Below are 143,209 nucleotides of genomic sequence, written 5' to 3' on the forward strand. Positions count from 1 at the left end.
GTTCCCCTATTTGAGTGCTGACCTGAAGACAGAGCAGCAGCTGATGTTTGGGTGCTGTTTGCGCTGCACAGTGCAGGGAGAGGAGCACTCAGGGCCCTTCTGCAGAGCAGCTGCAAATCCCAATTCAAGGCCAATAGGATTTCACCAGTTTAGACCCCAGCCAGGGTGCCTGTGCTGATAACCAGGCTGTGTGATAAAGGCACACCTGCCACTTCAAGCAAAAGCAGCACAAGCCTTAAATTTGGATATTTATTTCTTAGGATCAATAAATGACAAAATAAAATACCATACAGTACAAAGGCTATATCGGGAATTAACCATTTCATTACACTTTGATCAGTAAATACAGTATCAATAATAGCATGTTACATTGAAAGAGCGTTTCCCATTGCCACACAGAAGGATTCCACACCCTCTTCCTTCCCTTTGTCACAGAAAATAGTACAAAGTAGACACGGACACACTTTTAACATTCATTTTTTTCCCCATTGAGCAACAGGCCACAGAAAATAAAGCACATCAACATTTTGTATCTCAGAATAAAATAAAAAATAAAGGTGCGCTTTAAAAAATATTTGCCATAAATACAATATGTGCAGGATTATCGGGTGGCACAGCTGGGGAAGGACTCTGGATCACAAAGCCAGGACACAGCATCATGAGATTTGGATTAGCAATTTCTGTTCTCGTACTAAGCAAACCCAGACTGAGGACAGGAAGAGTGGTTGAGCTGTGATGTGAAGAACCAGACAGAGCTCTAGCAGATACAGCTTTGGTTAAAGAGTCACCAAACAACACAGCCAGGAGGACACCGGACTGACACTCACAGCGCCGTACACAGAGGTGCTCCCGTGCCCTGGGGAGGTTTGCTGTCTCTGCCCAAGAGCAGCAGTGATGCAGCTGCACAGATGATGGGTTCAAACCTGCAGCACGAGCTGTCTGCAGCACCAGCACACTTGGGGATTGTTTCACTGAACGCTGGATGCTAGAAATGCAGAGTCCTGCTATTGTTGTGTTTACGGCACGTGCCCTGCTAACCCTCCTTGCTGATTTTCCACTGAGTTTGCTCCTGAAAAGCTCGCTGAAGTGAGGTCTCATGCACCTTACAAAAAAAGACAAGCTCAGCACAGCATTCCAACACTGATGGACCGGGCCTGTGGTGAGAAAGTCCTGTCTGTGGGAAATTTCTGAATAGCAAAATGACTTGATAAACCTGATTTCACACTGCCAAACGGATTGCTCTGGCAAGAGCACTGTGAAGACAAACAAAACCTCAAAATAACGTTTGAAGAGGTCACTTGATAGACTCTCTTCAGAGGGGAATTTCTCAGAATCCATCTGGCAGCACTTCACATCTGTGGGTTCCACAGATTTTATTCTTTTTTTAGTCAAAACAAACAGTTCCAAACACAGGGAATTTGCATAGATGAGCAGAGGCCCCAACACTCACCCCTGCTTTGCTGAGGAGTTCAGCCAAGACAGGACACAACGGATGGGAATTTGTGTTCTGTCTAATGGCAAAAACCATTCACATCAGATTAAATTTAAAAACCTTTCCAGGTTTGCAGTTCAATCATTGTTAAAAGGCATGTAAAGAACCATTTATCTGGTAAATATGGGGCTGTTTGTACCTTTTTCTTCTCTGCTGTATCATCTTTCCTTTACAAGGCCGAGCTGGACGGGGCTTGGAGCAATCTGCTCTAGGGAAAGGTGTCCCTGCCCATGGCAGGGGTTTGGAACTGGATGGGCTTTAAGGTCCCTTCCAACCCAAACTCTCCAGTGATTCTCTGGAAACTATTGGGATTTGCAGTGAGTTATCCTCACTTCTTTGCATCTCTAAGTTGAATATAGCAAAATTAGGTGAGGGGGGAAGAGAGGATGAAACCAGCTGTAACTTAACTGCTCAGCTCGAGGTTGTCAGATTTGGCCAGTGGAAGAGGTAGCTTTGAGCTGCAATCTCAGATTAAGGCCATGGACCCAGGTCTGCTTTCCTGTTAAACTGCAAGAACAGAGCTGTAGAAGTCAGCAAACCACTTGGATAAATCCCCCAAGTTCCCCCAGCTCTTCAGCACTCCAGTGACCCAGCAAACACTGTGGAAGGAGCTTATGAAAAGTTCACATTTACTCCAGCTTTCTCCCACTGTCATGTCAAACCAAAAATAAACCTGCCAGTTTCTCTGAGCTGTGATCAAATATTCTGTAAGCTGCCAGTGTATCTCAGTAGTGAAGATCTAAACCAAGCATCTTATGTGAAACAACAAGTTTTGTACAGTGTTTCCTAAGATAATCAAGCACATTTCAGCAGGTTGGTGTTGGACAACTGTAGTAATAATGTTTAATATTTCAAAAGCAAATGAGATATGCAGGGTGTTAAATTGCAATGGAAGTCAAAGCAATGCAGTTGCAGCTTCTGTGGGAGGTTTCAGAAAGCACCTCCCAGCTGCTGACTGTATTTAGAGGTGAAATAAAAAAAATTGGGTCCTCCACAAACATTTGAAGTGTCTTGCCTGGAAGGCCAATGTTAAATTTGTGACATCAAGACTCCTCTTCCTTTCAAGGCAGACCTTTCCCCTCTCCTGTTCATGGTACCTGGATTTTCCCACAAGTCAGGATGAGCAGGTCTTCTAGAGATTCTTCTTCCAACCTGCCCGAGCCATTTCACACACACCATACACAGAAAATATTTGCTGGTTTCTCACAGATTTCCTTCTGAAGAGACCAGTCTCCTTTATGCCTGTTTGTTTCATTTCATTTATTTGTCTGCCACTACCTGTTTTCTTTGTCAAGGAGGAGTCAACAGTACATGAGCAACAAAAGTGCTTGGTCTAATATAATCTCTGCCCTCTGCTTGGTACAACCAGGGCAAGAGATCACAAGAAGGCATGACAGAACAGAGCTTGCAGTTTGGCTGAATCAGAAGAAACTAAAGCCCCACTGACTTTTATTTGGAGCCCTTTCTTTTGCCAGGGTTCTGTACTAGGCGTTAAAACCAGCTCCCATCCCTGGCAGGTGTGGTTGGAGGCTGTGGCTGGTGGGCTGCCGTGGTAGCAAGCTGGGTACAGCTGCCCCGTTATAAATGCCCCAAAAGTGGTCAGTCACCACCACCAACTCACAGCAGATGCCCCCAAATGGGTGTTTCCTCTATGTGCTGAGCCCAACAGGACCTACACCGCAAGTCCAGGGAGTTGTACTCGATGATTCTTGTGAGTCCCTTATAATTTGGCATGTTCTGTGATTCTATGATGTGACATCTGCAGCAGATGTCACCCAGTGGTTCAGTAACTGGTCTCCATCATTGTGTGACCCTCACTGGAGTTAATCCACACCTCCAGCACCGTGGCTTCAGTTAGGGACCACAGGTGCTCATTAGCTGAAGAGTGACATGGGATGGGCAAAGCCCAGAAAGCCGAACTGAGCCAACTCTTCTACTTTGTCACCTTATAGAGCCAAGTGCTGCTCTCCTGATGATGTGTAGTGTGAAAGGGGACACAAGGTCACCACCAGCAGAGGTTGCACAGGATGATTGGTCAGGTTCCAGGTTCGTACAGGTCACCATTTGGGGAAAAAAGCCCTTTAGCCTGTCCCAGAGCCCTGTGATTTTGGTACTAAAGACTCTGCAGCAATTTGCTGTATCACACAGTGCGCTGTTAGAGGTGGAACCATATGGGACAAAAGCTCATGCTCTCCTGACCAGCTGGGAAATTCCAAAGAGACTTTTCAGGTCTTGTTTCTGTTCCTCTGGCTTGTTAAAAGAAAGTGAGTTTAGAGCCAAGACTCCCCAGTTTAGACCTTCTTATGCTCTGCATTTGAACTACCTGAATGTTTGGGTACAGCTCAGTGTGCCAACACGTCTGGTAGCAAAAAGTAATAAAAGAAAAGGTAGAACAAGAGGACCTGCTGCCTACAACTGCTATAAACTGAGATGTTAGCCTCATGGAAATGGTGAGGAAAACAAGTAAAACTGGAATAAGAATAGGAAAAATCTGAAGGTCCCACAGAACTGGGGCAGATTTCTCTTATCTCAGCAGCCTGGAGCCCTCATGAGCTCAGAGTTTTGTCACCTCTTAATGCAGGCCAGCAAACTGTTCTCCCTGGTAAAAAATAGGATTTGGCTGTATGGCAAAAGGAAGATTTTCCATTTCTGTTCATTTTCAGCACTCCATCTGGGCACAGCCTCTGCATTCTTGACTTTGCCAGAGACTCTGCTGTTACCGGTGCAGAGGTACCAATGCCAGGCACTGTGGATGCCCTAAAGCCAAAGGTGACCCCACTCCCCAGGCCACAGCCACCCCAGCCTAGGTAAGGCATCGTCTGTTCTTATTGAATTTCAAGGAGCCAGAGCGGCTCTCTTGAGCACCTCGGTCGTATTACTCACAATGGAGATATATATTTCTAAATAACCACCTGGCTCCCTGAGTTTTCACTCCTCGTTCATTGAACATCCCACAGACGAGCATGTCCATTCTCCAAAAACATCCCTTTCTGCTCAAAGCTTCTTTCTCCTCATCAAACTCTCTGCTCGGTGCCACCAGGAGACGTGATCTCAAACCCTTGGATGTGAACATGGCATCTCTGCACTGAGAAAAGGATGAAATGCAGAACAGTTTTGCCTAAGTTGAACACATTTTGGCTTCCCAGTTAACACCACACCTGGATTTATGCCAGACTGAAGTTACAATACATGTAGACATTACTCACAAGAGGCAAGGCCAATGCTCGAAAATAACCTCAAAGTTACTGGCAGAACAAAGCCTATTTTCCCAACAAAAATGACTTTGCTAAACACATTTGTGTTATGTGAATTTGGAGACCATGCATGAAAGTCACAGAGGCCTCTCTCAAGTTTTGACTCCACGATGAATTGTGTTCCTCCTCCTCCTTCAGCTTCAGTACGTAGTTTCCCTTGTGACCTGGCTGGAAAATGTGTGGTTGCTGGAGATGCTGTTGGATTTCCTGGTGAAGGCCAGTCGTTTCTTCTTCTTCCTCCATGGCAGGCACAGGATTGTGAGTGTGGAGAGGAAGATCTGGCGGAAGTTTGCCGACACCAGGTTGTAGAGGATGGGGTTGATTGCTGAGCTGACGTAGAAGAGGACGTTTGTCAGCATGTAGAAGTAGTGGTAGAAGTTGTAAAGGAAACTGGAAGAACAGATGAAAGATAAAAATCTTGAGTGTGAAGAACTCAAAGTCACAAGGGTGAGAAAAACATGAGCTGCTTTCCAGCTAACGTTTTTAGGCTGCAGACACAAGCTTACCAGTGGAGCCTGAGCCACAAAAACCCATCTATATCTTCAACTGGAACTGGTCAAACACGGATCAGATGCCTCTATGAAGACATTACCCCCTCACCAGCAGTTAAGAGACTTGTTTAAGCCCTGGGGCCAGATGCAATAGTTACCGCGTGCATTCATTTCTTTTTTGGAAACAGGCATTCTGGAAACTGAGAAGCCAGACGGAAATTTGCTTCGGTGTCATACATATACATTAGCTCGACTTTTTTGGCTGCAGTTCTGATCTACAGAGGTTGCAGACAAGCCAAACTCCAGTAACAGATGCAGCTCTCTCCTCCCTCTGGCAGTGAGAGCAGCATCAGCTCATTCAATGGGTCCCTGGGTTGGGATTTGTCCATAATGTGGGATGGCATTTCCTGTTCTGGGGGCAAGCTGATGACAGCATGCTTCTGAAACACATCCTGACCACCACAATTTAAGGTTTTCAACTAGAACTGGTCAAAAATGTTTTATTATCTTTTATACTTTTGGAAATATATTTCCTTGGGCCAACTGAGAACAACAGCCCTGAACTTGTAAAGCATTTATAAACACCACAGGTCTCATTTTCCACAAGATGTTCCTCAGAATCATTTATCTTGGTGAAAATTGCAGACCTTTTTCCTAGTCTGAGTAGTGTCTAACAAAAAATAAATAGAGGAGTGCTGGACTACACTGCCCATCCCTCCACACCCCCTCAGCACTGCCAAGGACTGCACAGCCCATCCAGCTCTTACAAGCAGAGTTTCTCTATGTAGTTGTGAAGAACTTATATTGGAAAAATGTCTCTTCTTCAGGCACATGTGTTTGTAAGTGAACATGCCAAGCTGCTGCAAACTCTTGGTTAGCCACCAGACTGATAGTTCACTATCATTCTGTAAATTCAGTGTTTTCCTAAAATCACTCATGGTTTTAAAAAGAAGAAAGGAATGTTATGCGAACGCAGCCACGATACATAAATTCCCACTAACTGCAGACAGACTTCTCTACCCCTCTTGCTCAAAGCAAATGCAGTCACTACATAATTGAATACTGCCTTAAGTGCTTTTCATATAGGAAAGCAAAGGAGAAACAAGAGTTTGTCCCAGTGTGTGCCTAGAGCTCTGCTTTCATGACTGAAGATAGATTTTGGATTTTACTATGGCTGGATCCACAGTCCCATTCAGTAGACTAATTATCGTAACATCCTAATTTATTATATTTTGTGTTTGGAGCTAATGGAATTTTAGTTTGTTGTTGTTGTTCTGCTTTTTAGTATTGTAAATTTTTTCTTTGCCTCAAAGGAAACAGCCCTGATCTCAGGGAGAACAGGGATGTTACACCATGGGAGGAGACACGAGTGCATTGTTTGGCATCTCTGGCTTCCTGGGTGTGTGTCCCCAGAAAGCATTAGCTCTTAATGACATATTTAAAAATAATAATCAGTTTGGTGGTTGCTTTGCTGAGGAACCTGGCCTGATGCCTCAGAAAGGAGCAGGGAGCTCCTGGGGTGCCTTTGCACATCTGTGAGCAGCGCACGTGTGTTCGTACAATTATCCCGGAATTCTCTGACAATCTGGGCATTTCCTAATCAGCAGCAGCTGCTGGTATTTCATTTTGATCCACTCCTTGCACAGCCCAGTAAATAACCCTCCCCAGACTCAGTAAGTAGCACAGTTATTCCCCCACCTGTGTAACCTCCCCTGTCGCTGAGGAAATGTGGCCTTGTGGAGCCAAATTGTGTGCTGACGGGAGCTGGTGCATCTTGGGGCTGGGGATCAATATCTCTGGCAGAGAGACTGAAATCCACTCCGGGTATACCAACCCCCCTGTCCAAATGTCATTTCATCAAGGGCTGCCAGGGGTGAAGCCCCATGGCTGCTGCCAGTGGGACGAGTCAGTGGCTGCAGCCCAGAGGAGGAGGAGGAGGGGCTGCTGATGCATTTTGGTTCAAGCTAATGCTTCCTCCACCATGTCTGGGGGATTTAGGTAAAACAAAGGCTCTTAATTTGGCTGGCAAACACTGACATATCCAAAGAAAAGAACCAAAACAGCAATTAGGAGTTTGAGGATTTAATTCCTCAATTGGAAAACACCTTTGTTCCCAGATCCCCACCTCCATCTCCTCACCTGTGCCCTGGCATCCCCAGCCTCGACCTGAGCCCCCACCCTGTCCTGGCATGGGGTGACCATGTCCCCCACGCTGTGACTCACTCTGTCCAGTGGCTGGAGGGGACATAGCAGAACATGAGACGCCGTATGTGGTAAGGGAGCCAGCAGACCACGAAGGCGATCACCACAGCACCTGCAAGGCAGGAAAAAAGCCCTTAACTTTGTGAGCAACTCTCCATCAGGGTGAAAAAGGGACCTATCTGCGTGGGTTTTATTGCTGTAACCTGTTTTCCTGCAGCCCCACTTGTTCTTGTATTGCTGTAGTGCAAAGAATTAATAACCCTGAGGGACAACCAGCCTGCAAATGTCTGTAAAAACAAGCAAAACAGAAGTAATAGAAAACAGCGCTAAACTCTGGGGCAGGGACATAAGAACAACAGAAGGTACAGATGAAGGACTGGTGATGCCTAGTTCAGACACTGGCTTAAAGGAAACTCAGTTTGCATCTGTGTTTCATGCCCTTGTGGCACTGGGTGTCTTGTCCAAGGTACTCACAGAGACAGCTGGCGTGTGTTTTTCATCCAGGTAGACAGGGAGCCAGGGACACCATAATCCCATTAGTTTGTTATGTGGACCCACTGGCCACAGTCCCCACAGTGCTGAGCATCATTAAACTGCTCTTTCTGGTGGCAGGGCTCGTCCTTTTGTTCTGCATTTGTGCAATGCTTGAGATTACAGCGTGTTTGGGTCTGGACTTTGCCATAACAAAAATGATTAATTAAAGGGCAAGCAGAGAAAGGCACTACAGCTTTTTTCCTTTCCAGATTCTGAGGGATGTCAGACAATGGAAAATAAAATGCAGCAACTCTGAGGCATAAAAGTGCCGTTGATAGAGCACATTTGTCAGTCTGGATTAAACAGCAGATCTATCAGGCAATCAAGAGAAAGACTTCTTTCCTTTTGTAATATATATTTCAACTTCTGTATGGAACAGCAGGATTCTGGCAGAATCTTAGCAGGAAATAAAGAAATCTCAGTTAAAACATAACACAATAAAAGGCAAGAAGAAAATAAAGACTAAATAAAATAATTAAGTTAATTTTTGGTCCCAAATTTGCTCTACAGACAACAAGGGCCGCATCACTCTTGTCCTTTATGTGACCTGTAAGGGGCTGGGAAGCAGCAAAGCTCTGCTCCAGAGTGAGGTACCACAAGTGCAAGGTGGATTTGTCATGTGGAGCCAAAGGCTGGGCTTTTCTGCCTTGGGATTGAAAATATTTATGTGGATATGTCCCAAACCAAGACACTGTCATCCCACAGGGACCATGTCATAGCTCAAGGAGATGTGCAGATGTGTTTCCCTTGGAGAATGCAGTCTTGGTGGAACCTGTCTGGCTGTAGTTGCATCTCCCCGTCACTGATGCTCAACCAAGAGGCACGGGAGAGCAGAAATTAAATAATGCCTGGTTGTCCAGCTCCATACTCACACCCTACACCAACTCCATGAGCTCTCTCACTGAACACACAGCTAACAATGGAGAAGGTTCTATTCCTTTAGCATCAGCCTGCATGATGCATGACAGCATCTTCCAGGAACGCTGCAAAAGCCATTTATCCAATAAAGATTTAAGCAACTGAAGGGACATGTTTTGGAAAGAAGGCTAGAGGGTCTGTTTTTATTCTCTTGTCTGAGTGAATTCATTTTCTCAAACTGTTTTTGGTTGCTCTCTGGCCAAAACCAGCTTGAAATTACACAGATGTAATTCATCACCAGACAGCCTGCAGCCCTTCAGATGCCAGCAAGTGAATGAATTTGACCTGTGTCTGATTCTTCCCTGGGGAATTTTGATGGGACTTTGATGGGAGAACCCCTGCATGACGTGTGGCCCAGGAGGAGTGGGAGATCCACTGGGGAGCTCGCTGGGAGCATGGATGCCTGCCTTGCTCCTTCACATTTCTGAGCACACGCTTTTGGCTGCCTCCAGAAATTAATTTCGCTGTCAGATGGACTTTTGGTTTGCCCTGGATGGAGCAGTCCCCTCATGATTCTTCTGAAGATCCCTCTCCAGCCTCTCCTCCTCCATCCGTCAGCCTCGGGCCAGTGGGAACGAGCCAACATCACAGCCCATCTGCTTTCCCAGCGCCTGCACAGGATTAGCTGGGTTTTCAGGCTGCAAAAGCAGCTTCCCAAATGACTCCAAACACAGGTTCATTCAGGCACATCACAATTTCTGCAGAAACCTCCATGCACTGGCACTCCTCAGCTGCTCACCCCCGTGTGCAGCTCTTTAGGTACGGCAGGATCTGGATTCTTTCGACAGCCAATTATAAGAATCTCACACATCTGCTTGTTAAATTTACCAAAACGTTAAAGGAAAGTGGTTTTCTCCTGGTAAATGATGTCTGCTTCTGCTGCTCAGGCAATGCTGGGCCAAATAATATGGATCTATAGCAACAAAAACACATACTGAGGGAAGTATCTGCTTAACATCAGCAGTTATGTAATCTGTGATAATTCTGTAATATCACATGCAATCACTCTGCAATTAAAACCCTATTAAACATGTGAAGTGCACTGGAGACACTTACGGTCTAATTTGGAAGTCCCAGCTGGGTGACACACTGTGCAGTTCTGTGCTGCACACATTAGGAGATCCCGACCTGAATTTGTCACCCTTAATCCATATGTTTTCATTTTGTCATACAAGGGATCAAGCAGATTTAGGGTGGCAATCCTGCCCTCTTGGGTCCTCTCCCCTGGCAGGAATATGAAACACGAGACTGTGTTAACTTTCATCTAATACAGAATGAAAAGATCCTTTTCTCCCAGATGCCTGTTGCCTTTTCCTGCTGTTTTCTTCTTCCCTGAGCACCTGCCTGTCAAAATGGTTGAGCTGTAAAACAAATCCTGAGCCAACTGGCTGCCAAAATTGTTTTTTATTATTGTTATGAGCTCCTAGGATATGTTCTTCATCATCAAAAGCTTGACACATGGGTTCTTGTGGTGGAGTAAGAAGGAGCAGGTCAGCCTGCTGGAGCTGAGCACTGCAGGGGAAGGGTTTGACTCAATGTGTGATGGGGTGACTGTCCAGGATGGTGTTTGTGAGGTTGGAGATTTCCTGCCTTTATTTTTTGAACTAAAAATAAACCAGACACATCCCTCACTTCTAATTAATTCAATAAGGTTCTAATAGGAGCAGAGCTGCTCCACGAGCTTCTGATATTTCCCATATTCGAGCAAATGAGGTGCCAAACCTCAGGGCTGGGGAGGGGAGATGGGACCCCAGCAAGATGACCCCAGTGTGCCAGGGGTGGCAGGGAATGATCTTTCCACCAATGTATGCCCTCATTTCCCTCCTAAATCAAACTCCCAATTTAAATGTGTATTAAACTCTGAATTATTACATCCTGTGTCTTTCTATTTTGTCTTATAATGGCTCTATTCTCTGCCCGTTTGAACTGCATGCCAAGGAAGAAGGGGAGAGGAAGGAAGAGTGGCAGAGGACGAGCCCCGGTTTGTTTTTCTTTCGGGAAGTCCTGCAGAGGGAAGCATCAATTCTGAGTGACATCTTTTTCATTGCGCAGGAGATTTGAACTGTGCCAGCCTTGATTCTCAGACTAAACTGGACGTGGGAGCAATCGGGGAAGTTAAATTCTATTAGATCGCACTGGGTATTTTATTTTGCCTTGTGTGTCTCCGGGGCTGGGAAACTGCCCTCCTCCAGGACAACCTCTGGGTCAGCATGTGCACAGGGCACGGCATCATGAGTAAGAACCCCACGGTTTTTCTGCTTTGCCTGAGCACAGGAGCGATGCTCAGGAGGGGTTTTCGGCCCCCATCCCTTTGCGGGGCCGTGTGCGGCTGGGAGTGACTCAGAGCCCCGGGACAGCGATGGGCGAGGAGTCACCGCCGCCGCTGACTCACGCGGCACCGGGGAGCCGCTGCGGCACACAGCGCTCGGCTGCCGTTCTCCTGCTCACTTCATCTCCTCCATCCCCTCTGCGAGTGCTGAGTCACAGCCCTGCAGCCCCGGGGTGCCCTCGGCGAGGGTATCCCTCTGTGCTGTCCTCCTTTCTCTCCAGGAGAGGCAGAAAAGGGATGCTGCTCCTTTTTATAACCACCTCTGCTGCTGCTAGGGCCTCCGGACAAGCTCAGATCTATCTTTCCTTGATAGTTTTGTCCGGACTATTTAAACCAATTTATTTCTTTTTCTCTGCGTTCGAAGGGGAGCTGAGCCACATACAGATGTGGAACAGCACGGTGGAATTCCTGAGCAAAGGCAGGAGCTGTTTGGGGAGGTATTGACCCACCTGAGCAACAGCTCTCAGCCTTTTGTGTGTTTCAGACTTATCCCCAGTGCTGCCCAAGGGGAGCACACACACCAGCTGGTACAACAGGTTATGGGGCTCGCGCAAAAGTAATGCTGGTTTTTGGAGAAACAATCCTTGTATATCCCAAATCCTGGGCTTATGTACTTATTCAGTTGATGCCATTACAAGAGAACCTCTCACAAAGTGCTGTTTGATATGAGAGGTGTGAAAGCCGGGCCAAGTGTGGGCACAGCTGGCACTGCCTCGTTAAACCTCGAGGTGCTGTTTATATTAACATGATGTTCTACCTGACAGGCTGTTGGCAATATTTATATCAGCAGGCCCCAAAGCAGGGACTGCAGGAGCTGCCAGGGTAGGTATGAGCCCAGTAAAATTAAAACTACTTATGCTGGTATTTGGGTCATAAGGCTATGGAATACAGGATTTCCATAAAAGTCAATAACAATCGGCAGGGATTGGGGGCCATCAGCAAGCACCAGGAGTACTCAGGAGAGCAAAGAGGAAACTGGGAGTAACTGAGCCTGGAAAGTCCTCAGCTCCTTTAGACACCACTGAAAACACACAGCATTTGCTGGATACAATCCCTTAATGCTCTTGAACATAGTATTGAAAAAACACTAAGTTCTTCTTTATTAGTGAAAGTGAGACAGCACAGTGAATGGAAAAACCTTTTGGCATTCAAAATCAACATATTTCTCTCAGGCTGTATTCTCCAATCCTGATTTTTAATGGCTTCAGATGACAGGTTTGAAAATCGATGTGGATTCCTGCCCCAGCTCATCCCCTGGCACCAGTTTCATCCATAAGGAGCAAGGCAGAAAATACAGATTGAAGCTGGCCCAAGGCTCTAGCAAGCAGCACATCACTGCTGTCCCAGTGCAAACTGGGGTCTCTTCCCAAGTTTCCTTCTAAGGTAATTATTCTTTTGGAAATTAGAGAAGAGGTTGTTTTATTCCATTTAAACTTCATTCATGCCATTTCCCCTGGGGATATCTGGATGTTTGGAGGAGAAGGAAGAAGAAAAGAAGAATATTTCCACTTTGAAAGGTAGATAAGGGATCCCATTTTATCCTCACCAGGCTCAAGGCTCTTTCTATTTGGTGAGATCAGGTGTAACGTGAACTAGCTTCCTCTGCAGCCCTTTCTTCTTCCCCCCACAGTTTTGAGCTTCACTAGTCCTTTGTTCCTCCCAGAATGGTTTCTGCTCATCAAAGGGACCCTGGAGCTGTATTCACTGCATGCTTCTACAGTGACTAAAGCCCTGGCCAGGCTTCATGTTTAAAATCACATTAGTTAACTTTCTAAACACTCACACTGTCATGGCTTAACACCTGGAAAATCTGCTTTCAGGGCATGGCAAATCTCGGAGTTTTCTGCAGAGATGCAGCCACGAGAGCCTGCATCCCAGCAGGAATGCTGTGCCAGCCCGAGCTGTGGTGCCAGAAAAGGGACACACCTTGGGAGAGGGGAAAAAGAGACTCTCTGCCCCAAGAGGTGCAGCCAGCCCTGCTTTCTGCTCTTCTGAGGGTGTTTATAGAGCGCTCTGATTCTGCTCATTTTATCTCACTTAGCAGATGGCAAAGTAAACCTACAACTACAAACATCTCTGGGAAATATATACAACTGTTAAATAGGTAATTCATCCTCCCAAATTTCAGTGTGACACTTCAGCTGTTAAAATCAGCTTCCACTCAAGCTTAATGCCATAGGGGTTTTGCTGAACTCCACTTGGAGTTGCTCAGACTTTTTATTAGAGATACAAACTGCCATGAATTTTGTTCCTTTCTTGAAAAGAAATGATTCATGAACAAATAAATCTGCTTGCCTTAGAATATAGGAATTATGAAATACAACTGTTTAAGGAGTTTTAGGTTGATGCTCTTCTGTGTATTGTGGCTGCAAAGTATGAGCTATTTACTATTAATGTCTGTAGGCTGGTTATACTAAATCTCATGGCAATATTCTCCTCCTGAAATGAATAACTCAGACTTGGAGCATTGGTGAGGAGAAATGAATGGACTGTTCAAAGAATTTGTTCAGAAGGGGAATTATTAATGCACAAGTTAATGAAATACATGGATACATCATTAATTCTTGGTCTTTGTCTTGTATCACTTGACAAAATGCAGAGGCCCCAAAATCATAATTTAAAAATTCACAGACATTCAGTAAAAATGTGGCTTGACTTCATCTGCTCGAAAGCATTTTACTGAGGCATCACCCAGCCAGCTGTGGAAGACTGAAGGATATTCTTTTAATTGGTTAAACTTCTAAGTGCTTTATAATTGCTTTCACTAAGCAGCTTCTGTAACAGAGCAAATGCTACCTGGAACTGATTACATTTTAATAGGCTTAGCCAAAGTCCATCCAGGGACAGCAAAGCCTCCCCTTGATGTCCATGAATTTGTTTCAATGTCGTTGTCAGAGCTCAGCTGTGCCATTCAATAACTCTTGCCTTCCTCCCATCCGCCTGGGAACTGATCTGACAGGCAGCTGGGAGGTGCCGAGGGCTGCTTGGAGGGGAAGGGGCTGCAGGCAGGTGGGTTGGTGGGGACATCAGTCCATGTTGCAAAACTGCCCCATTTCAAGGAGACATTTTGGCTGAACAGAGCTTTCATCCTGAGCCAAGCTCAAAAATACCTTGATTTTGGAGCAGCAGGGAGAATTGGGGTTATTCAGCTGGGAGAAGAGAAGTCTCCAGGAAGAAATTTCTGCAGCCTTCCAGTGCCTAAAGGAGCTCCAAGAAGGATGGGCAGGGACTTTGGAACAAGGGCATGGAGTTACAGGACAAGGGGGAGTGGCTTTAAACAGAAAGAAGGAAGATTAGAGTGGATATTAAGAGGAAATTGTTCCCTGTGAGGGTGGGGAGGCCCTGGCACAGGGTGCCCAGAGAAGCTGTGGCTGCCACATCCCTGGAAGAGTCCAAGGTCAGGTTGGACGAGGCTTGGAAACCTGGGACAGTGGAAGGTGTCCCTGCCCATGGCAGGGGGTGGAATGAGATGAGCTTTAAGGTCCCTTCCAACCCAAACCATTCTGTGATTCTATGATTGTTCTGTTTTGTGTGTGTGCATGCGAGTGTTTAAGGATTATTTAGAATTTTATTAAGTGATTGGCGTTTCAGAATGTGCACTCAGAGAATATTTACACTTCTGTGAAGCATCACACAGCTCTGGGAGACTCGGCAATTCCAGGGCTCCAACATAGTCAAGGAACAGCAACACAAACTAGAGGTGGTTTAATGGAAGGAATTGGAAGGATGAAGGAGAGTATGAAATCTCTTGGTGGAAGGTATTTTTAACAACAGAACTGGTTGCCCTGTTATCCTCAGAAAAAAGCTGGGAAGCTGCCAGTGGCTGTAGCTCTTTGAATTTGTATCCTCACACCTGGTGAACGCTGACAGCAGAGAGCGAACTACAATCAGGAATCTCATGCTTACTGACTTAATGAGGTGGCTCCCAGGCAACAGGCCTGGCACATTCCTTGATCCTGATCACTCTCATTATTTTGTACGTGACCAAAGTCAGACAGAGCCAAGAAAATACACAAATGCTACCAAAGAGGAGGAAAACGCTGTTGCGCCTGTTTTGAATGAGGCTGTTAGACTGTCCACTTTCAGCTCTAATTTCAGTGTAAACAAATACTTAATCTCAGTACATTTGGAGCAAGGAAGTTTTTTGCTGCTCTGATCTTATCCAACAGCTCTGCACCCCATGAACCACAAAAAAATATTTTCTAAGCACTTCTTCTACAAGTTCTGAAACACTTCACCCTTAAACCTAAATCAGCCTTCTCTGTACTTCAGGCCAAAGTTCACTTTTAGAAAAGGAAAATACTTTCACCCCCACGAAGCTCTGATTCTGTGCCAACAGTTTTATAAGGGGGCACAAGGGTAATTTTTCTTTTCCCACCCTCTTCCATAAATGAGCCCAGAGTCTGCTCGTGATTTTGGCTGTTATGGGTGCCAGGATAAATCATATGCATCCTTGTGTATTTTTTGCCACTTTTCAGACAGCTCAGAGACCTGGGTTATTAAAATGTAAGTCATGAGGAACAGGTGACAAAAGTGAGTGTGAATCAAGTACCTCCAGTAATCAAGTGCATGTGAAAAACTGAAATGCAGCAGGATTTCACTCCCATTTTCTAGATAAAGAGAGCATTTCTGCATGGTGGAGTGAATCACAGACAGAAGTGAGGGAGGATTTTTTATTTGCTGGATCTTCCTCAGCACAGAAATGCAACAAGCAGCTGTCCTCTCATTGCCTTCCCAGCAGGGAGGGGAGCTCAGTCCTGCTGCTGGGGTGGCCCTGAGGAGATGCCTGGAATATCTGGGCATCGCTGCCCAGGGGGCCCCATGGTGCCACATCTGACCCACTTTTGAACCATCCCAGGCTCCAGAATGAAACCCTCACTTTTGCCAAATATTCTCAGCTTTTGCAGTACACAGCAAACCCAAAAATTTGCCTGGAGAAGAAAATGAGGAAGCAGAAGAAGATGAAAAAGAAAATTATGCTTATTGTTCAGAAAGAGAAGGGCTGTTTCTCAGTGCCTCAGAGGAGATGTGGACCTGTGGGTGTGGGGTGCACTTCCTCCAGTGCTGAGGGATGCCAGGTGTAAATTTAGGTTTCTCTCTTATTATTCATGAAGAGCTCTCTCTTGTTGAAGATCAAAGAGGATACAATACTAAAAGGAGAGAGAGAGGTGTGCAGTGGTGTAGCACGAGTGAGAAAAGGCAGCTTCTCACTTAATGGCAGCAGGCAGAAGTGTTAAAAACCAGAAAAGCATAGCAAGGAGCAGAGTCCTTGTAGGCTCCGTGGGGAAGCAAGGCTCCCTCCTTACCTACCTGTGGATAATAGTTCACTGGGGTGCAGAGACAGTAAACAAACACAGTCCAACAAGATAATTGTGGGGAGTTTAATGTCCTCAGGGTTTTTCTTTCCTTTTTGGCAGTATGCGTTTCCCAGTGCAGTGTTGGAAGCTGGGATGCATGCGGAGGTTCGCCTATGGCACGGGCAAGGAGTGCTGCATGGGATGCATGCCTTGTGAAAAACAGCTGGAAAAATGTCATGGAAGTTCCTGGTGCCTTCTCTAGGGATTTCTCTCACTGTTGGAAACATGGGCTGGGCCAAAGCACTTCAAATACCAAGATGCCCCATCCCTGAAAGTGTCCAAGGCCCGGTTGGACAGGGCTTGGAGCAACCTGGCTTAGTGGAAGATGTCCCTGCTCATGGCAGGGGTTTGGGATTAGGTGAACTTTAAGGTCTCCTCTAACCCAAACCCTTCTAAAAACACCAGAACATCAGAAAGCTTTCTGCTAACAAACTCTCCCCATCTCCTGTTTAAAACCACTCTGGGCACACTTTGTTAGCTGTTTTGGGTACTATTTTTGAACAGCTTTTGCTTTATCCCCTGTAAGTTTAAGCTACCAGATTCTTTGGTTTTTTCCTCAGCTTATTTAATCAAGATATCCAGTGTTTTGCAGTACAGCTCAATTCCTGAGTGCTGGAACTTTTATTTAAGCTCTGTCTGAACCAAAGCTCCTCAGAAAAAGGGAAGTAGTGAAACAATACGTGCAAGGCTTAAATTGCTGTCGACTACATCCTTAAAATGCTGGGTTGGATTTGCTTTTCCAGAGCGAGCAGGTCTGCTCTTTAGCTTTGCAAACCAACAAGCAAAGACAAAAGGAGGGGGTATTTTGGGTGAAAGTGTTTACCAATTTCAGCCTGTTTCTCTTCAAGTCACATTTACTCAGACACCTCCAGCTGTTCCCTGCCGAAGGAAGGGATACTCACGCAGGACCCTCACGCCGTGTTTCAGGGCTTGCACTCTGCTGGGCTCCATGGACATGCTGAGCATGGTCTGCTGCCCACCAATGGTGCACACCTGGTTCTCCTGGGCAGCCTGCTTGAACATCACCAGCAACTGGTTGGCAATGATGGTGTTGAGCACAGAAATGACGACCATGGGAAACACAAAGGAGATGAAGGTGTTGACCTACAGGGGAGAGATGGGGCACAGTCAGGGATAGGATCAGTGGAGCAGGAGGTTGGGTTCTATTTCTCAAAGCAACAGAGGAACAGCCTGCAGTGGAAATCTTTCCCTCCTCTTACTCAGCTGGTTTTGAAGGTTTATTGCTCAGAGGGAGAACTCAAGCACTGCTGACGCATGTTCATTCACGTGGGTCAACACCCAAAAAGGGCAAAATCATTGATATCTAATTACATTCGTTTCCCTTTTCAGTGCAGTTCATTGCCAGAAATGTCTCGACTGAAACATGCCATTGATCTTTTCATCTCACAACCAGCAGGATGCTGCTTAGCTTTCATCATGCATAGCGTGACTTCTAAATAACACTGTGTTATTGTCTTTTTCCTGCATTATGAGGACTCCTTGGGATCTTTTTAACTATCTTTCTTTGTCTTCTGTCTTTTCCTTGTAGATTTAATGGCAGTGTTTTGTTACCTCATAACTAAGTTAAATAAACCTTGTGCCGTAAAGGATTAAAATTGATCAGAATAAACAAGTGGAAGTCATAATGCTTTTAGTACAAATTATTTGATTACTACAGTTTTGATAAAATTAAATGGAGGATCAAATTAAGCAGTGATTGAATCAAGTAGAAGTCATAGTTCATGTCAAATGCAGCAAAGCTTTTGGGCTGTTTAGAAACCTCAGTGGAACTGAGCTTGGCAAAAGGCAGCCCAGGGAAACAGAGGCACGTGTAGGGTTTGCCTGCACGTCTGCAAGGCTGCCATGGTGGGATGGGGAGCTTCTCTGCTAAGCCCAGGAGCTCTTCCTCTCTGCTATGTGGCTCAGGAGGACACTCAGCACAGCACCCAGGTGAGTGTGGAACAAATCAAAAGCCCTTTAAGTTCTTAGAATTTCAAAATATTGACAAGGATTAAACCGTGCTGCAAATCTCTGTGAAAGCAATTGTATTAAAAGTGATAAAATGACAAAAAGATGAAACTACAAAACTCAAGAGGGAATTTACTCAGTGGGAGGGCTCCAAGGCAGGCTGACTTCTTCCTCAGACAGCCACTTATTTTTCACCTCAGTGATGTACAACACAGAACAACCCTGCACTCCAAGCCAATGCCAGGTCCCTCTGCAGATTGCAAAACCTCATCTAGAGACAGGTTCTCCATCTGCTGGGATGGACACATCTCCTCTCCGCCCACCCAGCCCCACTGGACCATCACCAAAACGGACCAGGTTTGCTGTACACCCTGTGTCTGGTGCAGATTTGTGGTCTCTCTACTCTGAAGGGGTTCAGAAATGCTGGAGGTGAATGGGAATCACCCAACCACACTCCCAAGATGCTACAGGGAATCTGTAAAAGAAATGAGCAGTACATAAGCACATGGGAGCAGGCACACTTCACTTTTTTTGTCCATAAATCTGAAGCAGGAAGTCCTCTTTTGGTGAAGACAGAAGCTGTTGTTGCCCAGGTTTTCTCTGGACGGACCAAGTCTCTGTACAGCTTTGTGCTCCGGAGCTCCATGTGTTAAGCAAAAGTACCAGCTGGGTTGTGTCTCTCTTCCACATGGCGAGAACATCATCTCCTGGTAATAATAACAGAACTCCTCTGCGGGCTGAGTGAATTCCTAGATATACCCCACCACTATAAGCTGCTAATGGCCTCTTTTGTAAAGTATAAAGCAGTTTTCTACTCTTCTAAAAGATCTCACAGACTCCTGCATATAAGGAAGAGTTATCTTTTGGACTTGCCTCCACAGGCTAAGACAGATCATTAAGCAGTAAAGACCAACTATTTAACCTTCACAGTGCAGCCGAGCTGAGCTGGCGCACACAGGGGTGAAATGATTGCTCCGATTTACCCGGTCAGACTAAGAAATGAACCCTGTAGCTCCTCACTCCAATTTCTGCGGCTTTAGCTGCAGAATGCCCTTCTTCCCCACTGCTGAGCAATGTCTGCACATCAGCAAAATGCAGCACTTAACTCTGGAAATGTTTCACTCTGTCACCTGAGATTCAGGATTTATTGGTTTTCATTCTAAAATTTTGCCCTAGCTATAAATTAGACTTGTTTCTTAATTTTTCAGGACTACAAGTCTTTTCCGAGCTTACTTAAAAGCCTTGATTCGTTCCATAATTGCATTGTGAAGTCTTTTAAAGAGCTTGGGAAATCGGCTAGAATAGCACTGACTTTCCCTTTTAGGAATTGTTATGGTAAAACTGGGAATATTGCATACTTTCTATCAAAGACTATATTTAAAGATTTTTTTCCCTGTCTTGATTTGTAGCAAAACTCTCATATAGTAAAAAAAAATTAAATCAATATTTTCCCCAGTAGCAGAATTCTTTAATTTGTTGAAAGAATTATTTGCAAACACAAAGTCCCAAGGAACATAAAGGACAGAAAAGCCAATCTACCTAAGCAAACCCTTTGTATTCCCTGTTTTCTGTCGAGCTGCTTGCTGGGAGCCCAGCACACTGTGCACATCAGTGCAGCAACATTTAATTTTCAGGTGACTTTGCTCACTGCTGGAGCTGGTGCTTCCAACAACTCTTCAAAGTCAATAGAAATTTTCCCACTTTCTCAAGAGGAGCTGGTCTGGGATCCCAGGACTACATATTAAAAAGTTCAGGAGCAGGAAGACTTGTAGAGGTGTTTAATGGGATTTTTTACTGTGTCTCCTAACATCAGTGGACTAAAGTGGCTACAGCTGTCAGTGAACACCCATGGGAGCCTTTGGAGCTTTACAGATCTTTATAGACTACTTTGGCCCCAGGAGGGAAGATTTAGAGAGTGTGTAGGCTCATTTTTGACCTGAAAGTCTCAGATTTATGTTGGCTCACCATGGAAAGCACAGTCTGTGTGATGCTGGATCTACACTAACCCTGTATTCAAGGTTGTTTGGATGCACAAGCACAGGGGTCTGCTCTCATCTCTGCTCTCACCAACATGGTTCAGTGTGATTCTCCTCTCTATCAAAACTGATGTGTTTGCACCAGAGTGAACCCACCAGAGCCCAGCACCACGATGGGCAGGATGAGCTCAGTGCAGGGGCCCAAAGCTGCTAAGCATGGAAAGGCTTAGCCCTGGCTGCTCTCTAGGCTAAAAAACCCACACAAACACAACACTACAAACCCCGTGACTGTGTGCTAAATCCCAATCAAACAAAATAAAAAAAAGAAAATCCAATACTGCAGCGTTTGCCAGTGGCAGGACAGAATGAAACACTAACCCAGTTCCATGCTGCCGTCACTCCCGGAATCAGCGCGATCCTAAATGCTGCTCAAGCACCAGGCTGGCAACATCTGTGGGATGGGATTAGTCCTCAGGACCAAATCATGCTTTGTCTAGTACAGAGCAACAGCCTTCCCTTCCAGCACTGCCTGAGCAGTGACAGCCAGAGACCCAAATCACTCTTCTCTGGCTGTGCTGAGCAGGACAGTGACAACACAGATGTCACCTGAGGGTGAGCTCCCAGCAGAAACCTCTGCTGAGACCCTGAACCCCCACAGGCACTTGATGGATGCCAAGACATGATGCAGCTATCAGCCTCACAGTTAGCTCAACAAAAATCAGACTTTGTCTGAGACAGAGAATTCAGCCTTTTGTGAGTTTGCTTCTTCCATCCAAACAAGAGTGTGGGAGAGACATGGGGGAAGGGACCAGAAAAACCAAGGGACACAAAAGCAGAACCCAGTTCTCGGGCTTGTGACTCTTCCTAAATCTTTTGGGTGGAAAACTGCTCCCCTGGCTCTGCTGAGCTTCCTGCTGATGTGATTCACTTCTGCCAAGTCGTCCCTCAAATTATTTGACTGTGTGGTTTCCCTGGGTTACCACCTAAAGCAGCTGTCAGCTCCCTCGCAGCCGTGATGGAGAAGATGAGAACAGAACTTTACACAGGGACTCCCCAGAGGGCTTCAACAAAGTCCTGTAAATCAGAGAGTTTGCAAAGATTTATTATTTTGTGATCCAAGGTGACTGTTGGAGGAACACAGATTCAAAGGCCACTTTGGAAAAAGATGGGCTTTGGATCCTTACTACAAGCCACGACTTTTTTTCTTAGATATATCTGAAGGCAAGGAGGGTAAAATTTATGAATATTACACTTGGTTATGGGTCACCTTTGCTCACAGCAAAACTCCATCACCTGAGCCACCTGCAGCTGGCTGTTCCCATGGTCCACCAGCACACGATTTTGGAGAGGCACAGGAAAAAATGAGAGAGGTCTTGGAGAACTTAAGTGGTTTAAAGTAAAAACGTTAGGCTACAGGCTCTTCTGGAGATACAGTAGCAAATTTGACACTGGAAGTATTTATGATAAAAACAGCCAAGAATCAGAACTACTCACAACATTTTAATTGAAAAGAGTTTTGATGAGAAAATAAAAAATGTTCCAATACTGAGAACATAAAAGATTTTTGAACACGGCTCTTGTGTTTTCCCTCATGCCTTTTTCTCACATAAGTAAATAAAGTCCCCCAAAGCCAATGGAGCATGGAATGCTGGTCACAGCAGCAGCACAGTGGGGTGCATCCCACAGAGCAGCAGCTGGGATGCTCTGCCAGCAGGAGCAAGGCCCCTGGAGTGGACATGGGGGGCATCTGAGATTAAGGGATAATTTTAACTCTGGGTTATGACAGGGGTTTTGTGGCAGAGACCAGAGATGTTCCCCTGCTGCCTGATAAATGAGGTGACAGCAGAGCCAGGTCTCCATCACCATAGCTTCTCCAGGGACACAGCCCCTTCCAGCACTGAGCTAGGATGCTCAGAGTGATTTTTCTCCTTTCTTTTTCGGGGCTGTGGGAAGGACAACTAAAATGGAGAGAAGTGTGGATGCTGATTTGCTGGTAAAACCTCATCTGTACCCACTAAGCTTCTGTTATAGCTCATTTCCCTGTGCCCACCTGGAGAATGCTGTTAGATGGCTGCAGCCTTTCTGTTTTCTGCTGGGGAGGGTTCTCAGTGCAGAGATTCCTGGGGACAAACCTGGGGAAATGGGTGAGAAACCCCAAAGGAGCTGCAAACTGTCTCGGGAGGAGATGGATCCTTGCTGGTTTCCTGGAAGTGACGAGGGAGAGGACTGAGAATACAGAGCATCGTTTGATTTGTTGTTTTGAGCAAATCTATTAAACCACAGAGCTACATTTTAACAACCTACCACATTCTGGTTCACCTCATTTCCAATGGAAATGGAAAGTAAATTATCCTCCCCCTGACTGTGGAGGCAGTATTGTTAGCATATGTCAATCAGAGAAGCACATTCTGCTACAACAACATTTGGCTGCCAAAAAATCTTATTTGACTAAATGTTCTTTACAAAATTACTGGTTATCTCACTCAGTAGCCAGAATTAGCATTTTTTTAACCAGCCAGTGGATAATTTCAGCCATTAATAAGCACAGTACTGCATTCCAGGATACGGCAATCTGTGCAAGACAAAGCAGGAAAGGGGAAGGTACATAGTGGTGGGATGCCAAAGGGAGCATTTGGCAAATGCACTCGTGTTTGATGTTCACAGGATGTGTCTGATGAAAAAAAAGTCCACAGGTTTTTCTCCCTCACAGTAAATAAATTAATATCTAATTAACCCCACCTTTCCATAGCTCTCCAGCTTTCCACGCCAAGTATCTCATGATTATCAGGTAATGCCTTTCCTTAGTGACAGCAGGGCAGGAGAGGTTTGTGTTTGTGAGTGATAGAAGAAAATAACCCCTGCTTTTGGAATCAGTAACTGGCACAGGGAAAAACGTGGAAGCTGGACAACTACAGCCTAGTAAGGCAATTTATCTCTTCTGGAATTTTTTGAGGGGACCTTTACTGCAGGATATTGGCTCTGGTCCTTACCTTGGATAAGTGCATGCTGCTATGAGAGCACAAATCCTGGGTAAATAGGAATATCTGGCCAAGTGCCAAAGACTGTGTGTGGATCTGGAGCTCCACCAGTGCATTTGAGCAGGAGCTCGACCTTTACACGCTGCCAGCTTTAACTCGGGCAGGTTTGCCTGTCACGCATCATTTCGGGCGGCTGCTCTCTCCAGCAGCCCTGACAGCGTGGCAGGGGGGGACACAGCTGTCACCCTCGGACAGAGGCTGGCTGATGATGGGGGTGGGTGGCACTCTGTACCCCGTGCAAACTCTTCTGGAGGGTGCATGAGGGTACCGTGGAATCCTGCATGGCTGCAGGGTCCCCTCAGCATCAGTGACACAAACCCCACTGAGCTCAGCTAGGTGAAATAACCCTCCCCTTTCCTCCTAAAGAGGGACAGGATGCAAATATCCATGTAGATCCAGGAGGCAATATCCCATTGTTAACTTAATGAATAATCAAACATAAGATATCAAAACCAGCTATTTTTCTCTTTGAAACACCCTGAGAAATGGCCACAAAAGCTCTGATTGTTATCTCCTGGTATACCCTGTACCTCTTCTACCCAGCCAGAGGTGAGTACACATTCCATACACGTTATCCAAGGTAACAGAGTGTGGCCACATGAATTGCTTTGATCTCATCCCAAAGAGCTCCCCCGTTCAGCCCCTGGAGCTGCAGGAGCTCAGAGAGACTGAGGAGCACCTTCCCTCTGCCTCAGGGAGACCTTTTCAAAAGTGCTGAATATCAAGCCCAGACATTTCAAAGAAAGGTTACGATGATGTGAAATGTTGCTTGCAGTCACAGGTATTGATGTCAAAATGTATGATCAGCTCTGAGTTACAGAGGCAAAGCCTGAAGCCAGGACACAGCTGCATGGGGACACGGGGATGGATGGCAGTCACAAGCAGCTGAGCCTCAGGAGCTGGGGCAGTGATGAGGGTGTGAGCCTGACCTAAACACAGACATGAGCAGGACATCCAGAGTTTTTCATCTGGGGGGATCAAAATTCAAAACAAAAGCCTGGAACACAGGCCCATCCTGTCCAATCCATTGTCAATTAAGTAACTCAGCAGGTTTTGGTGACCTCATCTGGCATCAGCCACAGGAGCTGGAATTGGTCAAAACTCTGTATTTCAGACCTCTGCAGTAGTCCCAGTTTTATCTTTGCTTTGGATGTGGTCTGGGAACAGGTGACTGTAGGTACTGTTGCTGAGGTGAAGAAAGAGAACAGATAAGTCTGAAGATAAATTATCAGATGGAGCTGATGGATGCTCCCAAGTCACTGGGCTGGTTCCTGTGCCCATGCTGCTGCTGCCCTGCAGCCATTAGTGTCAGTGGGGCTGGAGCTCAATTAATTGCACGGCAAGGACATGTGAGCATCTGTTCCTGACACATCCACTTACTTGCTTTACTCACTGAGGGAAAACCCCTCCAAAGACAGCACAGAGGATAATGTAAAAGACTTGCTCTTGAGCTTTGGCTGCTCGATGCTGTGGAGGAGTTTCAGGTTTTGTATTGGTAGATATTTATATCAGAAGAAAATTTGCGTTACTACAAGGTTTGGGGTGGCAGCGTGCACTGACTGCAGTCTGTGCTGTGCTTAAGATCTACAAGGTGTGAGTACCTACAACCTGATGCACAGCAGGAGGATGTGGCCATGCACAGGGCAATGCAGAGCTCCTCTCCCCTCTCTGTGCTGGCTGGATGCCTCCAGAGCTGTGTCCAGCTGGATAACATCAGCCACGAACTCTTCCAAAGGGCTTAATTTAGCTCTAGCATTGAGATCAGAAAGAGGATCTGCTTAAACTCTGTTTTCATTAGCATTTTGTGTCTGCTCCACAGTAGAGATGTTTTCCTGGCTTCTCTCTGCAGATCCGTGGCCATCACAGAGAATAACCAGGCAGTGTGGATTAAGGTTTTAAGAATAACCAACGTGTACCATTTTCAAGCCTGTGTGTGGTCCCACACTGATGAACTATAATGGGAATGCAGAGCAGCTAATGATGTCGAGAAGTTGAGTTAATCACATACTCTGCAGGAGTTAATCAGATACAGAACAGATGGAAATAAATTGCATACTGACAAAAAACATCCATCATATCTATGGCAAAAACATTCCCATTCATAAACTTCCCTCCTTGGAGAAAACATTTGTACGTAAAAAGCAACATCTGATGCAGAACAACTTAAATGGGTCTCTTGCTCGTGATGGGTTGGGAAAGATGTCAGAGCACTGAATAATGGTGGCATTCCTGAGTTTGACTGGATACCTGAAGGATCATTTAACCTCATTTCTATGCATGGTTACAATGCTGTGGCCTGAAGTACTTTCAGATTTATTGTAAGCAATAGCAAAAGATGTGATTCATCCATAAGGGTTTGATATAAATCTTATTATTCCTAATTGTACGCAAGGGTAATATCTAAATATTGAACTCCCTGGGGACCTCTGAGCTTTTCATTACCTCCCTAATGCCAGAGAACCTACTCCATTATAACTGCTCTTAAGAGAAAAATTCCTCCTTTCCTGGTCTTTGCCCACCAAACTCAAACTGGAATGGTTTGGCTGATTCCAGCTTCCAAAGAGAACAGAGAAATTGGGAGGTTCTAAGGTTTAATCACGATGCACTGGAAATGTCTTGTATATCATGGATGTCATGGATATTCAGCTTTTTCACTGAAGGCTAAATGTTTATTTAGAAAAATGGAAGAGTAAACCAGTAACCAAAAAAGCCCAACCCCAAACAAAAAAACCCAGACAAATAACTCAAGTTCTCTCTGGGATTGAGCTTGATGAAGATGATGAATTTGGAGCCTTGTACATCTCACTTCAGTTAATTTAGGGCCTCCTGCCACTGATTTAAGAGGGTTATGTGGAACTTAAAAAGGAAGGGTTTTGTCACAGGGCATCTGCTGCCTTCCTGTACCTGGTAAGGGAGGACAGAAGAAGTGACAGAGCAGCAGTGATGATCCTCCATCCCATCATCATTAACCCAAAAGCTTCAAACCCTTCCCCCCTTCCTCCTTCAGGAAATCACAGAATCGCAGAATGTTCTGAGCTAGAAGGGCCCCACAAGGATCATCGAGTCCAGCTCCTTCCTTCTTCATTTCCTGTGGTTGGTACAGTGAGCTACAAGGTAAATTAATTCAATTTACCCAATTTTGCTTGCAAACAAGAATAAAGTCAATTCATATGCTGTCAGTTTGCTGGCCTCAGCCTCGCTCCTCAGATCCATTGCACTATTTAGGGCAATATTTTTGGTTGAACAAAAACTCAGTGAATGATGTTCTTGCTTTTCCCTTTGAACACGCTGGTCTTTGTTACTATTTCCCCCTCACTCTCCCCAGCAGCTATGTTCTACTGGAGGGGAAATAATACTTGAACTTCAAATGGCAGATTGGAAATACGCTTTAAATAATTTACCAGTGCAGTTAGATTTCAGTTCTCACTATCTGCTGGTATTTTGGTTCCTGCTTGTTTTCGCCAAAGGGATATTGCCCATCGCCTTTCACAAGATATTTGGGTTTCTCCAGCTCTGCTGCTTGTCAGCCCTCTAAATAATTTAATAAATGTTCATACAGTGCCTAATGCTCCTGACGGCTGAGTAATCCTAATCCAGATTTTGCAGTTATTTTCTGTCTATCCTCTTTTGGTTCTTCTTTCCCACTGGGTTGCGCAAGTTGTGGGGGCTCACGTGACGGACATTCAGCCAAAGAAAATGTCTCCATGGTGCTCCCCATGGTGCAGACTGATGTTCTCTGTTGAGGGTGGCTGATGACGTCCTTGTCAAACCCCAGGAACTCATCCTCTTCCCTGTGCTGTTGGCCACCACTGCAAGAGCTCAGCACATCTGACACTCCTGTGAGGCTTTTGCAGCCTGGGATGCTGCAGGAGGGGCAGCCACCACAGCCTTCAGGAGAACACAGACTGCACATGTGTCTGAGGGCTCTATCACCACGTAAATAACTCACAGCAGCTGATTTTGTGAGCCAATATCCAGATCCTTGCTTCTCTAACATATGTCTGTTATTCCATTCTTCTTTGCTTCATGCCTGGGGGTGGCTGTTGCCATGAATGAGACTGTTATGCTTGGGTATTTACTCACAGACAACACCAAGAAAAAGAATCAAACCCTGGTGACAGTCAATTATCCCCCAACTTTTCTCATTCTGGCAATACTGAGTCATTTCATCCCTCATAATCAAAATGGATGGCTTTTGCCCACGTAGATATGAAGTCACTTGCAGTGACTGTTTCAGGATTCTAACTAAACAGTCTGCTTTAGCAGGGAAATAAAGCCAAAGACACAAGCATGGGAGCATAATAAGCAAAGATTTCTGACTGTGAAGAGCAGCAAAAGTTGAATCAAGTGGTGCTTTCTTTCTTCCCACACTCTCTTGGTAGGTGGATCACGACAGAGAAAAATGTGGATTTGTTTGGCTCACGTGGTGCCTGTCAGACTCCAGCTTTACACTTGGAATGTGCATGGGTGTGGAGCAGTTGGGTGCTGGGCTCCCCTCTGCCACCCGTGTCCAAGCCAAGTCTCTCCCTGGGGACAGGGGTTGGGTGGGCAAACTGAAGTGGCCCCTCTGTCCCGCCCTTTGTGGGGAAAAAATGAGGATGCAACCAGCAGCTGGCTGACAGGAGAGCAGAAACTCATTAAAGCACAGGGTAATTAATAAATCAGCTCCATTCCCCAGGATGATGGTGAAGATTTAAGATAAAGACTTTGTTATAAACCAGCCTTCAGCCTGATGCATGAGGCACACAGTGCAGGAGGATTCAAAGGAAAGTTAATTTAAACAAAAACCCAAGGAAATGGAAAGAACAAATCGCTCTCCTATTGAAAAACACATTAGACCCAATTCAGAAGAATTCAAAGGAAAGTTAAGCTAAACAAAACCCCGAACAAATGGAAAGAAAAGATCATTCTCCTACTGAAAAATACATTAGACCCAATTCTGGTTTTGCATTTCTGCCAGGTGAGGTGGAGGTAGAGGAGGGTAAGAGATGCTGTAGTGTCTGAGAGATGAGTAACATTAAGACAAAAAAAAAATGTATCTGTTGAATTACATTTCAGGATCAAATTTTCTGAAGCTTTTTGTAATATTTCACATATGCTGAAAAGTCTCATTAATATAGCTGGTAAAATAACAGCTTGTCTGCTTAAAGTAATTAGTAGTTGACAATTGGGCTGAATTTTAAATCCATGAGGAGCTTTGGTTAGCACTAATAAATGTTGATTAAGGTAGCAATTAAAATCTAACAATCTCTCTGGGGGTCTGAACTTTAAAGCTGAAGTTTGGAACATACTTCAATTTACAGCGAAAATGCTACAGTTCCTCCCCAAGCTGCTTTTATTAAGCTGTGGAAGTGTGGATTTTTTTCCTTTGTGTTTTTTTGTTTTTCTTTGTTTTCTTCTTCTTTCTCTATTTTTTTTCCCCCCCGTTTACATAAATTAATTGCAGCCTCGAGTAGTGCCCCACAGCTTAGGCAGCCACCAGCACGTCTCCCAGTCTAACACCCCTTCGACACAGAGACCTTGGGGCAGCGGTGACATTGAGCAGAGTGCAGCTTGAGCTTTCTCTCAGGAAATGCTGTAGGACCCTCTTGACGTCCTTATTTCCATGGCAGTCCCTCCCAGGAGGCAGCACCTGTCTGTCCCTCTCCTCATCAGGCTCTGAAGTGGGCTGGAGAGATCTCCAGCTCTCCTTCAAGGTGTCGTGCTTCGCACGCGCAGCCGACCTCTCGCAGAGAGGCGAGGTCAAGCAGTGCTGGCTGTGCTCATCTCTCCTGATTCCCTCTCCTGCCGCTCCTCATCGCTTCCATAATCAGGGTGATTGAATGAGCTACCAAGGAAAGGTATTGACTAAGCAGTGTCTTGAGGAAGACTAAAATTATCTCTCTTTGTTGCACTTGAGCGGTGTGACCAAGGCAAATCACGAAACACCTTTTGTTCATAGACTTCTTCTAGTGATTTATCATCAAGGCACTATTCATGGAGGTCTCAGGTTCTTTGTGATCTCACTTAACCTGATAAAATTTCGGTCACTTCCCTGCATTTTTCTATTTTGGAAGTCAGAAAGCACGTTTGTATTCCATGGAGCACCCCCTTTATACTGGCCAAATCCTTTTGGGTTTTTCCACTCTTGCTTATGTCTTGTGGGCAAGACATAAACTGAACACAAACCCAGATTTGTCTTTATCACACATTAGCTCTGTGTCACCCATTAATTACACATTGCATCCCTCAGTTTTTAAGATGAATGCCAGTGGGGATAAAAATAGGAATACAAGGTGAAATGGGAGCAACTTGGTCCTCTGGTGCTCCCAGGAGTGTGTTGGTACTTCTGCTCTGGTCATGCCACTTAAATCAACAGACTTGTCATTATATTGTTTTCCAGGTCTGTTCCTGCTGACTTTGGGAGCTGCTGAAATGAGCAGCTTTTCCTGCAGGGTACTTGCCATGGCTGTTATGGAAAAAATAAACCAGCAGAAAATTTGTGCACATTGTGATCAAATCCAGCGAGTGCTCCTGGGGCAAGGCAGGGAGGTCAGAAGGAAACTGTGTCCCTTTGACTTTCCAGGGCTCCTGCTGAAGATGGTGGCTGCTGCTTGGTCCTGCTCCTGGCCCCAGCACCCCCAGCATGCTCAGGAGGTGAAACAGCCTCCATCCTGAACAGCCTCTCCTTCTGGGAAGGACCTTTAATAATCAGCATCATTTTTAGGTGCTTTCTTCACCCAGCCTATGTGATCTGAGCATGGCTGTTGGCTTCTCCACAGCACTGTGTGCTCCTGAGTGCCTTTTCTGAGTCTGTGCATTGTTAAGGATATTTACAGAAAAAGAGAGTTGGAGAACTGAGGATGTGAAGAGCTGGAGGAGGAAAAGGAATAAATCTAGAGGGTAGAAAAAAAGCCCATTCACTATCAGTCAATGTGTCTATCACTTTTTTCCTCCCTTTTTTTTCTTCTGTGTTGTAAGGATGAAATACAAATGGCTCAGATAAATGTGGAAAGGAATGCAAATGAAAGCTTCATAGCCAGAGAGATTCAGAGCTATTTTTTTTTTTTCAAAGGAGGCATAAGAACTGGATGAAATTGTGCATTTCTACTTGAGTGAGCAATTTCCATGCCTGAAGCTTTGGGACAGGTCGTTCTCTCTGCAAGATGGACACAAGGGTTGAACCAGCTGGGAACTGGAGCCACAGAGGGGCACGAGTGTGTGCAATGGTTGGGATATCTTGGCACCATGGTTTTGGGGTTTTCAGGGAAAAAAGCTGCTCTGAGAGGGTCCCCAGTGGACACAAATCATCCTGGACATCTCCACCCACAGCCAATACCACCCTCCACATGGATCTACCTGTGCTGCAATGGGCACTCAGGGCTGCTGTGGAGACATCACCTGGGGTCTGCAAACATTATTGCATGGAAAGCCATGAACTCCTGAGGAGAAACCTGGGTGATTATTCATGCACAGGCTTTCAGACTACTTGAAAGGGCCTATTTAATATTTTTACAGTAATACTATGCACTCTACTGCTCTTACAGTAGAATTACAGGTGTCATTCTGAGGAGGTGTGTGTGGGGGGCAGGTTTTTGGAGAAAAGCCGTTTCGCCAGGGAGGCAAGAAAAACAGAGGGGCTGCAGAGAAACCTGGCATCTCCAAGGAGCTCAGAGGATCTCCTGGTTTCAGGTTGCTGTCCTGCCTCCTCACAGAGCCATGAGGGTAAATCAGCAGGGAAATACTCCAACAGTGGAGACAGTGTGGAAGGACTCATTGGATCAAGTGACAAGCAGAGAGAGAAATCCTAAATCCACAATAGGTAGAGAGGAAAGCAGGTATGAGCTGCCTGTCCCTGGTGACAATGTCTCTGTTGGCCAATTAAAAGCCACTGCAATGAACAGGTCAGCTCCTAATGAGCTGTGGGTGCAAAGCCTGACTGGGCAGCTGGAAGGCCACGTAACCCCAAACCCACACGGTCTTTCAGAAAATGAACCCAAGGCAAAACAGGTCGAGAAGGTCACGGCTCTCTCCTGCAAACCACAGCACAGGCAAGCCCTGAATGCTTTCCCATTTCTCAAAATTGATTTCTCTTTTCCAAATTAAAGTACAAAATGAACATGTGAGACCAAATGCTACCGGAGCAGACTGCAAATGAGGGTAATAGGCCAAGTGTCAGATTTGTTTCTGCTGAGGAGTCATTACTGAGTACAGACTTTATGTAACCTGCTTTGCTCTAAAGCATAATCCAGCCAGCAAATGACTGGCATGATGATGTTTTGCCTGTGGAATGGCTTCTTTCCTGTTATAAATTTCTCTGGACCTTACCCCAAAGGGTAGGGGTACCCACCTGGCTGCAGCCAACATTTGAGGTTGGCTAAAAATCTGATGGATAAGGGAAGCCTGAGGTGCTGGGATAAATAACTCCATGGATTCTGGATGGAGCAAAGGTATAAATTGCTATTCCTCAAATCAAGATTCTCACTGCAGGTTTAGAAGAATCTCTAACCATTTCCCCATGGCAGCTCAAACTCCTGGAGCACAATTCTCAGGCTCTTAACCTCTTAGGAGGGTTGTTTTTCAGGTTTACTTTTCTCAAAACCACAGAGCTTCATGGAGGAATGGCTGAGAATGCTGACCTGGAGCAGGTATCAGCTTCTGATGTCCTGACTTGTGTGCTGCAGGAATCAGGAGCTGACTCTCTGCAGGCCCCCAGCAACTTGGGTGCTGTTCAAGGATCTGAGCGTGGCTGTTGGTCACATCCCCCTCTGCTCACAGAGATGTTGCAGCTGCTGTTGCTGGCACTTACTTACATTGGCCTTTGCTATGCATTAACGAAAATAACTTCCTTTGTGAAGCACAAAAATTTCAGTGCAAAAATTGCTGCTTTTATCCCTAAGGCAGGCTGCCCAGACACAAGGCTGTCTCAGGTAGGAACCATTCCTGTCCAAACAGCTGTGGAGGCAGATTCCTCACAAAAGGGGAAGTGGTTTAGCAAGATGAAGTAATCACAGTGTCGTGAATGCAACCAGGATTTCCCTGTTAATTACCTCACTGTTAATTAGGGGACCATTTTTTTATTAAAATTAATTCTCATCTTTTAAAAATATATTACTTAAAAATGGGATGTACAGAAGTGTTTATCACCGATACCCTAAGATGCTAATTTCCAAATGTTATGGCTTGTAATCAAGTTTAATTTTCTGACTTACCCTCCAAAGGAGAGACTTTACACCAGTTTTGACATTTAAATTACCTTTGATTTGCAAGTCCAATACCTCCATAAATATTCATAGCCAAGAATTGAGTATTTAGTTGTTAATTTTTTTTTAATTTTTAATTCACTACTAAAAACCAGCTCCAGAGAAAGCTGAAGGAATGAAATGAAGCACATTTTATCTGAAGCACTGGGAGCATCTGGCTTTGCTACCTAACAGTGAACCGACACATCACGCTTCTGTTTGATGCTGCTGAACAAAATTTGACAGCGAAATCATCCTTTGATCCTTTCCCCTACATCTCCTTGCAAAAAGCTGCTCTAAGGCGGGAGCTGCTGCCCAGCACCGCCTTTGTTTTGGTGTGTGCCATGTCCAGCCCTGCATGGGGACAAGGCAAGGGCAGCCCAAGGCAGAGGCAGATGCTGGCACAGTCCGGTGCCACGTGCTGGGGCTGGCATGGCTGTGCCAGCCCTCTCCTCTCGGGCAGGCAGAACATTTTGGGTTCAGAGCCACATAAACACAACAATTCCCTTGGCCTGAGCGTGGCCTCTGTGAGGAAAAAGCCCAGCTTGGCACAGGAGATGCCTGCTGGAAGAATGCCCGGGGCTGGGGGAATGGAGCCTTTTTGGTGCTGCCTCCCTGTGACCCTTCCCTGCCCAGGGTGACAGCGAGCCAGCCCTGAGCATGCTGGCCACAGCTATCCCAGGTAAAGGCAGCAGGCTCCAGGCTATGGGAGGATCCTCATCCCCTCTGGCAGTGACCCCAAGGTGTCCTATTGCTGCTCTTCTCCAGCCCCCACACCCATTCAGGCTTTGACACAATTTCAGTGACCAAGGAGAAAGCCGTGCCGGGGACTGGCAGCTCTCAGGGGTGATGTGCCCAACTCCCTTCCCCTTCCCTGAGCAGAAACCCAGGTGAGAAGCAGAAGAGCTGAGATGCTCCAACCCCTGCCCTTGGTGGGGTGTGTCTCTCTGGTGGCCGATTTCTGTCTCACGATGCTTTAAAGATGCTCCATTTTTTCTCCAGGATATTGTGAGAACGTGGGTCAGTGTGGGATGGGAAGAGGGAAAGGATCATTGAGCAGAGCGCTGAGTCTCAGAGCCCAGCTCTGAGGGATAGAGCAGGCAAACACCTTCACACATCACTCACAATAAAGGGCAAATCGGCTTCATAATGAAACATTCTCCTCTTTTCAGTGACTGATGACTTCTTCAAATTTTTTTTTTTTTATATATCAGATACCCTTCAAATGTAATTAATTTCTCCAGTCTTTTTTCTTCCTTCAACAATAAGGCAGGGACAGAGAACCAGCACTATCATTATCCATTTCTCAAAATCATTTCTATTTGCAAAAGGCTAATAAAAAATCCAGATACACTGCGACCCTTTCTACCCTTAAACCAAGGAATGTATTTTAAGCATAAACATCTGCTTCTGAGCTGAGCTACTGCCAAGGCTTTAACTAACACAAGATGGAATATGACCTTGCTTTTATGGCATGTTAGATACCCCCAGCTCGCCCCCACCCCAGGGACAATAAATATGTACCTCATATGTGCCTCTGCTGCTGCCAGAAGTGTCCTTGGCTTCTTGTGTGGGCATCTTTGCACCACAGTTACACTGAGAGATTGATTTTCTGATACATAACTGAGGTGTCTGCTCCTACCCGAGATCAAAGAAGGACCTGCTTTCCCAGGAACTCACCCAGATCTTTACTTTGTCTGCTTGCTTTCCATTTTAGTTCATTATTTTAATTAAAGGTATTTTCTCTGCCTACAAAATAATGGTTCACAATGGATGGCAGACTCACTTCTAATATTATTTACTTCTTCCATTTGAAAAGAAATTGCTTGCAGTAAAGCCCCATTCAGTTGGGATCTGAGTGTGGCCTTAGAAACTCCAAGCTTTGAAAATGTGAGATGGACCATAAAAGATCAGGGATGCCAATTTCAGGTCTGCTTCTGCCCAAAAACCTGAAAAACATAATTTGGATGTTCCCTCCGGTCAGCGCCTAGGACTACACTTAATCCAGGACAACAAAGCCCTTCCAGATTCACTTTCCATTAAGGACCAGACATGAGAAGGATGAGCATCAAACCGGTGAAATGAAGCTATACAGCTCCGAATTATTCAGAAGGACTCCACAATGCTTAGAGAGGACTCGTAAGAAAACCTGGACTTTGTTCTCCCAAATAACTCATGGTGATGTAGAAGAGATGATCCCGTGTCACTCTGGTAGAAAAAAAGACATGAAAATGGCCTGTTACTTCTTGATTTTTGATTCAGTAAAATCTGAGAGTCTTTTAAGTGACAAGTTCTCATAAATAATTCCATCTAATGGAAGATACTTTGGTAATTGCAGTATTTTAATTTCAGCCCTTTAAGTGCAGAGAATTCTCATTAGCACTCAGCATTCAGGTACTGCAATGAATTTTCATGGAGAGAGAATAGCATACACAGCGCTGAAATGGTGGAAGTATGATTAATTTATTCATCATTTTATGGACATAGATATTAAGTGATTCATTAAGCAAAACCATCCGTTCCCTTTTGGGTACAAGAAAGTTTTCATTATTCCTGTTTTTCAGGTAAATAAATGGAGGCAGAAAATTACCAGGTCTGGCCTAAACCTCTTCTTCCCAAGCATTTCCACAGTGACTTTCTCTGTTTTCTAGCAAGGTTTATTTTCAAATGAAGCCTTCAAGTGACCCTGGAGAGTCTGACTTTCCATGCCTCAATCTAACTCCTGTGCAATATTGCCTTGACTAAAGGCAATAGAAACATCCACAGGGGAGCTGAAATGCCAGGCTGGCAGGCTGAGTGCATGAATATTATAAATGAATGAAGCAAAATTTGGATTTCAGGACAAAAGCTTGCCTTTACACCAATGCAGAGAGAATTGGGCCTTGTCATGGTTGTTTCAAGGAATTTGCAGCACCTTGGAGAAGTGACTCCTCTGTTGCCATGTGCTGCCAACTTGGAATAATGGAAATTAAAACATCCATGTTCTCAATTATTCCACTGGCACTGGAAGTGCTGAAGGAGGGAGGAGAGACATTAAATGAGAGTGTGCAAGAACAAAAGTGCTGGTTTTACACTGAACTCCGAGCTCTCTCGTGTAGCAATGAGTCACAAAGTCTCAGGCAAGCAGCACTCAGCAAAGGCGGTACTGAGGGCAAAGAAAGAAGAGTCATGGCACATTTCCCTTCTAATTGTCTCCTATCTTTTAATTGGTTTCAAAACTAGATGTTAGCAAGGAGGCAAATGCTGCTTCCTTCACGCCTACTGCAGTTAAATGGTGGGACAGGCAAAGCACTGCAGGTAAAGCCGGTGGGAATCACAGACTCACAGAATGGTTTGGGTTGGAAAGGGCCTTAAAGCTCATCTCATTCCATCCCCTGCCATGGGCAGGGACACCTTCCACTATCCCAGGTTGCTCCAAGCCCTGTCCAACCTGGCCTTGAACACTTCAGGGATGGGGCAGCCACAGCTTCTCTGGGCACCCTGTGCCAGGGCCTCACCATGTGAGCCATTCCCTCCATTTAGGCTGTATTGAGTTCCCAGCTCAGAGAGGCATCACTGGATTTTGTTTAAGATAGAAATTAAACGTTCCCAAAACTCAACTCCCTGCTGAGCTGCTGTTTACAATCAAGAGGTGAGTGATGGAGACAAAGACAGTGACCAAAGCCAAGTCCCAGCCAGCCCAGAGGAATTGCTGAGCATCACTCTATCACTGCTGCAGATGTTTTCCCCTGGGGACGGTTAACACACATTGCTGCTTCTTGCTCCATTACTTACAGCTCTCGTTCATTTTACGTTCTATTTTCTGGCACTGCTTAATTTGAAAAAAAATGCTACAATGACAGGTCTGTGGCAACTCTGACCACTTCTTCAGGTTCACAGCTCACACAAAGGAGCTGAGAAGTGCAGCTCCCTCCTCATTCAGCCCAAACCTGTGGGCATCCAGCTACATCCAGGCCTCTGCAGCTGCAGTTGTTACAAGCAGATAGAGCTGTTGGCTCTGCAAAAAGCCCTTCCAGTGTAATTATAAAGCCATTTTTGCATGAAAAAATGGTTGTTTGTATGAATACATGCATGGACCAGCTTTAATTCTAAAGGCAGAGTTCAAACCTAATTCAAGGGTGTCAAAACTTCACAGGTGAGGACCTCTGTGTTGTTGCAAAGGCATTCAGAAATTCTGCTTTGCTGCACAGCCTTTGGTAAAGCAGAGATCATATGGATGAAAAAGAGGCATTAGTCTGATCTTTAATGATACAGCCAGTCTCACAACCTGAAAACCAAAATAAAAAGCACAAACCAAACATAAAGAGAGAGGGGCACCAGCCACTTGAGTGCTATTTGGATTAACATATTTAGAACCAATTAGAGACCTTATTAAACACTCTTCCTGCAGGGCCTTTCTGGTAAATACCTGACACAGACAAGGAAAAACACTTGATCTTTAGCACTGAAGGAGCAAAAACAAAATAAATTTTTAAAAAAGACACACTAAAGACAGATACTTCAAGCAAAATGAATCAAGAGAGAATGCCAAGAAGATTGTGCCTAACTTCTAGGGGACAACTTAGGTATCAGTTTACTTATTTATTATGCATTAATTAAAATGCTTAAAAGAAGTGGAACCTGGCTCAGGGAGTGATGAAGCCAAATCAGATGTGCTTTGACTCATCACAGTGACACAGTGAAAGCTGTACAAAAATATTACCAGGGAAATCTGTTTGGAGAATTTCAGAGCTCTGTGCATTGAAGGAGTCGTGACATGCTGTTGTAAGGCAATGAAAAGTACAGGGACTGAGGAGATGTGAGAATACAAGTTATAAAAACAACTGAAGAATGGGTTTGTCCTGTAAGGGGTTTCTAATAGATGAAGCAGTTCTAATTGCCATGGAAAAGTGAAAGCAAATCTTGTGGTCCTTGAAGCCTCCTGTACCTGTGTTATGAGCCTTGAATATCTGCTCTAACTTAGGGCTGCTCCAACAGCTTTTGCAGTGTGTTTTTGGACCCCTCCTGCAGAATGAAGCCTCTAAATTGAGGGTAGAACCCTGTGCTTGTACTTCTGGAGGTTTCTGGTCCAAGCTCCAGCAGCTCCCACAGGTCATCCTGTGAAGGCTGAGGCAGAAGGATGAGGAGTTACAAACCTGGAGGTCCAGGACACAGCCATTGCTTAGGAATGCTGTAGTTACAGACAAATAATCTTCTTAAGAGAGTGGTGAATTTGATGCAAAATGGATTTTTGGATGGAAACCAAAAGCTATTTGTCATAATTCAACATACAGAACTGATAAAAAAGGAGGAAATGTTGAACTATTTCAGTGTTTTCAAATAAACACTTGTTTTCTCCCTAGAAACACTAACACATTTCGTTTCAAAATATTAAATAAGAAAATATGTTGAACTTCTGCTTTATTTCAGAACTGTCCTAAGCTAAAAAAGAAATAAGAAAAAGGTGAGTTATAAGCCCAAAATGAAGCAAAGTGATCCACCTCAGCTCAAACTAGAAATTTAATTTTCACACAAGGGCTGTAGGTTAACCCTGAATTAATTGTTTTGTTTAACTCCTCCCCGATAAATTTCTTAATTCATTCTTGGTTTGACCCAAGCACCTTTCTCCTTTGAAAATGAATTATTTCACTATGAAACCACAAATGCCATCATTCTCCATGTGCAGAAGGAACATCTCCAGTGGAAAGGGAGGAAGAAGGAGAAATAGTGACTGCACCCCATGAGCACTGGAAGCAACGTGCCCTGGGGGATCACCCACCTGCTCTGATCTCATCTGGAACCTGCTCACCCAACATTTCTCTGGGTTCCTGCCATGCCAGAGAAGGTCAAGATTTCTCCCAAAGCGTCAGTGCTTTTGTGAGGCTCAGCATCAGAGGTTGTGACAGCAAGACAACTTTGTTTTCAAGCATGAACCACCAGTGCCTTCAGAGTATTTGGCTCTCCCACCCCCATAAAAAAGTAAAAAAAAAGCATAGAAATGAAGAAAGTTCATCAGGACAGAAACAAAGGAGGAGGAAGCAGTCTGTCCTTTCATTTTGATGGATCTTTCTCTGCAGGAAGCATTGAATATATTCCAATGTTTTCCAGATATCATTTTGGTTTCAGGTTAGTCATTCTTGACACGGGCATTTCCCAGCTAACAGATTAAGCTTCTCCTACTGGGTGCAAAGTATTTGGATGTTGTCTTGTAAAAGAAGTAATTTTGTCCTCCTCCTTTTGGCCAGAGCAGTGATTACTGCTCGCTAGTTTAGACAGTGAAAGAGTGGGTTATTTTGGAAAGAATAAAACATATATATATATATCTGGGAACATTTCCATTTCCCTCAAAGCTTGCTTAACTTGTTTTAAGGTTTTATTAAGGGCACAGAATGGTTGACAATAAAATTATTTCTCTGAGCTGGGAGAGGTAAAGTAGATTGTTACACACAGGGAGAGGAGAGCTGACTGCTCTCATAAATAAGTCAATGTGTTACTCCTGCAAGACTGGAAGCGGAATGACAGCTCCTCCAGATGCTGATGCTCTACTTCTCCGTGAGCCTCAGTAAACCGAAGTTTGCTAAAAATACCCTCCAAAAGCACACGTGCTCCAGGGCTGCAGAAACCCTTGGAGCAGGGGAGGTTTCAAATGGCCACATTCCAGCTGAATCCCACCTCCATCCCCAGCTGGGCTGGGTATCACAGCTCTGCTCCCAACTCGTGTGCCCAAACCTCCGCCGAGCATCACTGCCCTGGCTGAGGGGCTTTGTGGCCAGGGAGTGGGGAAGGCTGGTGGAGCCTGAGCTGCTGAGCCTCCCCAGGGTGGTGGGGATGGTGCCTGCTGCATCCTGGCCGCTTCGGGAGCAAATCATGGCCACACCATGTTTTAATGGAGATTATTTCTAGTTGTGTTTCCAAAAGGGATATTTCTGTACATGCCCAGCCTTACTCTCCTCCCTTCCCTCTCTTGATACAATGAAGAGGCAGATGATAAAACACAGCAAAAATTAAAGGCAAGAGGAGATGGAAGCCCATTAAATTCCAAAGCAGAGCTTTGTTTTGGGATGAACATTCCTTCATTCCTCAAAATGCAACTTGTGAAGACAGTGACTGCTCAGGCAGTGGGCCAAGGGCCTGTCACCTTCTCCTCCTGACACCCAACAGAGGAAATAAATCAATGTCATCAAACCCCTTCTTTTGCAATTTGATGTCTGAGATGCATAAGGAAAAGGAAAGCAGGAGTATGACAGGGTGATTAGTGCTTATCTTTACTCACACAGAGAATAAGTTACCAATCAGCCGCTCTGTCCCTATCTCCTTATTTAAAATGCAAACTAACATGAATGAAACAATAACATTTTAATTAGATGGAAATAGAAAAGCTACAGGAGAATGCCATTGTTGAAGCAGCCTGAGGTTCCTGAGCTGCATGTAATTACTTTGATGGATTGCACTCTAAAGGGAGAGTTAAACAGCACAGTTTCCACAACACTTTTTGCACCATTCCATCTCTTCTCACTTGCAGTGATGGAAGCCAGGGACAACTAGAGTGGGAAATTATTTTCCTTGCAGTGCAGCAAGGACAGCCTTCTGGGAAACAGACCCAGCCCCCACTCCAACCCTGTCTGTTTTGCTTTAAAAAAAAGAAGAAAAAAAAGCCCCACAGATCCAAACCAAAGGATGCCCAGAAAGCATCAAAAATGGAGGAGAACATGTAAACCATGATGGAAAGTAAGGAAAAACTGGAAGTAAAATAACTCATGAAACTTTTCACAAGTATGAGGATCTACTCTTAAAAGAAAGGCTGCCACAGACCAGCTCTGATGCCAACTTGCACTCTGGTGTGGTCCAGGGATCAGCCTGGATCCTCCAGACTCAGTGCAGCTTCAGGCCCAAATTTTGGAGAGGCACAGCCCTGACCACACAGTGCACGAGGCTTTTGAGGTGGTGCCTGCTGCCAACACAAAATGTGTCACTGTGAATCATCCACACACCAGTTTCAGACTAAAAAACTGTTCCTTGAATCATGGTGAAAAGCACAAATGTTCTGCTCTGAAACAGAAAATTCACTGACTCCTTCTCGAGCCAAAAATAGGGAAAAGGGTTATGTAATCCATTTACTTTGAAAAATAAGCATTTCAAAGTTATCTAAACAGCACTAATAAACAGGGAAATCTCTGCTTATTTAATCAGTCCATTTTTTGCTGGGCTTGGTGCTGGTGCTCCAGACAAGTTTGTCTCGTTCACCTTAAAACAATTTCAACACAAAACTTCACCCAACAGTTCTGAGAGGCTGGCAGGGCTGCAGCTCCACTTCACATCTACGTTACCGCCCTAACCATGTGCTCCTAAAAACATCCCAGGTTTTGCTGCACACCACGTTGTGAGAGAAGGAGAAGCTGGGAGCATTTTGTGAGTAAGTCTTGGAACAAGCTGTTTTCTTGGGGGTGATCAGTGCTCATTTTATCACTGGTTTGCCCCATTTCCAGCCCAATCAGCCTGGATGGAGGCAGATTCCTGACAAGTTGCAGCTAGAATTATAAATGAAAAAGCCATGATTATTTTCAGCTGAAATCCTTGTCTCCCTGAATAAGTGCTCTACTTCCCTCAGCAGTCTTTGCAATTCACTCTTTGTGACCAGACACAAAAGCCCTGTTTTCTATGAGATCACTTATCTCCAGCAAAGCTTCAATGGAATATCGAATGAAGGCATCAAAACTCTGTCAAAACAACCACTGCCACAGCCTGGAAAGTAATTTTTCAAGGCTTCCTCCTCGATGTTTGCTGGTAATAATTTTCAACAAGTTCATTCCCAGAAAGGGTTGGGGCATTTTCTCCCCATCAGCCTCTTGGGCTGCTGGGCACAGCAGTGTCCAAGGCCAGGTTGGATGGGGTTTGGAGCAACTTGGTCTAGTGGCAGTTGTCCCTGTCCAGAGCAGGGGATTGGAATGAGATGGTGTCTAAGGTCCCTTCCAACTAAAACCATTCTGTGAGTCTATGATTCACCATTGCTGAAGAGGCCTTTGACTGCCAAACCCATTCCTGGGCGATTCCCAAGCATTGGGATCACCCAGCTCCGAGGAAGGAAACCAGCTTCCCCCCACCACAACACCACCCCGTCTTTGGGACTGGTGTCTGTTTATAAGTGAAGGCAGCCAGGCAGAAGGACTCTGTCCACCTGAGTGAGTTCCCTGCTGCTGAGATGCTGACCTGAAAGGCCCCAGCCACGGGCTGAGTCTTGGCAGGAGAGCAGCGCTGCTCCTGAGGGATGCTGGGTCTGGAGAGGAGGATATAGTTGGTCCATGCGATGGCTCCATGGACCACGAACAGGTTTTCCAGGTGTGCTTGTGCAAAATTTGTAGAAATAGAGGGAAATCTGCTAACTATTAATGTTTTTATAGGATCATCATTGCTTAGCCACTCAGTATGGAAATTTTTCCTAGCATCCAAGCTGACCCTCCCCTGGTGCAATTTGAGGCCATTTCCCCACGTCCCATCACCAATTACCTAGCAGCAGAGGCTGATCCTCAAAAGTGTAAGGACCTGAGGTGTGGACCAGCCTCCCAAAGAGGAAAGAAGCCCAATGCTGGAAAGGAATTAATGCCCAGAAGATTTTCGGCTGTGCTTCAATCTTGTCTCAACAGTACCCACAGGTCACAAGTCAAGATAATCTTTACAGCCCTCGATACACGTGGCCTTTTAAGCAAGCTCCTCTCTGCTGCCTTGAGACTGGCTCTGAGGAAAGGTGTTACTGCAAATCCACATGGAAAACCAGGCATTGCACCCTGACAGACACGGCCCCAGCAAAAGGCTGCAGCCCTGCAAAACTGGAAAAAAAAGGAAAGGCCTTGAAAATCACCTGAACCAACTCCTTCTCCTGAAAAATCACCCGGAATGTGGGGTTTTTTTCCTGAATTTGAAAGCACAGCTCTGATTTAGAGCACCAAGGGAAAGCATTGCCTGTCTCTTCTGAATTCAGTGAGGAGGAAGTCGGTCTGTTTGCAGGCGTGTGGCCGCTGTGCACAGCTCCAGCTGCAGTTGGAGAGCTCCAGTCAATAGCTGCTTTACAGAAAAAACAGTTTTGTTTTGCAGGCACAAAGACCTCTTCTATCCCTACCCAGCAGGAGGTTTATAAAACTGTCATTTCTTGCCCTGTTTCTGCCCTTGCCTCTTTGCTTCTATTTCTTACAGGCTGCCAGTGGGTTTTTTATTGCTTTGGGTGTTTTCTTTTAATTGAAACTGAGTAAATTGCATTTTCCCCTAAATAGTTGACGAGTTTAACCAAGTTTTCCATTATTTCAAGGGGGGAAAAGAACAGCAACCTTTGGAGCAGAAAACAGAAACATTATTGAACTTGGTTTATGGAAGTGCTCAGAGACATAACCTCACAATGAGGGGGGCAGCTCCTGAGGGCCCTTAAAAGCAACTTTTGCCTGGGCAATATTTAAGGGATGAAGTTTAGCACAGCACTATATGATATGAGAAAACATCTAGGGTCTGACCAGAGATTTTCCCTTTCCCAAACACACTCTTTTTAAAGTAATGAAGACACCAGCAAGCTTTATTTCTGGCTGTTCACTATATTTGTAACAGTCTTTCTTGCAATATCTCCACTGATAACAGGAGGAAGAGGGAAGATAAAAGCAATCATGAAAGGGGAAGACCTTCTGTCTCATCTCCCTCTGATAAAACCATTCCCTGCATATCAAATCTCTAGCCCTTTTCAGAGGAACTCAGGCTAGGCAGGGAGGGACTGGGGTTGGAGACTCATTTGCTGGGAAGAGATAGAGCTGGAAAGCAGTAATGCAGCTGGCATCTCATTCTCAAAAATAAATAGCTCCTGCCATGCTTCATCTTCCTTCTCTTTTCCTACAGGACCCCAAATATTAATATCACTGGTGAGCAGGAGGCCTGTTCTTTCTCATAAAGAAGCAGAGCAGCTCCCTCAGGCACAGCTCTATCCTAAAGCCCCATCCCTGTTTTTAACCTGAAACACTTCTCTTCCTTCCAAGCATCTCCTTGAGCTCTCAGCCTGCCCCTCATGCAGTGGGAACCAGCCTACAGAGGGGGAACTGAAAGAGCAGGCTGGCAAGGGATTGCACCAAGCTGAAACCTTGCTGGAACAGAGACCATGGGAAGCAGCAGTGGGACATGACGGGGTCTGGGAGGAGCAGAGAGGGTTTGTGGCTGGGAGCTGAGCCTGGCCACTGGGTGCTGGGAGCCACAGCCTCTCTGTGTTTGCTGTTATTATCCCCTCTCTGCCCTGGCCCCTTGGAAAACCCCTTTCTTTGGGTAATTGTGGTTTTGTCCTCACTGGAAGCACTGCCCTGGGACACACTGTCTGTGGCACCCCCGTATTTTGGCTTGTGATGAACTGAGGGAAAATGCTTCCATAATGGAGCTCAGCTGGAAATTCCCTAAGCTTTTTGCTGCTCCCAAGCAGAGTATTCAGCAGTGACACAAGGTCTAATAGGCTTCTGCTGCTTCCTTTGACTCAGAAAAATGGCTATTGCAGCTGCTAGTGCTCCGTCTTCAAACAAGCTCCCTTTCTTGCTAGATACTAAAGAATAAATGGTATTTCCTTGGCTCCAGGATGTTCTTGGAAAACAACCATCAGATCAGGCAGTGCTTCTGGCCATGCTGCCATTGCACTGACCTCTCTCTAGTTAAAGCTGGGCTGGTTATTCCCTTGTGATACTCCAACGTTGCCCTCAAGAAACAGAGCCCCTGACAGTTTCACCGTGGCTTGAGTCCCTCTTGGGGAAAGGAGGGGAGAGGTTTCCCTTCCCCTTTGCCACAAGAGACAAGCTCCTAGCAAGCAACAAGTGCAGCAGTGACAGAGCCAGAACCTGTACGATGACACAGGGAACAAGGGGCACCACTCTGGTGAGGCAACTAACAGATTTGGCCACATTTTACAGTGTGGTGTTGGTCACATTTCTCCTCCATGAAAGGTGAACAGAGGGAGGGACAGAGAATGACCCAAAACAGACACAAACCCACACAAACCTACTAGGAAATTCCATAATGAGGTGCCGGGCCCATGGCATTACACCTGACAAATTCACCACACAAAGATCCAAAGGAATAAAACAGCTCCACACAATTTCAGGGCATGAGAATATGTTCAGTATCATCTTAAGCTTGGTGAGATTAATTTTCCTGACAGCCTATTTAAAAGAAAAGTGGGTTATGTGATTAAAAGAAATAAACCCCTCTCCAAAGCCCTATTGTGTGACCAGCAAAAACAGCCTTTCTAGGTTCTCACCTACCTGGATGTCAGCATTTCCCAGAGGTTTTCATGCCTCCAGCCCTTTTCTTTGGCTGTGGAATCACAAGCAGGCTCTTGGGCACTGATTTTTGCAAAACAGCAGGCTTAGATATAGATTTCTGGATTCAAATATTGCCAGTGCTTGCCTACAAAGCACAGGGCACAAATCAACAGTGAACAAACCAGAGTAACAGAAAAGCCGGGCTGTTAATCTTCATAATGTGCCTCTCAGAGGGGATTTCACTTGAATGTTATTTGCATTAAATATGATACTGAGTGGTGGATATGCAGTAATAAATAAATTAAAGGCCATATTTAAGTCAAACACTGTCCCCCTGTTGACTGCAGACCCAAGTGTGAGAGCTGCTAACAGTGAACTGTGCAGCTCTGCTCATCTGCATGACTCGCTGAAGGGAAAAGCACTGGCAAGTTCCATCATTGGTGCCCTGAGAAACTCATTTTGGGGGAAAATTAACCTGTTTAGTGAGGTTTATGGTCTCAGCCCAAGCTCTATGACTGCTGGAAGTATTGTGGACACTTTTGCTTCCCTCTCCCCCTCTCCACACTCTGCTTATTGATTTTCTCCACCAAGGCTGAGCAGGCAGGAGGCTGTGCTGGAGCCTCCCCTTAGCCTGCTGAGGAGGGGAGCAAAGAAAATTCAATTAGACTTTCAAGGGAGAAAAAAAGGACTTATCCCAAAAGAGAAGCGAACTTCTTGGTTACTTTATTGCTGCTTTTCTTCAGCGTTTTTCTCTGCTGCAGCTCCTCTCGGCCTCGTGGAGCCTCAGGTATTACAGGGTTTGTTTCCTGGCATGGCTTGACCTCCAGCCTGGGTTCAGAGTGCCAGGCTGGCCATGAGCCCTGCTCCTCTGGACTGCTGCACTCTGAGATACTTTCTGACCAAATTCCTGCCTTTTTTTTTTTTTTTTTTCCTTTCCAGGGATTTTCCATCCTGGATTGGCCAGGAAACATGTGCAAGTTGTGAGGGAGACGAGCCTGAGGTAGAGTTTGCTCCTTGGGCTAGTAAATGCAGTTTATTAAGTGTTTGGGGCATACACAGCTCCCCATCATTGTACCTTGAGGTCAAATAATCTCTTTACTAGTCTAAACCTATCCTTCTCCTTCTGCCTACAGTGCTTTATCAAACTTGACACACTTGGATTTAAGGAACAAGCGTGACAGTGTCACAAGCCCGTGACTGACAGCAAGAAAAAATGAAACATGGGAAACTCAAAGGATTGAGTTTCTTTTTTATATTAAAATGTATAAACTACACCTGTGGGGATGAAATGTAAGATCTTTGCAGGAGGAATCAATGGTGGTGCGAGCAATGAGTTAAACTTTCCCAGCAGCTGTGTGAGCTGCATTTTTATAAGATGGTTTTGAAAAAATCATTGAATAGGAGGGGAAAGTGGGTTAATTTCTTATTGAACATACTCAAATAGTTACGGACTTATTAAACAAATTCTCCAAGGGAACAAGGTGGTATGACAGTCCTACCACATATTAAGACCACATTTTCTTGGTTCAGCAGTGCAGACATCCTTTGTTCTTGATAAAGTTAAAATTAATAGCATGTGGCATTGCAATGACTATATTAATTAGCTCCTTGGAGTCCTGATCAAAAATAGGGGTCTGCTGAGCCAAATGTCATCCTGCATCAAAGTGCTCATGGCAGATCTGCAGCAGGTCCCTGCTCCCAGGTGTGGGTGATGCTGGCAAGGTGAGGAACACCTTTTTTCAAGGTTAAAGGAGGAAGAAAATGAGATAGTTAAGGGATGGGATTGCTCCTACTCTGGCTGCTGACACCTCACAAAGCCCTGAGAGCAGAGCCAAGGCAGCAGGGATCACCATCAGGCTGAGCCTGGCAGGAGGGGACCGGCAGCAGGGCTGAGCTGCCCAAGAGGAGAGGGCAGCAGGGACATCCATAGATGAACCTGATACAGGACAGCGAGGGGCTGCTCCCCTGCAGGCGACAGCACAGCCACGAGCAATGCCACCCAACCCAGGGCACAGCCTCTGGCACCGCTGCCCCTCCAGTGCCTCCCTGATTTACTGATACTGAACATGCTTTCTGCTCTGTCCGTGACTGTCCAGTTCAGAGGTACTCCCAGATTTTTCATGAGCATTTTGCATAAAATAGATGCTTCTTCTCCCTTTTCAAATGCTAGGCTTTATGAAAGTTTACGATTTTTCCCTGTTATTTTTTTTCCATTTCTACTGGGAAAATCTCATCTCTTTGATGTCTGTCTTCAGCTGACAATTGCCCCTAGCCCATGAGAACTCAAAAGCTTCAAAGAAACCTCAGTGAACTTCTCCTCAAAATAAAAAGTTCAGCTAAAAAGACCTTATCCATTCTGTCATGCTTTTTTTCCTGGGAGAGGAAAGGCCCCCATGGAGCTGTGCCCAGTAGTGTACTCTGCACTGAGAATTACTGAAGTGAAAAAGCCACAGGAGATGAGGAGCAAATCTCACATGCTGAAACCACCTGCAGGTGAGCAGCTCCTCCAGCCCACCAGATGCATCCTCTCCAAAGGCCAAGGATGAGAGTCACACAGTACAGCCCTGTGCCACAGCATCCTATGTCCCAGCAGGAGCAGGGGTGAAGATGAGTTTCTGGTACCCCAGGGAGAGAGGAGGATGATGGATCTCCACAGACAAGGCACTTGAGTAATGGGATACAAATTTGTCTCACTAATATTTTCTTCTCATACACGGAAAACTTAAGTGAATGCAGCAATATACGGGGAATGAACCATCAGCTCAGAAATTTGCTCCCCAGTCAGGGTTAGTACTCCACCACCACCACCTTTTCTATACCCAAGCGCTTGTTTTCCGAATAACTCATTAGCTCAACTGATTCATCATCATTGTATGTTTGGGTTTTTTTAAAAACCCACACCTAAGAGATTTTGCAATTGGATAGAAGAAATGGTATCCATGGAAGGCAAGACCTGGGGGAGATGTTACTGGAGCACGATGAGTGAGCTGGGCATTGGAGGCATCTCCAGCTTCACAGGTGAGAGTGGCTTGTACCAGAGGGCAAAGAGCAACCAGAGAGACTGGGAAAGTAATAACCCAGATTTGTCTGCTTAATGTGAGGGAAAGGAGGGGTGTCAGCACTGGGACTGATGGGTTTGGCATTTAATGTTCTCTGCTTTAGGGCTCACCCTTCCCACCTCACCAGCCCAGGACCCCTCAGACACCTTTGCTCATCCACCGTCCTGTGACCCTCAGCGAGGGGCAATTTCACAGCAGGGAAAAGGCAGTGGGGACACCATGGGAGCCCAAATTCCCCCCTGTCCCCCACCTGGGTACCCCTGTGTCCCACAGGGGGATGCTGCCCATCCTGCCTGCCTCGAGCAGGACACAGAAGCGTTTCTAAACGTCAGGAAGCAAAAGTGCCATCTGTGAGTCTCGAGCAGATGCTGCACAGAGACGAGAGTGAAAGTCTTTAAGGGAAAGGAGGGGGAAAGCAGAGAGATGACAATTAAATAGCTGTTTTAAATGATCTGAAAGATTAAAGACAGATGAAGGTTTTTGGATTTTTTTTTTCCTCTGGGAAAAGCAACTACGAGATTACCTTCATTTCTTCTGCCTTCACAAACTGTTGGTAAGAGGAAAACCTAAGAGCTAAATCAGTCGGCCACATTTCCTCGTTTTTTATTATCTCTCCAGCTGACATCTCGGGAAGGGGGAGGGAAAAAGAAATCAAGTGAATTAAAACCAATTGGGGGGGAAAAAAGAGAAGAAATTATGTAAGAACTGGCAAAACACAGCAGGCTCAAGTGGTTATGTAAAGCAATGAACACAAGAGCTTATTTAAATTAGATCTAGCTGCGAGACAGAGCAGAGTGTAAACGGGCTGGGATTAGGCAGGCTGGGCTGTCGTGCATATGCTGAGTTAAAGCCCTGGGTTCCGTGAAGAGCCGATGAAAAAAAGGCAGCTTTAGGGATGCTCCCACCACAACAGATGGGCATCGCTGCTGGGGCGGGGGTCCCTCTCCATCGCTGTGGGGATGGATCCAGACACATTTACACACCAATATCTTCATTTCCTTGTCTACCTGAGGGTGTGGCAGCATTGTGACCTGATGGGACACAATCCTGCCACAAAGGTGCTATTTGTGGTGCCATCAGAGGGGTGAGTGACACTCAGGACTTCTCTGGGGTAGTGAGTGATTTAGAACAGCACCGTTATTAAAAGCTACAGTAGAAGTTCAGCTGTGACTTAAGGAAAAGAAATCAACTTCAATTCTTCTAGTCAATACTGTGTTTATTCTAGTATAAACACAGGATTCCTGAACCATTGACTAATCCTGGATAGGATTTGCCAGCAAACCTGGAGAGAATTCAGCCGCTTGGTTTTATGGCTTGCTATTTTCACGTAATATAGAGAAATGCTTCTCATGTTTATTTACTTGGCACCACAGATCTGATGGTGAGCAGGGCCCTGCCTTCCACAGCACCAGAGCACTGAGCACATTCCACCACCCTGCCAAGGGGCTCCTCACCAGAGGAAAGTGTAAGGGCATGTTTGCAACATCATACGTGGAATTTATAGCTCTGTGAACCTCTCAGACTGACAGGAATTAAATAGATGACCCTTGGAAGAGTGTGTAGAGAGCATGATAATGGATGTCAAGACTCCTGGTCCTCCCTTTCCATCCCCTTCACACCTGAGGCTCTTTGGCAGGTGCCTTCAAAGGCATCGCATGAAGAAATGTAGGCAGAAATAAAGCTGAGGAGCCCCTTGGGCAAGCAGTTGTTTCATGTGCAGAGTTATTTACTCTACAAATCATCCAAACTGTGAGCAGGCTTCATAAAACATGATAAACAAGGGCTCTGCAGGGATGGGTGAGCTGCAGCCATGCAGGATGGGCTGAGGCAGAGCAGATCCACAGCATCCTTCAGAAGTGTGAGGAGGTCCAGAGGAGTTCCCCAAGTGCTGCCCTAACAAATGAGCAACTTGGAGCTGCTGGAGCTGTGGCAGGTTATGGAGGAGCAGGGCCTGCTGCCATGTGTTTTAATAAATGGGATCACACCAGCTGTCCGTGCAAATAAAAACATTAGCATGTGTCAGACACTCTACCCAGGCACTTGCTGTAGCTTAGGGGACATTTTGCAGCAGAGCCATCCAAGCACAGGCTGTGCCATGCCAGTGCAAAAACATCTTCCCCCTGTGAATTTTGGGGTGCCAGGAGCTGCCCACACCCAGCTCCCCTTGCACGTGTGTCCAGGCTCAGATAAAATCCTGGGATTTTAGGTTGAGGAGCTGCTGACTCCATGTGTAGAGACTGACAGTGCACCAGGATTCCAGGTATTTCTTTCAGCTTCTCCTCTTTCCCCAGGTTCTGCTGTGAACCTCTCCACAAAACGGGTATGAAGGTAAAAAAGTAATAAGCAGGAAAATCAATTTGCACAGCATCTGGCCAGTAAAATTCAGAGCTTTTTTGAAAACCAGGGCTGAGAGTGTGCAGTGTTAATGGCACACGGGGCTGCACATGGTAGATCAGGACTTTCGGTGGGATCCTGTTTTGGGGAAGCTGGTCCCAGAGCCAACCCCACAGGCACAGACCCACAAGTGAACAGGGGAAACCTCTCATCCTGCCTCAGAACTCTTGTATCTATTGCTGCCACAACAAGGAGCTTTAAAACCTCCTCCAGCTGAAGCGCCATGAAAACATGAATTTACTTGTATGGCTTTAAGAGGTGTTTAATCTATGCGGGAAAAGGTCCTAAAATTGGCTACAGTGCTTTTCAGAGGATGTCTGCCAGCTAAGAGTTTACTAAATAATGTGGCTGTAATGGACTTACTCCTGTTACCAGATCCCAGTGGATGCCAAAATCCGAACCAGACGTCCCTGACTGACAGAAGCAACATGAAAACTTGGCAATGGAGAATACATAATAAACCAGATCCACAGGCTGATTTAAGCAGCTGCAAAGACAGTGATGAGCACAGCTGGGAAATAGTTCTAAGAATTCCATATCAGAGACCACACAGGGCTTATGATACCTCGATGACAAGAGGTGAGATGTGCCCGGCGTACGGCTCGTGAGGACACGCAGTGTCACCCTGCAGAACATTTCACTCACTGCTCTTCCTGATTATGTGCTGCCCTGAACAATTTGTAATTGCTAGAAGAATATCAGTAATTACCTCTTACAGTTGATGTGGAGCTTAAGTGGTGAGAGTTAAAATGTGCAAGAACCAAATATCCTGAGTGTTGTTTGAATAATTACTTTTTTATTATTATTACGAGGAAACCTGGTTGTTCACATTCAGTCTAATTTCACTCAGAAATGTCCATTCAAACTTGACTATTCAAAGCAAACACTGAGGAATTTTTTCAAAATCAGAGATATTAAATTACTACAATCAAATAGGCCCTTCCAACTCAGAATATTCTGTGATTCTGTGAAATATTTGTTCCCAGAAGTTTGTTCCAGAGGATCATTCTCCTGTAATGATCCCAGCAAAACCATGGCTCACACTGGGCTCTGAGGATATAAATGGTTACAGTTGCCCTGTTCTGGGACAGGCTTTCAATCAGTCAACAAATAAAACCACTTGGAGAACTAATGGCTTCCAAAAAAAAAAATGCCAGTTTGCTTTAGACAGTTTGCCAAACAGGAATAGGAGCAAAATATGTTGAGTGATTTATTACAAGTGTTTTGCCAGCTCGAGTAAGTTCATCATTGCTCTCCTTAATTTAAAGACAGAAAATGAACGCAATGAGTTGCAGAGATGCTCTGAAGCAGCTTGAACACACCACGAAAGACCAGGGCTCCAGATTGCCACCCAGCAAGACCTCTGCACGTCACACTCCACATCAGCACTGCCCTTTCTCTCCCGGATCTTCCATCATTTGTCTTTTTTTAAACCTCTGCACAGCTTACGACGTGAGAGCGCCGGCTCACACGCTGTGCGATGGTTTCCATTAACGCACTTCAAACCTGACTTGCAGCTGCTTTGCTTATTCACTCCAGAGCCTTCCCCGGTCCAGGGCCCTGCCTCACATCGTGTGATGCTTCCCTGTGCTCAGAGGAATGGAGTAAAACCATGAAACAACCTTCCTGTCCTGGCAAAGCCACTTTTGCAGCCAGATCCCCCGAGAAGGAACAGATTGACATGGTTTGGGGTTTGGTTCTTCCTTCTCCCCCAACAGCTGCCTCTTTCTTTTAACTTTTAAATTAATCTACTAGTTAATTAAATATAAATACATGAGGAAAAGCCCACAGGTGAACTTCACACACACTTAATACATTCATGTCTGCCTTCTCCTGACTTGGCTAATGGGATAAGGTATAGCCTGAATAATTGCAAGACTGTAAGGTACACTGAGAACTGTTTAAAGTGTAATCTCCAAAGATATGGATAGGAAATAATCCTCTGGTTTTAGCCCTACCATGGTAACAATGAGCATCGGTTTAATCCGAGGAGGAAGATGAGTGGAAATAATGCATTTCAGTCACATAGTTCTCAAATCAGATGGCTCACGTCTCCTCAGAGAGTAGAGAATTTGGGTTAAGTACACTGGGCGGCTGCTGACAAAACCTTCCAGGCATCTACAGGAGAAATGCAGCCCTCACCACCTCAGATGAAAGTTGGGGATCATAACAAAATGCAGAGGGAATCCAGGGCTTCTATCAGGGCTTGATTTTGGTTTACTGAAACAGTACAGAGGGGAAACTGGGAGAGTTATGTCTAAACATTTACAGGCTCTGGTCTTAAATCTAAATGCACAAACCCTCACCTGCTTTTAGTGGGAGGGAATGGTTCTGATTCATTTCCATTTAAGTTCCCTCCCTTTAAGTGTGGGAACATCCCAGGGACTCCAGTACACATGCAGCTTTAAATTCCAACTGCCCGCTGATTAACCCCACCTGAAATTCATGTTCCAAATAAAAAATTGAGCAGCTATCACATGCAAGCCTGGCAGCCAAGGGACTGTGGAGATTGGTGTCTTGATCTCTTCTGTCCCTCCTTCCGTGTCTCTTACATTTTTCAAGCCCGATGCTCCAGTAAACAAATGCCTCAACCCACCAGAGCACTGGAGCACGGCAAGTGTTGATGCTGAAATCCGTTCCACGCATGGGCGTGTTGGATTTAGCACTGAGTGGAGAGCAGCGAAGCTGTGCTGAAGTCAGGAGGGGCTGCTGATTAAACCAGCTATGGATTTCCCCAAAACAGCAAAAATAGCAGCCTCTGGCTTCCACGATGCAGCTCCTTTTCACATGCCTGTGCTACACCCTGTGTCCAAAACTTTCTGAAATTAGGAGCTGTCACTACACTGAAGAAAAGGGCTCTGGATCAACACAAGGAACTGGAAGAGGGGGAGAGATGGTTTTATTTCCCTTGAACTTGGTGGCCGCTTTCCAGCAGAAAGGAAGGAGATGCAGAAAATGCAGAGAAAGGGTGGAGATTTGGGGGTTTCTGGCGATGAACTGCCGCCTTTGGGCGGGACCCAAGAGTCCCCAGCGCGACACGGCAGAGCGGGGCCGGCTGTCCCGGGCTCTGAGGCACCAGGAGCTCCGGACCGGGACGAGGGAAGCTCCGGGCACGGGAAGGAGCTCCACGGAGGGTTGTACCGGCCCGAGGCCGGATTAACCACCGAGCAGGATTTACCCCGGTGCTCTCTGCTGAGCGTGGTGGGGCAGGAGAGGGTGCGGGGAGGGGCGAAGCAAGCGGAGCCGAGACCCCCACAAATCCCTCCTGAGCGCACCCCGGGCCGGTGCGTCCCGTCAGGGCTGCCCGGGACATCCCCTTCCCGAGCCGGTTCCTGCTCCAGCCTCCCACTCTTGCCCCGCCCGGCTCCGCAAAGTTTGGCCGGCCGGGGGAGGAGGCGGCTGCCCGGCCCCGGTCCCCGGTCCCCGGTCCCTCACCTGGATGACCGTCTTCAGCGTGGAGGTGTCCACGATGGCGGTGCAGATGAGGGAGTCGGGATCCTGGTCCTTGCCGTAGATCTGCCCCATGGTGAAGATCATGGGGATGGCGAGCAGGAGGGAGGCGATCCAGATGCAGCTGATGAACTTCTTGGTGCGGCTGCGGGACATGATGCTCTTGGCTTTGAAGGGGTGGCAGATGGCCATGTAGCGCTCCACGCTGAGGCTGGCGATGTTGAGTGCCGTGGCATAGGTGCAGGCGTCCCGGAGGAAGTAGTAGCCCTTGCAAACGGCTCCCCCGAAAGCCCAGGGGTGATGGACCCAGATGAAGTTGTAGAGCTCGATGGGCATGCAGAGGAGGAAGATGAGGAGGTCGGAGAAGGCGAGGCTGGCCAGGTGGTAGTGCACGGTGCTCTGCAGGTTCTGCAGCGACTTCTTCCGCACCAGCGTGTACGCCGTGATGGAGTTGCCCACGGTGCCCACCAAGAAAAGAGCCAAGTACACGACTGTCACCATCACTTTGGAGTAGATGTCGGTGTTGACGTCCAGGTCCTCCTCGTCGGGCACTTTGGGGAGCAGGTCGGAGCGGTTGGACGCGTTGGCATAGCCGCTGGGGTGCGGGTGCAGCTGCCCGGCGGGCACGGCCGGGGCCGTGGCGTTCGGGTGCATCCCCGGCGCCGGGCAGCACCGCCCGGGCCCGCCGCTGCCCCCGGCGGGGAACTTGGCTCGTTTTAATGCGGCGGGAGGAGCCGGCGGTCCCGGGGCTGCCGCGCGTGTGCGACTGCGAGACGCGCCCCCCGCTCGGTGCGAGCGCCCGCGGCCCCGGCTCCCTCCTCCTGCGGCTCCGCCGCGCACAGATGTGCCCCGGCAGCGCGGAGCCGCCCCGCACACGCACACACGGACCGGGACACGCACACACCGCACACACGCACCGCTACAGGCACACACACACACCCCGCACACACGCTCCGCACAGCCGCGCCCTCCTCGCCGGTCACCGCAGACCAACCCCGGCCCCACCGCCGAGAGGGGTTTTGCAGCCCCAGCGCGGTCCCCAAAGTGCGGACCCGTGCTGGGAGAGAGGGAGGGAGCAGGTCCCGGGCTGGGCTGCAGAGCCACTCCCCGCTGGGACTTCCCCCACACTTTCTCCATCCCTAAGTCAGACACGGGCACGGCTGGAAGTTGAGGGCTGATAAGGGGCTGCTCGTGGGTCCGAGCCCCCTCCTTCATCCCCCACAGGGAGAGGAGAGGTATGAGGGGTGCTCTGACACCTTTGTACATCTGTATGTACTGCTGATTCCCAAATATCCACTCAGCTCTTGCTGCTGCTGGGAGAAATGCATTTAAATGAAGGGGAAAACGCACTTAAAAATACCTACCTGTGCCCTGACCTGCCTGGGGCACCCTCAGTGCCGTGGCACAGCTGCTTTGCTTTGGCCCCTATCAGTGACTTTTCCTTTAATACCTTCATATTTGGGGATGTGGATTCCTCTCTGAGCTTTCCTGTTGTAGGGACAGTGAGGGTGTCATGGTGATTCTCAAGGTGACAAAGGGATCCTCCAGAGGGAAAGATTCCCCAAGGGTGAGTGGTTTGTGATGGGGTTACCCTTTCAGCCACCCTGTAAAACTGGTGAGATGTTTGTCCACTCAGCCGTCTCTGAGATAAAATCTTTAAAAATGCAGAGAGGAGATGGAAGAAAATCCCGCTCAGGACATCACTGATTTATCCAAAGACAGCCATAATTTTTCCTGTTCATTAGCAGATGCTGAGTACCTTGCTTCCAACAGCCAGTGAGCTCTGTGTTCACCCAGACTGCTTCCCTAGCTGATGAAAGATGTCTAATTCTTCGGTCAATCAAATCATCTGTTGCATACAAACAACAAACGTTCCCCAGCAGTCAATATTACCCCTGGTTTTGCTCCTTTTCCCTCCATCCAATAAGAACACCATGGAAGACTAACCAAAATCAGATTTATTTAGCCATGTTATTCATACCAATTTGGAGAGAAATATTTTCCAGCACTCATCCCACTCTAGTTTAAAGAATGACTAATAATCTCTTAACACCAATGTTCCTTCCATTTAAGCTCTTCTGCTATGAAATTTCTGTTAGTCAAGAGGAGTTCGTCAGAGTTGCTCTTCCCAGCTGGTCTCCCCCATTGTTCCTGGCCCTTGGACAACTTCTTGGGACAGATCAAGAGCATTTCTCCTGGAGAAGGAAAGTGGAACATGAGGGAAGGTGGTGGGGTGTACTGATGCAGCTGGGATGCAAACTGTCCCCAGCTGTCCCCACTGTCCCCAGCTCTCAACTCCCAAGATGGGGGGAGCTCAGAGGCCCGTGATTCCAGCACAGACCCACAATTATGGACTAAAGCAGCTCTCCCACAGATGCAGCAAGTTCCTTTGGGATCTGTAACGGAGAGTTATTGTCCCTTCTGGTGCTGTAGCTTCATTTTGGCCTTGTGAAAAGCAGTTGCTATTCCCACAAACAAGATACCCATCTGCTGGTCTAATTTTGCAGTGTGGTTGTGCACGTTTGTATCAATAGCTGTCTGCAGAAATGCTCTGCTTTGGGTTTTGTTGCCTCGTGTTTCTGCACACAGGTGATGTGCAGGCACGGCTGATAACGAGGAGGGAATTGCCCCAGCAGCTGTTCCTGAGTGCTCCGTGTGCTGCCTCCTCCACTTTCCCTCCATGCCAAGTACTGGCAGGAAATATCAAGAGACATAGTTTAAAAATAATTCTAATTGCAAACTGAAATAGCAGGTAGCTGGAAATAATGTGGCTGTTGAGCTACAATCAGCACTTCAACAGGATAGTGCAGTTTGTACCAGCCAGATCTCTCCTTTCCTAAAAGTGCATGGGGAGGGTACTACCCCAAAAGTTGGTAGGGACCACCCCAAAATTGGGCCGAGTGCTCCTATGAGGAAAGGCCTCAGCAGCACATTTCTGTGAGCTAATTAATTTAATAAATTCTAATAATTCCTTGGCAAATCGGCCTCAGCCACGTGAAGGATTCTCACTCTCATGGGCAGACAACTGTGCTCTGTTCTCTTTCTCACAGACAGGGTGTTGAGCAAAGAGCTTGTCTCCTGGGATGCAGCCTTGCATTCTCGAGGCAGGGATCAACCTCTTCCCCTTTCCAGAAAGTTTTTGCCCAGGCAGGTTCCCCCTTCTGTCCTCACCTCCCTTTTACAGAGCTGGGCACCTACAGCTGGCCCGTGCCTGAGCCCCTGCCAGCCCTGGTCTCCAAGCAGGCAGAGGCTGAGCCTGCCAAAGAAGACATCCAAGATATCCACCCCTTTCCCATCCCACAGTCACCCCTTTCCTGCCTCTCTGTGCAGCACCTCTTTTCTCTCCCCACTGCCAGCGCATGCCCCGGGGAATTTGTGAGTTCCCTTTCTACAAAATGAATGACAAAAGCATCTCTTCTCACCTTTACTTCTGCTCCCAGAAAGGTTTTAATCCACATTCCCTTTCCAGCCAAAGCAGAGGCCGGGATGAACCACTTCCTTCTGGTGCTCCAAAACCTCCACCATAAATCCCCACTGTTTGTTTCGGAACCAGCCGACCTTTTAGCTAATCTGGGCTCCTTTTAATATATTTTGTGTGTGTGTCTGTGGCTTAAAAAAAGAAAAGAATCATGGAAACCAAGAGATGCCTGATCTCAAATATTACAGCAAGGCATTTACTTAAAATCTTGCTGGAAAATGTCACCCAAAGACCTCATCTATTTAAACTGCCCAGACTTCAAGCCAAGGGTCCCACTGTGCCTCAGATGTGAAGCCTCACTCCCTTTTATGTAGACTCAAGTATTTTTCATCTTTTCTTTTTCCAGGTGATTCCAGTCACTAGGAATTTTTCATGTTAATCCTATTCCTGCCTGATTTCACCAGGTGGGATTTTTCTGAAGGGCAAGGGAAGCATCAGAGGGAAAGCTCTGCAAGAGGTTGGTGCTAAGAGACAGCATCAACCTTTTTTCCATTGAGCACCCAGCCCCAAAATGCTGTTAGAGCAGGTTCATGAGGCAGAGGATGCTGGACTGATTGAAGCCTTTAAAATCAGTTCCCAGTGGGCTCACTGTAGACAGGCTCTCCCCTAAAAGTCAGGAGTATCTAAGATGGGTTGGCAAGGTAAAATTCTGGAGTGTACAGGGATTTTTGGGGGGCATGCTGTGCCTGAAAAGCAAGGAAGTGAGGGAGAAAGGGGTGATAGAAAAAGGGACATCGATCAGCTTTGTTGGTGGCAATATTGACTGGATCATTACTTACAGGCACTTCTACATTCAACTAATTGCAAAATAAAGTGTTGGTTTGGCTGAGCAATAAACAATATTTACTGCCTTTGGCTGAACTGATTTTTCAGAAGAGTATTTTAAATCAAACCAGTTGATACACAGGAAATTTATTGACTCTGGTTTTCATAGCAGATTCACCCACTGAGGCTCTGCAGTGTGAGCACATTGATGTGTGGGTTGACAAAGTGGACAGACATGCCCAGAGCAGAGCAATGATCACACACCCCAGCATGTGTGCTCTTGGGCAGCTTTAAAAACCAAAAAGGCAGCCCAAAACCCAGAACTCACTGTGATGTGTATGGTGCTACTGGTAAGAGAATCACCCTGAAGAAGGATCAGTGTCTGGGAGGGAAGAACTGGGAAATAAAGTGTCCAGGCACCTTTTACAGGTCCTGTGTTCCGTGTGCTACACAGTCAAATTCAGTCCTTTACTCAGGCGAAACTCCTTCTAAGATAATGAATGTACTGGCTGACAGACCCTGTAATATTTGTGTCAAACATCAGAGACTAATACATTAACTGGACACACACAGCAGATATCAACTGTTTTATCTTAGAGATAAAGGAGTTTGGGGTCCCTTGGGCTGGTACTGCAACAAGCCCAAATCTGATTCCTCAGGGCAATAAATGCATTTTATCTTCATTTATGCAGTACAAGTGCTTACCACAGACAGTCGTGCTCACACACTGCAAGCACGGTTTCTCTTTGGAAATCCTGGGGTTTATTCCAGGAACAAATATTAAAAAAAAAAAGAGACAGAGGAGTCTAAATGGAAAGTTTGCACTTGCTGTGGCTGGGACCCCTATCGTGGCCCCAAGCAGTGCACATGCAGATGGCTGGTGCTCTGCTCCCCAGGGCTTTAATCTGCTTTCGCAGCCCTGGCAGCGGCTCTGCCAGCCCTGCTTCCAACAGCTCCGCACAGCGGTGCCGGCTCGGAGCACAGCCCTGGCTGCCAGGAATGCTCCAGCTCCAGCTCAGCTCCATCCCTTCTCCTCACACACCGCGCCAGCATCTTTCAGGGAATCTCAGGAGTCAAGTCACAGATCAACCTCATCTTCTCAGCCCTCCTCCAAATAATTTATGCTATTTTCCAAACTTTTGGTGTGCCTGGCAATTGTAAAAGTCAAAGGAAAAAGCAGCACAGTAAAAATCCCTGGCAGCCAAATGCTCTTTGCTGTCTTTTCCCAGTGACCTTCCCATGTTTGAAATACTCCCAGATCCTTTCAAAAGCCTTGGATTTCAGGAAACACACAAAGCACCGGGCATGCTTTGTGCTCTTTCCTGGTGTGAGAATTTTTATTAAATGCTGGAAATGCCGTGGGCTGGAAGGGATTTTTCCTTGGCTCCATGTCACCGAAAAACAGGGCATGTCCAGACACCCCTCCACCTCAGCCCCTCGCACCAGAAAGCCCCTTTCCTTCTCCAGGGAGACCAGCACTGTGGGATGCAGAAGGGTCAGCACCAGAAAGGCTCCCAGTGGAACTTTCCTGGGACACCCTACACTGGCTTTGAGTCACTCTGTGACATTTCAAACTCAAAAACTTGGCACTTCTTGTCTTCCAAAGCACGCTGTGACCTGTGCAAATGTTTATTACTGGTTCTCTGCAATCCGGCTCGTTCCTGCTATTCTTCCTTTTAAGAGCCCATATCCTCCTATTTTTTCAAGCACTGACACCCCGAGCCTGGGCTGCTCCTGAGCCTGGGCTGCTCCTGGACCCAATCTGGCACCCCTATCCCTGAGTGAGGAGAAGGTGCTGACACTTCTGCAACCTCTGAGGGTATGACAAGGTCCCTCCTGATCATCACCAGGAGGAAGAACAAGGGGATGCTGAGCTCCATCCCTGCTCTGCAGCTGCCTGGGCACAGCCTGACCTCAGCCTGGAGAATCCCAGATTCCATCCTGCGGTTTCCTCACTGATGTCACTGCAGGGCCTGCTGCTCTGATGGGGAATGTGAGACTCAGAGGAAGGGTTTATTCACACTCCTGTGGCCAGGAAACTGCCGGGATCACTTCGTGGGCTTGCCTGGGGTCCTTTGTTTCCAAGGGAGTTGCTGTCTTGCTGAGCCCAGCAGATCTGCACCAGCTCCCAGCCCTGTGCCCACCCTGGTGCCTCCCAGCCACAATCTCACACCTCTGGCTGTGCTGGCTTCCTTCCTCCCCTTGTCCAGATTTACCCAGACAGTAAGTTCAGTTCAAGCATCCTGGACCAGAGATGACAAAAACATTATTAAGCCTGTTAGAGTGAGCAGAGAGTCCCTGAAGAGGGATTTTTGTTTCTTCTGTTATGGTGGAGAGGTTGTTGCAGCCAACCCAAGGGAAAAGGCTCCCACGCTCAGGTAAAAGCCCCAAATCCAGCCCAAATCCAGGGGCTCTATAATGTAGAGCAGCCCTGGGACTGCTCTAAATTAAACTGTAAGAAAACAGCCAAAGGAAGCAGGAGATAAAGAAAAAATTACCAAAGAAAATGGCCAGGGAAGTTCGTTCCTTTCAGCCTGTGTTAGAGAGGGAGCTCATTCAGTGCCTTACAGTGATAACTGGGGCTACATTCAGGCCCTGACATCTTTTTTTTGTCTCATCAGAGCTGTTTGGGGAACTGCAGGTACTGAAGAAATGTCAGGAAAAAAAAAGGGCCCAGCTTGTGGGAAATAAATCTTTGGTTGATTTAGTGAAAAGATGTTTACTGAGAAGGGGAACTCTCTGGACAATAGCTATCTTTCTAAAGACTCTCATAAATCGCAGACAAACTGTTCTGATTCCAAGGGAAAATATTTCCAACTGTTTCACTGTTAAAAAATAAGTTGGACTTTTTCATCTTACAGAAAACAATATCTGCTCTTGTAGCATCTCTTTGGTTTTGATTCTAGAGACTTCCCTGTTCTGCTTCTTGTCCTGCCTAACCTGGAATATCATTCCAAAGCCTAATGCCAAAGCAAAGGCATGATCCTGTGGTATCTTTGCTAGAATTGGTAACTGGCTCCTCAGAAAACACTGCTGAATCAGAATCATAGAATGGATTGGGTTGGAAGGGATCTCAGATTTTGTTCCAACCCCCTGCCATGGGCTGGGACACCTTCCACTAGACCAGGTTGCTCAGAGCTCTACCCAACGTGGCCTTGGACACTTCCAGGGATCCAGGGGCAGCCTCAGCTTCTCTGGCCACCCTGTGCCAGGGCCTCCCCACCCTCACAGGGAAGACTTTTTTCCTAATATCCAATCTATACCTGCTCTCTTTCAGTTTGAAGCCATTCCCCCTTGTTCTGTCCCTCCATGCTCTTGTATAAAGCCTCTCTCCATTTTTCTTGTCGCTCCCTCAGGTACTGGAAGGCCACAATTAGGTCATTCCAGAGCTTTCTCTTTTCCCAGGCCCAGGCTGCAGTTTTTTCTTTTGTTTACAAAGCCCATGTGTACAGATGTTGAAACCAAAACAAGTTCACTTTTAGTGCAGTACATGATTTTACAGCAAAACAGAAAAAGTTGCACGCCCAGCCTTGAATCCAGGTCTGAATGCCTGAGGAAAAAAGTCTGGAGAATGATTTAGGTAGAAGGGTGCATTCATACAAGAAATTGCTAAACATCAGCAAAGCCACACTGGTGACAAGGATGTGAAATAGGTTAGAAAAATTAGATGGAGTCCTTCTTCCTCCATCATCAAAGAAAGTCATATTTCGCCAGGTGGCAAACCAAAGTAACGATGACAGAAACTGCCACAAAAGCAGCTGTGAGAGGAAGCAGCAGGCAGCTGCACAGAGTTCAATTAGCAAAATGATTTCTTTAAATGACTTGGTTCTCCAGAATTTGCTCTGATCCTTCAGCAAATTTTGCAGCCACGGGTCAGCTTGGCTCCGATATTGTGTGAGGTTCAGAGAGACACTTAAAGCCCCTGTTTTTCCTGGAGGTACGCTGGCAAGGTGAGCAGGTCGACCTCAGTGCAAGGAGAAATGTTCCTCTGCCAGGGAGGCACAAGGAGAAACAGAGCTATGAAATTCAAGAATTAAAAGCCAAAAGTCAAGCTGAAGTCAGGGTGGCAGGATCTGCCTGGATTTTGTTTGCGTAAGTAATAGTTTTAGAGGGCAGAAGTGCCCAGGCAACACTTTCTGTCACCTCTACAGCTTAATTTGCGAAGCAAGGCCAATGCTTGGAAATGGTTTTCCAGTGTTTGGGGCCTATAATAATATGGGGCATATAATAAAATGTGGGAATTTGACCATAAATGCCAGGAGTTATTGTTAAAGATTTTTAGAATTACTTTTAAAGATTTTTGGGAGTTCTTCACCTGTTGTCCCCAGACAAGCTTGGCTTGAGGGATGTCTCATTTGAGTGTCTCCCTGGAGAAAGAGAGGCACCTGAGACACCTCAGTGGATCATAACTGGGAGAATAACAAATTACAGCACTGATGAGCCTCTGAAACCACTGGAAAACGAGCTGAGCAAGTCCTAAATTCCTCTTTGTGAGGACTAACCTCTGGACACATTAGGAAGATGTGTAGTTCCCACCTGCTTGTATCTGTACCTTAATGGAGATCTTCACCTCCCAGAAGCCCCTCCAAGGAGCTCAGAAATATACCCCAGCCCCCTGTGAGACTCTCTGCTTTCCTCGATAAGTATGCAAACCCATTTTATTACGAGCCTAATATGCCAGATAGAAGGAGAAATTGATAGTTTGCCATATAAAGAGATCTGAGGTACACTTGAAAAAGGGCAAACCTGCAAGAAGTAAAATCCATCTTGTGTTGCAATATGAGGAGATCACTTTATCTGTTCGTCTTTTATTGGAATAAAAGGGCATGTGTAGGTATTGAATTAGCTGCGTGACATGTCACAGGCTGAGCTTGAAGTATGAAAAGAAAGATTTTGATCAAATGCATGCTTGCTTCAAGATGTAAAAGGGATGATGTGAAGCAGCAATTTTGCAAATTTAAGCGAAATTGGTTTAGAGCAGATTTTGACAGCAAATAGAGACAGCAAATGTGACAATCCTACCCTCACCGACCAACCAACCCACAACAAGCCCAGCTGCAGGGTCTTGTCACTGCTGGTCCCTGCCCTCCTGCAGCCCGTGATGGGAACTCACCCAGGGCATTTAGCACATCACTCTGTGAGCAAAGGCAGCTCACAGCCCTTTGGCTGGCTCTGGCCTCAAAGAATGGAAGAAGGGAGCTGAAGACAGGGAGCCCAAGTGGGTACTTTTGCTTGAGGGGTGACTCCTAGTCCTGTTTGGCTTTTGGACCTAATCACAGAGGACTGGGGAGAAAGAGATGCTCCTAATCCAGGAGAGGAGCAATAGTCTCATGTTCAGTTCCTGACAGGTTGAATTTCTTCTTCAAGTGCTAAAAGTCAAGGAGGTAAGTCAAATCCATTTCTCTATAGATTCTCCGTTTTTCTAATTGCAGACTTCCTCTCAAGTGCCATGCTCATGGAGGACTCAGAAGACATGAAGCTATTTTTACTCTTCATTTAACTCTTCTCAGCCATTAGCAACTGAGAAGTTGTGATTAGTGCTGCAAGCTCTCCTGTAAAACAGTTATCCAGTGAATCACTCTTCACTGACAGGGCTCTGCCCACCTTCCCACCAGCCTCACCAGGTGATAGCCTACGATTATAACTCCTCCAGGAGACAGTTATTTCATGGAGACATTCCTTTTCTTCCTCTCCTGCCTGGTAGGGAGCTGCTCTGCTCAGCTCCATGGCAAACAGCAGCTGCTGCTGGAGGTGACCCTTCCAGCCAGGGTACCCTGACGGATGGGGCTTCAACTGCTCACCCACCAGAGAGCCACAGGGAATGATCCTGCTGGCTCCAGGGAGCTGATAAAGCTGGAAATAAATAAATGTCCCCCCAAGTTCCTGGAGAGCCACTGTCCAGGACATGTAGGGGGATCTGAAGTCATAGTTCTGGTTTGTGAAGTTTTCCCCATGAGCACCAGTGCCCTTGCTTTAGCCACCTCCAGCTGTATCAGGAGGGCATTCTCCCAAAAATGAGGAATTCCCTCCAGTGTCTGGTGCACACAGCACTCCTGTCCCCCATTCCCTGCTAAAATCAATGCACAGCAATGCAAAATCAAAGCACAGCAGTCTGAGTGTCTCATCTGTGCTGTGTCTCACCAGGAGGAGGAAGCAGGAGCAGATCCAGACCTGCTGCAACACCTTGTCCCACGGTCCCAGGGGATGGGCTGGCCTGGGCTGAGCAGGAACATGGTTATCCAGAAACACTGCTATTGATCATGGCAGGCTGTGCTGGAGAGGAGCTGCAAATGACAACAACAATCATCATCATTCTCATTGCTTTATTTGATCACACAGAAAGAGCCCAAAACGAGACAATAATAACAGGAACCCCCCGAGAGCATCTTTGATTTTCTCTTCATGAAATCACAAGTTTTGCTGTTCTTTCTGAAAAACATTAGATGAGAATCATCACAAGGCAAATTAGGTTTCAACGTTGCCAGTTTGTGGAGAGAAGATGGAGACATGGCCTCAGTGAGCTCCTTTGCTGCCCAGAATCAGGAATCAGTGGCAGAGATCCACATCTGAGTCTGATCCTGCCCTCCTGACTGCCCAGACCCATGCCAGAACTCAGGAGTTTCTGATTTTTGCCACATCCCAGCTGACTGGGAGCTAAATGACAGGCTGGGTTCAGAAATTACCACCAATATGTTTTCCTATTTCCATTAAGATTGGTCTTGACAATCCTGGAGGCCTTTATCAACCTTAATGATTTTATGCCACCACCTAAATCAAAAGGAGTGGAGGAACAGCAGGGCCAAAATCCACTCCCTTCCTCTAGCTTGGTGCACTTGTATCTTACTGTCTCAAGGTAATTATTACAGCCTGTGTTTATGTAGATCCTTTTGCCAACCTATAAAATAGCAGCAAATCCTCACGCTTGGTTTTGGCATTGAGCAAACACCTCAAACAATCCTCCCTTGAAACTCCCTGGTTCCTGCAGCCCGTGGATTTGTCCTCCAAGGTGTCATGACAGTGAGGTTTGGTCCTATATGGCTTAAATGACACTAAGTGATTTTTACATTACTCCAACAGCAAACCCCATTCATGGGTGTAATTTCCAACCTGGCACAGATGAATTAAGTTAAATTTGTGTGATGATACCCAGAGAAATGCTTTTGCTTTGAAATAAATTAAGGTAGAGGGCTAGTGGTGCAGGTTGCAATAAACCTGCAAGAAAGCTGCTATTACTGCTCAGAGCTGGCACTCCTGGAGTCAGGCTGAGCACCTGCAGTGCAGGAAGGCAGATCATTCTGGATGGGATGCAGAATATGTGTAAATGTTTTACATAATGGGTTTTGGCCAGCATATGTGGATTTGAGTCCACAAGAGGAGCAGCAGCCTTTACTTTCCTTCCCCGATTCTGCCCACTGAGGATTTTCCTTCACAGATAGAAGACGTAAATCCCAAGGTTTACAATCAATTCTGAGCGTGGGGTGAGAGGATGTTCGATGTTAAATGTTTAAATTAAACACAGCAACTTCTGCTATTCAGACAGAAACCCACTCCCCTGGGAGGCTTTCTCGTAGGTGTGTTTAATGGGACCAGCTTTGCAGCAGCCAAAATCAATGCTGAGTCTGCTACAACACAACCCCAGGGCTGAAGCTGGAGAATGTTGCCTCACGGGTTTTGTTGTGGGCTCCCAGTTCAGCCTGTGGTGAGGGGTTGTGCATCCCAGAAACTCCAAGGCAGCTTCTTAGTTAAGGATTAAAATTTTCTGAAGTACTTTGCTATAATTGCACGCTTCTCCTTAAATTAAATGCTTGAATAATTCTAGAAATTGGCTTGAGCTAGAAAATGCTTCACTTCCAACTATAATTTGCTAGGAAACAGGTAAAAAAAGGAAGAGCTCAAGCAAGAATAACTAGCACAAGTATAAAGAGGTTTGGGAGAGGAATTAATTGTGAATATGTATCAGCAATAACTTACATTTATGTTACTGTCACAGAACTCTGAAAATAAAATCCACAAAAAATCTGGGATAAATATTAAACCAGCATTTATGATCACTTTCATTTCAACAGTGCAAATACTTAAACACATTAAAAAAGATTTAGATTTTCTAGATACTCAGGGGTTCTGTAGGCACTGTCAAATTTGATTCAAGTCGATGAAGAAGTCTGAATACTCTGTATAAATATGCAGCTTAGTAAGCCTTGTGCCCAGCCCAAAAAGCAAGATATTTTTAAGCAGCAGACTAGAAATGGGATCCATACAGCCTCCTCATGATTGCTCTGGAAATCTGGACAAAGAAGAGAAGCTGCATGGGAGTGTGCAGGGGGTTATAATGTGTGCTGAAGGAGAGGTGGGAGAACACAGCTCTCCCCAGCAGACAAAGCACATTTTCCTTGCAGGAGGCTGGAAAAGAGGAGCCAGGGACCTGCCAGGTCCAACGAAAGCCCTCACTCCAATCTGACACATTTCTGTGTTGGCTCATTTAACAATTCAAGTGTGACCTGGGGCTGGAGGCTCAGCAGCTGCTAAAAGTCTTGTGATGTTGTGGCTGCCCAGCTGGAGGGGGTTGGGTGCCCAGGGGGGCTCCTGACCTGTGGATTCCAGCCCGCAGGAGCTGCTCAGCTTTGTCCCTGCCCTGCCTGTGGCTGAAAGAGAAGAAACCTCACAGGGAGATATCCAGGGCAGGAGCAGGCATCACCTCATCCCTGTGGCAGCAAGGACTGCTTGGAGCCCTGGACTGCTTCCTGTTTGAAAATTGGATACATTTAACCTATACAGGATTTTGCAGCATAAAAGGGATCTTGAGGAGACTGCAGGGTGCTGTGTGCTTGGGCAGCCTCAGCACAGGGAAAAGCCCACATCCACTGAGGCTTTGGCCACTGATTCTGGAGCTGGGAAGATGTGACAGCATCAGGATTGACCATGGATGTTGATGCTCTTTAATTTTCGGACTTGCAAACGTGGTTGCAAACTTGGAACTTTGTTTGACTCATGACTAAAAGGAACATATGATTATTACAGCATTTGGACCCAAGTATCAGTGAAAAACAAAAGCAGCATATGAGGCAACATATGGTAAATATGTATTTAGAAGCACAGAAAGTAGACAAACTCATCTGGGTCAAGATTTAATCAGATAATGTTTGGTTTAGACTCAGCACTAATGCTGCTTTGGAAGCATATTACATTTGGGATCAGTATTTAAAACTCTGTTACAGGCAAATGAAAATAATAACTAAGGGAAAAAAAGAAAGAGTGGCAAATTCATGGCATGGCAAATTTAGATTTCTTTGGCAACTGGAAGATCAAGTCTAATTAATCTGTACTCACCTACTTTCTTTACACTTCTAGTACAAAAGGCTAGCCTGGGTGTGTAATGCAGTTAATAACTCATTTCCTTTTGGTTCCTTCATCTTTATTTATTAATTCCCAAATTCCAACCAGACCTACCAATACCATCTTAGACTTGGAAGAAGCTCCTGAAAGGAGAAAAATGAAAGCTCTGATAATGCTGGAACTCCTTTGTGTTTTAGTGAAAGTCCTTCTGGTTCAAGAGGTCTTGCAGGTTTTTAGGCAAAATATTTTCCCCCAAAGCCAATGAATGAATCACAAAGCAGTCAATGCTGTCATGGCTTGGGGTAATCTTTTAAAAGCTCTGTGGCTCTGTAGGTGTGATATCATCTCATGTTTCTCTAGTACCTTTACAATTTCCCAATTCCATCGATATGTGACCTTTGACAGGCTCCATAAGCTTATGCACATTGTTCCAGCATGCCAAATGCACCGATCACATTCAGATCTCTCTTACTGAGGTGGAGACAATAGAGTAACCCCTTTATCTGTAGACTGGGAAACAGATCAGGACCCATCCAAAGTGTTTTCCTCAGGCAAATAGTTACAGCTTCAAGCCATGAATAACAAGAAATGTGGGAAACCAGCCTGTGCACGTGTGAGACTCGTGGAACATGTAATATCCTCTGAATCCTGATGGATGGAGTGGTCGGGATCTGTTCTCCACCACTTATTTCCCCCCCAGACCATTGCATTGCAGATGGCCCATCGCAGAACCGTGCCAAGCCAAATCCAGCCACCAGCAGAGCCGCTCACACCTGCTTTCCATCACCTCCTGCTTGAAGGAGTGCGTGCCTTGCGACTTTTCGTTGTTCTTCCATTTGATTAAATATTCACAAAATCTCTCCTCCGTTTGGTACAGGGTTCCCTACCCAATTTGCACTAACAGGTATGAATTCATTCATTTAGTGAGAACTCAAGTGGGAACACAGTAAAAAGAGGTCAGGGACTGCACAATAGTTAAAGTCCAGGATGAGCAATTTCTGAGCAATGTCTTTCTTTGAGAGTCAGCTTTAAGTTAGGATCAGGCATTTCATGTGGTCGCTGAATTTCCTACATATTTATGACTCTACACATGAGAAAAGTTGTCAGCTCAGAAATGAGATGAGAACAGTTTGCCGCTCACTCCCCGTTTAACAAAGGCACCAGGTGGCTGGCAGAGACGCTGGATTACTTCATTAGCAGCAAGCAGAGCAGAAGGCTGGCTGTGAACAAGCAGTGCTGAAGGAAGCCAAGCAGAGGAAGCTGCGGAATGGAGCCCCTCCAAGTGCTGATAGGAGAAGGGAAGATGGGCCAAGCCGCTGAGAAAACCCTGGCACCTCTTTCAGGCACTCACAGAGCCCTCAAACACCCCTTTCTTACATCTGTGAAACCATCTCCTGTCGAGACACGCGCTCTGCCTCGGCCTCTGTGCAACCTTTCCAAACAAGGGCTGCTGTCCACGGGACAGTGATTGCAGCAGTCCCCCCGGGAGCCATAAAGCACTCAGACATATGGCTCTGCTCCTCCACATCTGCTGGGTATGGCTGCCTCCCTTCTCACACGAGATGCCCAGCAAAGATGGAGATGTGCAGTAGCGGCTCACGGGTACCTATGGCTTTGGAGGGAATCATTTCACTCTCCTGGTTTTCGGGCTGTCTCTCTTAATCCCATCAGATTATGGTGTTAGTGAGGGTAGGAGAGGCAATAAGCTAATGCAGCAGCCTTTCTCACAGAGATGCAGCATGGTTTGACATGGATATTGGGAACCAGCCCTGAGACTGTGTAGCTGGGAAGCCAGGAGCTTCTCGTGGGTCCTGGAATTAATTAATTAATGTGTCCCTCCGTTTTAAAAAGGCACATCAAAATATCAGGCTTCTGGGGCACTTGGAAATTCTGTTACCAACAGGTATTAAAACGCAAATGGCTTGCTGCCTGCCAAGGACATCAGGGAAATGAGAAGGGAATATGTCCAATTTTAACTCAAGAGAGGGCTCAGATAAAGGATCACAAAGCTCTCTGACCGGGCATGCTGCCCCTCAAGGCGCTGTAAATAGCTACAAGCCAGTGATAGCAATTACTGGAATGTTTTCTCTTTCCTTCTTGGTGAAGATTCAACGTGCCCTGGCAGTACGGGTGACATCGTGCATCGTTATAACAGATGGGAAACTCAAACACACTTCTCAGGGCCTCACTTGGGCTGAACACAAGACAGTCTTTTCCAAAGCAATTGCAACCCCTGTGAGCTCCAGGGGAAATCCAGAAGCTGAGTTTATTCTATGATTTCTCCTAGCTTTTCTCAAGTAAGGATTGCAGCAGGCAAGGTGTGGCTGCCAAGCCTTTCTGTGGGAGGCAGCTTGGGTGTCTCCCTCCCTCTCTGCCCCAGCTTAGCAGGGATCTTGTGCTGACCCCCTGCCCATTCATCTGCTGTGCTCACCCTTCAGAGCTGGCACTGCAGACAGGGTAATCCTCTTTGGTGCCTCTAACTTTAATTAAAAGGTCACCTTTCAAACTCCAGTGAGAGGAGCCCAGTGGTCCTTTCTGCTCTTCCCACAAACCAAATTATCCATCAAGTCACAACTGGGAAATTCAGCATCTCTCTGCCACCATGGTAATTAATCACCAGCTCAGTTTAAAGAACTTTCTGGTTCACCCAGGACAGCAGCACTGAGGGAAAGGAAAAACCTGAGGAGCTGTGAATGGGGATCTCAATACAGTGTTACTGTCAAGTGGATGAAGCCTTGAGAACAGGTTTACAGACTTGAAACACAAATAGAAAAAGATGGAAAAAAAAGGAAAGCTATCTCTTCTCCATGGCAATCAAGTTCTGCTGCTGGTTTGAACTGGCATGATCACAAGAAGGGAGGACTGGGAATATTCTTGCATTATAATCCATGTAATCGTGTTTCTGGGCAGGTTACTTTGAAAGTCATTCTCTACTTAGATGTTCAAGGACCGGGTGGCTTTGAGTGTGAACACAGTAGAGTCAGTACATCCTTCACCAAAAACTCTCTGTTACTCCTCTCCTGCCCACGTGCCACCAACTACAAGGTCTCACCCACCAAGACATGCCACAGGAGGTGAGCAAGGACCCTTCCCAGCTGCCGTGGGGGGACGATGGAGAGGAGTGAAACTTACGGCCTCTGTTTGATGGGAGTAACACAGGACGAGCAGGACTGCTAACAAATACTGCAAAATGAGTAGCTAGAGCCACAGGGACCATTTCATAATGCCTCTGGAAATGGGGAGCTGCTCGCCAGCTCTCCCTCACTGCTATTTCACAATGCCGGCTGATTAAATTTTGCTGTCTGGTATTGAGTCTAAATAACAATGAATAACTTATGAGGAGCTCTTCTAATGAGGCACACGCTGTTCCTGCGATTCACTCAGTGCTGGGATTATTGCTCACCAGACCCAGGGGAGCCAGCCAGGTCTCCTGCCCATTTCCCATAAATCCAGATAACAGTTGGTGAGGATCTGTAGCTGCCACCCCCGTGCCACCCACAGCTGGCTCCCAGCTACCTCAGGCCATGGATTGGGACTACAACTTTTGCTCCCACATCTCTGGGCATCGTGGCCAGCTCAGGAGATGAGTTGGCCAGTGAAGTGTCCAGGGAGAATACAAAACAAAAATCCCACCAGCTCCCTGGAAGCATTCAGCCTGTCCCATCAGCTCTTTCTTCTTACCCAGCTCTTGTCAGGTTTTTCTCTTCTGCTGAATGCAGTCTCCACCAGAATGAAGTGCTGGACAAGACAACTGAAAATATTTTGAGTCCTGCAGTGGGTTTTAGCTCTCCCAGCCCCCATTCCTACCGGAGGGAGCCAGCAACTCTGCCCAGAAGTGGTGCAAAATGTCCATTTGCTTTGCTTAATTGAGGCAGCAGGAACTCTACCACCCGTTGCTCTGCTCTGCCCCAGGTAGAGGTGATGCTTAAACCAATTCACTTCGATACAAACCATGTAGAATGCTTCACAAAGGCAGCTCTGAATTCCCCAGGCTGAAATGCACTTAAGCAGCAGCCTTTGTGCAGCTTTAGCTCTGATGATCCACGATCAGACGGGTGGTGCAAAGTGCCTGTCTCTCCTCCAGACTGGGAGGCAGCGATTTCTCAGCCCAAGTGCTGTGAGTGCATCCGAAATGCATGAGGAGCTGTTTAAGCACCAGTTGCCAGAGCCTGCCAAACAAGAAATAGATTTGCCTTCTACATTCGAGTGAATTTTTATTTTTGTCAATCTTGCCACTCTTATAACATGTCCCCCTGTGAAATGTGTTGAGCTGAGATAACCGGGCATAATGGATCCGCAGGGATTTGCAGTGGCAAGAAAACAATCTTGATATTCACGATGAAAAATGTCAAGTAGTCTTATAGTATCAAATGATGATGGCTTTTACATTCTGTCTGTGGAGAGTAAGCTGTGGAAAAAGCTAGACTGTGCGAATTTATGTACGTGTGTGCGTGTGTATTTACTGCAACCACTGATCAGATCAAGAAAGCAATGAGGAACCTCAAACAAGCCTCACAGTTTCCCCTACACACACCAGGACTTCTTTTCTTTCCATGTTCTTTTTTCCCTTCCTAATTACAGTGATGCTATTACCCAAATTAGCAGCTGAGAGCACAGCACACAGAAAACCTTTTCAGGACCAGGTGTGATGGCAGTGAGACAAATGCTACTGAGACCTGGTAAGATGCTGTCCCAGGCAGGAGGAGAAAACACACGGGATTTGGGGAGTCCCCTCTGTTCTCTGCAGCTACAGGTTCCCCCAAACAGGCGATCCTTTGTTTATTTAGCCTTTGTGGGCCACAGTCTAATTGCAGCTTAGAGTTCAGAGCACCTGTGGAGAGCCCATGTGTGGGGAAGGCAGTGGGAGGAAGGTTTACCCTCCGAAGGGGATTAATTAGGAGAAAAGCAGCTGGTGGACATGGGATAAATAAGAACTTAAGGGTATAAATGAGTAAGAATGAGATAAGAACATTTCTCTCTCGGCTCCTGGTTCCACCATGTGTTTTTGCTATCTGCCATCTTCTCCAGCAGGGATTGTGCTTAAAAAACCTGAGTTAGGGAAATTAAGCCTATTTTCCAAACGTGCTGCTGGCTGGGAGGTATGATTTGAATTAACTCTGTCTCTCTCATGTGAATTTCTAGAATGTCAAGTAAATCTTCTTAATTCTGAGAAGATTTGTGCAGAAATTTCAGTTTAGGAGAGGGCCAGAGATGGGGCTGAGCACCAAGACCCTGCAGGGGTTGAAGTCAGCTGGATTGCAGAGGTGCTGAGCAAGGAGACGTAAGATTTACCCCTCCTTGAGTTTCAATTCAGACCTAAAGCTCCTAAAATTAAGTGATTGCACCAATGTTTGCATGATCTTATCTGAATTCAAAACTGAACCTGTCAAGGTTTGGCAGGACTTGGATCTGGTACAGAGTTTTAAGCTAATCTACCTGGTCGTCATGTTATATTGAGTCAAAATTGAACTTTTTTAATCTTTTCCAAGATACTTTCCAGTCTGGGTCCATTTAGTGTCATTACCCAGGCATGTAATACCTAATCAGGCAGCAGGACAGCAGGAGAATGCAGCTCTGGGCTCTGGGTGTTGTCAGGAGGCTGCCCGGGGTGCATTTCCCCACAGACACCCACGGCTGCACAGTCTCACTTCGTGCCCGTGTGTGAGAGAAGGGAAAAAGCTCCCAGCAGTGAGGTGGGGAATGCTGTGGAGCAGAGAGAGGGAAGGGAAGACCCTAACACTACACTTGTCAGACAAAAGGTTACCAGGAACGATCTCTCCCTGGGGCCTTCTTCACCACCTGCTGCAAATGACGCCCTTCAACTGGCTGCAGGTAGCAAAGGATGGAGTTCCACTATTTCCACAGCTGTTTAGGAGTTTTAATTACATCTGGCACATCAAGAGAAGCCTAAATCAAAACACTTGGCACGAGGGAGGTTAAATGTTGCTCTTTTCAAACTACATATTGTTTTTGGTTTTATCTCTATAAACAGAATGTTGCGGAAGCAAATGTGGCAACGCTCAGTGAGCGCTTCCTCCTTAATCCACCTCAGCGCTTGCCTGCTCTCAGTTGGTTTCTGCAGTAATCACATTTCCTTTATCTTTAATTCATAACCTGATCTTTCATTTAAAGTGTTTCTTTCTTCCTCTAGCCCTGTGTATGCGTATTCCTGCTCACGGCTCTTGCAATGCACAATGTAACCTAATGCCAGAGGGAAAGTGAGGTGAATTTTTACAGTGCCAAACTTCCGAAGGAGGCTGACATTTGAGGAAGGATTCAGGTGCCTGAACATACATCATGTGCTGCTTTGGAACCCCCCCACGGTAGCTGAGGCATCCCCAGAAGGGCTGGAAGACGTGACAGGAAACCTTTGGGATGACACATCCTCGTGGGGACTGTGGTCCCCAAGGCTGGCTTAATAGAGCTGAGAGAAAATCCCAGTGTCACAGCAATCATTCCTGATGTTGAGACGATCCAGGGGATGTTGGAAACCTCCTCTCTGGCTTATTTCATTCAGGGATTCTGGGGAGATGAGGCCAGAGCTTTTAGTCTTTGCAGTGTGCCTGGGGAGGATTGTCCCTCATTTTGGGCTATGAGGGGACACAGGGGCCCTGGCCCTGCAGCCCCGGGGGGTATAAAACACTCAGATCTGCCTTTAATCTACTGACAGGATTTGTATAAGAATTCTAGGAAATCTGGTAACTAAAGCTCTCAAGAGGTAGAGGATTTGCTGTGATCCTGGGTGGAATAAGCTAAGATGTTATTTCTTTAAAAACCTAATCTGGCATAGACGTGGGTAAAACCCCCCAAATCCACAGAAGCCCTATTTTAGGCTGAAAACATGCAAAGAGATGTGTTTTAAAAGAACTCGACTCCAGGTATAGGATGGGTGCTTTTTTTCTAAGCTGCAGAGACATAAAATGAATTTATTTTAGTAAATTTGGGATCACTCCCTCACAGGCTGAGCCTTGTGGCTGTGGAGAGGTGGCAGGAGGGGATGTGGATGGGAGAGACCCCCAGGGCAGCTGTTTGGAGGAGGAGGGTTAATAAATCACCTCCCAAAGCTGCTGCCCCTCTGTCCCACCTCCTCCTGCACTAAGAGCACTCCTTATCCAGGTAGGAAAACTGCTTTCCTGGGTCTGGATTCCCTGAGCTCTGCCACTTTGGAAATGGGAAGCCAGAAAAACTCAAGAATAAACCTTAATAACCTGCAGCTGCCTGCTGGCACAGGGCAGCGCTTGTGATGGGCTCTTCCCTTAACATCTTGAGCCTTTGGATGCTTTGTCCTGCTGAAATGAGAAGTGTGGGCGATGCCAGGCGGGCGGGCGTTGGAGAGGAAATGAGAAACATGAAAGGAAAAATAATAAACAAATGCCAACCTAAATTAGCAGCAGCAGTCTGGGAAGTGGGTCCATTGAGCAGTTTGTCTGTGAGTCAGATCACAATGTGCCCAGCTCATTCCCACTGCTTCCCCCAAGAGCCTATGAACACAAAAATAATTCTGTAAATAGCATTATTTGCTTCTTGGAAGGGCCTTTTTCTCCCCTGAAATAAACAGAAATTGCAGGAGCTTTGGTGTGGGTCGGATGGTCGGGACGGACGGAGACGAGAGATCTCTGAAGTCAGATCTTGGAACATTGCGGTTTATTGCAAAGGGCGTGGGTACAGGGGCACTGCTTAGAGCTGCAGCTGGCAGCTCTGAGCAGGCCCAAGAGAGCAAGAGAGTGAGCAGGTAAGAGAGAGAGAGAGAGAGCGAGAGGAATGAGAGTGAAGAAGTGTGTGTGAAGAGAGAGTAAGAGTGTGTAAGAGTGAGAGAGAGAGTGAGAGTGTCTGAAGTCCTGGTTACAATACAATAAATCATCTTCTGTACTGAATATTCTAATTGTCACTAACCAATCTAATACAAGATACAAATCCTATAGCATTTACATACAGCCTATAAGAGTTCTTATATTACCATAGAGTGTTACATCTTAACTTCTAAAAACTACTCTTTGGACCCCTTCTGCTGAGCTAGTAGGGTCTGCTCTGACCCTTGGACCTGCCTGCAAGCAGAGGGTATTGTTCCATCAAGAGGGGATTACTTCAGTCGGCCATACCATTGTTTTCCAGTTGTTCAGTAACTAAGATTTGGTATTTCAAAAGTGGCTTTCATTTCGATGTCGCCTGTAGTTTTCATATTCCCAAAATCTTTTGTCAGGCAATCATATTTATAAGGCTTTCCTGTTTCATCTTCCCCAACAGAAATAAAATTCCACAACAGCTCTATAGGAAGTGAGCATGAAACCAAATTGTTTGCATTAATCTGCTGCGAAAAACGAGTTTCACTCTTTGTAAAATTTTAAGGAAAGTTTAATAAAAGGGACAATTAGGAGACAACAGCAAAAAGGGCGGTACGGCCGACCGGGTGCTTCGGCAGAGAGCCAAAGGCACACCTGTACATCCAAAAGATCGGCTTTAAAAGTACATCGCTTATTTCGTATTCATCACCGCCATGCATCATTCATTAATTCTTTGGAGTTGCTGAGTATCATCTTATCAGTCTTATCTTCTTCCTCGGCTCAATTCCGTCTGGTTTTGGGTTTTTTTTTTTCTTCTGATAAGATTTTCCAGGAATGTGAAGACCCCCCCCCATCCTTGCCAAACTGAGCACCCAAACTGCAGACGTTCTACAGCATTACATTACAGAACCCAGGCAAAGCTTTTCTCACATTAAGGAACATGAAAAAAACCAACACCACAATCCATTCATAACAATTCTGGAACACACGAAAAGCCAACATCACAGTACATTTATAACAGAGGGATCCGCGGTGCTGCGGCCCACCCGCGGAGGGATCCGCCGGAGGGACTATTTGTGATGCCGTCCTGGCCGCGGAGGGATCAGCGGTGCTGCGGCCCACCCGCGGAGGGATCCGCCGGAGGGACTATTTGTGATGCCGTCCTGGCCGCGGAGGGATCAGCGCTGATTCCGCCCCAACCGCGCAGCCGTGAAAAACGAGCTTCACTCTTCGTAAAGTGTTAAGGAAAGTTTAATAAAAGGGACAATTAGGAGACAACAGCAAAAAGGGCGGTACGGCCGACCGGGTGCTTCGGCAGAGAGCCAAAGGCACACCTGTACATCCAAAAGATCGGCTTTAAAAGTACATCGCTTATTTCGTATTCATCACCGCCATGCATCATTCATTAATTCTTTGGAGTTGCTGAGTATCATCTTATCAGTCTTATCTTCTTCCTCGGCTCAATTCCGTCTGGTTTTGGGGTTTTTTTTTTCCTTCTGATAAGATTTTCCAGAAATGTGAAGACCCCCCCCCCCCCATCCTTCCCAAACCGACCACCCCAACCACAGACATCCTACAGCATTACATTACAGAACCCAGGCAAAGCTTTTCTAGCATTAAGGAACATGAAAAAAACCAACACCACAATCCATTCATAACAATTCTGGAACACGCGAAAAGCCAACACCACAGTACATTTATAACATCTGCCTTGCGATTTTTTTTTTTAATGTGCATTCCTGACGAATAAACCCATTTTTCCCAGCTGGAGAGGCGCTGTCCCTGAGCAGAAGCTGTAGCACACACAGCCTGTGCTGCTCCTTTGTCACTGTCCCGGTGTGACCCAGATTCACAGGGGATTTGTCACCACTCGGGGGAATGAGACCGAACACGGCCAGGGAAGGTCCACATTTAGAGAGGTTTTGTATCACTGGCCTCACTCTGGGCTTTTATTTGCCCTGGATGGGCTCAGATGGACCATGTGTAACTTGCAGACTGCTTTCTGCTGCTGCGGAAAATTGGGCCAGGTAAATACAACTGAGAAAAAAACCCGGGAAAGAGTTTTCCCTCTGGGAAACAGGGCAAAGCAGTCTGAAGAAACAGCCTCTTGGTAAGTTCCCTAAAAAAGTCTGGAGCTCTTAATATTTTTATAACTTCTTTTATCCCTCTGGTAGGACAAGGAAAAGGGGAAATACGACCCTCGAGAATTTGTAGTTGCTTGCAAAAGGAATAATTTGATGATCTAAATTTAATTCTACTCCTACACCCAGATCAGCTGCTGGAGCCTGGGAAATCCCTCTGGTCAGCGTGTGTCTGACAAAAGATATAAATCATCTCACATTTATCCTTTTAGGAACGAAAATTCCTGGTATAAGCAAAAACTAATACACAGATATTTATGAAACTGAAGGGGGAAAAAAAAGAAAATAAAAGAAAAAAAAAGAAAGAAGACCGGCAAAATGAAAATTTAGAGGTCTGATTCAGTCCAAACAAGTTGTGCAGTTCCTTTTATTAATTAGGTTTTCAGCTTGCTGAAGCCCCAATTAATATCTTTTTTTCCTGTGCAGAATGTAAAATCTTGTTGTTATGGTTTGGGATAGGAAAAAAAATTATGTTATTCTTGTGAGATTGAAAAAAAATCAGAATCTTTCTCCCTTTCACAGTTAATGAGGCACAAAAGATAACAAAGCTTCATTGTGCAAAACCCTCTGCTGTTCTGTACTTGGGGATTTTCGCCCATCTCCTCCCTTTCCTCTCATCACTAACAGCCCTGTAAAAATGCAAAGTACTTCACAAAGGCAGAAAGGAGATGTTGCCTTCGAGATAACACAACAGATTTGCAACTTCGGGCAAAGAGGCATTCGCGGCTCCGAAACTCCGCTAATGAGAGCAACCTTGCGCTTCGCGGGAATGTTAATCAATTAGACACACAGAGTATTAATGATGTTCTTTTGCCTAATTAGATTAGCAAAACACGAGTACAGCCACTTGGATTTTCCCCTCCAGCTCTCCAGCTTGTGCTCCCAGGGAGCACCACCCATCTGGCTGCGGGATGCTCCGAAGGGAGGCGATTCCCCAGGAGCGGGGAGCAGCTGGGTCCCGCCGGTGCCCACAGCCCCCTGCGCCCACCCTGGGGACGGGCAGGAGAGCGACGTGGGAAGATTTCTAGTTCTCCCTACAGCTTTTAAATTTCCGAGGCTGAAGGCAGAGGTTTAGCAGCTCTCAGTCCCACAGAGCTGGACCATGTTGTCCCAGTGGAGCTCAGGGAGGATCAGGTGCTCTCCAGCCTTGACAGGATTCAGAAGGAATCTAAAACCCAACTGGGCATTCCCAGGAGCCATCCCACGTGGAGCTACCGGGATCTCCAGGAGAGCAAAATAACAGAGCTATGGAAAAATGAGAGGAGCCTTATCTCCAAGAGGAGCATCATAAGATTTAGAGCAAGACAAGCAGATAAGGTACCAGAAACGCAACTCCACTGACCTACAAAGTGTGAGATCCCTGAAAAACACTGATAAACTCAGCCTTCATCAATTTTCCTCCTGATTATCTGATTTATGCAGATAGAGGCAACACACTGCTGAGGCTGAGGGCCCAGCTCTCAGCACAGAGGAAATGAAAAGACACTGCAAGGTCTTAATGAAGGAATATTCTTAGAGTGGATCTAAATGAAGTGTTCAAAGGATTGCACAAATGATCTTCCCAGATTGCTGGTGGGGAACTGGGGATTATCACATTTAAAAATTAAAAAAAAAAAAAAAAAAAAAGATGAAAATAAGGTTTTAAGATATTGTTGAAGAGAAATGAGCCACACCTCACAAGGCCCCAGACTGGGTTTCTTTAGCAGCCTGAACTGTCTCTCAGGAAAAGCACAGGGAGCAGTAAGTTTTTGAGAAGTTAGATGGACAACCCTTGATGTTATAAAAGCACAAATTTATCCTTTTTTTGGTGCATCAAGCTCAACCCTACTGATTTTTCTTTTCCTCACAGAGTAAAACAAAAGTTACTGTCTGCATCTCCCAAGACAAATCCTCTGCCAATCCATCCTTAGGAATGAAGGCATGCAGAGACAACAAGTACTTTAATTTTTCTATTAAAAATGCCTTCATAGGTCCTGTTTTGGTGATAATTGAACAGTTGGAACTGGCACAGGGTGCCCAGAGAAGCTGTGGCTGTCCCATCCCTGGAAGTGTCCAAGGCCAGCTTGGATGGGGCTCTGAGCAACCTGGGATAGTGGAAGGTGTCCCTGCCCATGGCAGGGGGAGGAATGGAATGATCTTTGAGGTCCTTTCCAACCCAAACCATCCCATGGTTCTGTGATTCTATGAACTACAGGGCAGATTTTGTCTGCAATGCCACAGAGGCCCGGGTAGGTCAGGATTTTCAATTCTTCCCCCTGCTGAGGTGGAAGGCTTCAGCTGTGGTTTCATTGACTTTCAGAGCATTGCTCCACTTGGAACAGATTTTGTATTTTTAAACCAGAAAGCCAGAATAGTAAGAGATCATATTTTTCATATTAGTTTGAAGCAGGGCACATTAGTATGTTGAACACTCATGACTGGAGCTACAGTTTCTATAGTTACTCATGCATCAGTGTCTCACTGAACTACTGCAATATTCATTTGACAGCAGCTCTGCTTCCCCCTTACTGGAAGGAGAGGTTTGTAAGAGCATTTGTGATGGGTTCATCCCATTGTATGCACTTTTAGGAGGCTTCTCAGGACTCTCTTAACTGACAGAATGTTACTTGGTAATGAAGCAGGTGAGATGTAACACAAATTTTAATTTAAATGTGAGATTCTTTTTTCCATGTATCTCTAGGAAATTGGACAGCAGGTTCCTGGCTGGAGAAGACATGCAGCACCTCATTAGAAGGAGCAGAATGGTCTCATTTTCCTCTTCTAAAATTGCTGCTTGCAGGTCAATATGAAAACTTGAGGGAAGACAAGAAAATTCTGGTGCTTATTCTGTTCCAGAGAAAAGTATTTTGGGCACAGAAAATGCCAGCACATTCAGTGTGATGGAAATCCAGTTCTGCTCCCACAGCAGAGCCACAGCCACCCCCCACACCTCCTGGCCACCCTCACATTTGCTGGGCTGAGGCTGCCCAGGCTGGTAAAACACACACATTTCTCTTAACCTGCCATTCTTCTTTTTTGCTGTTTGATTTTAAAGCAAGTCAGATAAATTGTTAATTATGAGCCTGACCCAGAGGCCACTGGGCTCATTATAAGGTTTTCCACAGAGTTCATCTGGGCCAGAGCACCTGGGATTATTCCTGTGCACCAAACACAAACATCCCTTGTTACCTCAGGAGAACACAGGCAGGCTTTTCTCAAAGTGAGGTGAAAGGATCAGGCTAATAGCAACCCCAATTATAACGTCTGAAGAAATAAAATCAAAATATAGAGAGAAAAACTGCCCTTTGAGTGACAGCTCAGAGCCCTCCATCCCTGCTTGGGAAGCGAAAGCTTCAAATGAGAATTTACCAACTTTTGTAGACATAATACAGCTGCTCTCTTTGAACCCTCACCTGTTGCACAGCTTTCTGCTTACAAATTGTGTATTTTCCCTAGAATAATGTATCGCTAGATACTAAAATTTTACTTTTGGACCTTATTTGCATCTCCTAAAATGTATTTGTGCTTTTGCTGTTGCAAAGCTGGAATCCAGTGCACTGCTTTGATTCCTGTCCTTTCCGTAAAGCACCAGGAACCCGCAGCCAGCAGCACTCAGAAGCGCTGGCCACGGCGCCGTGCTGCCATTGCCATTGTCTCCATTGCCATCTAGTGGCACCTTCCCCAGTCCCACCTGGCCCTGCACAAAATCCTGACCCAGCAGGGTCTGACCCTTGGAAAAAAGGGGGGGTTCTTCCTTTTGCTGAAATCAAATCATGCCAGTCACGTTCTGTTTGTTTGGTTTGTTTCTTTTTCCTTCCTCTGTTCTATGAAACTAAGTGTAAAAAGTGAATTGCCGGCATTTGCTCCCATTCCTGTCTCTGGCACCAAGGCAGGAGGGCTGCAGGGATGGGGCAAGGGAAGCCAAAGCTGCTGGGACAGGGAGGCATCGAGGCTCTTCTGCACATCCAGGCGTAGGAGAGACCACGGCAGCAGGAGAAGGGTGGGAAGCTCTGCAGAACCATCTGTGTGCCACTCAAAGCTTTTATTTACTGGCATTTTACAACCACCAGGAAGCTTCCAAACAAACTCCTCAGCAGAGAGAAAAACAGCTCATCAACTGCCTGGGATGTTGCCCACAATAAATAACATCCAGTTCCTCCTGCCTGCCCTCCCTCTGGGCGCTCATTTGTTTCACTTCCCCACGGTGTCTCCTTGACACCAACCACGGTTTGTTTGCATTTTCCAGCAGCGAGAATCGCCCTGAGCAAACCACAGGTGACACAGAACTTCTGACCTTATTGACCCAGTGCAGGGCTGGCAGACACTCCACGGCTTAAGAGGGTTGGTTGGTCTGTGGATGGAGAAGGGAAATGATTCTTCTTCCCCAGCAACCACAAACCTCTTCTTGCCCTCAGAAGCAAGAATCCTCTGTTTCAGGAGGAGAGGGTAAGTCAGCAGGAGACACCAACCCACAGGGCCTCGATGTCACCTGATGCCTGAAGCTCCTGTAGCCATGAGGGGCTTTATTAACACTACAAATAAACACAAACCTGAGTTCCAACTCTCCTCCCAGGAGATCCCACGATGACCTTGCAGCAAATGGCACCATGGAGTCACCCCTGCCAAGAACGGTGGCTGGGAAAGGGTGACAACCGATGAAAAACACGCACACAAGTACCTGCGAAATAGTGGTTATATTTCTATGTTTTTATAGCAATATAATACTTCATATCAGACTGGGAAACATACTTCCAAGTATTTTAAGTTACCTGTACACCTGTACAGCCTGCTTATGGAACAGGAATGCCATGCTGCTGCTTACTAAACTCCTTGACTTACCAGTCCCACAGCAACATCATAAATGCCCAGAATCCCACGAGCTTTTGTTTAGCTCTGGAAACAACACACTCAGATAAAGCTCGTTTCATAAACACTAAAATTGCATTGCAATATCCATATATATATATATATACACATATATATATATACATATATATATATATATATATAAAGAAAAACTTCTACCTTCCATAAATACATCAATCATAAAATATGCTCCCAAAATACATTCATGCATTTCCCCATCTAAGATCCCTGCTTGTACCCAAAGTGTCTAAGCTGGGAAGGGCAAGGCCTGGATTCAGGCTCGTGCTTGCAGGTGGCTCTAGACCCAGATGAAGGTGCTGGGGTGGTGTTGGGGTTGCAGCAGTGGGTCTAATCCTGCCTCCCTGGAAAAACAGGGCTCTCCTGCACATCTCCTGTGCCCCATCAAAGCTGCACCAGCTGCCCATCCATAAGCAGCCAAAAGCCACCATCCATCTTGCCCTTATCACTTTTAGTCTTTCCAGCAGTTACTAGAGATAGAAATGGAATAATGGAAAAGTTTGGGTTGGGAGGGCTTAAAAGATCATCTTGTTTCAACCCCCTGCTGTGGGCAGAGACATCTTCAGGTAGACCAGGTTGGTCAAAACCCCATCCAACCTGGCACTGAGCACTTCAGGGATGGGGCAGGAGATGCACAGTCTGTCCCAGCACTTGACAGGGGCTGGAAAACAAGGGATTTGGAAGCAGGAAGGTCACCATGTGGCTTTGGTGGGAGGGGATCTGTGAATGGAAGAAGCTGCTTTCCACCATTGACCTGAAGATCGACACCACCATTCCTGTCTGCAACAGGAACACTCTGACAGTCAGTCCTTTGCTAATGAAGGAAGTAAATGCCCCTTCTGTGTCCGTTTGTGAAAGCATAAATACACAAAACATACAAAAACATCTACAAAGTAGTTCTGAGTCGGAGCTGGCACAAAGGAAGCACCAGTTTTGCAGCTCAGTGACGTAGGTCCTGTCCCCTGTGAACACGGTTACACAATGCACAACTCCAGGGGCTGCTCACAGCCTCCCCTGGGGATGCACCTGGATCATGTGGCTGTGCAAACACTGTCAGACCAAGCACGAACCCGGCCTGATCTGCACTGAGAGGGAAGCCAGACTCACACACGCCCAAATTCCACTTCTGCCCCCCAGAAAGGTCCTGCTCAATATTGCAAGAGCACATTCAAAGGTCATTTCAGGAACGCTGCCCTCTCTACTTGCAAGGAGGCCGGTTACAAGGCAGCATCCCCTTTCCACAAGGCAGTCCTATCCCTTAGGCTACTGGTCTAGACACAAACTAAATTCACTCCAACCTTTCCATTTACCCAAACCCACTGTTTTTACAGAACAACCCAAGAGAAGCATTGCATAGATCTGTATCTCACGTCTTCCCACGCCCAGCAAACAGCAAGAAGTTCAAGTTTTGCACAGTACATTACAAAAGGCATCACTTTTAAACCACAAAAATAAAAAAATGAAGTGCCACCATGGTGTAAAACCTGCAATGAGCGAGGCAGTGAGTGTACAGTGCTCGGTAGCTCTGGGGATGGCTGCCCATAGTGTATTGATGGATTTGCTAATCAAATCTCCTCTCCCAGTCAGAGGAACTTGCATAATGAGGGAAGCTGCTCCTGAACAGAGTGGTTCTGTGTGCCACAGGAAGGAGGAGGGCACTGCCAGGGCTGTCTGCTTTGCATGCAGCAGTTCAAGGGCCAGCTGACCCCTCTGCAATGCAGACTGCAGGACAGCAGTGCTCCTCCCAGGCTTGGGAAGTCCCAACAGGAGTTTTGCTACAGTTGGCTTTACAATTGAGATATTCAATACAGTTGGCCCAGATCCTCTGGCGGTTGAAACCCCACATGCTCCATTGGAGTTACCAGTGATTACTTCCACGAGTGGAGAACGTGGTACTGGCTTGTCACAGACACAGAATAAAGCTACAGTAGCCCTTTCTTTAAATAAAATTAAATAACTGCACGTGGCACCAGCGCACAACTTTAAATGTGCTTCTGCCGTTAAGAAAATAGCAAAGCACACCAGTGGTTAATTAAATTATTTATCTTAAACTTAAAAAAAAAAAAAATTAAAATATTACTGTTGATTTAAAAACCCCTTGGGAGACTGCATAACATCTTCTTGTGGTATTTCTGAGGCTGAGAAAGTCACTTGCACATGGACAGCCCTATATATCCTCTTCAGCTGGCAGTGAAGGCTTGTGCTCCGGGAGGTCACTGGTGCCATTTTCGGATGCATCCGAGCTGCCTGGAGCTGACTCTGGCGGTGGGGGTTTGTAGAGTAAACAGGCTACTATAAAGAAGGTTGTCCCGAGCACCTGCAGCCATGGAGACACCCTGTTACTCTCTGCTCTCTCCCAAAACCAGGTGCCCACCCCACATCTCCAGTGAGCTTTGCTGACCAAGCTTTGGGGAGGAGGGGATGTCGGCCAGCCTGGGCAGCAGAGCCGCACACAGAGTCAGATGGGGTCAAAAATCTGAATTTAGCCAGCCCCATAGCAATGGGAATTTGGAAACGTTCAGCCTCACACAGACATCCGGAGCACAGTGCTGCATGAGCTAACACTGCCTCAGCCTTTTGCTGGAAGGCTTTTGAAAACCTCTTTATCACAGCAGCTGCTAAACACTACTATCTAAGGCAAGTGCTTGTTTGGGAGCAGTTAAAATGATGTTTTTCTGCTAATAAATAAAACCCACAGCTCTAAGCTCTCTTATTTTCTAGCAGTGGGGAATGGTTATTTACAGCCTGCCCACAAAGCCATCCCTCACTCTCACTAACACACTGCACTTAGATATTTAACTCCATTTCTAGCAAAAATCATTTTGGCTGCTGTTGGGAGGAGGTATTTCATATGGTGCAATAGAAGCTGTAAGCCCAGAAAATAATGGGAATTTAACAGAATGATGGTGTCTGGAGCACCATTACCTGATGAGAGGCAAACAGGGCTTTTGCCTTCCCTGAGAAATTTATTGTGTGAAAATTTAATTTAGTCTGGGGGTGGGCCAGATCAGGAAAACCCAATTTAGCAAAATTTCTTCCCAGAGCAAAACATCACATCCTAAAGACCTGGTTGCTTTATCAGGGAGTTAAGCAGCAGCATCACCTTGTAGACCAATCCAGCGACGAGGGTGTATCGGCTCATGGCTGAGTTCTGGTACACGTAGCAGGAACCCTGCTCACCACACTGGTCCTGCCAGAGCAGGCAGGATTTATCAATCATGGATCCAAAGGCGATGGGGCCAGGGATGCCTCCTGTGGGCAGAGAGAGGGGACCTTCAGTATGGGCAGCACCAAGCCTTGCAAGACTTTGACTTGCACCAGCCTTGCAAGTCACAAGGTGCTTGCGGAAAAGCACCAGGCTCTGCTGATACCACGATTAAGAGAACTCGTCCTGCAGAATCCAGAGCCACCAGGTATCAAAAATACACTGAATTTCAAGATCTGAGAATCCAGCAGGTCTTTTGGCCATCCTAACCTGCATGTTGCACAAGAGCCAAAAGACACTCACAGGAGCTTCAACACCTCTGCTCCTTTTCCTTAAAATAAGGGCACATTGGGAGGACATTGAACCTCTGTGACTGTTACAGAACCCTCCATTCAGTTTGCAAATCACATGCAAAGGGAATTAGGTTGTCCTGGATGACAGCAAACAAAAGAAAGCATCCTCCTTTCAGCAGTGTGTGACCTACTCCCTTCTTTTCCAACACAGTGTGTTTTATTCTTGGGTGACAGCTTGGCACATGCCTCCCAGAACCACCAGACCATTCTGGTGGGCAAACTCCCTCTGCTCCGTACCTAGTGTTCGTACCACAATCCACTGGATCCCGAGTGCAAAGGACCTTTGTCTGTCGGAGACACACCTGGGGGAAAAAGGGGTTTGTTTAAAAATGCTGCCGGGCTGCACCTCCCTGCCTCACAACTCCAAATCCTTGAGTCCAGCACATCTGGGACCTCCATCGCCTCTGAAGATTTAGGATCACCCCAGTGCAATGTCCCCCCACCACTGCAGTAAATGTCTGTATCCCACGTCAGAGGATAAAGCTTCCAATGCTGAAATTTGCTTTCCTAGCTAGACTGGGATGGGAATTAGTCCTGATGTCTCTAGGCTACCACTAACTCACTGGTTCCAATCACACCTTTCCCACACTTGATCCAGCAGGATAAATCAGAGGAGGATATTGAGGCTTCTTGCAGCACTGGCAGAGGAGGAGGCCATCCTGTGCTTACCTCAGAGTGGCAGTCAGGGCAGGAATGCTGCTCAGGAAGGTGAAGAGGATGACCACGAACATGAAGCACAGGAGCAAGGGCCTTTTTGCACAGGAGGAGGTGCATTTCCCTGGCTCTGCCTCGCTACGGCCAGACAGGAGGGCTTTGTCAACACAGCCACACTCGTGGTAGACCTGGGAAACAAAGGCTGGTGGGGGCTCTGCTGAGGAGAGCATGGTGACAGTCAAAGCTTTAAAAATAAAGAAATTAGGGGGACAGAAAGCAGCTGGTTAGACTCCCAGAATGAAGTGGAAATCAAGCTGCATTCTCAACACACCTCTGTTTCCAAACAGGTCCATTAAGTAAGGGAAATTAACTCTGCCAGGCAGCCCTTGAATGCTAAATATCATCTCTACCCTTCCTAAGCCTGTGCCTGCCTCCATGACCAACATGCTGGAAGGATGAGGAGGTGCATCATGCTCATTCAAGACCCAAAATTAGCACTAGGACAGAAATCAGGTGCTTACCAAGCTCCCTGCGTGCCTGGGTGATTTTCCACAGATTTCAGCACAGTTTGACCCAGAATGAGGCAAAGATGATTGGATACAACAGAAGCAAAGCAGGGTGACCTCAGGGTACCTTCTGCCTTCATCCCACGTGGTACCTGAGAGCATCCACCCTGCCCTGGATGATTTTACACTGATTTGCAGCAAACCTTTCGCAGAGCCAGCCAAGTCACTCTGAAGATGTGCCACCACCCTGTTCATCCACAGTGCTTTCAGACCTACCTTCTTGCCACTCCTGACGTTCTCAGACACTGTCTTGCACCCAGCGTGGCAGGGGGAGTAGTACATGATGCCATCAGTGCCACAGACAGGGCTGTAGGTCTCCTGCAAGCAGCCACACTGGGCATTGCAGGCTGCTGTCAGGTTGAGATGCCCACCTGGCAAAGCACTGAGGGAAACACAGGAGCAGTGGGTGAGCAGCACTTTACAGGAGGCAATGGGAAGAGGAAGGGACAGTGGGAGTTGTGATGGATCCCCAAGGAACATGAAGCCAGGCTTGGAAAGGCTTTCATCCCACCAAATTTTAACCATGCCCTGGAGCTGTCTCTTCCCACAGCCACCAAGGGAGTTTAAGTGACCGGCTCTTAGGGTGACACTTCCATCTGGAGAAGAGATTCCCACTTTTGGTCCAGTTTATCCCACTGGATAGAGATGGGGGCTGCTGCAAAGGCAGCTGAAGAGTGGAGTATCTCCCATTCTGGTGCTGCTGATCTTCCCTCCCCTAGTACCTCGGGAGTCTCTTCCATAAACTCCATCTCAGTGCAAAACTTAGGACATCTATTGTCTGTGTCTCAACCTCAACATCTGCCTGTAGGACTGACCAGACACCAACTTTCACCCCCAACACATCCACACATGACTGCCACCAGCATTGTGTGTTTGGAGCTATCCTTTTATTCTGACCAGAGCCCCTTGGGACAGACAGAGTGGTTGTTGTTACCTTCCATTGTACATCTGGGTTACTCCTGCCATGGGCATGTTAGGGCAGTGGATAAAAAAAATGAATATGGCCAGCAGACTTGACACTGTGCAAAGCAAACACAACTTGATGATTCCTGAACAGCGCAGTTTAAATTTATTCACGAGGAATCCTCCCAGGAATGTGCCTCCCCCTCCGGCTGGCACGACAAGATAACCTGAAAAAGAAGGGAAAAAAACCCCCACAAGTGAGTTTAGAAATGTCAGCAAGGAGTTTCCAGGTTTGAATACATTAATTGCAGCGTGTTTTGCATAGAGATGACCCCTTGTTTTCTGTGTAGCTTCTTGGTGGGAGTTCAGCAGATGCTGCTGTAGTAGGTGGTCCTCTGTAACAGCTCAGGTAATGGGGCATGAGCCTGGTGAGGCAGCTTTTCCTACCCAGAGATCTTAAAACTGCCTCTTTGAGGAGCACATCATGAGTGCTGATGCTTGTTGGACAACATTCCTTGGTCTGCATTACGGCATTTACGTGAGGATCCTCCCAGTTTCTAGATGCTGACAAAGTACCTCCCTCAGCTCCGACATCTCTCATCACAGGAAATGTTTTGCCAGTGTTTCCTGGTGATGCACTAAGAGGAACTACAATTATTTTGCCTTCCTCTAGAGGGTAACAGATGGCTACAGAAGTGACACATTTTCTCCTCCTGATGTCAGTAGATGCAGCTCTGGAAATGCACTGGGTGTAGGTGTGCTGATAGGAAACGATCCTATCTAAGAGCTGAAGAGGATAGCCAGTCCATAATTAAACTGTAAAGCATTTGCCCCCACTCTAAATGAGCTAAAAGTGCTCTTCTATTTGTTGGCAAAATTGGAAAACATTGTAAAACCACGGTTTCCTTACCAAAAAAGGTGGCAGCTTCAGAGGCACTTAAACTAAACTGAGACTCCAGGAATTTGGGTCCAAACGTGGACATCCCAGCAATCAGGGTTGCTTCAGTTGCTCCTGCTAAGCAGAGGAAGATGAAGGTGGGGTTCTTCAGAAGCAGCAGGACTGATCTGGGAAAGATAAATATATTGGAATTGAATTACTGATTTCGGGCACATTTTGATTTGTCCCCGTCTTCAAAGTCAGAAGGATCACATGTAAGACGAGGCAGCATCCCATCATCCTGCAACTCTTTGAAAGGAAAAATACCAAAAGGCAGCTAATTGGGAAAGAGCTTTTCCAGTCAATGACATGAAGAGTGTATGTGTGTGGGGTGATGTAATTCACACTAAGGGCACCCACGGCTTCTGCACGGATGATTACAGCAGTAATTTTCCAACATTTAGGGTCAAGCTGAATATTTCCTCTTCTGAAATGGGGCAATACTGAAAGGACATTACTCCTCACCAAAACTCCATCATTTCAAGGTTTTATTAGTCCCTGTGGGAAGATATCTTGGGACTCCTGACTCAACCAAGAGCAAAGCTGTGCTGCATCCTCACACACACACACACACACACACACACACACACACACACACGTTACTTGTGCCCCCACGCTCTCAGAACAATAACAACCTCTGATAACCCTGGATGTTTTGTAACTCAGGGGAAATACCAAGCAAGCCTTTCTATATGGAGGAAACACCTCCAAGACACCTGAGAAGCAGAAAGCAATCTTTCTGCCACTATCTAAGCACGGCTTTACTTGAAGCTTAATGTATAAATTGAGTAACTCCATTTTATTTCGACCCACTGGGATTTAGGAGAGAGCTGCAGATATGCCTGAAAAATTGCCATGTGTCATTTGTATGCAGATCCAGCAACAATTCCATCCCTGAGATGCAGAAAGGCCCTCAGGCACAGGGAATGGTCTCAATTATCTCTCACTATCTCGGATATTGGACTAAGAGGACTGATCTGTAACGAGCTTCAAATTCTGCCCCATGACTTTCGCCAAGCCAAGCCCAGATTTGTGCCACGGGTTATCCCGTTCCTGGGATGGGCACAAATCCTGCAACAGGGACGCCAAGGGATGCTCACTGAGCAGAAAAGCACAGCCATCACCTCCTGCTCTGGTGGAAATGTGAGATCAGAGCAAAGCTGCCTTGGTACAAGCGAGTGAGAGATGTCCTCAGAGTCAGAGTCAGATTTATGCAACTTTACTCACATGAAGTGGAGAATTTCATTACATCAAAAGAACAAAGGAGCTTAAAGACAGAAATACCACACATTCCTACACTTTGATTACAGGGGGCCTTTACACTGCCTAGCTCTGGGGATTAGTTTAATGTACTATTTTATTTTCCAGATCTTTTTGACTGTGCTTAATTTGGAAGCACAAAGCCTAATATTTTAGTCAGAAAATGCTTGCGGATCTTGTGGCTGAGGCAGAAAACAGACAATGCCTTCACCTTTTTACAGAGAAGAGCTGCTCCCTGGCACTAGTGTGACTTTGTGCCCTTTGCCCAAAGGTTACAGGCTGGACTTGCAAGTAGGAAAATGCAAAGGAACTCCTTTCAGCACTAAGAATAAGGATTTACTCACTTCACTTAATCTGTCTGAAGACAGAAGATGTAATTGTGAGGAGCTATGGCACATAAAACCTCACCAAAGACAACACAAACCTTTTTATCACATCAGTAGGACTTTAAACACACCAGAAATAACCTAACTCTTGAACAGCCTCGGTAATGCTCAGTTCTTGCAGCCAAAGGAATTTCAGGAGGCCCAGCACTGCACAGAGAAGAATCCCACCGCCTAAAAAAGCTGACCCTCCAAATCTTCACTGATATGGGCACATATAGGAACTCTTTCATCACATAATGGTTCTCTGGGTAGGCTGGGACCACTGTATGATCAGAGCCTGCTCCACTGGCACGCCCAGGACACCCCAGACTGTACCAGAGTACAGACACAAGCTAATGAATCATTAATAAATGGACATTTATACAATTTTACAGCACAGGAATGGGGGCTTTTCCAGCACAAAGGGACACCCACTGTCACCACCACCAAGGGAATGGGGGGCAGCATGTGCATCCCACAGGAACATAAACCAACCTCCCTTCCCAAAGCAGGGAAGCTGCAGAAAAGCCACAAAATGAAACTAAGTCCTACTCTGCACCTAATCCAAGAGAGATCAGTGAAATATTGACCACAGCTTCTCGTGCTGTAGATCAGGGCTTGCCAGGCCAGGGATTGATCCTCACAAACGCCACCCTGAAGCTTCCTGGGATAAAGCTTCCTCTCCCGGTACAGCTCTACATGCCAGCTCTGCATGCCCTCCCTTTGAGTGCCTCTGCTCTGACAGGAGGGGTCACCCCATGAGAGCAATCATACGGAACCAGAGAAAGGAAAATGCGGTTTTATCAGGCCTTTTCAACCCAAGAGTTAAGACAGAAGTCTCTCCAGGGTAGACAATTAAGCTGTATGGGCTGCATTCCTGTAAGCTCCTGCTCTCAGGCAGCCCTGTGAATATGGCAATTCATTAACCTCACTTAGAAAGGACCTGATGGCATGGAAAAGTATTTTATTTCATCGGTATTTCTGCTTATCTTTGTGAGACTGTTACTGTCTGTACTGTGAGAAAATGTGCACACGATCCCTGACTGAAACAAAAGGAACAGTGAGTGTCCTTTGGCCTCACCCTCCAGCCTGGTCCACATGTCTCCAAGAGCTGCCTGCACAGATGGGATCTCCACTTTAATGCAAGCTTCCAGAGTAGAAAGCCCTGAAGGCACTTCCCTTTTATTAATCAAAACCAGGGACCACAAAAGCCTGTTGGGTTCTTGCTTTTAAACAAAAACCACACTGAGGTCTGGGCTGGTCTGGATCATCTGATAGAAGATAGTTATTTGTTATTCAGGAACGAGGTGGGAAAGAAGATGCTCCTGGAGGAGGATTGTCTCTGTTCCTGCTGTCAGACAGCACAAGCAGTGGGAGCTTTGCTCCAGACAAGCATGAGAAACATCAGCCACTGGATTTCATCCCTCTCTGCTGCCCCGTTTGTGTTTGTTTTAGTCACAGCCATATTGTTATTTAAATGCAGGTTTTGAATTCAATTTCCGTGTGGAGAACAAGCCATGACCTCGGAAAATGGCACCCAGTCAAGAATGCCATTTAATAACAGCACTGAAATCTGTTCAATGTAATATTCTTCAAAAAACTGCCTTAACCCCTGGTAAACTTCCTATGAAGTCTCCAAGAATTTCAGATGGGTGTGAGTCGTTGTGTTGACACAACACAGCTCGACCAGTGCTGAAAATTCCTGTTCTGAGCACCTGCTTCCATCCTCCTCTGCCAGCACAACAGAGACCACAACTAAAGTTCAGAAATAATTGTTGGCAGCAGCCTAGGGTTTGGCAAAATCATCTGCCTTTGCAGGGAGCAGCCGTCACACATGGATAAAATCTCCTCCCTAAAAACGATCCTGGGAGAAATAATAAAAAAAAATAAGGAAGATCCCCTTATTGACTGCAAGCTCCAAAAGGAATTAATACCCAGGTATCTCTGCAACATCCAGAGCCTCCATGCCAGCTAACCCCAAGCAATAAATAAAGCAGCACCTCTCCCCCTGCCCTCCATTTAAATACAACTCAACACAACAACAAAAAAAATCGTAAAATATTTCAAAAATCCATAACAAAAATATGTGGTTAAAAGATCACATTTTATTTTGGCCGCTGCTTTGTTCCCATCACAGAGCCAAGCAGCAGCTCAGGATTAAGCAAGTTGCTGTGTCACTGCCTTGCTGGAGAGATAAGAAGGTAGTAACACACAAAAGGTGGCTGGAAGATGTGAAGGCAAAAGAAAACACCCAGGAAACTAAGAATAAAAGAGAAAGGGAACTGGAAGTTACAGTGTGGTAGATCTTGTTCCCTGGATTTGGAACGGAGCTGGGAGAATCATAGGGCCTGTTTCATCTTGTTTCTCATAAAAAATGACAAAACAGGGATCTAACACAAGTGAAAATAGAGGAAAGGAAAAAAGCCCCGAGGGGCTGGGGAGGAGGAGCCGTTGGAAAGCACGAAACTGGGCCAGGTGAGGCCAGGCAGAAGCAGACAGGCAGAAATAACGCTGCTGGGCACAGGGAGGGAGCTGGCAATGCCAGGGCACCTCCCATCACCTAAAGCTTGGCATCAAGCCACTCCTGGTGAAACTCAGCGTGTGGCACAGGACTGCAGGTGGACATGAGCTTCTGAAAACCCAGATGAGACCAGTCACTTGTCCCCTGCTCCCACATGTGATCCCCAGCACCAGTTCTAGCTCAGCCTCTTTGCCAAGAGCTCCCAGACCTTTGTAAGACCAGGCACTTTCACACATCCTCTGCAAGAAAGTGTCATTGCTTGAAGATGGGCAAAACCTTTGAGCTGGCAGGGCTGAAAGGAAGCTCAGCTTGGGCTCATTACTCTCTCCCCTCTGGAGAGGGCTCCCTAACTTCTGCGTGGGGTGGTTTTCTCACCGAGGCAGATCTTTCACTGTTTTCCCAAAGTCCGGATCCGACGCTTTTTTGTGGCTCCCATCCTTTAGCTGATGAGCCTCTGACACCCTCATAACGATGTAGCGCTGGGATCCTGAAAATGAGAGGCAAACAGGATCGAGGAGCATGTCAGACACGGGATGTGGATGCTACTGAAGCAGTGGATTTGCAGGGGGAAAACGCAACGTGACATCCTCCCTCCGCCAACAGCTGCAAGGGAGAAGCCGTAACAGCGGCAGATGGAAAGCCAAGGGGGTGAAATCCATTTAGGAATTACACGGGAAGCTGTTCCTTTGCTCCCGAGTCCCCAGCTACACCCGCGCATGAGGATGCCAGCCCCAGGGCGAGCGGGAGCACCGCGCAGCCCCAGCCCCAACTGCCGAGCCAGTACCTGGGAGGCGCTGGGGGTAGCCCAGGATGGGGATGGAGATGAGCAGGGAGGCAGCTCCGGCCCCCAGGAAGCCGATCCACCATGCCCCCACCCACAGCGTGTTCTCAGGAGCGATGTCGATCCTGCAAGGAGCGAAGGCAAAGGGACACAAGGCAGAGAGGCGGTGGTTGGAGACGGAGCGGGGCAGCTCCGCGTGCCTCTGGCTGAGGCTGGAGGGGCCAGGGGACACACGGCGGGGGTGACAGCGAAGGAAACGGAGTGATCTGATGGGCATGCCACGTCCACCATCCCTCCTGCCACAGCACAGCACTGCCTTCCTCACCAGAGAGCACAACACTTCACAAGCCCAGGAAATCACACCATTTCATTCTCATTTAATCTCTGGCTTGCACATTCACTTCACCCCTTTTCGGTCGTGTTTTGAGGGTTGCCAAGATCCTTGTTCCAGCCCAAAAACACCCTTTGCAAGAAAACTGGTGGAAATAACCCATTTCTTCCCCTGGAAACCCATTCCCCCTTTTTAATCCATTCATCTGGTCTAGTAAAAGGTGTCCCTGCCTCTGGCAGAGGGGTTGGAACTAGATGATCAGTAAGGTCCCTTCCAACCCAAAGCATTCTATGATTCTATGATCTACCAAAGAGCCTGTAAGGAATCAAGAATAAATGACAAATGCTACAAAGCAAGGAGGGACTAAGCATCCTGGTGGGATGACTGGGAGGTCGAGCAGCACTGCTGGGAGCGCTGCCTCATCAGGGAACTCATTCAAAAAATTCACCTGCTGCTCGTAGCCTCATTAGCACAGGCAGTGCAGCGTGAGGAAGGATTTAAGCTGACAGGTTTGTCAGCAATTTCCCTCCAGCAGCAGCACTAATGCTAACCACCCTTCCAGCCTCCCCCGCCCTGCAGACACACCACCCAACACCCCAGGCACATTTCCACCCAGCCACCAGCTCACTGCTCCAGATCATTGTTATTATTTTTTCTACCCCAAAGGAAACACAGAGCAGAAAGGGAAAGGAACGAGATTTTTTTTTTAACGACTTACTCTCTGCCAATTTCAGTATAAATATTTAGAAACATTCCTCCTACCAGATAACCCGCTGCAGGCCCAAGGATTGCAGCAGTGTAGAAAACAGCTGAAAGGGAAAATAAGGCGTGTTAGACAACCAGCAGCACGTCAGCCAGGGATCCCCATCTCGATTCCCTCCTGGATGCAGGATGCTCAGCCTCTGGCTGCCTCACATCCTGTCCCCTAAACCACCAAGGCACAAATCCAGATTGTTCCAACAAGTTTTCCTCTCACGCCTGTGTTCCAGGGAAGCTTTTGCATCCAGCCTGGGAAGTTTTATAGTATGGGGCAGGCAAAATCGGTTCAGTAGAAAACCGTATTCAGCAAGGATGCAGCTGATCCCACTGCCACATCCTGACTGCCACAGCAATGAGCAGCAGCATTCTCTCCCCACAGACATCACGCAATGTCTACACTAAACACAGCACCCCGGCACTTATTTCAGTTTGCAGTTCAAACCACAACACACGGAAAGATCATCAACTTGCTGATGATTTCCTTGTGATCTCCTTCCCACACTTCACAGCCTTCTGATACAGCATGCGCAGACTGAAACATCTTGAAATTGCTAAAAGATCACCCTTTTGGCACTTTCACCAATAGGACTGTAAGTATTTGGCAGCTGCTGAGTGACCAGTGATCCAGAGGAGTGAGGTGAGCATCTTCTCTTGGCTGTGCTTTGCACCAGCAGTAGCTGAGCAGCCCAGAGACCATCCCTGCTGTGCTGAGGCCTACAGGGGTGATGATATAAAGATTTAGATTAAATATAAATGATGGTGATAAAACACTGGCAGAGGCTGCCCAAACAGGTGGTGGATGTTCCATCCCTTGAAACATTCAAGGTCAGACTGGACGGGGCTCTGAGCTACCTGATCGAGTTGAAGGTGTCCCTTCTCATTGGACTAGATGACCTTTAAAGGTCCTTTTGCACCCAAATCATGCTGTGATTCTATGTCTCCTTGCACGGATGGGGTATGGCCTCATGGCTGTCTGCCAGAGATGCTAATGCCACACGGGCTGGCCCCATGCCAGGAGCAGGAGGCACTCCCCATCTTCAAGGCATGAGCTGCAGGAGGAAAAACACCCAACCGAGCTCACAGTTTTCCTCCTGGTAAATAATTAAAACCTCCCCAACAGCTGCCACTTCCCTCTGATTTCCCCCTCGTCCCTCAACAAGACCAAAAGGCTGAGCAGTGTTGGGAGAGGTGCTCCCAGTGTGGGCTGGACAAGGCAGAGGGACCATCATCTGTCCCTGCCATCACCCTGCCCATGGGTTGGAGCTCTCCTTCAGCCCCACTCACCAATGTACACAGGGGAGTAGTTGGTCTTGACGTTTTCATCTAAGTAGGTGACGCCGAGCGTGTAGAGCGGCGTGGCTCCCATCCCGTGCAGGAACTGCCCCAGCATGAAGACAAACCTGTAGCCAGAGAGGCTGGAGGCAGCCTGGGAGCAGGGCAGGCTCTGGTTGCCCCCACAGACGCCCACCTCGGCTGCCAAGCGCGCCTCGTACTGTCCCGTGGTGAAGTGGGGCAGGGCGAAGAGCAGGGAGCCCAAGCCCATGACCAGCACCCCCCAGCCCAGCCAGCGGGGCTTGTGGCCATTTCCCCCGAAGTAGCTGACAAAGGTCAGGCAGACGCAGGCCGCGATGTCGTAGGAGCTGGCGATCAGCCCGCTCTGGTAACTGCGCAGGTCGAAGCGGCGCTCGATGGAGGTGATGACGGTGTTGATGAAGCCGTTCACGGTCATGCCCTGCAGGAAGGAGGCCACGCAGAGGAAGAACAAGACCCCTTTGGATGTGTTGCAGAGCTGCAAGCAGCCGGGGGTGAAGCCCCCCCAGCCGCAGGCCAGTTCCTCCCCATCAGCAGACACGTATTTAATCCCTTCTTCGAGCGGCGTCTCCTCCTCTGCCGGGGTGGGGGTGCAGAGGGGCTCGGCACAGGAGTCGGAGGGGCTGGGAGCGCCCGAGGATGCGATGCCATTGCTCAGGGGGGTGCTGCAGCCATCCCTCCCACTCACCGCACCCAAGGTCCGGCCGGCCTCGCCGGGACGAGGGGATGGGCAGGAGAAGTCGAGGGGCTGAGTGAAACAAAAGCCATTTTCTCTGGTGGAGTTCTGGGGCATTGCCATGAACGGGAATGCGGAGTCCAGTGGCAGACTGAGGTGGGCTGATGGCCAGGGTGGCTTTGTGGGGCAGCGAGGACCAGCCCCTCCAGGAGATGCAATTTTCAGTGCTTACTTCAGTAGGGAGACAGTGAAGGTCTGAGCCAAGACCATTCTGATCTGTGCAAAGAGAATTTTACATGCCTTTATATAAAACCATGCTCAAACCCCTCAAATACTGTTCCTTTTTTCTTTCTTTTCCTTTTTTCCAAGAAGTATAAGCATTTCACTGTGCAGTTCACCTGGTCATGTGCCCTCCACCATGGGATGTGTTGGTACCTCAGGTGTCAGGGCATCACTAACATTACAGAAAAGAATGAAACATTCAAGAGCATTAAAAGAAAAGCACCTCTAAGGCAGCTTCCCCATCAACTGAAGCCCCTCATCCCTCCTCTAATGAAGAGCTGGTTAGACCCCCACAACCCCCATCCCTCTCCTTCCCCCTGCAGAGAACAGCCCACACAGCTACAAGTTTCCCACTGCAGAAGTCCTTTGGTCTCTCTTTCACACTCTGCCAATAACAGTTTATAATTATCCTGAAAAGTTTCCACAGTCAGATTGATTTTATTCCAAGCCCTCAGATCTGTTTACAGCTATTCAGTAAAATCCTTTCTATAACTAATTAGACTACATGCCATTACAGAGCAGGCTGGAGGGCAGAGGCAGCTGACTCTAACCTGATTACTGATGCAGACTGCCTTCTTTCACCCTGTTCCTGTGCATTGCAGCACCTGACCGTGCCAGCAACCAAGAGTACTTTTCCTTAAATGCCTTGGCTGAACTATAAATGATGAAAATAATAAGGTTCTCCCTTGAATGCTGGTCTTAAATATGCAACAAATGCTAGGCAAAAACTGTTTTATTAGAGAGCATCTTCAAAGCATCCTGCATTTCTCAATAATTTTGCCAATATCTGTTCAAGAGGATCCCATAAAAATGTTCCCCCTGAGATGCCAGCCTCATCAGCATGGAAGAGGGAAAAAGGGTGGTTTTTTCCCTGATAAAATGAACGATATTCAGATGGCTGTAACCTGGGAATATTGCATCTTTGGTGAGGAATTTAATACTTATCTGTGTGTTGCTGGAAAAAAATGACTGACATTTGCTAGGTAGATGTGCTTCTCTGTACCAGCACGTCTTGCAGGAACTGGGGCAGGAGGACGTGGCAGAAGGTGATGCCCCAGAAGAGCAGAGGACAGCACACGTGTGCCACCAAATCTTAAACTTTCATGTCAGTAGTGCTACAACACGTCTGGTCCTTAAAGTAGGTTAAAAAAATGAGGTTCAACTTTCATTTGCGAATAATTTTATCTTAATTACCCTGTCTAGGGAGCAGAGTGCATGGACTATTTCCTATTTCAAGGTACAGATTCCAGCAGGGATTTGGTAACAGTGCAGGGCAAGTGGGCCTGGCGGGCAGAAGGGCACTGCTTTGCAGCTCCACGCTGGACTCCCCCAGGTAACTCCTACCTTAGCTGGCTGAGTACAGAGCAGATAACTTTGATGTGTAAAGTGCAAATTCAAAAACTGACTGCAGGGGTTGAAATTTTGCTGCAGACTGTTGTAATGTGTTGGCACAAAAAAAATGATGCCTTGGTTCAGGGCTCTATTTTTTCCACTTTTTTTTGCCTCTCCAGTGTTCTTATGACTCTTGCAGCTCTAAATCTGTTTCTCATCTTTGGATGCAATATTGGGAGCAATAAATAAGCCTGCTTTAGCACTCTGTTAAAGTCAGGAGTGATTATTAGGTGCTGAATCAGGCTCTAAGGGGTGGAATGGTTCATGCTCATGTAAATCAAACGCCTCCTGCACAGCAGCCAGGACTGCAGCTGCACCCTCCTCCTATCAAACTTGTATCAGACTCGTATCTGATGTTACACTTGACTGCACTTGTAAAGAAGGCTTCTTGGCTGGGGATTGATTTTGCTCTCACTGATTTCAGCAGACAGAAAAAGCACATCTCTGTTATTACCTGATGCAACCAGGAGCCAGGAGCTCCCAAACTGGCCCAGTTCACCCTGGAGGAAACACTCCTTATCAGAAAGGGGATCTCTCCTTTGATACTTCATGAATTTATATTGATATTTTGGTATTTCATGAGTCAGGAAAGAGATTACAGCTCTTCATCACAGGTTTCATTTCCTTGGTGGCAGCAGTCTGGGCCACCAGACCCAGGTGCCCACATCATCCCCCCCTCAACTTCAGCCCCTCTCAGTGTGAGTTACCAGCAAACAGGGTGAAACATTTCCAAGAAAGCAGCCAGACTCTCCTCCAGGCAGCAGATGTTTCCACCACCCAGAAGCCTTCTCAGCCCTAGCACCCACCTCCTGTACACGTCCCAGTGGACCTGGGCTAATGACCCGTGCCCAGGTGCCGTGGGCAGGGAGCCCACTCCTGCTCTGTGCTGTCCACCAAGCTGCTTGGCATCCCTTAAAGTATTTATAAACTGCCTGTGACACGTTCACTGTGGGCATCAGCTTTCACAGGAGCCATATGCCGCTTTAGAGGACAAAATATAATCTTCAGGGGAAAAAACCCAAGCAACTTCACGCACTTCCTAATCATTCATATTCTACCGAGCCATCCATTTATTGCCTCCCATTCATCTCTGTTTTTAATGACTCAGCTGGTGATTTCTTGCTTACACTGAACCAGTCCCAATGCTATTATCTCTCTGCCATAGATTTCCTCATTTTGCTGCAAGATTTCTACATTTTTTTCCCACTGTACAGCTGGTTCCAGAGTGCCAACATTATCGAGTCAACACAGCAGAAGTAGCAAGGCAGTGAAAGCATATGATTTGTATTTCCTGATGAAATCTGTAAAGACTCCCACCCCCCATAACATTTAGCATTAAATTAATAGTAAAACTTACAAGCTTTTCATCAGGTGATCATTTAAAAAGTCACAGGACCAATTAAAAACATTTTGTGTTTCTGCCAAGGACTGTGATGAGATTAATGCTGCAAATTAACTCATAACTGACATGCAAAATAATCCCATTTGCTGAAACATGCCCAATAATAGTTAATCTTCCCCTTCACATTACAGTTTTTGACTTTTATATGGTGTCATTGTTGCAAATAACATCTATACATAATTTCTGCTTTCCATAGCTGAGCACCGTTTATGAGTAGACTTGGCATTTTTTTTTTAATTCTATTGCACACATGGAGATATTTCCTAAGGAACAGAGATAGGGGATTAAAAATGATCAGGAATTGTACTGCAAACACGGGAGGAGCAGCTCCAGGCAATGCTCAGTGGCTGTGATGGATCTCCTTTATTTTCCTCTGGGTCTCCTCTATTTTTATTTTCCTCGATGTGTGAGTGAGCCTGGCCTTACTGAACATGTACTTAGAATCTGGGAAAGTCCACATCCAAGTACCAAGCTCATGTTACTGCAGAAAGGGACAAATGCATCTGGGTTTGTGCATTTAACTTCTCTTGGTAACACACACTGAGTTTTCCTTGGAGAATTTGGCTTCAGAGGATTAGCAGCATTACTTCTATCATGGCTGATAAACACCATATGGATCAAGCACTGGCTGCTTTAGGAGTGGGGAAGCCTCCCAGAAGTGAGATAAATCCACATCCCAGTCCTGTGAACAGGGCTTGTCCTTAGGGCACTGGTTCAGTGCAAGGGAGATAAGATAAAAGCAAGCATGGGATGAGTGAGTTGTTCCTGTGTAACACTGAACTGTTTTCCTGGCAGCTGAGGAACTTCACCCAGGTCACACCAAGTGTGAACCTCCCATTTTTTTAGCCCACTTTTAAAGAGCATCCCTTTGGATCAGCAATACAGAGGATGCTGCTGTTGTGGGATTGGCACCAGGACCAGACTGGAGCCTTCAGTAAGCAATTCCTGTGGGAACAGCGTGGTCCTGAACACATGGAAAAGTTTCAGGAATGAGAAACACACCCAGAGAGCAGCCAGCTGACTGTGTACCCAATGCTGTGCTCACCATCAGTGCTGCAGGGACAGAGGATGAGGGAGGAAGTTCCTAAGAATGGGGGGCAGTAGGAATATCCTGACCCACCCCTCATGTCAGAGACCTGCTTTTACATAATTAGCCCTACTGAGTCTGAATCATGGAAGAGAGCAGCAGAAACTGGCTTTGAATTATCACACGAACAAGGACATATTTATAATTAAATAAATTCCAAATAGTAGAGCTTAGCACTCACAAACCCTTTGTATGTTTTCCAAGTGCTTTCCATTTGCCGGGAAATTATTGTGATAATATGCAAGAAATCAGGAAGGTGGCTTGGATAATTTTCAATTAGCTGCTTGAAAATGCTTTGAAGATAAATCTAGCCAGATTTTCTGAGTCTATTTACTTGTTCCAGCTTATCTGTGTAAATACAATTGGCTGCAGCTGCCTCAGACCATCTTTAAAAACTTGCAGTGCCAACGTACAGAGCAGATTTAACCCAGACCCTGCTTTTTGCCATAGCAAAGATTAACCAGACAAAAGGGTCTTTTATGCTATAATTCCTAACTCCCCCTCCCTAATGTCACTCTTGTTTTAATGTCTTTTTCCTACCTGTGCATTTGGCCAGTGCTGGGAGGTTTCCACACTGGCACAGCACTGTGCTCTCCATCACTGTCACTGCCCATGGAGCTGGGCGTTTCCAGATACACCACCAGCATTTTCCCAACATCTAGCCCTGCATGGTGTTATTTTCCATCATTTGGATTCTTACAACCCATTAGAGAATGTTCTGTACTCAGCACACTCTTCCTGCATGAGCTGCTGGTCAGCTCTTCCCAAGGATTACCACTTAGTTCCTACAGCTGTCCCTTCTTTGTTTCCAAGCAGAAGATGCAGACAGGCAAATCCTTTATGATGCAAGAAATTAAACAAAATGAGCAAAACCCAAATAAAGAATGTGAGACACGTGATTCTCTGGTGCTTCTAAAGATAGAAGCACTAAAAATGCAAAAAATGCAACATCCTGTGTTACACAACACAAGGATGCTGCGCTCAGAATAGATGTATTTGAATAATGTTGACATCTATCATGGTTTACAGGGACTTACACTTTTTTATCCTCATGGTTTGATCAGTTTGGAAGTAAAAACAAAAGGGAAAACCAGATGGAATGTTACCATGAAACTACCTACAGCTCCACTTTCTCCTGAGACACAATTGCCTTCCAACCCCTCTTCTCTGTACTGAGGGCACTTTCTGGGGAAAACCACATACCACAAGGTCATTTTGCTCTACCAGCCAAGGACAGACTTTAGCTTGAGCTTTCTATGACAAGTTCTCCAGCCCTGTGTTGGGGGGCTGGATGCCCACCCATTCATGTCCAACCAGACAACACAGAGCTCAGTGAGCACATTAGAAGAGCTAAAAACATCACAGAAAAAGATACTTTCTGATCATCAGCATCCCCTGCAACACTCACCTCTGGCAGGGAGCACAGGACAACACGAGATGAGCAGGTGGAAACACGGAGCCAGGTGGGAGCATGAGAGACACACAGAAAGGATTCAGCTGAGGAAAGGGTATTTCCCCACAAATCCACTTTTTTTTCCAGATCAGCAAGTAACAGCTTTCCCAAACAGCCCTGGGAGCACGAGCTCACCGGTGCACACCGCTTAGCCTGGATCTTGTTTAACACCCAGCGATGCTCCCTAATCCTCTTAGGTATTAGTCTCGAGATTCCTGCCAAGCAGGGGAACAGCAGAGACTCTCAGACAGCACTTGAATGAACTCACTGCTTGAAATGTGCAATACTTCAAAATGCAGTAGAACTCCAGCTGTTCTGCTTTGGTTAACCTCAGATTAGCACCTTGGAGGTCACTGCAGCTTGCAAAATGCAAAATTAAATCACCTCCATTTCTGTGTCTCGAGTGACTCCCTAGGAAGCCATTCTGCACTAGGACTGCAATTTTTTGTCTCATAATGACTTGTTTAAAGCTAAGTACCTAATCTGAGTTAGATGTTCCTGTTGTGTCTCTGTTGCCCACTGCAAGGAGATAATCACATTCAGGTTACCTACAGCCCTCAAGTCACGGAATCACAGAATGGTTTGGGTTGGAAGGGACCTCAGAGACCATCCAGTTCCTGTCCATGAGCAGGGACACCTTCCACTATCCCAGGTGGCTCCAAGCCCCATCCAACCTGGCCTTGAACACTTCCAGGGATCCAGGGGCAGCCACAGCTTCTCTGGGCACCCTGTGCCAGGGCCTCCCCACCCTCACAGGGAAGAACTCTTCCTAATATCTAACCTAAAACTGCTTTCTTTCAGTTTGAAGTCACTCCTGCTTGTCCTATCACTCTATGCCCTTGTAAAAAGTCCTTCTCCAGCTTCCTTTAGGCAGTGGAAGGGGCTCTGAAGTCTCCCTGGAGCCGTATTTTCTCCAGGCTGAACAACTCCAGCTCTCAGAGCTTGTATTCTCAGCAGAAGTGCTCCACCCTCAGCCTTCTCCCCTATCTCCACAAGAACTATTCTGTGTTGCTAAATCACCCATTATTGCAGATATGATCTGGAGAAGGAACAGGTACATAATCATATTTCTGTTGGATTAGCTGAGCATATTACCCCGAGCTTATTCTGGCCTCATGTTGGCTACCACAACAGAAACAATATTTGATCTAGCACAAAGCCAGATGGTGCAAAATTAACCCATTCAGCACAAATCTGATGTGGCACAGGGAATTTGGTCCAGCACTGGCACAGGCTCACATGGCTGTAGGATGTCTGACGTGGCATCTGCTGCCTCTAAGTTTCCTGATACCAAGTACCCCCCATTCATCCCCCAAAGATGAGCTGAACAGGCATCACACTTCATTTTATTTCATCCTTTTAGATAAACAGAATGTCAGCTTGCAGATAATTTGCATTTGCTCATGCAATACCCTAGATCCTGACAGGCTGTGGCAATTTGGGGGATTTCTCAGAGGAGGGCAGATCCCCATTTGTGTAATCGAGAGGAAATGATGAACACTTTCAAAGGGATGACTTCTCTTCATTCTCTGACTCAAAACGCCAAACCACTACCACAACCAAAAATTAGAGCAGCTAAGAGATGAAGGGCAGGAACCGAGGCCCAAAGGGGAATTGGGGCAGAGCATGAGACCAGCACAGTGGCAGCGTGCAGGGCTGCTGACCACTGCCAGCAAGGACGGGTGGGAACAAGCCAACCTGGCATGCTGCTTTCCTTAGAAACCTCAGACTCATTCCAATGGCAACTCCTTGTGCTGTGAGTTCCAACAGAGGGTGCAGCAACATCTCATGTAGAAAGCACTGAAAATCTCAAGCATGGCCACAAAGCACAAGGGGTTGCAAATGGGCAGGTGCATCCTGGCTGTGCTGTCCGTGGCTGCTGGCTTCTCCCATGGCTGCCTGCCTCTAAATAAATAAATACAAATCCCCCCTGATCAGCAGAGGTGAGACTCCACTGACTCCTTTGAGAGGTGGAAAAACGCTAAGCCACATCCTTCAGCATTAAGAGGCCTCTCTGAGAACCCCAGTTCAGTACGAAACAGCAATTCCACACACACACACACATCAATACCCACACTAAGGGACAGAGCAAGAGGTGTTCAGAGGTGAGTGCACAGTCCCTGCAAGCACCACAGGCTCTGCAGGCCACCCCTCTTGCAGGCTGGCACCTCCTCCATCTGACAGTGCTCAGCCAGGTCAGCAATTCATTCCAGCTGCCAGGGAGCAAATTGGTGCCAAATGGTGTTTGTTCCTGAGATAAAGGAACAAACAGGCATATAATGTTCCCACTGTCAACCCAAAACATCTGCTGGGATTTGGAGGGGTTTGCTGTCCATGCACCAGGGGGAGACGCGCTCTGCCTTGCGCCTCCCGTTTCTCACGCATCAGGAATCACAGCCCTCAACAGCAGCTGCTGGAGGATGGATTTACTTGAAAATCTGGAAACTGCCTTCAAGGGATTCCCACTTCCACTCAGCAGCATAGTGTGGTTTCCCTTTCTGGCTCAGGAACTTCTCTACTTCCCTTGGTAAGCACCTGCTCACATCCCACAGTCCCCACACCACGAGAAATGGACACAGCACAATAACCTTGTCCTTGGTCATCGGCTCGAAGGAGGTCACTGAGGACTGAGTTTGACCCGTGTTCCTTAAGAAATTATGGTCCTCATCCTGCCACTGCTCCTTACCCAGGGTGATGTTTGTTCACACAAGGCATCCAAGCAGGGCTCGATCGCTCAAAGAAAGCAACACGGAGTTCGAGGGAACAAAAATTGGCTGGCTTGTGGTGGTAGGCAAGGAAGTCTTTTTACTGCCTCTTGAAAAAAGGCAGTATTTCAAAATTTAAATTATATAAAACCAAGAAAACTGGAGACAGGTAATCAGTGTATCACAGCCTGGTTACCTACTTTTCACTCCTTTTACTTCAGTTTCTCTGAATGAAGAAGCTCTTTTCAAGGTTTTCTGCCAAATAAGAGGAGAATATGCAACATTAAAAGGATCCCAGGTTAGCCAGGGTTATACGGGGACTCCAGAAAAGGCTGATTCTGCTATAACCAAGACCCACATCTGGCTCAAAGATCTAAATCCTCAGCAACTGAATTCACTCCAGCAATCCAAGGAGACCATAAAGTAGCTTGAAAGCACTGCAAGGAAATCTTTTTTTTTTGGGAATCCTTATGCTAACATAAAACTCCACGGCATCTGCCCTGCTCTGACTGGCTGAGATTCTGTTTCCTGCGGGGCTTTTAAAGCAAAAGAATATTGAATTAAATTTTCAAATCTGATTTGTTTGGAGTATGGCAAGCTAAAAAGATTGATGCAGTTTTTCAAGGAGAGGCTGTGTGAGAAAAAAAAGTCTAAAAGAGCTCAAGTCCTTCAGATATTTTGGGGACTTTTTATTAAACTCTAGAATCTAAACATTTTTTTCTATCTCTTAATGCTATCTAGAAAAATAAACTTCTATCACAGAGGATATCCAAAGCACTTGAATTGACAAATATGAAGCTATAAAAATGACAAAAAGTAGTTTTTCTTGGATTTTTTTTCAGCCAAAACATTACAAAATCAAAGTATTTTTCAGGAAAAAAAGTATTTGATCTTGCTTTCTCAACAGCTCCCTAACTCCTTCAGACCATCAGCCACAGTCAAACAAAGCTTGCCAGCATTTCATTTTTTTTCTTGAAGCAACCAAGCCAAGCTCTGGGAGTTCCAGTGACTGAAGATTATCAATGCCATACAGCAATATGCCATTAACAATAGCAATTCGATTCAGTTTCAGTGTAACTCTACAGACACCAATGAAACAGCACAAGAGAAGAAAGGGGACTTCACTGCTCCAGGAATTTCAAGAGCTGCTGGAAAGGCTCAGCACTTTGCTGAACGAGGTGAACCAGAATAAACAGAGTATTTCTCAGTGCTCAAGCTCATTTACAATCTAGAGGTGGAATGACACTATTTTTTGGCAGCAACAGCATTGTAGAACTCCAGGTTTAGGGGTACTTCTGACTGAAGAGATATTTAAGGTTAGAACAACACTACTCTGCTAATATTAAACACTTCACTGCCTCATCACATGCTCTCCACTGTACTAGCGAGAGCTCTGACATAAAATGCACTAAAGTTAGTGGCCCTCTCCGAGTACTTTTCTACACTCACTTATCCCATCTACTGAAGTAGAATGGATGCTTCTGTTTGGGATTCATAAACCAGATGAAGTCTTTGACCTCTCTCAGAGCATTTTCTGAGCATTTTCCCCGGACTGTGCGTGCAGAAACTCTTTGTTCTCAAGTCCTGCCGTTCAGCATCCGCGCTCGCACGCCAGGAGGTCACTCAAGGCCAAGATGGAACAAAACTAATTCTGTGGCGGGGAGGTCTAGCAATAAATCAGTTTTGAAAAGGGAAAGGAGAGTGGCTGCAGGAGAGGAGATCCTGCAGCTAGAGAGGGCAGGGATAGCCGGGAACCTGCTGAGGGACAGGTGCAGGGAGAGCCCCGTTGCCACCGACCCTGCGGACAAAACCCCCAATCCTGCCTGTGGCGTCCCCTGGGCTGCCACAGCTCCCAAATTCTGCTTCTCTGCACAAGGATAAGCCCCTCACAGACCAAGACAATGCAGTTTTTAACTGTGCTGGGGAGGCACAGGACACCTCAGGGCGGCCAGAGAAATCCTGCACAATGCATTTCAGATCTGCTCACACCCATAACAGCCTGTGCATGGTTGATAACTCTCACACGTTGCCTTAACACAGTGACCTCAATTCATTAAGCACAAAGCCCAAAGGGGAAACACTTCCCCTGAAATCATACCCATCATCTCACTAACCCACCAGCAACAAGCTGCCAGCTCTGTTCCGTGCGTGCAGAGTCTTGCAAAACTTTTCCACCATTCACTGAGATTCTGCAAGATACAAACATCCCAAGCTCTGAATAATCAACTTACAGGCAGCAGCTCAAGGAACCATGTGAGGAAGACAAAAAATCCAAATGGTAAAGCAGAGTGTATGGCAGTCCTGCATATGAGCACCTTCATTCAAGCAAAGGCAGAGTTCCGGGCTTGGTGCACTCAATTAAAATAAAGGAAAGCAAAACAAGTGCTCAGTGATGCTTTTTGGGGTGGACTGAGCAAAATGAGCAGCATAAAGCATAGCCATGATTCCCTGCTACCGCAGGGTGTAAAGCCCCAAATGGGAGGGCAGGATCCTCCCAAAGCACGCTCCATGCTGCAAAGACACGCACGAAAAGAAGATTAAAACTGCCTGGAGGAGTTTGCAGTCGGAAATCATGAGGCACCGAGCAGCTGGATGCTGATCTCCCTAAGCCGGTGGGTATTTCTTTTGTTAGTGGCTGATCCCATCTTCCCCCTTGCCTGAAAATCCCTAATCTCTCTAAAGACTTGGAGCGAGTACTTGCTCAGGTAGCTCCTGGTTTCACTGGCCAAGAATATCCAACCCTCGCAGGACTCGCTGCTTCCTGGTCTCATGTCTCATCCCAGGGTCACACTTCATGTTTCTGCCACTGTCACTTAGCAGGTTTGCCCCACGGGCAGGACAACTTAAGGCAGTATCGGTGGAGTGGCCACTTCCCAGGGCTTCAGGTGGCACTTGTCACACCTGACCACGCTCATCACTCACCGCACGCCTCTGGTGCAGTCCTGGCGGGGCAGGTGGCTGTGATCTGTCCCCCCCAGCCTGCCCAGTGCACAGAGCTGCTGCTTCAGTTTCCAACCACTTTCGGCAGTTTGCAAGCCAGACCTCTTTGCATATAAATAGGCACATTTTTTTTCCCCCTTTTCATTATTTGAGTAACCTGCTCCCCCCGCAGTTTCATCCTTTCTCACGTTTACAAGCACTCTGGTACACTTTTTCTAAAGATCTCCTTTGTGTTCATTTCTGCCTCAAATGCTATTTTAATGTATGTTTTTACAACCAAGTGGCACTAAAGAAAGTAGGAACCCAGAAATATATATATATATATATATATATATATACATACATATATATATATAAAGAGGTGCTGGGATAACTTCAGGTTTGTAGTGTGTTGCCTAGTAAAACCAAAGAGTCTATAAAATGGCAATAAAACGTTAATGCAACAAACTCATGTAATTAAGGTCCACTTGTGCCTTTTAGGCTCTCAGAGCTGAAAAACATGGCTTTATTATAGCAGCTTTTGATTTGTATCATCTGAACAAATGGGTTATAAAAGTAATATAAGGCAAGCAACTAAAGTGCTCCAGTTTCACCCAGCATCCTGCCCACTACTAACTTCAGTTCTGCTCCTGTGAAACTGCGATTATTTTATCGTTAACGTAACGTTTGTTTCTTGTTGTAAGGATCCTGCCATGCCATTTTAGTACCTTCCCTTACTTCCCGTCTTTTCTCAGCATCTTTTAAATTTTCCATAAGAAGACACAGTCACGCTACAAAGAAAACCCCAAACCGCAGTGATTCAGCCCGAACACAGTTGCAGGCAGCAACCCAGCCTTGCAGCATCCTCGGAGACTATCGCAGAGCGGAAAACCTCAATGAGTTGGGCCATTTCGGTGACTTTGCCCCCTTGACATCCACCGGGCTGTTCCCGGTACGGACCCCGCGCTGTGGCCACCAGCCCACCGAGCGCAGAAAAAAGCCCCCGCAGCGGGGCTGAGCCCCGGCCGAGCCCCCCGTGAGCTCCTCATCCCCCGCGCCCATCCCCGCATCCTCGGGGCTCCCCCGCGGCCGCGCGGGCACCGCCCGGCACGTCCTGGAGAGGCTCTCCCGGGCATCCCCCGGGCTCGCATCCCTCCCCGCACCGCCTGCCCGGCGCGGTGCCCGCTGCAGTGCCCCGTGCGATGCCCCGTGCCCGGTACCTGCAGCCGCCGCCGCTGCCCGCGCTCCGCCCGCCCCGCGCTGCCGAGCTGCGGCGGGGGCCGGGGCCGGGGCCGGGGCGGGCAGCGCCCTGACGGACGGACACCTCCTCCAATCGCCGGGGACGCACCGCCCGCCGCGCCAATGGTGGGGAAACTGAGGCCGAAGCGAAAGCGGGGGAAAGGCAGAGGGTGTGGGCGGGAGGGATGCGGGGAGAGGGATGGGGATGGGGGCTGGAGAGCGGGAGAGGGTCCTGTGTCTGGGGGAAAGAAAAGGAGGAGAGGGATGGAGGAGCGAGAAGAAGGGGGGTGAGGAGAGAGCAGGGGTGGGGGTTAGGGTAAGGGCTTCGGCATCACGTCAAAGCCGCTCTATTTCCCGGCCCCCTGCGCACCTGCAGCCTCGCAGCCCCCAGGCTCGGGCTGCCCACCCTCGTCCGGGGCTATCTCAGCCTCCCTGCAGCCCCGGCAGGCTCATGGAGAAATTCTGGGATACATCACTGCGCCAGACCGAGGGGAATACAGTGCTCAAGGAGCTGCATCCGTGTCTGTGGTGGCAGAGAGCAACGACAGGACTTTGGTCTTTCCTCCAGTTATTGCTGGAGCTGAGCTGGCGGAAAAGGGAAAGTGGAGGAGCAGGTGCAGGGGCATTATTGAACCCAGGACAAACACGGCTATCGAGGCACTATCTGCATGGTACGATACCGTGCCAGACACTGTCAGGCTGGGCATGGCTGAGTTACTGGTTGCAGAGGAAGCACAACCCCGCCAGAGTGGAGGGAGCTGAGCAGGAAAGCTGTGGGATACCCCAAACCCTCTGCATTTGCATTAACACATTTGTTTGGGCGTTTTTCTTTGCTTTTTGGGGACTTGCTGTCACTGTGGTTGGTTTGAGGTGCAGAGGTGGCTCTTGAGCAGTTTCACAGAAGGGTCTCCGGATCAGCAGTGACACCTGAGCACACCGCACCCTCCAGTCCATAAACCACCCGGGCAGGAAGAATCCCAGCAGATGTGATGTGCACGTGTGAGACTCTGACCACACAGCTCCTGCATGCCCACCCATGCAGCCTTTGCAGCCCCTTTTGCATTTCTTCCAAGAGCTGTTCCGCGTCACTTGGGGATTTGGCTCATTTCTGCATGCTCACAGATAAATAATTCAGGCCCTCCATGTTTTGCTCCTGAAGTGCAATCACCGCTCCATTTCCCGGAGCGCACAGCATAACCTGGGTAATGGAAAAGCCCAGCTAATACTGCACGAGGCAGAGAGGAGGGCAAATACATGGGCAGACATCTGACATCCAGCTGCCATGCCGAGCCCTGCTGTCCCCTCTCTGCCCAGTGCAGGGGCGGCAGTGGGGCACCTTTCCCACAGCTGCTGCCAGAGCTCAGGACACACACAGAACCAAGAGCTGGGGCAGAGGCTGAGGAAGAAGCAGACCCAGCAGCTCATCAAAGCTCATCTTGGGCTATGGTGATGTGCTGTTCACATCATTGCCTCCTCCTTCTTGTCTGTGGCTCCAAGATGGAGCTGGAAGGTGCTGCCTTTTTTGTGCCATCCTTGCTCCCCATGGAGCTGCAGGTAGATGGGGTCCTTGTGGGGCTTGGTTAAACTGGGAGCTGTTGAATCTGCTTTTAAAGTAAAATGAAGCGTAGGAGAGCCTGTTGTTTACGACAGGCTGTGGTCAGGAAAACCAGGAAACATTTGCTTCATGTATACTCCCTGATATTGCTTTATTATATACAAATCATTTCCTGCACACCGAAGCTGGGGCACTGTTTTTGCTGGTGCTGTGTACTCACTGAGGAATAAGGCCCTGTTTCAAACCCTTTATATTCTAAATAAACAAGGTGGAAAGGACAACAGATGTGCAAAGGTGAAGCAGTGTGTCAAAGGCATCCGAGCTGGGGAATCCCCCCAACATTTCCTGTTCCACAGTGCAGAGCTGCATGAATCATTGGCTCTGGCTGCAGCAGGATGCATCCTGCTCCTCAGCTCTGCTCACTTCTCCACATTCATTTGGTTCCATCCTGCCTTGGGTGAAGCTGTCCTCAGACGTGCAGAGTAATTTTTTTACTTAGTTTTTAGTGATTTTTTCTTTTTGTTCAGCATCTCAAAGTCAGTTACCTCTTGGGTGAGGAAGATGGAAAGATAAGGAGAATGTGCTGTGGATTTCCATGAGCTAATAGCAACTGTGATAAGGTATCCAAGGGAGAAGGTGTGGTGAGGCAGGACAGAGGACATCTGGAAGAAGTCTGTCTCCTACTTAAGTCTTTAAGAGATGCTGGGCAGGCACAGCAAATCAGCCTTGCCATCTCTACTGATTCACTTGTAAATAAAAAGAGTCTGTCCCAGGGGCAGGTTTAGTTGAACTCCAGTTTTTCAAACCCCAGGGCTCAGCATGAGCCAATGCACACCTTGCTGGGTGAGTGGCAGAAGGCTGCTCCAGAGCCTTTGGGGCTCATCCCAAAGATCTTGGTAGCTGTTCTAAGGGATAGGAGAAGCTGGAGTTTGTTTCCCAAAGCACAGAAGTTGTTTCTGAAAGCATGGGGCTGTGTCTGCCTCTGTCCATCCTTGGAGCTGAGAATTATCAGGGCAGTGACAATAATAAACAATAACAAGGAGACTGATAACTGCATTAGTAGTGTTATTACTAACATTATAATTATTATACGATTGGTATTGTATATGTCACTATCTCCTCAGGTTTGGGGCACATTCATAATTTTAGTTAGTCTGAATTCCTGATTTTATGAGTCGTGTTAACACTTGCAGATAAGCCTGCACCGGTTTTCATTTAATATTTCACACCAGGATGGATTTATGATGTGTTGTACTCCTGTCAGAGGCTTTGGGAGTGTCAGCAGCTCTGGGCTACCATTTTTTATAAATGTCCATAAATCATTAAAACTCTAGGTTTAATGAATGCAAATTCAGTGCCACAGAAGGGAAGTCACTGGCTGGAGGCACTCCCAGAGCTGGAATTGCTCTGTCGTGAGCGGATGTTGAAAGATGTTCCTTCAAGTTCAGTCCTGTGAGCCACGTGGGGGCTGAGATGATTGTGACAATCTTTTGGCTAAACCTGTGCAGACGTCAACCTTTTCAGTGCCCATCAAATCTTGTTTTTCCAAGACCCACAGAGCTGACAAGGCAAGAAAGGGGAGTTGTTGTATATTCATCATGTGAAGTCCATTTCTGGGAGCATTTACATTTTTAATATAGTTAAGTGTGCACGTATTTACAGGATTAGATTAACACAGCAATAAACAATTTATTTAAAGGCATAATGTCTCATATGGATTTCGGGTGCCTGAATGACCATTTCCTAATACTGCTGTTGTAAATACTTCCATGATTCACATCTCCTGTTGCAGAACAAGCAGCAAATCTCCAGGAAGGAAGAACGGATCTGGATTTTTTTTTTTCCCAGAAGAAGATTTTTTTAGAGTTTTATTGTAACTCTAATTTGAGCCAGAAATCCATTCACAGGAGACGTGTAATAAATAGCAAATAAAGATGGGATTTTTCAAGAGTGCTGGTGCTGGTTTGCAGTGGGAAAAGCACTTCTGAAAATCCCCACCTGGGATTTTTATCAGACTTTGTGTTATCCTGTTGTAAGACCCTGCTGGCTTTGCAAACTGGACCATCTGAATCTGTTCAGGTCTGTGAGCTGCCTTTATTATTACAAGAGCAAAGGTTGCTGTAAATGAAAGGGTGAGGTAGGAGATTTAAAGTAGCTGCTGATTAAACAATAGCAACTGGTGGCAGAGGCATCACAGAGCTGAAAGCATAACTGTGTTTAAGGAAGAATTATACAAATTCCTGCGTGACACATACTTTGCTGGCTGTTAAACCTCATAATCTCTGTGCAAACCTCTAGCTCAGGGTGCCCCTGAGGTGCTGGTTGTCACTGGCCAGGGCAGTGAGTGTCCTGCTCTCACCCTCTTTATAAAGCAATAGCACTGCCCCGCTGGGCCTGGGGGTTATTGGGAAGCTATATTAGGAACTTTATTGCTCAGCATGTGCAGAGTATGATGTGTTAATTTTAAAGGAGATAAGGGAGAGCTGGAGCTTCTCTTTGGAAGATTTCTGAAGGGTCTGAGCTCTTTTTCCTCAGGTCTTTCCCCGAAAGTGATGTGCAGACACCACAGCCTTCCTCTCCTAAGAGAGAAACGCAAGTAAGTTCTCGCACTCCAGTTGAGTTTTATTTGAAGAAAATATGACATTAAATTGTCAAGAATGATAGCAAAGTCCAAAAACACCATCACCTGAAGGGAAAACACGCTGTAGCCAAGTGCAGCAGCCGTAGGTCTGTCCTTGCAGAGTCTGAGCAGTGCGTGGCACCCGGCAGCTCTGCCTCCCCACCAAGGACATTTCAGCCTTAGGAGTTATAAGGGAAATTTTCACTGATAAGTACAATATTTTTGTAACTGTTGCTTTTTGGCAGAAAGCAGCCCAGATTTGCAAAGCCACACCACTGGTGTGTTCCAGGTGCTGTTGCCATCAACACTCCCAGCCCCTCTCAGGTCTGGGCCCGCTGCTCTGGGCAGGCTGTCAGCAGCACAAGGGCTCCTTCTCTGTCCCAATGTGCACAGGAGCTCCTCAGCCGCGTGTGGGAGTGCTACAGAAATGCAAACAGAAAGCATGAATAACAATATTTACAATCCAGATCATTGCATGTGTCATGCTTGGCTCCAAAATTTAAATTCTTTGAGCATGACCAACCTTCTGAGTTCTTATTTGGGAGGGACTATAAACGATGCCCTCTCTCCTGAGATGAGGGCTGGGACAAGGCATGTGCTGCACCTTACCTTCATGGGTTGCTAGACCGAAAGCTGCACTCCAGGATGAGGATCACCACCTTGGGGAGCTGTGGGAATCCCCCCAGCTTGGGGAGGGAGTGAGGGCAGAGATGTGCCCCAGTCCTGCCTTTCCTCTGTTCAGGTTACTGTGGGGGAAAAGCTATGAAGAATAATCAGACAAAAACATATAAAATCAGAGCATTGTGACAGCTCAGAATTCACCACGTTCTTGTACCACTCAGGAGTGCAAACAGGAGTGTGGGGAAAATCCCCTGCACTCCGGTCTGTGCTCCTTATCCACTCGCTGTGCCGTTGGCACCGTGTCCAGTGGGAATATTTAGTCCTCATTTATCAGCAGCACAAACTCCAGCACAGCAAGGAAGAGCACTCTGAGCTCTCACAGGGCACGAGGGAGGCAGCAGCATCTTGGAGAAGATCCCAGCAATGCCTGCGGTGTGTGGGAAGTGGTGGAGAGCACCAGCACAAGGGTTTGAGCTCTGGTTCTGGCTGAGTTGCCACGGTCAACACATTGTGTTTGTACAGCAAGAGGAGATCTGTTCATCAGAGCAACACCCTTCCTCTTTACGTGTGTTTCTGAAGTGTAATCACCATCAAACCGCACTTAGCACTGCTTCTCTCTTGCTAGGAAACTAGAGAATGAGCTTATTTTCAGTCACCAAAGGCTCTACTTTTTATTTTAATAAAGTCTGATGAAAAACAACATTATAACTAAGGCAATAGACTTTTAATTACTTTATTTCATAATCATTTTATAGGCTCCTGTTGAACTAACTGAGTCTTTCAACTTTTTTTTTGTTCTTGGCTTAAAATGCTGGCACAAGCATTGCTCCAGCTCTCAGCAATTTGCTCAGCCCAATGCCCCCTGCAGATTTTGGTAAATGCTGCCGCTGCAGTGCCGTGGGGTACTGAGGTTTATTGACAGTGGTATCATCTGCCCGTGGGATCTGGGAGATGGTCAGGAGCAGCACGTGTTCGGGAAGAATATATTCCAGCATGATCTGCAGCATACAGTTGGCTGTATTGGAAAGATTTCCAGATAGCTATTGATTTTCCAGTCCTGTAATTAGTTCAGAGATTATAAACATAGAAAATATTGCTCCAGAAATTGATTTTTTTAATTGTTCATAGCACCAAAATATGGTGTAACTGCAAAGCACATCACATGCTTCCTGCAGAGGAAGACTTTGAACTTTGGAAAAATATTATCCCTGTAAACATGGAGAAGAAATCATGAGGCTTATTTCTATCGCTATCTCAGAGAAGGCCTTGACCGCACTGGTTCTGGCTGGTTTTGAAAATCCAAGTCTGGAATGTCTCCTTTTTTTTTTTTTTATTGCTTCCAAGCAACATTTTTTCACCTCTAATTATCAACTGAAGGAAGATGTCTCTTCTTTTCTCTAAAGGGGAATTTGGGTCTTCCCCTGGGAGGTGAATGAGCTGGTCACTCCTTCACAGTGACTCAGTGGCCTCATTGCACACCCAGGGTGGGGTGGCTGTTGCTTATGGAAAATAAGAGTGGATAGGTCCAGTAAAAACCCAGACTTTGTCTTCTAAAGAAGCTGTTATTTCTGTCTAGCAGGATAATGTCAGCTGGTGGCAAAGCCAGGAGACCCCAACAGAGGCAACAAGGTCACTGCAGTTAGGGAAGTTATTAGAATTATTTCATCTTCATTGCTCAACTGTGCCAGGCATTCAACAAGTAAGTTGAGTCACTTCTCTAAAGAAATTGCAAATTAAGAAGGTTGGGCACAGGGAAAAACCCTCCAAAAAGAAAATTTCCACTTTACAGGAATTACATCTTCTGATGTAGTCACACAGGCAGTCGGAAAATTTGTCTACTGTGAGGTTTCTTGCAAAATCTGTGAAATCTCAGGAAGTGAGGAGAAATGTTCCTTTTTAAAGCCCCAAACCTAACAATAATAAAAATAGTCCAACTGGACAATCTGATTTGGTTGAGAAACTGCTTCTGCAAGTATATAATTCCCGAATAAACCCAGTCTCAGCAAAACCTTGGGCAGTCTCAGGAGCTGGGAAGTGCTGCAGTTAAAGGAAATTTACTGAGACATTAATGAACCTGGGGCTGTCCCCTCCCTCACCCACAGCAGCTCCCGAGGCGAGTGGTGTCAGACCAAGGCATGAGTTCTCCTCCTGCACATGCAATCATTGCAACAGCCCAATTTTATTTTCTGCAGGAGAATGGTATCACTGGGAGGATCGTTACACAAGAATCCTATAGGAGAAAGGAAATCCTGTAGAAGGAAAGGAGGAGAAAATGCTGCTTTATTTATATTTTACTGTTGGGTGTTGGACTAGATGATCTCCAAAAGTCACTTCCAGTCCCAACCATTCTGTGGTTCTGTGACTTTTTACCTCCTCAAAGAATTTTAGGGTCACCTGGATTCCTGGGAAGCAGGATTTGGGGTATGGATGAGAGGAGTGAATTGCAAGTGCTTCCCCCATCTCCCTCTGCTCTAGGACAGTGGATATGCGGAAAAATGTGAAGAATCTATCCAGTCTTTGTGTAAGTGAATCCACCTTCCATGAGGGCAGAGCGGGATCCACAGGGTTCCTGGTATTTTGGGAAAGCACCAGGCAAGCCTTAGTGCCCCTTAACCACGCACTTTTGGGGTTAAGCAACAACCAGGCATTTTGGGAGTTACCCGCACCCTTCCCGAGGTGGGGGGATTTGCGGGATGACCTGCGGCATCTCTCAGTTCTTTTCTCCCCTCGGAATGCCTAACGGGATAGGGATGGCTGCAGCCGAGTTAGCCCAGTCTCACTCTCCCATCTAGTGGTAAAATCAGGAAAAGTGGTGCAGGTCGAAAAAAAGAAACTTTGGCTTTCTGGAGCTTTTGGAGGGGTGTCGTTGTGGGCTCAGTTAAAGCCATAATCCCCACCTTGGGAATGTCACTGAACTGATCCAGAGGGACACACAGCAAAGTGCAAAGATGGCTCTGAGTCCTTCCCCGGGTCCAGTGGGGTTTGGGGTGCCCCTACTCCAGGAACGAGCCATGAAGCAAAGAGGTCTGCACAGTGAGGGATACAGCCCGGGAGGAGCAGTCTGGGTGTAAAAGCACGAACTTCTTGAGCAAAACAATCTCCTAAAGCACTCGTGGAGGGTGGGAGGTGGAAAATTTTACGTCTTCCCACAAATAACCTCTTACCGTCATATAACCACACGTGAGCCCCACAGCTGCTCCCTGCCTTCTCAGAAAGGCCACTGTGGGCCCCCAAAAACAACCCACAAAGGCTGGTGCATAGGCAAGGTCATCCTCTCAGGAAATGTGCTCTCGGAGGTATGAGCTGGGGCTGCGCTGCTGAGCGTGGGATGCAGAGCCCAAAACCTCTGCAGTGCAACAGCCTCTCCTAGGAGGGGATTAGGGGAGGTTGAGGCATGGAAAGGTGGGTTACTCTGAGCTGTAAAGTTGTGTTTTATTTCAGCCAGACCCACAGAGCTGGAGGGGAAGGGTTTCACATCTCCCACAAAAATTTAAGATGCTCAAGGTGATTCAGGCAAACCCCCCCCCCCACACACACACACTTTTTCTATGAGGAACTGGTGCAGAAGCAGCTCAGTGAGGGCCAAACACCATGGGGGTGTTTTTCCCCAGGTAGAGGAGGTGCAGGGGCTCAGGTTCTGCAGCCCTGGATTCAGGAGGCTGAGATTCCCACTCCAGTGTCCACAACTCAGTTCCAGAGACCTGAGATGCAGATTGGATGAACCTTTACAGAATATTTATGTTCTCATGTCAGACAGAAGATTTGCGGTATTTCCTGGAAGGCTGGCTGATGTTTCACTTTCAGCAAATAAGGTCAAAATCACAAGGGGGGGCGAAAAGTCATCTCTCATGGATCAGCTGTTTGCCAGCCCCAGAGGTGCGTTTGTCTCGCATCTCTGTTCATATAAAAACACTTTCCTGGAGCAGCATGCTGGTAAACGTGGCTTTTCCAAGGGTGTCACCCACACAGTCTGCAGCACAAACAGACTCAGCTGGGAAAAGATAACTCAGAGGAGTACGGGATTCACACCTACACTACCAGATTATAAAAAGGAAACAAAAAGGAAAAGGTACTGGGCAGGTTTGGAAGAGTAAAAAGGAAAAGACTGGTCAGGTAAAAAGGAAAAGATTGGTCAGGTAAAAAGGAAATCGGCAGGAGGCTCCTCAGGCAGCCTCCCCATGATGCCAGAGAGGGATGCAGGTTGTCCAGCATCAGAGGCAGCCGGCGATGGGGCCGGGACACCTCGGGGGATGCCCGAGGCAGTGCTGGGCTGTGCTGGTGGGACGGGACGGCGCTGGGCTGGGCGCGGTGCAGGGCGGGCGCTGGCGGAGGGTGCTGGCCCCGGCTCAGCCGCCGCCCCGCTCGCATCCCGGCGTGTCGGGAGAGGGCAGCCTTGGCCACGGGCGGGTGAGGGAGGGAGGGAGGGAGGATCCGCACCCCACCGGCCCAGCACCGCCCAGGAGAAGCTTAAAGGAGAGCGTTTAAGTGCCCAGTGTGGAAAAGGGGCTTGTTCCGATGAAACATGAAGCCACTGGCTCTGCCGGGAGTCAAGCACCGTCCCATCTGCATCCTCGAGGATGTCCCAGGACGTGATCCACACGTCCTTATGGTGGGATGAAAGCACACCTGGAGCAAGGCTCACCGTGACCTGCTGCTCCCAAATCTCCTCTCCACCAGACTTGTAGACATAAATTATGTTTCCCTTCTTCACTGCAGACCACCAGGCTTATCCATTTGGCTGCAACAGCACCACGTGTGCCACAGCCTGGGGACCCACCTGGGACATCCTGGACTTGCAGCTCCAGTGACTCACCCGCAAACCCTCCCTGGAAATCGTGTTCCCTGCTACAGCACCAAAAAAAAAAAAAACAAACCAAAAACAAAAACAAAAACAAAACCAACAGGAAAAAGTTAATGAAAAGACAAGCTGGAAACGTGGAAGCACAGTTAATGCTACTGCTTCGTGATGCTTCGTTTGAGCTGCAAAGAGAAGATAAAGTTCTGCCTCCCACAAGAGATGTCACTGGGGAAAATGATTCCTTCCTTCTCTAAATGGCATCGCATTGTTTCTTCTCTGCAGCTTGCTGCCAGCTTGGAGTCACAGCCTGTTTTTCCAGGGCAGTAATCTGGTTAACCGACAGTAGTGGTGCCCTCCATCCCATCTCCCCACCACCCTCCCAGACAAGATCACTACAAAAGATATTCAAAAATAGATTCACCTAGGAAAGAAGAATAAATAAGGGTTGCTCTTCGCATGTGAATAGCTAATGAAGACCCACTTAGCAGTCTCGGCAGACTCATCAGCATCGGCGGCTGAGCCTTGATTGTGTGTCTGCAGCTCCGTTCCTCTTCTCTGCTCATTAGACCCAGGTCAAACGAAACACACACAAACCGTGGCAGAAATGCTAAGAACCAATGGAGATGGGCATAGTGAAGACCCATTCCAACTGGAAAATTGCAGGTTAGGAATTTTTATTGCCTGTTACATGGAGCTGTTTCGTCCAGCACCCAGGGGTAGGTCACTTCTAATCCCCAAGGGTGAGATCCAGCCCGTCACAATGTCCCATATCTCTCACTGACCCGGACAGTCCTGCATGGGGAGCACTGGGGCACATTTTAGGGTTGTTCAGGATCCAGGCTGCTGGTACTGCCCAAAGAGCTGCACCAACTTGGGTACAAAGGCAGCAGGTGAGGGTTGAAGGGGTGACACCTCTGCTTGGCACCCATCTCCTGGAGCAGCTCTGCCACCCTCATTGATCACTGCACTGCTCTCCTCTGCCAGAAAGACTTGTCCCTCTTAGCATGAGATGTTTCAACCAGCTGTAGAGTCCTGTGAAACTATAGTGAATACCATACATAAATAGATGAGGAGCTCTATGAATACAGGGAATCTTCTAACGGGATTTTCTTCTTAAACACCTTAGGACACTGATTTCTCTCTTTCCTGAAACCAAACCTGGTGGGCTCAGGCACTGCAAGCTGAAGTTAATCTTAATACTACATTTGCTAATAACCTGGGAATGAAGAAAGGGAACAAAAAAAAGTAAGAAAGAGCAAGGCAGCCAGATCCTGCCTCACCCTGTCTTGATTGTCTGTCACTGAATTGTGGCGAAGCATAAGATGGGAGAGGGATGCAGAGGTGTGAAGCACCATTGCCAGAGGATTCTGCTGCAGTCTGGATTATGTTGGTGTAAAACCTGCTCTGTTCTACTTGTCTGTGCTCTGAGACCTCCCTGACAGTGATTACTCACAGAACATTCCATCTTCACTCCTCTCTGTGCCTAACCTAACAAACCATCCTTTTCTCACCAGTTCTGGGTCAGAGGAAAATGTTGTTATTAGGTTACCTCTATTTTATGGTCTCTTAATTATTTCCACCTCTGTGATTACACTAATTAGCTAACTGGTTTCTAATGGCTGTACAGTAGCTTGCATTACACTTTCATTAATCACAGCCTTAGCCAGCCTAGTTAAGAGTCCCTGATTTTTTGCATTATGATTTGAAATTATTAAATGCAGAAGTAATCTGAAGGGGAGAAAGGAGTCAATAGGAATAGACACCACCTTCTCCAGCAGCTTGGCAAAGAGCCTCTGATATATTTAGAAATGTTATGATTCACAAGAGCCCGCCAACCATTTACTTAGTATCTATAAAAGTAAGAAAAAAAGGTAAGTCTGAAGTTTTCAATCACAGCTGTTAAAGGCTCCTTCTCACTTTCTTTGATTCGAGGCAGTTGACTGACACATTCAAATGGGATCAAAAATAAAACAACTGACAACACATCTCCTCCATCCTGATGGCTGTGACCGAGCACTCGCTGCAGCTACACCCAGGACAAAACAGAAATGAAAATCAAAGAGGAGGTTGAGTTTTTGCTGCTGGAAAAACATTACTCTGACAGCTCTCAAGACCTTCCTATAAATCCTTGCCTAGGGAGATTATTTGATGTGCTAAAGGACTTCTTAAAATAATCAAAATTAAGAACAAAGCATCTCACACTGGATAGCTTAAATACCTGCACAGGGGAATGTTCATCATTGGTTATGATGGAAAGTCAGAATAACAATAAAAATAATAATCAAATAATATTTTTGGTTTTATTATTGTTATTGACACCTACGTAACGGGAAGTTCAGAAGGCTGTACAAACACCAATAAATTAATTCTGCCAACCTGCTGCATATCAGGCACCCAGTTCAGTGAGGTGCTTCACTGCAGCACAGTTTTAGTGAGCACTAAGTCAAATGCTTTTAGAAGGTGGGACAAGGGTGACGATGCTCTTGCCTGCCAGGGTGTCTTTGACAGGGAGGTGGAGGCAGAGAACCTTCATTTCCTGAAAATAAGAGGCTGAAGAGGCCCCATGACAAGCAAACCTTTAAATAGGAAAAAAAGTAACAATAATACTGAGCAAAATATTGCTTCAGGGAGAAATTTCTGCTTGGTTTTAGCACAGATGTTGATATTGCACACTCAGAAATGGCTGTGTGGAAGCACATTATTAGATGGTGCACAAAGAAGAGAGTTGGATTTGCAAGGGAGGAACTAAAGCATTTAAAAATTAAAAGACATTTTAAAAATGCCTCCTGAAAGGCATCTTTTCTCTGAAGAAGAAGTTATGAGTAGAGAGACTGAGCTTCCCCAAATCACGGAGTCTTAAAGTCAGAGCCTGTCAAGCACTTTTCCAGCACTTTGCTTCAAGAAAAGGGAGCTCTGGTGGGAACTGCCGCCTCTGCAGATCCCCTGAGGGCTCCTCTGCGTGTGGAAAGGCTGTGCCAGGCTCAGCTCCCAAAGCCAGCCTGGGTGGGAACTCCTGCATCACTTAACCTGCAAATGTGTGTTCATGTGCTCAGGAACACACCTGGAGCAGGGATCTGCACCGGGCCAAATTTCCCCAGGGCAAGCCTGTCCCAGACACCCATCCAGCCTGCTGCCTGCACCTCTGTGTGTGAACTCCAAACAGGTTATCCAGGCAGCACCCTCACTACCTCCCAGGAAGATCCCACAAAGCACAAGGGCACTCTTTTCAAATTAATGAATGTAATTTCAAAACCCACATCCCTCGGGAGGAGGGAATCCTGAGCCCTATGGGCCTCGGGAGTCTCCGGCTGAAGCAGAGAGCAGCATTTTGGGCCTCGTGCATGCGAAGGTGGCACAAAGCAAGGCTGGCACACAAAGGTGATGGCTCTGCACTTTGCATATTCCCTCTGTGCACCGGGCTGGGATTTTTCATTTCATCCATAATTCATGGTTTGCTGCAGCGACTCCACAGAGGCAGCACAGGACCTCAGCCCCGCTGATAACAAGGGAAAGGCAGAGTTGCTTTTGTTGCCAGACTGCAAACTGTAGAGCTCGGGTCCAGCTGGCCCATCACTCCATCCCAATTAACCTGCAGGCAGAGGTGTGAGCAGACAGTGACACAAGGGCTATTTGCCCCTATAGATAAGTGGCTGCAAGTGGCCACTGCCAGCCCCACACAAGCCCACGCTGACCCCGCCGTGTGGGCAGGCTGTGCCCAGCACAGCGCAGGGCTGTTGCTCCTCCAGCCCTGCACCTTTGTTACACATGTACATGTGATTGCTAACCCAGCTCAGTGTTTGATGCCCCTGCACTGCTAAATTTTGGGGCCGGGCTGCTTTTTTTTTCACCTGGCCCCAGCAGTGCTGAAAGGTGACAGTCGTTGCTGTCCCTGTGCACAGGGAGGTCACTGTGCCACTCTGGCTGTGTCACACACACAAAGCAGCCCATGCTCCCTCCCACAGCTGTAAACCTTCCTCCTCCAGCCCCACTGCCTTTCCTCTCCATAACACACAGACCAAAAAACCCGGTTTGTCAGAAGCGAAAGTGTTTGGGGAGATTAAAATGTAAATGTTGCACTTGGCTTTTCAAAGGGGGTTTGATATTTTACTTGTGACTCTGCAAGGAAATAGATTTTTGATAACTCTGCGGAACTGCTGCTGCCCAGCCACTGCTGCAAACAGCCAAGACCTTAATAAATAAATTCTCTGTCTGGCAGCTCCGAAAACCAGCTTGCTGGTGGTTTGGAGAAATACTGGGAATTTCAAAGCAGTCTTGCACAAGGAGACCTGTAATTACAGGAGCCTCTCCTACACTGCCTGGGTCTGGGTGGAGAGGGGGAATGCACAGTGTCCTCCTTGACAGTGCTGGCAATAAACACTATATATTATTTTCTACTACATTTATTAACTTGAAAATATGGGGAAAGGGCCATGTCAGGTGTCATGCTTTGCACTAGATATTACCCATGGATGGGACATTAAAAGAGAATGTGAAAATAATTCAGACAGAATTCCTGCCTGGCTTGGCTCTGGTTTGCAATCTCATCTCCTTGGAAAACCTGCAGAAAGGTCTGCCTGAACCCAAAACTAGGTCCTTCCTGAGGCAATTTTTTTCCTTAACTTTATGTGATGGATCCAGGTCTCTTTTCTCTGACTCTCTGAGTCTGCAGAACCTTGCACTGTCCTCAGCACCCAGCACCATGCACAGCTTTGGCTCCATGCTGACAGACACGTGATACCGTGGCCTGTGCATTATCCAGGCACCTTGTTGATCCAGACTGCTGTAAACACTGGGGAAATTCAGGGAAAAAGTAATTAAAAGAAGTTTGCTGACTTTCTGCTGACCGCCAAAGCTTTTGTCCCCCCACCAGTGTGACCAGAACTGAGCTGCTGGGATTTTTGGATCCCCAGATGGGACACATTTAAATAGTTGAACCTCAGTATAAAAAGTTCTTGGCACAAGGCTCTCAGTGGAAAACTATGACCACATAAATATGTACAGCTTTGTTACCAAAAAGCTTGATGAGTTTAAATTAACCTTTCTTCCATAATGCATGTAATAACCTGAATATGACCATTGCACAAGTAGACCAGCAGTACTTGGAAATGATGAGCAAGGCAAGAATCACTCACAGCATTAATCTGGAAAATAATTTCAAACAATTGAGATCTATATGAAAATGAACAGACCACACATTAATAGAGCTTGAGCCTGCTCTGTAAACTTAGCTACTCACTTTTTATCCCTTAAGTAAACTAGGAAGAGTAATGTATTTATAGCTTCTTGACGTAAGTAGCCTCAGTGAAATATTGTATGTAATAAATATTCTGCCATCCCTGGAAGCCTACAGGACAAAGCGGTACCAAGGTACTGCAAAGGCAAACTGTATGTGGCTAACGAGTCTTGGTGAGCTGCCAGCCAGCTGAAAACACTGAAATGAGAGAAAGCAATGAAAATATAGACTTTATTAATATAGGAGTGAGTTTTATTAACACAACCGCAATGCAAGGTCAGTGGGTAAAGATTTTTCCCTTTCAGCTTTGCAGGGCACCTTTAATCATTGCTTTCAACCATCACCTTGGAGTTTGGTCAGCTTTATGCCAATGTTTTGTTGTTTGTCAATCATTTTCTCCACTGTTTTTCCCCCCCTTTCCTTGCTGATGCAAAAATCATAAGATCTTGGCCCTTTTTCCCTACCCCGTGCTGCCAGCATTGCTTTTTACCCAATTACAAATTACACAGTGCATCTGCATTAAACCAAAATGTGTTCATCACTAATTTTAAATAAGGATGTCATTTGTAAATGCTTTATTCATAATTAATGGAATTATTACTGGGTGCAGCCACATTCTTCATCCATGTACTGTAAGATATGTTGTAAAGTGCATTAGTAAAAAGCTTTATAGATGAGGATATGACAACCCGACTGTGAAGCACATTACGTGATGTACTGTGGCTATTGTTGTAACAATCTTCATACAAGATTTTAAGCTATCAGTAAGCCAGGGGCTGATTGATAGTGTAAATGTTAATAATTAATAATAGGATAATGTTGATAGCTGTGATTCTATGATGAGTATGGATTTTTTTAGTCAGTATTATGCTAATATGCATTATTCACTGAATCATAAAATCACATTAGAGATGAGAAGGTCCCTCTGGCTTTCTCCATTCATATCACTGATGAGTCAATGCTGCTCCTTCCTAACATTTCCAAAGCAGCTTTTTTCCTCTGCCTTTCTGCATGAAATCTCTAAGTTAAGAAGTATATTTTAAAACAAATTTAGAGCCCCTGAATATGTGCTTACCAGAGTGATGTGTAAAGTCACGGCCTTCAGGAGAGGAGTACAACAAGCTGCCTGCTCTTGGCATGGGAGACAGAGGACATGAGGGACCCTCCACTTTGTTTACAAGAAAATAGTTTGAAATGAAGGAATTGCCACTGCAATTCCTTTCACTTTGGCACTTGAATCGTCCAGCAAGTTGAAACCATCAGGCACACGTACCTTGTGCAGTGGCTACAGGAAGGTCCTTGGGCTGATGAGCAACAGGTAACACAGGTGGGATGTGAAGAAGGAGACATAAGAGAGAGAAGCAGAGAGCTGTAAAGTGGCTCAATAGTGATGTCATTTTTTTTTTCAGCTGAAATTATCTTTTTTTATATCCACTAGACAGGACGAAAACAGGCATTATGTCATGCGGGGGGAAGTGAATGTCGGTTTGCCGCCGGGCACAGACTCCTCAGAGGATGTGAAATGCCAATAGCACTCTCCAAATCAGGATTTAGAAATGGATATGGTGTAATGGTCCCGGGGACGTGCTGGATTCCAAGGTTCCCAGCAGGGAAATCTCCCCTTCTCCACCCAGCAGGATTGTCTCCATCGCCCGTCTCACGGCCGCCCTCGCAGGACCAGAGATATAATTTTGCCTTCTCCGGTTTCAAAGCCTGAGATTCAGGAGAGCTCCTTCCTGGTACTCAGCTGGTTGTAGATAACCTAAGCCAAAGGCATCAGATACGCTGAGCTCACTGGCATTTTCCTGCTGGCATGGTGTCCGACAGGGAAGGGTGTGCTCCACGCACCCCCTTAATGACATTTTAATTCCTTAAATTGTGCTAACACCCACCCGGCTCTCTGGCAGTGCAGGAACACAGCTTATGGACTAGTGTGAGAGCCATGTTCAGGGAGAGAGGAAGTGCTTGTTAGTACAGGAATTCTCTTATTAAGGAAATTATTATTGGTAGCTTTTTCTTAGAGAGATGAGAGTGCTCAGAGCTGATCACTGATTGCCTTTCCCATCCCTGCTCCCTCCCCACCTCTTGGACTTTGCGTTTGGCTTTTCAACGTTTTTATTTCAGATAAATCTGCAAGCGCATTTCCAGGTGGATGTCACCAGGATCCACTTCCTCCCAGCCCACAGACAGTCTGTCTCTTATCTCACTTACATTAGTATCAATTATTTACAGCAGGAATGCTAAATCATGAAAACCAAGTTGCAGCAAAGCTCTGCCTTGGCTGAGTACCCCACCCTGGTTGCAGCTTCCCAAGCCCCTGTGCTACTGGTATTTGGCCTTGCAGAGCAACAGCCATGAATTTCTTTCCCTTTCAGAGCTGCAGAGAAGAGCAGTGCCTGGGCACCCAGAGCCCGTGTTCTTCACGCAGATAAAAATCATGAGGGAGTGCATTGGGCAGCTTGTCTGTAGGGAAAGCTCTTCCATGGTCGCTAGGCTTTGGAGCAGCACAGTGCTTGCCAGAAGGTTTCTTTTGCTTTTTCTTTTCCCTCCTTCCACAGAGGCTTCATGACACTGGAAAGTAACATCTGGGTGAAGGACCATCTCCAGTCCATGGGTGATGGAGCTGACTCCCCAAAGCAGGGTGCAGCCAGCCTGCCTGCAGCTCACCACCCCTTTGTGGTGCCACACAAATGTTGTTGCCATTTCCCTCCTTCTTCTTCTCCTTCCCCTGGGTATAATCTCCCTTCTGGGAGCCCATAATCTGGGGAGAAGAAGCTCTTTCCCCATGAGGTTTGAATGAGGCTCTCACATGCAGTCACTGATGAGTTTCTTAAACCACTGAGTGCATAAAGGCTTTTTTAAAATTTGTGATGAATAGTATTTAAACATTACTAACTAAAATCTCCAATAAACAGGGGTGTTATATGCCTTAGGACAGTACAAATACAAGTGTCTGGGCTCTCTTCATGTCTTTACTCTTTGGATACAGAACAGCAGAAGTGCTTTGCTTCTGTTGAGAAGTTCACCATTAAGTGAGGTGATGCTTCCACTCTTGACCTTGGATGAGTGCCTACGTTTGAATTTCCAGTAATTCTCCATATTTTTCAGATATATTTGCTCCAGAGAAGCTGTATTTTCCTAGGTTTGGTTCCTCACCCAGCACATTCCTACTTTGCTCATTACAACTCACAAAAGTGAAAAGAAACCCCTGAGAAAAAAAAAAGAAGAGCAAATGAACCCTTTGAAACCTGGTTGTAGAGAATATTCAGAAGGTGAGGAGATCTCTGGAGTGCAGACCAGAGCCAGCAGATGCTGGGCAAGTTGGTTTTGACCCACTGTGGGATAGCAAGGTGGTTATCCCATGAGACCCAATCTAGTCCTGAGGTTGCAAAGCTCCAAGCCTACAACACAGAGCCTTAAAGAGATCCTCCAACCACCAGTGGCCAGTTCAGCTCTGGTGGGATGATTCTGGGCACCTTTGAGCCTCCCTGGCAATGTGCAGTGGCTGTGGTGCATGATGTGGAGCTGAAGGGCAGAGCTTGCCTTGGATGGAATTTTCCATGGCTCAGAGGTTGGTGCTGGACATGGAAACCTTCAGCCACGGCAAGTCCAGTGCCCAGCCCTAAACAACCCTTGGCTGGTGCTTTGCTGTCACCCACAGGTGTGATTTTGGGCATACACAGGGATCGCTCCTGGAGGGGAGGTACACAGGGGAGGATGGAGAAAAGGAAGGGTGTTTTAATTCCAACCTGCTGTGAGTCACTTCATTAGCCCTGACCCTGTTTGACCCTTCTACTGTTATATCAGCCTAACTGTTTATTTTCCCCATAACACTAAAACCAAATCGATTACCTTTGTCTCAAAGCCCTTTATGTGTCTCGGCGCCCAGGAATAGCCCTGCTTTTAGCAAGGGGCCTGATGCAAATGAAATCTTTGGGAAGTAGGGACAGTTTGGAGCAGACACCAAGTCGACCTCCTCATCTTCCTCCTTTTCTTTCCTGATTAAGCTTCATATATTGCATTTAGAAGAGAAACTTTGTTTCTTTTTAAAATAGCTGTACAATGCTATCTCTATAAATGTGCATGCTGTGTCTTTCTTGTATACATCTGTACAATCAATAACTGTGTCTTGCAGGGGATTTAAATATTAGTCTTCAAAACCCAGGTCTAGAGCACCAGATTTATCTGTAGGAAAACATACCCTTTCCTGCTTAAGGAAGGATATTAATTATAGATGCAAACCCATAAATCTTGTGGCTTTAGGTGAGATATTTGCTGGATTATAAATATGAATTGGAGATGAGGATCCTGCTCTTCCTATTATTACTATTATTATTATTACTTACTGGTTATTATTTTCTATATGATCCATATCTTCAGGTGGGTCAAACACCTCTGGGGAATGGGGAGCTAAGCCTTCAAAGGGTGCACACATGTTGAATTCATTAAAAGGTTTTCTATCCCAGCCTTGCACCCAGCTGCATTTTGCAGCCGGGTGAGTCATTAAACTCCCTCTTCAGTTGCCTTCGCCTCCTCTCCAGCCTGCTTTTGGTACCTCATTTCATTGTGCTGCTTTTGCCTGATCATATCAAGCCCCCTAATGTTTATTAATGTGGCCCTGTGCATCCTATTGAAAATGTGCTATTGTTTCTCAGGTTCTGCTTCAGCACTGCTCTCGGAAAGCAGCCAAACCAGGAGCCACTGGGGACCCCAGTATCACCCAGAGCTTTGTCATAGGTGACAATTTTCTTCTCTGCCATTTGTTATGGGACATCTGGGGACATCAGTAATAAGCCACAAGGGCTCGATTGCCCAAGGAGCTGAGCACCCAGAATATCAAGTGGAGGGTTTGCTTGAGGCAGGGTGTGAGTGCTTTGATGTGACAACTGTGGGCAGTCCTGAGGCCACTCAGCACCTTCAGGGCAGGGCTGGAGGGGCCTCGCCACAGAGACCCCAGAGCTGGAGAACTGAGTGTCTCTGGCTAATTAAATACCAGCCAAGTCAGGGATACATTGCAGTGGATCCCCCAGACTTTACCAAGTGCTCTGAATGCCAATTAATGAGAGTTAAACTGAAGACATCACTGATGACCCCAGGGCTTGCTGATTTGCCTGTTTCCCTGCTGATCTCTGCTGCTCCAGACACTCTGTGGCACGTCAAGGACCAAACCCAGCCAGGTGACAAATGCGAAGGGCTGGATGCTCACCAGCATCAGCAGAAGCAAAAGGCATGGAGCTGGACTGGTGTGCACTGGGAGGAATTCCTGAAGGCAGCTCTGGCAGGTGCGGCCCTGCAGCAGGCTGCTGACCACAGGAGAGCACATACTGGGATCTCAGAATAAATTCATGTAACGCACTACCCTGAAATTAATAGGCCCTTGTGTGCCAGGGCTGTAAAGACAGGGCTCTGTATAAGGTCTGGCTTTTTTGAATTAGACTCCTGTGCTTAAATAAATTAAGCGAGTTGTCAGTATATTAAATGATTTAATGCCTTCTTCAGTTTTGCAGTGGAATCCTAATGAAAATACTCTTCAATATAAAATGCTGAATAAATTAAATGGTGAAGTATTTAAATAAATGGTGTGTTGTTACTGTGAACCACATTAAATTAGTGTTTGCCTCTATGGTAATGATGCTGCCCTGGCTGTAAAAGAGTTCTGCTGGTTCAGGCTTTTTTTCTGACAAAATATAAGTGTTGTGCTTAAGATGTTCAGTTCAAAAGGATCTGCACTGTTCCTGGGCCAAAACCTGATATCAGTGGAAATCTTGTTGGCTGGCTAACAAGGAACTGGATTAAATGGCATTAGGAGCAAAGGGCTCTGGCAGACTGAATTGGAACTGCTGAAGAAGTTTCTGGGTGGTGGCCTCTGCCCTGAGCAGGAGGTACAAAGATGTGGGGCGGGGTTAGTGACTGTGACAGGCAACATCCTGCAGTGCTGCCTCCTCCCCACTCACTGATAATCTGGGTTATCAACTGTGGTGACAGCAGCAGAGAGGTGGCAGGTGGTGGGGTCAGCAGCCGGGGCTTGAATCAAACCAGAGGTAAATCCAGCACAGCTCAGGACACACGGACATGGTCCCAGATTCCCATCTGGCTCCTTGGTGTGGGCAGAAGGGATGAGACGAGGTCCCAGCATCCCAATTTACACCTGGATTGATTCTGCAATTGAAGAACCACACTGATGTCATGAATAAACTGTGGAGGGCCCTAAAAGTCTTTCTTTGCTGATCTCATTACAAGATAAGATAACAAATGACCTCTCTTTTCTATCCTTTCTATAAGGTAAAGACCTGCTTTTAAAGGTAAAGACCTCACCAGAAGATAAAGTCCCTTATATAGAAATCAATTGTGAAACAAATTCAGTTATCCACTTTTGGATATCAGTTCTTATCTCACCACCTCTACCAATCACAGTATTTCTTGGGAACGAAAATTTTTTTTGTGACACTGTTTTCCGAGCTTAAAAAGCAGAAATAATGTCCCAGTACACAAGGAAAAGCAAAAAATAAATTATATATGTATATATATTTATACCTGTTTGGTCCCCAAGCACATCTAGATGCACAGTAAGATGTCAGCTGGGGCTTGCAGAGCAGTGCCAGGAGAAGTCCATGCGTGGCTCCTGGAGTTTCCTGATTGAGGGGTCTGTAGCTGAGACTCCTGCTGAGTAACTTCCATGGAAGGAGAAATTTCAGCAGCTTCCAAACCAGAGAGCAGAGACGTGATGGAGCTCCTGCAGAAAGTCCCCAAGACTGCAGCACTCTCTCATTCTGTGTTTTCCTGGGTGTAGATGAATCTGTTATCAAACTGCACCTTTTCCACTCACAATTTTAGCAACTCTTAAGGAACATGGTGGTGTCATTTCCCTGAAAAGTCCATCAAGCTACAGCAGCAGCTGGGGATCAGCAGGATTTTACTGAACCACTGGAATGCATGTGCTTCATGCTTTGAGCTGCTCTCCTTGGCACTGCATTTTGGGGGGTTTTTTAATAGCAGGGGGATATGGGCTGGGCTTGTTTTATGGGGTTTTAGAGGACTCTTCCAGGCTCTCCACTGGCAAAGATGAAGTGCCAATAGCACTGAGGTGTCTGCATGAGTGCCCACCAAGGCCAGACCAATAACTCTGGGAAAAGGGAATGGTTCCACTCAGTGCTTGAGGATGATGTCTTAAATACTTATTATTAGGAAGATTAAAAACCCAAAAAGGCCCATCCCATTCAGGCACTGTGTGTGCCTGTGTGTTGATTCACAGTGATCTTTGGTGAATCCAGGATATGGCTTAAAAAAACCAAAAGAAAAAAAAAAGCACGAGTCTGAAATGGCCGATGATGATGAAACCATCTGTTGGGAAGTTGTTCTGCTGTTACTTCTCCCAAACATAAAGCGCACCCTTCCCAGATGGAATTTAACAGCGTCAGCTTCCAGTCACCAGCTCTTTTTATCGCTCTGTCTGTTAGATTGAAGGGCTCTCCCTTTCTGCATCCCTGTACCCTGTCTGAATACATCTGGATTGTCATTAAGCCATCTCTTAACCTTCCCTTTGTTAAGCTAAGCACATTGGGGTCCTTGAGTCTGTCACTATAAGGCATGTTTTGTGATGCTTCAGTCATTCCCGTGTGCCCTCTCCCATTCATCACCATCCTTCTGGAGTCGCAGGCACCAGAAATAGCTGCAGTGTCCCATTAGGTGTTACACCAGAGATATTTCACTCCACTGTTTTATCAAGTTTCCAGCACTATGTAAGAGGATCCCTCCTCCCTGCAGTGAAATCCCGGTTCCTGGAAGTGTGGCTTTGTGTGAAACCGACTGGGGTTTGCTTCCATCTGGCTCAGCAGCAGTGCAGGTCTGAGGCAGAGCCCCATCCACATTCCAGCCGTGGTCCGACTCCAAATCTCATCAGCAAACTTGGACTGTAATGAGTTTTGATTTTCTACCTTTTGCTAAAAATGCTGAACAGAAAGGCAGCCTCTTGGGATGCTCCTCGGATATGTTTAAACCTATCACCAGGGTTCTCATCCGTTTAGCGCAGGCCGTGTTGATATTACATTGTTTTAGCTTCCTAATAAATGAGACAACATTAAGTTAAATGCCTCGCTGAAGTCAAACGTAACAGTGTTGATGAAATGTACTAAATCAATCAAATCTATAATCACATTCTTGAAAAATTATATCAATTTCATTTAATAAGATCTATTTGCCATTAGCTCATGTTGATTGTAATTAGTTATTCTCCTTAAATTGTTATTAATCAAGTCCCTTATCAGCTCTTCCATTATTTTTTTTTTTCCACAAAATCAACATCAAACAATCAGATTTATAATTACGCAAGTCATCCTCCTCATCAACATTTATTCGTTGGCTCAAAGTCAACACTGCTTTGATCTTCTGGAAAACTCTGTGCTGGCCTGGGGTGCTCCTGGGACAGGTTTTAAAACTCTCAGGCACTGAATATTGGGAGCTGCTGATCAAAAAAAAATCCTCTAGCTGTAGTAGCAGCTGTTTAACATCCTGAGTTGGAGCAGAAGATATTCCACATCATCATATTACATGGCGATTTCACTCAGCTTTTTTTTCCCCCGAAATAGAGAAATTAAATATTTAGTGTCTGCCTTTTATGTATTCTTTTTTTAATGTCTGCTATTTTGTCTAGACAACTACTTTGAGTCTCTTATATCTAAAGAGCACATCCCTGTTGCCCTCAGCTCTGCTAGCCACAGGTTTCACCTGACAGCCTCCTGCTTGGGGCTGGTTTATGTTCATTTTTATTCACTTTCCCTTCTTTCTTTCTGGGAGTTTACCTACTTTCACTCTCCTTTGAGCTTCAGTTTTCAGCCAGAATAACCTTCTCTTTCCCAATGCTGAGGTTTTACTAGATTTCCTAGAAGCCAGAGTTTCTTTAAACAAGGAGTTGCCAGATATGACTCTCATTTTCTGTTTAAAATCCTCCCAGGTGACCTGGCTCACAGCACTGAAAAGCACAGGGACCCATGGTCAGCTCAGGCTTTCTTGTCTGTGCCCAGCTTGTATGATCGAAACGGGGTCACCCCTGTGCTGGCTGTAGCCAGTTTTGGGGTCTGTAAAGTCCTGCAGCTGTCAGGATGATCCTGTCGAGGATCCTCCTGGTTTTGATTAGGAAACACTCTTCTAGCACATTTAGAAAACCCCCAAACCAGCACTGTGAGCTCTCCAGCTCACATCATTAGAGTTGAAGTTCCCCAGGACAGCATAGGGAAATTTTCTTAAGTATTAGAGATATGTGACTAAGAAGTGAGTAATCCCTGTTTTCTAGTGAGGGTTGATGGTCTGGAGAAACACCTTCTTTTGGTTTTTATTTGTGTTTGAGGTCACTTTCTCTTCAGTTTCTAGTGGTGCTCAGAATGCAGAAATGTCACTTCTGATATTGATTGTCCCTCCTGTGCCTTCTTTGCCCACTCAATTCTTTCTAAATAGGTTAAAACTATTGATTTTAGTATTCCAGGCACATGGATTTTCTCCCCAAGTTTAAGTCATACTCTCCGGAAAGGATCTGTACTTATAAATTAGCCATTCCCAGCTTTTTGTTTTGTTCAGACTCTGCTGTACAGGCAATTAAAGTTCTCCTCACTTCTGTAGGTGCATTTGTTAGCTCTTTTCTCCAAAGCTTCATTTCTTACTTGGGCAAGGGATAGGGATGGATCCTGAAACATTTTTGTGCTTTTTCACACTCCCCAGTGCCTGTTCCTGCTCATCCACTACAAGTTCCCTCCTTCCAGAAAGGTCACCAGCCCAAACAGCTGGCACAGTAGAAGGGAAAACCTCAGCCCAACCACTGCCAGCCGCAGCACAGATTCCAGGGTCACCACGGCAGTGGGTGCAGGATAGCTCAAGGAACAATCTTTCATGAGTCTGCTGCTGACAGGCTCCAACCTCATGATCTCTTCTGGCAGCCACTTCCCATGCTCAGCTCAGCCTGCTGCGACCTTTCCCCAGACCCACAGAAGTGCTTTTACTTGGCTTCCATGGAAACATCACATTTGGGGTAGAATCTCACTTGCTTTTTGGTCCCCAGAGGATTTCCAGAGGTTTCGTGAACGCCAAGCCAAGAGAAAAAAAGAATTTTGCTTAGGGCACTGCACCTGTGGCTGGAGGTCTGAAGGTTTCCTCTCACCTCCTCATCTTCTGCCTTTGGCATGTGCTCCAAGGTTGTGTTGGCTTGAATTCAGCTCAGGACCAGCTGTGTTGACCCCATAATATGGAATCCCAGAATCATAGAGCCATAGACTCGCAGGATCAGAGCAGTACATGTTAGAAAAAACCAAACCACAGCAGTTGTCTAGATTTGGCCATAGCTGGGCTCCTTGCCTGGGGATGTGCCTATTCCTGCTCTTGAAAATCGCCCCCTCCATGTTCTTTAATCCATCAGAGTATTTAGGGCCAAATCTGTGAGTGGAGAGGTGGTGAAGCACAGGAGAAGAGAGCAGAAAGTCTGTAAAATAAAAAAAGCTACCAAAAGCCTCCTGGTTGCTCTGAACTGCACATCCTTCCTTTTGGGAGGTGTCTTTTTATCTCCTCCTGGATACTCACCATCATTTTGTGGGATGCCTCTGCTGTGGGTTTATGGTTACATTTCCATCCTTTTCACTGCCTTTTAAACAATTTTGTTGTTACCTTCTAAAATTCAGAACATGAAGAGCAAGGTCCACCCTGGACGAATGGGAAAGGATAGGTGATCTGTAGAAGAGGTCGGTGCCTGCTCCAGGACAAGCATCATCCCAAATGCCTCCTGGTAGTTTTCCCCTGTTTGAGCCCAGGACAGATGGACAGTGTGGAGCTTCACTGGGACAACTGGGACTCCCTGCCTCTTGCCAAAAAAACCCTGGAGGCTCTTGTGGGTAAAAGCCTGAGCTGCTCGTTTCCTTAGTGCAATTGGCACTCTGCTCCATTATGAATTCCATTTATAAATTGTAGCTTCCACTTTTTTCTTTCCCTTTTCTTTTCTTTCCTTTCCTTTTCTTTTTTTTTTATTAAAACTCTAAATTTCATTAGTTTGCACTTACAAAAATAAGCCTGGCATCAACTAGTGAGCTCTCCTGAGATTGTGTCATCAATTTACCCTGCCATCGAAGCAGTCCGGTGTCATGCCTGGCACGGTGACAGCATCCAGCTTCAATCCTGCGGCTGCCTGCAGTCACCTGCCCTGCCTGGGAGCAGAGAGGCACTTACATGGACTTTTGTGATTAGGAACTTTGGTTTCAAGGTTTCAAGGGGATTAAAAAAAAAAAAGAAAAAAGGAAGTTGATTGTAAATTTAATTCCTGCATCGTAGTCATTTCTGCACCACGGGTCATTAAGCACACATTAGTACTGCCACCCATTTCTCACAGGAGCTGCACCAGAGACACAGAGCGTGGCTGCTGCATCCTGGAACATCCTGCCTGCAGCCTGTGGGCTTCTCAGGTGGTGGGGGGCACCCTTAGCCTGGATTTTTACCTGGCAAATCTCAGGGGAGAGCCAGAATGGTGGCAACCCTGAGTGCAAGTGTGACTGATAAATGCTCTGGGAGTGGTGGCTTCTCCATATCTTACATTAAAACACCTCCTCGTCTTATCCTCTCCCAGTCTCCCGTTCATTTCTGACCCTTCCAGCTAGCGAAGGTCTAACAGTTCCACGCTTCAGGTCAAGGATTTGCCCAGCCCTAACAGAACCAGCACTATTTGTTGCCTGCCTAAAGTGAGGTTTTCTTCTAATAAAAAAGTTCCATGTGCCCAGCAATGTGAAAGATAGATCTGTGAGCATGTGAAAGACCTGAACCCAGACATGCTCAGCACTGGCCAGAGCTGCCTGAACACTGCCCATGTCAGTCTGTCCAGGCTTGACAAACAGCCTGAGGAAGGTGGCTCCTTTAATAGGCTTCAGGGGTTTATTTATAGCCCCTTGGAATAAGTGCAGCTGATACTTAAGATCAGCGGAATTAATGACAGCGAGCTGGCGAAAGGCCAGGTCTGCAAATAGTGCCACTAAAAGTCTTCTCCACCATAAAATTTGTTTAATGTAAGAAATCATATCATGCAGGGTTTTGTCTGCCATTTTTATAATTAGCAGGAGAAATCTCCAGTTCGCTCCTGAGAGCAGCCAGTGCTTTATGGGCTGTCTTTTGGTGGTGGTTTGGAATTTTATGTCTGTGTTTGGAGGGACTCCTTGTGTCTGTGTCCCATGGGAAGGGTCCCTTGCCCACTGTGGATCTCCTCTCCATTCCCCAGAGATGTGGGGAACAGAGAAGAGAATCAGGACCTGTGCCAGGTCCATGTGGTGGCTGATCACAGAGGAGGATCACACCCTGCATGTGCCAAACCTCAGGATCAAATCTTTGCCCAAAGAGCTGCCAGCCAGTGCAGTGACATTCCTCCAAGATTTCACCAAAAATTCATCAGCTATCCAGAAAAGCAGCCTGTGGGCTGGGCAGAGCAGAGTGGGGCAGTCTGTGATCTGTAGACAAGCAAAATGCATTGAAACCAGCCACTTTGGTCTCACTTTGTCCGTATTCGATAACTTTGAGATACTTTTCTCCAAAGAGCCATGTCAAACTTTGGCAAGTATTCCCACTTTCTACAACCCTCTCAATCATACACAAAATCCCCAGCAAATTGCCTCAAACGGAGTTATTCTATTCCCTTTTTGTTTCCTTCCTCTAATGGAACAGAAATGAGCTTGGGTGGTTTTGCTCACTAACCACAACAAATGACTCTAATAACACATGCCGCAGCATTCCTGCTGTATGGGCTGGCATTGTCCCTGCCAGCACATTCCTGGGAACAGCCTTTGCAGGTGAGCATCTGCCCTGGGGTGCAGAGGGACCCCAGCTGTGTTTGGGGAAGAAGGGAGATCTCCTGTTCAGCCCAACCCACAGGCTACTCTGCTTTGCAAAAGGCTGGTTTGGGGCTCTCATAGAGGTTTTCCTTCCCTGGGGGAGCAGTGCCTTGAAAAAACTAAGGTTTCAGGGTAATAAGCAAGGAGAATGCTAGCCAAAATGAAAAGGTTGGTAATGCCATGAAGTTTTGAATATGGTTGTATTTCGGGAGCTGTACACCTGTGATTGAGGCACAGTGTGATGGCAAACAGGTCACCTGCTTTCTCTTCCTTGTGCTCGCCCATCCAGCACCCACCACCAGCAGAAGGGCCAAGAAGGAGGCTTCTGCCCATCTTATTTTCTGAAGGGTCTCCTCCAGATGTGTCCTCTGCCCTCGCACCTCTGGATCAGCCATCACCTCTCACCCGAGGTGCCCATGGGGCTGTGAGACAACCTGGAGAAGATGGGATTACTCTGGCATCTTTATCGGAACACCTTTCTGTGGTGTTTGCACTGTGACATCCTCTGGACATCCTGCCATGCACAGATTTTGGTCCAGCTCCCTCCCAGGACAAAGGTTAGCCATGGGTGAGCCCCAGCCAGCTCCATTATTTAGGTTACTCGTTTCTGCAATGGATTGAGCACTTCCCTGCCTGATATTTATAGGCACACTCAGGATCCCAGATAAAATGCTGTATCTTTAGTTAAAGATGCAAGAGATGATTAGTGTCCTTTCCATGGCCTATGTTTTAAAGTCAAAGTACTTCAGGGGTGCCTTAATGCCTTGCTGACCTGGGACCTACATTTGGAGGAAGCTTTAAAACTAAAATAGCCATAGAAAGGAAAATAATTGGGTGGATTGTGCTGAAAAAGGTGTTAGGTACAGCTGTTCACTCTGTCTTTTTTTAATTTTTAGGCTTTTCCTATCATATTTTTCCTCCAGGAGGATGAAAAATTGAAAGAGCCGGGCACACAGTGCCTCCTGTTCAGATACAGGCTAGAAGTGCACACGCTGGCATTTATTTAGTGGAAGGAGGATAACTCCATCACACAGAGACGTGGAAGTGTCTCCTGCAATTCCCTCTGCACATTCAGGGCTCAGAAGTCACAGGGGGAGCTGCCAGCACTGGTGGAGTTCAAGCACAGGGAAAACGAAGCCCTTGCCAGACCCCTCGTGCCCTATTTCCAGGTAACAACCAGGTGTCAAGGAGGCACCTTGTTGGCTGTACACATTTTAGAGCTGAATTTCAAACTTTCTTCGTCTTAGGGGTCTCTGGAGGCTCCATTGTGCTGCGTGGGGAGTTTGACCTTGGGAGGGGTTTGCAGGGCTGCTGTGGGCTGCAGCTGGAGAGGCCCCTGCCATGGCAGGATCCACGGATTCTGTGCCTTCTGGGATGCTCCACATCACTCCAGAGCACAGCTGTGGAATCCCCTTTGGGAGAGGTTAATGCTGCTCAGGTGCAACTGCTCTGGGGACGCATCTTGGAGCGATGCTGTGGCACATCTGAGAAATGAGCCCTCCCCTGGCACTGTGCCCTCAGTGGGAACAGGCAGCTTCGCTTTTCATGGGACACCTTCCTTCCAGATCCACGTGAGAGGTGTCTGTAGTGATGGGATTAGGGAGAGAGGCTGGCAGCTGTATTTTGAGCCCCCAAAAGGGTATTTTGAAATTTCAAAATCCTCCAAGAGACCTGACCCCTGAACAAACACCGTGCAGCAGCTCCAGCAACCCTAATTTCAGCACATTGAGTCTTTCTCCTGCTCTCACATAATGCTACAAATCCAGAGGCTTTTCACAAAAGATGTATCAGTTCAAGTGAGTTCCCTGTAGAGTTCTCATCCATAATCCAAATCCAGTGATCAGGAATTGCTCTTCCCACCCTGTGTACCCTGGAGCGATGCAAACCCACCCACAATTGCTCTGGACGGGAGCTCCCAAAAGGATTTCAGGACTTTTCTGTGTGCAGTGCCTGACCCTGCAGCCAAGGAGGGTGATGTCCTCTGTCCCTCGGTGCTGTCCTGCAGGTGATGAGCACCCAGCAGGGGTTTCTTGGTTGGTACTTGCAGACTCACAGAGTGGTTTCAGCAACTGGGGATTGTGCTGATGTATAAAACTTGAAACTATTTAATGCAGGGCAGAGGGAGGAATCCAATGGAGCTGCTCCTGGATTGATACAGGACCTGTGCCCAGGGCCTGATCCCTTCACAAACTCCAGTGCATCCCATGTCCTGTGCAAGGCACCAATTCAGCCCAAGCAAGAGTGATAAACAATTGTATAGGAATTACACATTTGCAGAACAAAAGTAATTTTGCTACAAAATCTACAATTCCAAGCAATGAAAGCCCTGATCAGAGCCCGCTGTGCTTTGCTAGCATGCACACCACGAGCAGAAGAGGGCATTTCACCCCGTAAAGCTTCATGTTTCCAAATAACCGGGATTTTTATATCCCAAATTACTAATTGCAAATTATTCACCCAGTTCTCATAGAATGTCCTGTTTTTTGCTGAACTAAACCCAGCTGTATAATACCCTGTTAGCCTACTGGGCTTATCTCCAGAGCTCAAAGCTGTTCAACTTCCTTGTCTCTCTTTTCCCTCTCATTTATTTTCCATATGATAAATAACAACAAGAACAACAAAAAATATCAGACAGAAGTTTTATTTTTTAGTGCATGGTTTTCTGGGGCATGGGGAGAAGGCTGAAGAACCTGAACTATTATCAAGAATGCCACTCAAATTACAATATCATTGTTTGAAAAAAATTCTGGCAGCTAATTCTGATTGCAGTGCACATTTCTGCGCCTGTGACAAATGATTTCTAAAGTTAGACTCAAGGACACCAAGCTTCCAAGAGGTCACTCATCTCTGGTGTTTTTTTTTTTTTATTTGCCATACCCAAAGATTTTTTTAAATACTTGAATTAAGAAGAGGTGGGAAAAAAAATAAAGGGAAGGAAAGCAATGATGATCTGAAAAAGACTGAAGTGCTTTGGTTTAAAAAGAGTGATGCTCAGAGCCATAAAGTATGAAATAGAGGAGGGGAAGCAGATTTGGGGCTAACCTGTGATATCACATTAGACTTTAAAGCTGTTCCAACAGACTAAGCATTTGAGAAAGAATCAGAGCTGTTGGTGATAAGTTGCTCCTCTTATCGGCAAACTGTCATCTGTCTTGAGTGAGAACATTTTGTCCACCCTACCAAAACAAGTCAGAAAAATTGGATAAAAACAAAAATATAAATCAGAAGGGTAGCTGGGAGCAGAACTGAAACGATGGCAATTTCCTGGCAAGGATTGCTGTACAGCTAAATGTCAGATGTGGCAGAAAGAATTATATTTTCGACTTGAGGTCAGGAATTATGTGTGAGCATGTGGTGGCCAGAGCCCGGCCAGTGCAGCCGTGTGGCTCTGGTGACAGCCGTGGTGTCCCCACGGGCAGCGGTGCCCAGCGTGTCCTGGCTGCATCACCCCGGAGCGCCACAGCTCTGTCCCTTCACTGTCTCTGCTCCTTCCCAGCACAGCTCTGCTGCATGATTTTGGCAGGGGCTGCGCTGCTGGGTCAGCCCCTTCCTGAGCCACAGCAGCCCTTGGTGCCTGCAGGTGCTGAGGGCAATCTTTGCAACTGGAGCTAAACGTTGCCAGAGCCATCCTGCCCTGTGCCTGGCTCCCCACAGACACTTCTCCATGGCAGAAGTGCTGGCAGATAACAAGAAATTAAGTGCTTCTCAGGCTCTTTCTAGATTATTTCTTTTTAATTTAGTATTCAATTTAAATCTTGATTTACTTTCTAAATCATAATTCCATTGAATTTGCAAAGCACACCTGGAGCTACGGCGTTGGATGGGGAATGGAGGTGCACGATCTTCCAGGGAATGCTCGTGTGTGCAGGGTCCTGGGGACCAGCTGCACCCCAAGTGCTGGGCTCCACCTCTTCTCTGTGTCTCCTGCAGGTAAATCCTGCTCAGGTCAGGGGGAAACATCAGGATACAACCCATTCCTGGGCATGGATCACTGCCCTGTCTGCCCTCCCCTGCTCACAGACATTTAACTGCACCCAAAACTCTCAGTGCTTCCTGTCCTCAGGCCAAGGGGACAGTGCACGGGGAAGTCACAAGTGCATGTGCGCCTCTAGAGCACAGAAAAATATCTGGGGACACGGGCACAATGTCACAGCAGCACCTTGACATTTGAGCTGGGGGTGTCGGTGACACCCCCGGGATGAGCTGTGCTCCTGTCCCAGGCAGAGGCTCGGCAGCCCAGGAGGGCAGACATTGCTCTGTGCTCAGGGCATGCACCAAATTTAGGCAGAGCAGGGTGAAGGGGAGCCAAGGTGCCGCCTGCCAGCCGCGCCTGCACTGCACCTGATGCTCCCAAGTGTTTTTCTCCTTCACTTCAACACCCTTAACACAGTGTTCCCATTGCAGCAGCCAAACTGATATTACTGGAGGCAAGACCTGAATCAGATCCTGAAAAATCAGCTATTTAAATGCACCATAGCTGCCGCGCTCTCGGCAGCAGCGAGACCACAAGACACACAACTGGGGAGTGGAGGTACAATGAGGGAAGGTTTGGTGATTTTACAAAATCACCGAATGGGAAAAGAGAGCTGCTGGGTGGAAATGAGACGTGTGGTCCCTCAGGTCGTGACTGGTGAAGACATGACAATGTCAAAGGCTTGTGCAGCCTGGGACAGGGAGCAGGGCAGGGATGAGTCTGTTCTCTGCCCTGAGGAAAGGAGCAGATGAAGGGGAGTCACTGGAAAACCCCCTAAACCCCTTTGGGGCAGGGGGAGTCCTACAGCCCCAAGCACTGCTCTCTGCCCAGACTGCCCCAAGGTCACTGCACTCCTGTACCAGCAACCCCCTTCCCCAGCCCTGGGTGCTGCAGGAGTGGAATATCCAACATCGTGGGGTTGTTGGGGCTGTACCAAGGTGGGTTCCTCTGCTTTAATTTGGTTTTTATTTCTTTTTTTTTAAATTAATTTTGCAACAGTTTGGTTTCAGGGCATTGCAAGTGCTTCTGTAAATCCTGATGAATGAGCTGAGCCTTTGCTTCAACCCAGCTGGGAGCAGAACATCCCAGGAAGGCTGGATTGCAGGCACTGCAGAGCCCTGGTGCCAACAGCCTGTGCACATCTCCTAAAGACTGAGCAGTTTGTAACAGGGGTCTGGGATAAGGAACAAGTCATTCCTTGTTGGAAATATCCCAACTGCAGGACATCAAAGCTGCCCTTTAAGCAGAAGCTGTGAGAGGCTGGTGCAAACTCATCTCCTCGGAGCACCATTAATGCACATTTTGTTGCAAGAGGAGAGTGACCCAAGCAAGGGTTAATCGAGGCTGTGCTGTGCACCTGGCACACGTACACTGCCTCTGCAGCACAGTGGGTGCATATATATCTATATATATCTTATAGAGAGATATTTATTTATCTATGGCATGTGGGCTGGAGAGCAGACAGACTCTCCTCTCACCATGGTGGGGTGTGGAATGCCACACGAATTCTCTCTGTCATTTCTCTGGAAATCCTGGCAAGCCCAGGGGAGTCTGCAGTCGATCAGCTCTGTATCCCTGTGTACCACTGAGGGAGATCTCTGCGGCGTTTGGGACACCCTGGAGCAGCTGTCACCCACACAAACACACCTTCCCCAGCACCCCAGGGACAGCCGAGCACTCAGCACCTCCTGGGCTTCACCTGCTCAGTCCTGGCCTGATGAGACCTTTCAGTTCCATTTAGAAGAGCTTTACTGGCTTTTTCTATTTGAATTGTAATGCCCCAACATCATGGTTCGTAAGAAAGAATTGGAGGATCAGCCAGGTCACGGCCATCACACAGGGCCGAACTTCTGCTTTGGCTGCTTTCGGCTGTGCTGTTTGCTTGTTTGCATGGATTATCATCTTTCCTGCCTGTATTGTACCACTGACAATAAATTCAAAGCAACCAGGGCCCAAATTTTTGAAGAGGTTTCCCTAAGGGAATGACAATTACCTTTCCCTTCCAGCACCGCAAATGTCCTCTGGCACTTAAAAATCACAGCTTTATTGTGAGAAATGCAGCCACTTGCTCTAATTATTCATACTGCACTCTAAGGCAAGCAAAAGAATAATAAAAATATTTAGTAGGTAAATTTGAAAAGGCAAGGGGTTGGTAATTCTGGGCATAGACA

At 46.7% G+C, this 143,209-nt stretch overlaps 2 protein-coding genes and 1 long non-coding RNA gene across 5 annotated transcripts; 1 reads left to right on the forward strand and 2 right to left on the reverse strand.

Moving 5' to 3' along the window:
* Positions 1 to 235: 235 nt before the first annotated feature.
* Positions 236 to 54,956, reverse strand: NTSR1 (neurotensin receptor 1). The gene is made up of 4 exons (XM_048321853.1): positions 53,917 to 54,956; positions 17,480 to 17,681; positions 7,461 to 7,551; positions 236 to 5,136 (listed from the first exon to the last, which is right to left on the reverse strand). Exons 1-4 carry the CDS (start codon positions 54,583 to 54,585, stop codon positions 4,887 to 4,889), a joined length of 1,212 nt encoding a protein of 403 aa, XP_048177810.1. The 5' UTR covers positions 54,586 to 54,956; the 3' UTR covers positions 236 to 4,886.
* A 22,236-nt stretch (positions 54,957 to 77,192) lies between these two features.
* Positions 77,193 to 79,055, forward strand: LOC125335034. Its single transcript, XR_007207304.1, has 2 exons — positions 77,193 to 77,398; positions 77,952 to 79,055. It is a non-coding gene; the product is annotated as an uncharacterized LOC125335034 (long non-coding RNA).
* A 3,035-nt stretch (positions 79,056 to 82,090) lies between these two features.
* Positions 82,091 to 109,417, reverse strand: SLCO4A1 (solute carrier organic anion transporter family member 4A1). 3 transcript variants are annotated; one of them, XM_048322017.1, is made up of 12 exons: positions 109,375 to 109,417; positions 96,212 to 97,190; positions 94,887 to 94,977; positions 93,841 to 93,962; positions 93,432 to 93,543; positions 88,884 to 89,038; positions 88,005 to 88,200; positions 87,287 to 87,452; positions 86,520 to 86,692; positions 86,088 to 86,152; positions 85,396 to 85,544; positions 82,091 to 84,609 (listed from the first exon to the last, which is right to left on the reverse strand). In XM_048322017.1, the coding sequence occupies exons 2-12, from the start codon at positions 97,035 to 97,037 to the stop codon at positions 84,460 to 84,462; spliced, it is 2,205 nt and encodes a 734-aa protein (XP_048177974.1). In that variant the 5' UTR covers positions 97,038 to 97,190; positions 109,375 to 109,417; the 3' UTR covers positions 82,091 to 84,459. The 3 variants fall into 3 exon arrangements, with proteins under 3 accessions (XP_048177974.1, XP_048177975.1, XP_048177976.1); XM_048322018.1 differs by lacking the exon at positions 109,375 to 109,417 and adding an exon at positions 102,486 to 102,507; XM_048322019.1 differs by lacking the exons at positions 82,091 to 84,609; positions 85,396 to 85,544; positions 86,088 to 86,152 and having other exon boundaries at positions 86,600 to 87,452.
* Between the last annotated feature and the right edge of the window lie 33,792 nt (positions 109,418 to 143,209).

This window comes from Corvus hawaiiensis, chromosome 17 (assembly GCF_020740725.1).
Source record: "Corvus hawaiiensis isolate bCorHaw1 chromosome 17, bCorHaw1.pri.cur, whole genome shotgun sequence".
NCBI lineage: Eukaryota > Metazoa > Chordata > Aves > Passeriformes > Corvidae > Corvus > Corvus hawaiiensis.

What these genes read in the sequence shown, in the direction of transcription:
- SLCO4A1 (XM_048322017.1), bottom strand. Translation starts at nt 97,037, where the DNA reads ATGGCAATGCCCCAGAACTCCACCAGAGAAAATGGCTTTTGTTTCACT. An exon ending in CTACTCCCCTGTGTACATTG is followed by an intron (nt 94,978 to 96,211) that starts GTGAGTGGGGCT and finishes TTTCCCTTTCAG; the next exon opens with CTGTTTTCTACACTGCTGCA. An exon ending in TATACTGAAATTGGCAGAGA is followed by an intron (nt 93,963 to 94,886) that starts GTAAGTCGTTAA and finishes CGCTCCTTGCAG; the next exon opens with GATCGACATCGCTCCTGAGA.
- NTSR1 (XM_048321853.1), bottom strand. Translation starts at nt 54,585, where the DNA reads ATGCACCCGAACGCCACGGCCCCGGCCGTGCCCGCCGGGCAGCTGCAC. An exon ending in CGCTGAAGACGGTCATCCAG is followed by an intron (nt 17,682 to 53,916) that starts GTGAGGGACCGG and finishes TCTCCCCTGTAG; the next exon opens with GTCAACACCTTCATCTCCTT. An exon ending in CCCTCCAGCCACTGGACAGA is followed by an intron (nt 5,137 to 7,460) that starts GTGAGTCACAGC and finishes CTGTTCTTCCAG; the next exon opens with TTTCCTTTACAACTTCTACC.